The sequence below is a fragment of the Manacus candei genome, unplaced genomic scaffold, assembly GCF_025592945.1.
Source record: "Manacus candei isolate 608988 ecotype Guabito, Panama unplaced genomic scaffold, ASM2559294v1 h1tg000063l, whole genome shotgun sequence".
Taxonomy (NCBI): domain Eukaryota; kingdom Metazoa; phylum Chordata; class Aves; order Passeriformes; family Pipridae; genus Manacus; species Manacus candei.
In genome coordinates this window covers 2,667,828-2,785,645 of record NW_026138111.1, presented here as the reverse complement: position 1 = coordinate 2,785,645, position 117,818 = coordinate 2,667,828, and the positions used below count along the sequence as shown (strand labels likewise).

Here is a 117,818-nt window from a genome sequence, read left to right as displayed (position 1 = left end):
CACCCTTTCAATATTCCAACTTTAGCCCCAGGAGTGGAATATAAACAGTGCCAGACATTCATTCCCATGAGTTTTTCATCGTTTTTTTCGACACAATCTATTTTTATTCAGTTCTATGGGAAATGCACACACTTTGTGCAATTGCCAGAATGTGATTTCTCAATGCCCCTTATTTATTTCGAATTGGCTTTTTTCAGATTCAAGTACTTTTGCAACAGCACTTTTTCACGTTTTATCATGTAAGTGCTCCTTGCTTATACTAAACCCATTTGCTGAGGACAATGGTTACATATGTGGAGCTGAAAGGCCAGCCACATAAGTTAGCAGAAGCCTCCCACAACGGTTGTAAGAGTTGGTTCTTCTTCCTTCTTCAGAGTCTGCCATTATTCATGTCCACTCCACCTAAAGGCTTCAGGGCAGAATTTTTGCTTTGTTCAGATTCTGCTGCATGTATCTGAGTCCAGCAGTTGTTGGGAAGATGGGGATGGTCTGCTGAAATCCCTCCCTCTCTGTCTACATTGCAGGGCAGTTTGGAGTCTGCTCAAATTCGTACCAGAGTAGTCAGTGAGAATCATCCATGAGCTAGGGCTAGCCAGAACACAGCAAGCTTCAGTTTGATTTACAACATAACCATTGCATAAGGAGCTACGAAGAGGTTCAAACTGGTAATGTACAAGAGAACAGATTTGGCTGTGGAATCTGCCCCAAAAGGACAACTTACCTACATGAGGACAGGGTCCTTAGTCAACATATCCACTAAAATTTGTTTGGTGCTTTCCAGGTCAGTATGATTTTCTGCACTGAGATCACTTTCACTTCATGGATTTTTTTCTCTCATTTACTTTAAGAGTTCATTTTTGTGTCAAAATCAATCTGACAATGTCCTTACATCCATACAAACCGTCCTGGTTAGATCACTACCTTAAGGCCTAGTCAAGGACTATTGTATTCAGAGAGAGTTGGGGTTCCAGCATAGCCCTTTATAAAGTGCCCCAGACACTTCTGCATATAAATAGGGCACCACTGAAGAAGACCTTTCCCAAAGTCCCTTGCAGGGCTGTGTAAAGGACATTTTAATACTTGCCCCAACCCCAACTCATCTGCACTGTGGCACCACAGAACCTGCACCATAACATTCTGCATAAATGCCCTATCCTTATCTCCCAGCCTTCTCCAGCAAAGCCTTTGAACAAATAGGGAAAGGAAGAAATGTAGTCCTGAGGCCAGATATTTCGGTCAGTAGTTCTTCCTACTTCTGCTATCTGCCTCGATATCTGCCTGGCAGTTTAAACATGAGCTTGTTCCTGGAGGTTTGGCCTCAGTGCTTGCAGAGAGGGTTGGTAACCCCTCGTAACACACATAACAAGGATGCCTCCCTTGCCCTGTGGATTTCATCGTCATCCTTCTGCCATCTAGATGATGGCACAGCTTCTTTGTCCGCTGGGACTTGGACCAGAAGCAGATGGGTTTGGTAGCAGCTGGCAAGGCACACGGACTACCAAGGTGCAGGAAGGTGAGAAGGTTCATTACTATATCCTGGGTCCATTGCTGTGGCAATGAGTCAGGAAAAAAGACTGCAAGGTTACAGTTGATACATATTTTCCTTAACAAGTCTCTTTAACTGATACCATTGCCTAGGCCTTTTAACTCACAAAGGCACCAGTTTACTATCTTTTGCACAGTTTACTATCTTTTGCAAACTTGCTGAGGCTGCACTGTCCCACCACCCAGGTCATTAACAGAGTGCACCCTAGTACAGGGTGACCCCTGGGATACGTCACTGCTGACAGTACCCAAGTTGTTTTCAACTTGCAGAAAGTAAGGATTTTGTCCCTGGAAGGGTTTTAATTTCTGCTGCTCAAGAGATGGAGAGTTAAGAAGAGCTCTTTTAAATGTTTATGGAAGAACATATTTAGTTGGAGACAGGCTAATAAGTGCTAGAATTTATTTTGAAATGTCTACTATTTTAAAATATTTACTACTTAGTAAAGCATGAAACATTATTTAATTTTTAACATGTGCAGCATTTAAGATTTGGATTTTTAAAACATGTAGATATTTTAAAATTACTCCATTGTGTAAACAATTCCTTGCTTAATAATGCAATGTCTTGAAAAAAATTCTAAATAATTTAATTGATGGCTCTTATTTTCTTTTTGTGTTTCAACCATTGGTATTCCTCAGTTTAGATGTCAACATTTCTATGCCTGGAAGCTGGAGAATAAAAATAGTTGCACACTAAAAAGAGGCAGTGCCAAGGGTGAAAGGTCCTGATCTTGCAAGTTCTTGCTCATATGGAAACTCAATGGGATTACTTGGGTGAGGAGAAATTACTCCCCCAGCAGAAATTACAAAATGAGGCTGAGCTTTGCTACTAAAATGATAATAATTCAAACATGGAAAAGATTATTCACTCTCCAATGAAACAGGACAAGCCCGAGTGTACAAATCCATGACTTTTAAAGAACTGACCACAGCTGAAACTCATTGGAAATCTGTTTTGGAAACAGATGAGAACCTCCTGCTAAGCAGTTAGACTGCAGTGATGTTTTAACAATTGGGATTTTTTTAGGGATTTTGTATTGAACAGCTGAGCCACAGGGATTGCAGGCCTATTTGGAAGCCAACTATGTATTCATGTCAATATTAATAATGCCTTGGGCTAGACAGAAAGCTTGAAAACTATGTGTTAAAATAAATAAAAAGCAGTGCATTTTTGGAGTAACTTCATTCTGTGGCCTTAAAAAGAGTCTCCTTGGCACAGTAAGATGACCTTATCCTTAAAAAATGGTATTATATGTCAGAAATGTCTTTATTTCCTGACAGAGTAGGACAGAAAAGCCACTTTTATTCCAAGCAATTCAGCTTGTTCATATGAAACGTAAAAAGGACATCTTGAGATAAGGGTGAGTGCCTAATAGCTGTTTTCAAGACAAAGAGCACTCAGTTAAGAAACAGGGTACATGTCAAGGAAGTTTTAAAGCTTTACAGCTCAAGAGAGGTTAAAGAATATCAAATAGGCTACAGAACTCTATCTCTTCTTTCACTACTCCAAGCAAAGGGGGAAAAAAATCCCCCAAAGCCATAAAACTTTTATTCTCTAGCCCTTTTCTACCTGGAGCACCACCTTCTCTGGTTCTGAGCACCTCTATGCTGATTTTCAACTGAAGTTTGTTAGAAAAGGCAGCACCCCACTTTCAGAATTCAAGGACAGCTCAGTTGGTGTGACCAAACCCTGCATGAGGACTCTGCCACACCTGGCCAGTTTCAAAGCCATTTCTAGCAAAAGGCATTTACCATAGCGAAATACCCTTCTCAATTCTTCAAAACATCAGAGCTAATGTAATTGCAGCTACTATTTCTCAGCCAGCAAAAGGGTACCTAAACTTCTAAATTGCTGGTCCCATTGCTCCTTGCTCCTTTTGAGACATTTCTAATTTTCCCTCTGAAAGATGATGATCCTCTGAATAATTAGCTAACTTCTTAAATTGCTTCTTACCTGTTGTTTGTGGAAGATACTCCCTAGCTGTAGGTTGGAAATTTAAAAAATTCTCTAGCTCAAAGCTCTTTGCTTACCACATATTGGTGGTTCTCTCATGCAGTTAATCAGCAATACAGAAATCCTTCCTGTTGTTCCAGTGCACTTGATTCTTCTTCTCCTCCACCTTTTCAACTGGAAAAATAATGGTTCTTTGACAATATCTAGTGTAGCTTCTTACATGGAAAGCTCAATAGAGAGTTTTCCCTTTATGTATGTGTAGACCTAATTTCAGTCAATGCTGATTTCCTCCCTTACTTCTGGTTCTCTCTGAGCATAATTGTTTTATTTGGAATAAATCAGAGCAACTACATTCTCCAGATCTCAGTGGTTTCCTCTGTTGTTCTCTGTCATGATCTTTTAAGTAGTTGTGTGCCTACAGACCTTTGTGCCTGGCCAGCTTTCACTGTGGAAGTCTGACATTTTATTGCTCAGAAGCATTTTTGTAAATAATCCATTTCCAGTGTAAGACTGCAACTGATTAGTTTCCTTGGGAAAAAGATCAGAAGCCCTGAAGAAATGGAAATGTCATGTTCCTGTGTTGGTTTAAAGCCTGTTCTTGGACCTTGTTGATGACCAAGTTACTAAAAACTGAACCAGTCTGTCTGAGTTTACAAGGATATAATCCATCATAAGAGATTCACAAAGTTGGGTTTTTTTTATTTTTTCCTGGATGAGCTCATTTTCTGAACAAAGTTAACCCATATATTACATTAAATAGGTCTCTCACCATTGTTTATTCACAGGTCTGTTCTTTAAAGAATAAGCCAATTCCCTCTCAAATGCAGCTCATTTCTGTGACCCACTCTGACAGCTGTGACAATCTGTTTGTCACAGACCCATTGGTATATATAAATTTAGATATTAAAAGTAGCTGGAGGTGGAATAGTCTTATTTGTGGGTTTAAGACCTTAAAACATAGTGTGAAGATTCACACCTGATCGGGTTTTTTAAAAACAATGACATTACTTTTTAACTTTGCACTTCAGTGAGTTCTCTTGCAAAAGTGAGTCTTACCTGGGAAAAAATACTGCCCTGGAAAGTGCCACTTATCCTCCATGTTACAGTATCCAGTATGATTCTATGGCAGTGTGGGAACACATCAGGCTGAGGCTGGTATTGGGCAGTTTGCCATTCTGGGGCGAATTGTTTCTGGCTCGGTATCATATGCCTGAGGGTGGCATGTGTCTTCTCAGGAAGGACAAATTGCTCTCCTTCATGTTTGGCAAGCTCCTTCTGGCATGCCAAAGAAGCCTATATTTAGTACTGATACTGTTTAGCCAACAATCTGGGAAAATTGTCATGATGATGCGACTAGAGATTTACCGAGGCTGTTTTCCAAGAGCTGAAGAAGACATGGTTGAAGTGGGCTTTGAATTTCCAGCTTTGAGTCTTGTTGCTCCTATTTTCTCTGGGTACAGTACATCCTGCTCCCATCCTGCAAGCCTGCAGTGTTGCAGCTTGAACTAGAGCTCATTTACTCTGATTTGGCATTGGTGGGATTCCTACAAAGCTGGCTATTTTGATACACAGCTTGGTATCCAAAATTTTGCTCTCCATGTTCTGTTGAATCTTGGCTGCAGCTGCCTCCTTTCCTGCTATCCCAGTGACATGTTCTGTCCTGGCTACCTAAAGCTCATTTGCTCCCAGGTGTGCTGAAAGCAGAGATCCAGAGAGCATCAGCAACTGTTCTCATCAAAACCCTCTTTGCCTGTTATCTGCAATGGGCACGTGACTTATGTACAATTCAAAAAGCTCCTGAGATCAAAGGCAATGTGAGCCCTGACACTCCCTGTGGGAATTTCACCTCCTCTGTTCTTTCCCCTTGTGAAACAGCAACATCACAAACCTCCCAAAGAAGTGCAGAGATTATCTTGAATGGGGATATATTTCTTATTCATCTTATTTCCATCCCAAATTTGCCACAGGGACATTCACTGTTCAACAAGAGCATCTGAAGATCCTTCTCCTGGAAGGCCATGCCTATGGGAAACATGGTCTTGGTTATCTACTATTTGTATTAAGTTGAAGTTACATTTTCAACTCTGTACTTAAGCTTTGCATACATAGCAGTGTTAGCAAGAGTATGAAAGAAATTACCTCTTGAGGAAAAAAAAGGCAAATACCCAATGTAAACATGATTTTATTGCCTTTATTTAGGTGAAGGAGTGGAGATCCATATGGGATGAGCTAAACTAAACAGGCTTTTTATTAACAAAACTTTTCAAACACATGCTCTGCTCACAACTCAGCTGAAGATACATGAAAAAAAAAGATTAGGAGGGCTCTAATTTCCTGTTCCTTGCTTAAAAAAATCCATGTAACTATTTGCTTGTGTCTTGCCACACATTCTCATAAGCAAAGGAGTTCTGGAGTTATCCTTAAAAACATTGTCAAAATGTACCATAATCCTTTGCTTGGGCATTTAAATATTCTCTTCCATCTGAAGCAAGTGTTGCTTTTGGTTCTTGTAGCTATAGCCAAAACATGAAAAATCATCTGTGCTTGGGTTGGCTGTATTGGAGTTTTCTCTTCTATATGCTAAGTAGGAAGTTTCCAGGGCTGGCTAGTACGGCACACGTTTTCTCTTCATTTGTGGTTTCAGTATTGCTGGCAGCACAACAAAGAGCAAGGTGCTTCCTTTTTCCCTGTATGTCCCTTCTGTGAGCATAAAAATTAGATTGTTCTGCTGATTCAATTACTGTGAGGACAGATCATCTTCTTAGACTTCTTGTCACAAAACTGACATTTCTTCTGGAAGTTTTAAGTGATTTGACACCTCTTAACATGCTACAATTTCTAGCTTGTCTTCTAGTGAACAAATGTTGATTAACAATTCTTGGCATTAGAAACAACTCACAGCTTTTGCTTATTTGCTTAGTTCAGGAAGGTCCTGACAACCTTAATTTACTTTGATTAGCAGATGATTGACTATTTTTATATATTTCTCAGCTTTCTGTCCATTGGGCCAAGAATAATCTGGAGAGCAGGTTGTGCATGTCTGAGACATCCACCTTGTGCAGACCTGTTAAATCTCTCAGATGTTTGTTGTTGACTATTGCTTTACTAAATTCACTGCAGGTCCCTTATCTAGCAAACACTGCCACATGGTAACTCATGGCTATGAACATTCTCAAGGTCATAAACTCTTTCTAGCCCATTTATCTGCCAAGAAGGTATTTGCTTGCATCTTCCAATGGAGACTCAGAGCACACAGCTCATCCTGGCACGTAAACCCTGACTCTACATCCATGTTTGCCAGGACTGCTGTCACCGTGTCCCCATTCCCCTGGGAAGGCTGCAGCTGCACCCAGTGGCCACATACTCCCCACAAGGCTGGTGGCAATCTCCACAGGACCTTCAAGCCTGTGGTCTTGTTAGAAGCCACTCTTCACCCTTGCTTTGGTGTGCTGTTGAAATGACAGAATCCCAAAGATGGTCCTCTGAAAAATTAACACGTGTAGCTAATTAGCATCCCCCTAGAATGCAAGGTTTGTGGTGGCATGAAGAGTAATGCCTTTGCATGAGCCATCAGCTTGAATTGAAAGGTCCCTGCCTGAAGTGGTTTGGTTTCAGATTTCTTAAAAGTTACTGAGATCTCCTGGGTGTTTTATCTTCCAGGTAGGCAGAATTACTGTTTTACAAGGTTTGGAAAATACATAATATTCTGTGGAAAAGAAGCAGGTTTGTAAAAGAGAGATCCTGTCATGAACTTCATCAAAATGAAGGATAGCTTTGGCTGGAGAGAGAGCATTTCCTGAGGAGACCTGTTTATTTCACCAAGATTCTTTTGTACAGACATCTGACAGATGAGCAGAACATCTGCCATCCTGCATCAGAGTCTGTCCAGGCCAGTATCCTGTTCCTGACAGGGGCCATCTCCAAATGCTTCAGAGAAAAATGCATTTCCATCATGATGGGAAATAACTTCCTCATGTGATGAGTTTAATGCCACTCCCAGACACTTGTTGGTTGATTTGGGGAAGAAGCACTAGACCAGTTGTTTCTTTGCCTTTTGTTTTGTTTTGTTGTTTGTGGGGTTTTGTTTGGTTTTTTTTTTGCTTTTGTTGTTGTTATGGTTAATCTCAGGTTAGTTAACTATAAGTATACTGAATAAAATTCAGCTCTGGCTATATCTTGAATTGTTAATGAACTCTATCATGGAACTGCATTGTGGGAGCAGATTTCTTAGGTTATGAAACATTCATAGGCCTCATAGCCTTTTGCAGGATAAGTTTTGATAAAGGAAGATACATTCAAAGGCAAAGGAGGATCTGTTACAAAGTCTGAGCAGTAGTTTTAAAACTGTTTTGTACTACTGGTCATTAACATTTCTATTTTCTTTCTCCTTTCAAGGCTCTTGCCTGGGTATTCTTCATTACATTAGATTTGACCTTTCTTTGTGTATCTACTTGACGCTTATCTTATAAAGAAATGCTGCTATCTACAGGGTGTTATTTTCCTTTTTTTTTCATGCACCTAATAAATAGATCAGTGGTAAACTCTGGCCATAGACACTAGACCAAAGACAGCTCTGAGAGTGTGACCAGCACTTAAAAACAGTGACTCCTAATGCTGAACACCAGAGTGATTGCACCTGAATGTGGGATGTGCTCTCACTTCCTACATACAGCACTTCTGCCATACACAGGTCTCTTTTGTCAGCTAAAATTAACTGGCACATGTTCCTGGCAGTGCTGCTGCTGTTTCCAAAGTGACAGCCTCTTCTTTTGCGTCCCCAGGAGAACACCTGAGAAATGGCACATCTTTCTCTAAACGCTGCCTCCCTGCCTTCCCCAGCCTACGGAGGGCTCTTGCCATGCCGAATGCTGCTGGGCACCCTCTGAAACAACAAACCCCCATTCCCAGGGTAGGAAGGAAGTTTTTCCTGTCAAGTGTCCACTTGCTTATTATCAACAGGCAGGTCATCAGCCTCTCTCTTACTGGGTATGAGACTTACTGATGCTCAAAAAGCCAGGAAAAACCATGTCCTTCTGACTGTCTCCTTGTATCAGCAGACTAGAACGAGTCACCAATTCCCCTCTTCTCTAATGACATAAGTATGTACAAACCTCACGTGGGTATAACCATGTCATTTTTATTTTTGGTCAGTCCTGGTTATTAACCATGTAACTGCAGACAAACAGGTTTCTCTTTCTCTCTGCTTTCTCTTCTCCAGCATGAATCTTATTTTCTCTAAGTGTGCCACAAAGTTTAGAAATGTATTAGTGCCTTTTCTGGCCAGTTCTGCCTCCAAAATGCAGAGTGGGGTAAGCACAGCATCAATTTCTTCCTGCGGACCCTCTATCCAGGAGAATCAATGATTTCTAGAGTGTTGTTTCTAACATACATTGTGTAAGTTGCAATTAGAAGATTCATGAAAGCACATCAGTGCTTTTCAGAAACTTTAGTACTACTGGGATGTTCAAAGGGCACACCGGACCTGCAGGTGTTTTGGTATCCCAGATTTTAATTTTAATAATTTCTTATTTTCAAGACTACTTTACACAAACTACATTATAAAGTCATCAGCACAGAGTCTGTAATCTACATAATCCCTGGCACTCATGTGGATTTGCAGAATGCTGCTGGTAGACAGGAAAAAGGTTTATAATGAAAAATATAAGAGTTGTAATTTCCACTGATATTTTTCTCAACCAGTTGTTTGTATCTGTATTTCTGTAGAATTGATCACATTTTAGAAAAAAAACCCTGTTAAACATGTTAAATGAGGCTAAATACTCTGGTAATGATGGTTAAATACCTCTAACAAGTGCAAACAGTGTTTTCAATGAAGATCTAAATATAATCATGCTGTACATCTTAGCTCCATTTCAACTTCTCTTCCTGTCCTGGAATATAATTAGGATGGAGCCTTGGGGACACACTCATCACTAACCAACATCTTGATGACCTTGCTGGAGCCAAAGCATATGTCAAATCACAACCAAGTCTGAGGAACTGACTCCAAGAATAGATTCAAATTTCCACTGTTAGGTGCAGTAGTAATGTGAATTAGGCTACCAAGCAAATATAACATATCTTAAAGACAAAGTAGCCCTTAAAAGCAATTTTCAAAAAATAATCTTAAGACTCAGGAGACAATGATGATAATTGAAACCTCTCTGCATGCTGTGTCAGTTAGAGCCTCTAAAAAATATGGTTAGTGACTAATTTACATTTCCTGATTTACAGCCCCTAAAACCCAGCTATTCTGAAGGGTCAGTGTGTTTATGCACTGGAAGACTCAGGAAATTCTGGTTCAGCCTCCTGTCCTGGCAGTGGTGTCTGTGCTAAAGCTCCAGCTCTCCAGGCCTTGGGTATGTAGCTGCCACTGCAGACAGGGATGGCCGTGTTCTGCACTGGGACATGGGGATGTCTACTCATGCCCACCTCCTCACCTGAAAAGCAGTTCCACTCCACCTGGAAGCTGCACTGCCTCAAACCACATCTCTGCACTGTTTCTCCCTTGTGTCAGGGCTTGCCAGAAACGAAGTCAGTTGTGGGTGGAGCTTTCCAGAGGGACATGAAATCCAACCGATAACCGGCCGTACGAATGTGCAGCTGTGTACAAGCACAGGGCCGGTGCCCAGGGCTTGCTCTGTAGGTAAAAAGGAGATTTGGCAGCTCCAGAAGTCAGGCTGGCAAACATCCAGCACTCAGAAGACACAAGGCAGCCTAGCACTGCCCAGGCAGCCCAACCATATGCTTCATGGGCAAGGAAAGCAATGAAGAGTCTGCAAATTAGCTCAGCACGGAGGTGCTCCAGATGTGTGTAACAAACGTATACAATTCAATACAGCACATTGTAGAGTGCTGATAAAAATCGTCAGCCTAAGTTTAGTCTTGCACTGAACTGCTTTCCTCTGGGTACAGATCTCTCATAGACTTTTTCCTGCAAATGCAAGCTGCTTCAAGAGTGCCGTTTCCTTTGAAGTTATGATTAGCATTTATTTCCCCATGCTAGAGTTAATTTAGCAGTAGATCTACTTACTTTTTGAAACCAGGAACTTACTAAAATCTTCTTTCTTTATAGAACAAACCAGGAATTAATAAAGTGCTCTTAGAAAGTGGCAACATTCTATTCAAATTTTACAATTACAATAACTGCAATTCTAATACTATACACTATTAAAATTTAAGATACTTGACATCGTACAGAGTTACTAATATGGAACTAAATCAATTCCTCTGAGTGGGACTTTGAATATGATTTCTAACTGAGATTAAATAGTCTTTAAGAAACTGGATAAAAAAATATTTACATGTATTTTGGGCTAAGCTGCTTTTTCATAAATAATAATCAAATGAATAGAACATGTCCATTTATTTCAGATCTATAAAATACAAATCTAAAAATATCATTTTACAGACAATATTCACCATTTAGTTTACATTTCAGTATGGTCTTAAGCCTTGCACAGAATAATAATGTAGCAGAATAACAAAACAGTCTACATTTTAACTTTATAGATTTCCTTAACTAGAGTCTACCATATACATCAAAAATAGTTGTGCACAGTAACCAATTAAACATCTATTTCAAAAATAGATTGGCTACATCTCATAACTGAGACACCAATTACAGTACATTTATTAAAAATCCTTCAAGAATGCACTCAGTAGTAACAGTAGTTAAAATCATAACTATTCTGAGAAATGATCAAAGCAAATGATAACAGAATTTAAAAAATTCAGTTAATCATTTATATGTAATGTAAAGGCCATGTAACACTACAATAAAGAAAGAAATTACATGGGCACAAGTGCAAAAAAGCAATATTGTAAGCCATCTTCTTTCTTTGGTAAAAATCAATTAGCAGGAAGTATACCATAATAATTCAAATTGAAGACTAATTCAGGCTATACTTTTTTCCTTTCCTACCATAGGCAGACTTGATGATTTGCAGGCATCCTACAGTAGAAAAGTTAAAATTCTACTTAACACTGCCCATTTTCTCCTCTTTTAAGTTTAAATATTGGAATTAAAGATAAGGATTTTTTTCTTTCATAAATAGCTTTTCAGTAGTATAGTCTCTTAAGGAATTTAAAAATAAATAACAAAATATACACAATTTGAAAGATTACATTTAATTCCTTCTAGGTATATCCTGAAAATATATCGCCAAAGAATAAATAACTTTGGGTTTCTCAAATATTTGGTCAAATGTCAATTACTCTTATATAAGGAGTTTTCTCTGAGGGATAAGGAATTACCACTGCTTTTCCTACAAAGCTTTTACTATACAGGTGAAATTTTAATAACTTCACAGTAAGAATAGAATCTGTAATATAATATGGATGTTCACCATTAAAAAGTACAATAAAAAAATCTTTCAAAATTAAACCTTCAGAATTTCATGTTCAAACCTGAGGAACTTCCAGGTAACTATGAAGTTGTCCTGGCAGGAAGGACAGTCAAGCTGAGTTGTCTGTGTCAGGAGGCTATAGTAACAGTAAGGCAATTTCCTCCAGTGGTAGAACCAAAGCTCTTTTCTATTGACAACATATTAGAAGTCCAGAAAGGACAAATGTTGAGGAAGGGACAAGAGAAGGATGTTGGTTAAGAACACTTGAGTGTAAGTCATCCTGAGACAGGCATGGGCTGCCTACAGGGATTTTACTATAACCATAGATTATAAATAAATTCTTCTGGTTTTGAAGGACTTGACTGTCATGAACAATTAAGGTAATGTCACAGGGGATTTGTAGGTTACCATCTTACTCAAGCTCCTCATATTTATCTGAAATTATTACTAAAGAAAACATGAAAAATGCAGGCCACATCAGCAAAGCAACTGGTTAATAGAATTCATCCAGCAACCTGAAGTGTCATGAAAAATTAAAAAAAAAAATTAACTGCAGGAAGACCTTCTGGAGTGGCAGAGCAAAGTCCTTGCCCTTTTAGATGATCCATTTAAGCTGCCAGCAAAGTAAAGGCTATTTTGATTGCTCATTTATTCAGAATTCATAAATAACATGTAGATTCACTAACCTCTTATTCACACCCACAGCTAATTTACATAAAATATTAAGCAGAATGCTTTTCTACTCCTTGTTTGATTCCAAGCACAAGATGTAAAAACCAGTTAAATTGCACAGTCCAACCCTTATCTCTGCAAACCTCTATCTGATCAAGGAAATGCTTTTTGGCATCTTCTTCACTCTTCCCTACTGTCAGTGCATCCCTGATATATTCAATATCTTCTTTGCTGGTTAATTGTGGCATTCCAGTCATTAGCATCATGGAGAACAGGATGATCAGCAGGTTTGTGTGGTGTCGAAGAGCTAAGTAAGCCTTCACACATATGTCCTACGAGAGAGAAGAGTTTTTTGTTAATTAATGAGAAGAGCCAAGAGGGATGGGGGCAGGAATTTCACAGGACTCCCATTAACCAATGCTGTTCAGTCACTCATGTCAGAGGGAGGAGACCCAACAGAGTCACTCACCTGAGCAGAGACACGACCTGCTCACCTCTGCATCTGGTGTTGTGTGACTTCATTTATCACCCCACGCTGGGGCAACGAGTGCTGTTTTGGTGTACAAAGCAACAGCTCTTCCTAACCATACATTAATCACTAAAAATCTCAGCTTCACCAAGATCTCAAATTAATTTCCTTGCCATATAATCTCCTGTGGCTGTTAAAAGAGACAGCAATAAGTCATTGTCTTCCTTTCCAATTGGGATGTTCCCATTTAAAGACCATGGCTGGAAAGTGATACTGGATAAAGCAGGGGACTGCTCTTCATTTTGTGTAGATGTCTTTTAACTTCGCAGTGGTGACGGTTTATTTAACGAGGAAGATTTTTCAGGCCTGGTGTTCTAAGAAATATTTCCAGCTGACAGCTCTAGTCTTCAGGCACTCTGCCTTGCTGTAGGACTTCTATCTTTATGTACTGTCAAACTGGATTCCACAGACTTTTTTTATAGCATTTTCATTTCCATGTATAAATAATCTATGCTTAACAACATAAGCTTAAGAAGAATGAAATATCTACAGCTTGGAAAAACATGCAATGCTTTTTTAAAATTATATTTAATGATAAGTGACTAACATATAAGCTGAAATTATTTCTTTTATTAAATTTATTACTCATTTACTATTAGAAATAAGAACAATGCAAAAAAGACATCAATCATCAATCAAGTAGAAACTAGGCCTGCAATGCAGTAATGTAAAAACATGAAAAATATCTCCATGAAGGTTGTTATTAATAAAACCAAAGCTGAAGCAATGCTAATTTTTACCCAATTAAATATTCAATTTAACCTTTCCACAACTGTATATTAATTTATCGAAGAATTCTTAGGAAATCTAAATATTTTAATGTAAACTTCCATCAAATCCCATCAGCCCTCTAGAATGCTTTTTTTTTTTATTTAACAAGCTGTGTGGGTTTTTTCATCCTCTGAAACAGGAAGATATGCACAAATAATCTTAACATCTATCACTGTTCACATGAGCAACACCAGGACACCCAACCAGACAGGTCAGGAAGATATTAAGGAAGGAAGATGATGTATTGAAGAACTGTCTGTACGATTTCTTTTCTTTCCTATTGCCTGGAAACTAAAATTTTTCACTCTGTTTCCAAAAAAATTCTGTCCTGAAATAAGATCATATTTATGAACTCCAATGCTAGTTTAGTTCTAGCAAAGCAGAAGATAAATTGCAGTGGTCAAAGTACAATTTACAACAGAAAACACCATCATCTTATCACAGGGAATAGTTTCTCTCCATGACACCAGGGGAAAAATAAGAAAAAAAAAGAAAAAGAAATTTTACTTATGCATTATCAACTTCAAACAGGGAAATCTTGTCACAAGAGTTAGTCTGTGTTTTGTTCCCTTTGAAAGAGATGAAAGCTCTTTACAGTTACACCAAAGAAGGTTTTACATTTCTGTATGGATGATGCATCTCACTGCTCTGGGTGTCTGAGACAGAAAAACAATTACGCAGTCAAGAAGAACCTGGCATCACTGCATCTCAAAGGCAGTCCTTCTAGGAATTCAAAAGATTTGAAAAATCTGCATCTGCCTGTTACACTTATTTATTCAGACAAGAACTTAATGTAGTTTTGAATTAGGATCTTCCAAGAAAACGAGTTTTTACACTTCTAGGAGAGGCTGAGAGAACCAAAAATAACACAGACAGTCTGTATGTGTCAAGGATATGTGCATGTTTACCCTGGGATTAAGAAGAAAGCTGCTAACTAATCTAAAGTCATAGGCAAGATGAGAGGAGCTGAGGAGAAACCAAAATCCCATTGTCCAATAAACAATAAAGAATAATTATTCTGAGAGCTTGAAACTGTCCTAAATACTACTATCCTAAAATTCAGGCATTTTTGTAATATAAAGTGTCCAAATTCTGTTACATCTCTTCCCTGTACAGTATATTCCAAGTAAGTATTTTTCAATGATGAATTGTCTACCCTTCAGTTTTCTATCACCTTTGTTTGACAATCAAATAGAAGAGTTTGTACTGAAAATACAGATCTCTGTATTACTCTCAACAGAGTAATGAAAAAAAATCAGTAAATTAGATATATAGAATAAAAATGCATTATTTAATGCAAAAAATTTAGTACAAAAACTATCAAAGATAATTTTAGGCAAATTATTAATAGGTAGGTGGACAAAGCACAAAAAAGACTACGAAGATCTCAGATGAGGCTTTCTCAAGGGTTTCTAAAAGTAAGAAGTGAAAAAGTTATGTGTTCATTGGAGTAAGAGAGTTGATGGGTTTCAGCCAAAGGTTGGAAAGGAATTGCCACCACATATGACAAAGCAAGAGAAATCTGGGCAGTACTAAGGCAACTGAAAAATTCATAGACAAAAGAGAAAAATACTTACCTTCTCGGATTAAGTTATGCTTAAATATATGTTTGCAATGAGGACAAACCCCATCAAATAGTGTTTCCTACTAAGCATTTCTGTGATGTCATTAATAACCTCTGGCCTCTAATTTTCATTAAATCATCACAAACAAAAATGGAAACAAGATTTAGATTAAGAACTTTCTATTGAAAGGAGCTTCATTGCTAGTTCCAGAAAGGTTGCCAGCCTCAGAAGTTCACTAATAACAAACTATACTCTTCTGCAGTGAATTCCAGACAAAATTAATTGTCATTTTAACTTCCTCTGGCGTCTGTAGTATGAGCTATGGCTACATCTGTATGGACTGTGTCTAATCAGTAACAGAGAAATAAAATTTTTAAAAAGTAGATATTTTAAGTTATTAAAAACACCAAAGCCTTTAAAAAACAAAGGATTCTTCTGAAGTACAAACTCTTTTAATGCAGTTCAAGTACAAAATAATGAGAGATGCTCTTAAAAATTAATGAAGGATAAATGCTGAGACTTTTCCATTAATACATGAATGAGTCAGCAGGCACGCTGAATGAATGTCTCAGTATTAGGAAATATAATGAAACAAGTTAGTTGAAAAGTGAAACTATAATTTTATTTTTTTTACTCTGGCCATGTAATTAACACATACCTTTTTTATAGCAAAATATGTGATGCAGATCTTGCTCTATGTTACTGTTTTGCTTGTATGAAAGTATTTTAACTTCCTTTTTACTGGTCTTTGAGATGGAAAAGCCTTTTATTGTACTACCACAGTGGTTTATAAAGAGTAGCTGTTGCAGCATAACTATACATGAACTTGTATTTTTTGGTGAGTTAATTGTTGCCCGTGCCTAAATCATCTCACTTAAAATGCCCAGGTCACATATCATGGTCCCAGTTCACAAAGGCAAGGCACATTAATCACCTTTTATCTGGTTAATGACACTAACGGAAATGACAGTGGCGCTATCACAGCATTCCTAAAATGTCTGCATTAGTGGGATGAAATTAGAAATTAATTTTAGAATTAGTACCAGAGTAACAAAATGTGTATCAGTCAAATCTAAGACAGGGTGATGGAGGCATGACATACTGAAGAGAAGCTGAGACCAAAATCACCTCCAATTGCTTTTGGCATTTGGGTTGCTGAAGTAAAGGTCAGATATTCCCTAAAGAGCCAGATGATCCACATATACGAACACAACTTTAATTCACTGAAGACATCAACAGGTCTTTCAACTCTGTTTGAAAGTCCACTTTCACACTTGAACTATTTTCTGCTTCCAGAAAAGAGGTCTTCTTTGAAATAACACACCTGAGAGTGGTGTTTCAGCCCCTCACTTGCACATGGCTACATCTGCAGCAACAGCATCATTCCCGTAGGCAGCACAGCTCACAGGCTTCTCTGAGAGCACGGGCTCAGCATCCCCTTCCCATCCTTAAATCTTTTGAGCTACAAGCTCCCTTCAAAACAGTTGCACTGTGATAAAGCTAGTCCTTGCAAAGTGAAGACTCAAATATTGTACTTGGTTCTTCAGTTATTTTCAGAAGTGTGGGCAGTGACTTCAATGAAAAGATAGTTGGGTCTTTTTGTGGGTCCTTTCCCCCTACACACACACCCTCTCCCTCCCTTGTGACTGTCTCTGGTGGACAATGTGATTTGTCCTAAGATAAGAATACCAGGTGGGAATTGCAGGAGGAACTGTCTGGATGCTCACATAATGAAAGGATTCCAGAGATGGGTGAGCAATGATGACTGTGATCAACTTTGGTACACATCCTCTGATTTTGGTATACATTGTCCTGCAAAAGGGTACAAAAACTGGGCCAACTGGGCAAACTGGTCTCCCGAGGCTGCAGGCAGCTTCCACCCCTGGCAGGGACACCTGCAGGGTATATCCAGCTGTTAAATGGGGAACACTCAGTTTTATATGAGTGAGAGATCCGGTCACACGGAGATACAACTGCTAAAGTCGTTACAGCGAGGACCCACCTGGTGTTCTTATCTTAGGACAGTTCACATTGTTCATCATACACAATTGCAAGGGAGAGGAGGTGTGTGTGTAGGACCCAGATCTGCTATATAGTCATGTATATGTTCAGAGGGACATAGTCACCATCCAACAGTGAGAATCTTAATTAGGTACTCAGGTTAGAAAACCAGACCCCTGACTGGGACTGGTTCACCCACAGCAAATCCAGAACATAAAAGTTAGGCTTTTGCTTTGACTCACACTCTGCAGGAGACTTTTCTTTTGATATTGTAAGGAACCTGCTTTCTAAATCAGGCACTTATTTGAAGCCTCTAAAAGATGACAACAGGAATAACACGGCAGACATACATTTACTTCAGACTAGCCATGCTCTCAACCACTTCACTAAACATGCTGAACAGCATTTTGCTTTGCTCCCTCTTTGCCCAGGTCCTACAGTTGCTTGAATAATCACAAGTGTTTTGGAAGTGCTCAATTTCAAATAGAAGCTGCAACTGAATAGATTTTTTAACACCATTCTTTTCTTTCAGAGTTAAAATCTATCCATCCATTTCACAAAACCAGCATCTGACATAGCTTAGGGTCACTACAGATTTTTATTCAGATGCAGCAGTCTGACCACTAAAACTCAAGAGCAGAATCAGTAGGGAATCACTAGTAAAGCCAGCTGAGGAATGCCTCACACCTGCTTGCACTATACAGAGGCTCTGCTTAGTGCCATGAGTTTCCTCTAACTTCACAAGCACTGAAGCCCTCTGCAAAGTATTTTCAATCGAGATAAGAAACAATGAAAGCACTGCTTATCTGGTCTGCTGCTAACAAGCTTTTCAATGTGGCTTTGTGGATGTTTGAATTCTATTTCCCATAATCCTACAAATAATTTTTGCTCTTAGTTGGGCTTAAAATATCCCAGAATTGTATTATGATTCATTACATTTTACTAGCATAATGCCAAGGAGCCTAGATCTTTGAAAACCAAGGCACTAATGTTCATTTCAGAGGATAAAAAAAAAACATTGCTTAATTGATTTGCAGCTAGATACTCATTCTTTTACCTGAAATTTATGGAAATGGAGACTTGTCTTCTTTCCGGAAGTCCCCATGACATACAGGAAATCTGGAGTCAGCACAAAAGGAACTCTCTCCTTATTAATTCCAAGGAAGCTTTTATAATTCCCAAGAATATGGCCAAAATCAATATGGAAAAGGTTACCTTCATAAAGAGAAGAAGAAGTCAGAGTCACACTCAAATACAATAAAATGCCAAGAACACTTACTTCTATTTACAGTAGTTCCAAACCCTCTTTTTTTGGTATATATGATCACTCTTTAGTTCAGCAGAAAAGACAATTTTCTCTCTTTTTTTTTTTTTTTCTTAAAATAGATAATTCTGTCCTTTTGGCAAAATTACTTTTTATTTATCTTTGGCAGTTGTTAAAAACCCAGCAGAGCTGTTGTATTTTCTAAACATACACTCACACCTTTTAAAAAATCAACCAAGGAAAGCCTGTGCCTCAGATCCATAACAATCACTACATGGAAAAGGCTTGAGGGTTGTGTTTCAAATACCCATGGGATTCTGGTACCACCCATCTCCTTGGCATATGTCATTGACTACAACATGCTTCTTCCTCACAGACCTGCATTAGCAATTTCTAAACCACTCTGTATGTGCAGAGTAACTCTGTATTGTCACCCTTTTGATAGCTTTGAGAGAGCAGCAGGGTATCAGTTCCCACAAAAGCAATGAAAAATTTTCCTTTTAAGGATCTCTACACCTACAGGACTGGAATTTGCTGCTACTCTTCAGATCACTTCATTACTTTCCCTGGCAGCCAGGTTAAGGACAAAAGAATATGTTTACTTAAAAACACAGATTTGTAACAGTGACACATGTATAAAAAAAGATAAAACATCGAATTATGTAAGATGATACTCAGGAGTGATCTGTAGGTGGAACATCCTTATTTTAAGCCAGCTTCTAAGTTCCCCCAACCTACCAAATCTGACTCCCTGCAGACCTCTCAGACTGACATCCTTCTGGCTTCTCAGGCTTAAGATAGATCCCATAAAAGACTCAAAGGCAAACCTGCTCCTGACCACAGCAGAATAACACTTCTCTGCTTCCCTGTCTACTGACCTATGCCTCATGTTCTGCCTATAGGAACTAACACTCCATTATATTATATATAATGTTGAAATTAAAGCATTCCTTTGTTGTCTTTTCCTCAAGGACTTCTGCTGAACTTTTTTACTGTAGTCTTCAATTAGCTAATTTCTGCCTTCAGGGTACTTCTCTCTAGCCTTCAACTGGTAAAATTTTAGCTATAATATGATGAATATTACATATCCAGCCTTCTAACTAAGCCCTATTTTCCTAATTTTCCTAAAGACTAATTATGAAGTAAGAGGATCATGAAACTAAAAGTGAATTCCTTAGGCCAAAAAAAACTTCTTCATATGTACTGCTTGTTCTGGTGTCCTTCCCGGGACTTCCATAGGTAAGTAAAATTAGTATGAAACAATGTGCAGCTACAGAAACAATTCCCAAAGTTTATAGTACAAAAAAATTGTGGGTTTCTTCAGAAGGATTGCAACTTTCCCCAGGCTTTAGCAGCAAAACCAATACACTCCATGTACAATTATTTCCTAGGATTTTTTTGCAATACATAAAGCAATTATGTTCCTCAGAAGTGAAAACATCTGAATTCTGACATACAGTTCCACAGAATTCTGTCAGAACCACATCCACACATCATCAGCTGTCTGCTTTATGAAGTTTTTCTGGTGTTTAGATCTTAGATGTAGACACTAAAAACCATTGTTTTACATTCCTCATGACTTAGTTTGTATCAAACTGCTCCTTGAAAAACAATGGCATTATTAATGATAATATCTAGAGCCTGTATGAAGGCCAACAGGGGTGACAATACATTTCAATGTCACAGGAGGACCTGAACATGTAAGCAACACTGACAGAACTGGATTGTGTCTCTTCATTCGTTGTTAAATGACTTATTTATTAAAATGAAAAATAAATCTAGTTAAGTATAGACAGTCTATACTTCTATGAAATTCTCACAAAATAACCCACCTGTTTCTGTAATCATGATGTTGTCATTGTGCCTGTCACCTATTCCAAGTACAAAGGTTGCCACACAGTATCCAGCACAAGAGTAAACAAATCTTTCCACAGCTGCCTGAAACTAAAAATAAATCTTAGAGTTGACAAATGCTTCAATGCTAGACACTAAATGCAATAATTCTCAGAGTTATGTACCTTTCTGTTGACATGTATCTATCAGCAGTTAGACAAACTGCTGCACAGCAGAGATCACGATCACAGCCCCACACTGAGCTGTGTGAGCAGGCTCGATCCCTCAGCACAGAGAAAAGCAGCACACAGTTGCTCACACATTCTGAGGAAGAAAAGCTGGCAGAAAGCTCTAGCTGGTCAGTGGACCCGCCCATGCAAAGGACTTGTGAATACCCAAAACTGTATCTAAATCCTCTAAAACTACACTGACTTTCAGTGTTCTTAGATGTCCTTTCAATCTTCTCCTCATGTACCACTTCTAACTTCCACTGACAAAGAAGTAATTTCAAAAGCATCTTGTCTCTCAGGAGTCCGGCTGCCAGCTGGATGCTAAGGCTCTTTCACAGACACCTGCAGCTGAGTGCAGGGAAAACAAATGGATTTTTCAAACTCCTGTAAGTAACAAACACAAATATATGTGCTCTATGCTCCTAAATCAGTAGGGTACATCTGAAAATCCTACTTAAAAATTCAAAGAACTCACCTTCTCTTCAATCATGCATCTCTCCTTGAGCCACTGATTTAGTATTTCATCCTTAAATGCACCAGTGTTCCCAACTGTGCTCTGTTGAATTTTGGCAATTGTTGTAGCATCTTTCACAATTTCGATCATTCCTAGAGAAAGTAAGGAAGAAGTCAGAAGAAGTTATTGAATTTATATCAGAGCATATTAAAAATATGCAAAATTAAATTTTAAACTGGGTTTTAAAATTGACTACAGAACTTCATAGGTTGTGAGCAGACATTCATTTTACAAGCAAGGTTCTTGTTCATTTCCAGCTGAAACCAGCCAGAGCTCACAAATAGCCTGGCATCCTAAAATCCTCCTCTTTTATAATGGAAAGTATTACATGATGAGTGGGGACCCTCTGCATAAGGCATTTCCCCAGGAGAGAAACTACTCCTGTCCTGAGCCCCATTCACATTCTCTGCAGCTTCTCTCCAACTTCACAAATATGAGGAGCTGAAGAAAAGCTTCAGTGTTGCAGTAGTCTAGGGATGCAAGTGTTGCCAGGGCTGTGGCAGAGGAACAGAGCTGGCTATCCTGCAGTAAATCCAACTTAAGCTTCAGTGTTCATATACACAGAAAAGTTCAGAAATACCAGTACACAGTGAGGAATGGTAATGAGATTGCTGGTGGAAAGCTCTGGCTGTCAGGGCTCACAGGTCTGTCCCAAAACTGAATAGACCCTCGCCAAGGCAAATTGGCACATCACAGCAACGTGGTGCAGAAACAAGGCCTCATACTGTCCATGACAACACAGCATGTGATGTAGGGGAAGCTAGAGGGAAATGCAGGAACAGAGGCTGCAACACAACTCTACACTGTAGCCAAGACTAGCAAATGCAGTCTGCTCTTGGACTGGGCATACGTGCATGGGGGGGGAGTCAGATTTTAGCTGAGGTTATCAGGTAATTGGAAATATTTTATTTTCCTCCTCTGGTTCAAGTTCAACAGTGTCTTCTAGCTTCAGGTCCAGCTCAGAGATGAGCAAGCAAAGAAAAATATCCCTTTCTCCTCAAAGCAATTCAAAGCAGTGTCTGACTTCATTTCAGTTTGACTCTGAAACAGATCAATTTATTTCTATTCACAGACCTTTTTCCTTTTTGCAATTACTGCATTATGTGCAAATTTTTCAGTCACAGAATAACAACGCAGTAATCTCTTCCCGCCTTCCACTCATGACTGAATTCATGGCTGAATACTCCCTGAAGGTATCTCTTCTGTCCTGACAGTGGCCTGGATTTGTTTGTAATAAAACTATTGTGGAAATATGACCTCTGAAACCCACTGTCAAGACCACCAAACTAAGAAGCTCTGCATTTTGGTCCGTGCTTGCCAAGTTGTTGTTTTCCTCCCGGGAGTGAGCTCCAGATCACATTCCAGCTGTTGAAAAGGTTTTCCCTGCCTGTGCTCAGAAATCTCCCTCTACCGGCCAACAGCTCCTTGATTCCAGGGCTGCAGAGCTGGCGCAGGAGGCATCTTCTCTAACTAGGACAGAGGTTCTCAGCTGGGAGGAAGTGCAGCAGTAAATGCACTATGTGATGTGTTTCTGGAGATCTGTGGTACTAAAGCAGATGATTTTTTAAGAGCCAGCTTGAACTGCCCTGAAATTCGGCAGGAATGCAGCACAGTAAGTAGTGATAATTGTCTCGCAGAGCTAGGAACATACAGACGTGTCAAAGGGCAAGAGAACAGGGTATGGTCTTTTACTAGTGATACATAGAAGAGAAAATTCCTCTTATAGAGCAGAAGTCTACTTGGCAGCAGCCATGGAGAGGACACATGTTTCCAAAATTACAAACTGCACTGAATGCAGATGTCTTTAACAGACTGAGAAAGCCCTACAAGGGAGGGGATGCCAGCCCCAGGTGTAAGACACCTGTTTCACCCTGTGTTCAGTGTAGCATGGGATACTGTCCTTGTGCCAACACACAGAAACTGCCCAAGTTCCATGGAAATATTAGGAGGGAGGGAAGAAGAATCTTGTAAGAAGACTGCGTGTGAATATTGTGAAAGAAGATTTGCATACCACTACTCTTTGGATTTGTTCCAAACAAGCATAAGCTCTACATCAAAGTGTCCAATATTGGGTATTACTAATTTAGGCTGCAGGTATTCCCAGCAAGCCAAGCAGGAGTGTTTACATGATTAACCATGCCCCTACTGTGGTGCTAAAAGGAGGTTAAATTCTTACATCTCTTCCACGCATATAGGAAAATAAAAAATTATTTCCTTAAAGAGACAAAGGAATGGGGAATCAATTAAGAATTCATGAAAGAATAATTAAGTCTGTAGCTTGAATATGAGAATGCTGGGATCAATAGCAGAACTTCTCTTTCTTCCTCCATTTTTTCAATAAATTACACTGCCTTAAGATGATTTTAAACAAAATCATACAAAATCCTAAAAATCTCTCTAAAATATTATGTTTATTTTACCATATCTAGAAGAGGAAAAAAACCACAATCCTCCTTATATTTAATTAGTATTCTGATTTACAATGTTCCATTCCCTTTATTATTAAAATTTTATCAATATGTATTATTCAATTTTAAAACATTTATATTAGGAGAAAGGAAACCCTCTTATGTCACACTACCAGGTATTTTATCAGTGAGTTTGGGTTTCCTGTGTTACTGAGATATGCTGAAATTTTATTTGCCAATGGATTTTAGAGAGCAAGTGCATTACACATGTATATTAAAAGGAGTTCTTCATTTTACTGGGATTCCTTACTTGATTTCTCTCACTATGAATTCTGAAAAATAGATCATCACATTGTTGCTTCTATGTAGTATAGGGTATGAAGCTTTAGGTCATGAAAAAATGTAGATGTTTTGCTCTTTTCTCTGTTTCATTCTTATCAACACATTAAAACACATCTTGAATAAGTCACTCACTTTCACCGCTGTTTCCTATTAAATATTGTTATTAAAGAGAAACTTGCAGCACCACCCAGTTGGAGTTGCACAGGAACCATAGTTTAGCTGGTGCAGTGCAGCAGCTCAAGGACATCCATCAGAAGGGCAGAAATCACTGCCAAGACGCAAACAAAGGCTGCTCACAGACAATGTAATAAAGTTCTATTTATCTTAGGACTACAGTACATAACAGAATAGTCCTCCCATACACAACTTTGGTAAATATGATATTTTGAATTTCTAATTACAGTGTGATCACATACCTATTTTGTTCCCTGTAGAAATACAACCATACGGTAACAAACAGAGGTCCAAGGATTCTGCTTCCCAAATGGATTCCATAATTCGAAGAATCTAGTAAAAAAAAAAGTATATGCTAAATTATTTCAGATTATTTGAATGTTACGTCTTACTCATACAAATAACACTACCCAGATTTCTGAGATGGGGCTAAATTTACATGGTTATTGGACAGATTAAGAGACAAATACAGAATGTGTGCAGCCATTCAAGATTATCAGTTACAGAACCAGGGTTTGTACTTCCTCATCTGTCCTGTGACTGGGCAATCTCTACCCCTTTATAAAGGGGTAATAATATATTGTATAATTTCTACATATGCTGTGAGGTTGAAAACATTAGTAAGGATGTTCATTTTTCCCCATAAATATCCCCAAAAGTACTAACGAACCAGTTTTCATAACAATCACTGAAATATTACTACAGTAATGCTACCTACCAATTTCTTTTTCATTTAACTTCACCCATTGCATAAATAAATGATAAAAACGCTTCATCAGAAAAACAGGCCATCTTTCACGAAATAAGATTCCACCTCTAGAACACCCAGATGTGATGTATGGCATATGGCAGGAAAAAACAGGGTTACAGTATGGACTGGGTCTAGCTGGGATGAAGCTCATTTTCTTCAGAGCAGCTCGTATGGTGCTGAGTTTTAGGCTGGTGACCAAAGCAATGCTGGGAACACACTGATGTCCCAGCTATTGCTGAAGAGTGTGTGCTGAGCGTCAGTGCTGCCTGTTCTTCACTCTGCCTCACTGTGACTAGATCAGGGAGAGCACAAGAGATTGGGAGGGGACACAGCCAGGCAGATGACTCAAACCAACCAAAGTAATACTCCATGCTCAGCAATAAAAGAGGGAGGAAGGGGGTAGGTTACCCATCCCCTGTGCAGGAACTGGCTGGACGCTGGTCTACCCATGGGATGTGGTGAGTGACTGCCTTAGCATCACTTGTTTTGTTTTCTTTCTCTTTTCTTCCACTTCTCCTTTGCTTACTAAACAGTTTTTAGCTCAACCCACAAGTTTTCTTGCTTTCACTCTTCCTTTCCTCTTTCCCCATCCCGTTGGCATTCATCCACAAAACAGTAACATAAGAAACTACAGTACAAGAAAGATGATCCAATGTTGATAAGAACCTTGCCGTACACAGTTTAAAAAACAAAAGACAACCTCATATTTCATATGGACAGTAAAGATAAGGTACACATACTTTCGAAAAGGAAAACTATGTTAAAATATTTTAAAATATTCACATTATTCACTTTATATGTTTTAGCTATCATACCTGTAAAATAAGCATGTCCTGACGGAGGTCATCTCCATGTTTGAAGATTATGCCTATGGTTTCATTTGACAGAGCTGTTGGATCTGCACATTTAAACTCAAGCCAGAGGGGCTTCTTCTTAGATGCCATTACTTTACACTTTTCTATCTGTGAAAGACACGTTTATTGCTAGCCATTGTACTCCAATGTCAACACAACTAACCTTTTTACACAGCAGCTACAGAATAGTTTATCAACTTCCAATCAATTATACCACAAAAAACACACTGAAAGTACATGTAAGGAACAGTGTTCAATTGCCATATAAAGCCTTACTGAACCTGCACAACTTTTAACCACTGCCCATGATAAAGGAAAAAGTGTATCTTGACTCTCCAAAACTGGATTTGGCATGTAAATCTGCTTTAGACAGATTTAATTAGGAATAGAGATCCTGACAAAACTGGCAAATATGGACCCTCAAAACAGGACTTCAATAGGTGCTTTGCAAAAACAGAACATAATCATTGTCCAATGCAATTTACCACATTATCCACCCTTGTGACTCCTAGCAACTACATTCCATATTGCTTGACTCAATTCCTTTAGCAAATTGGTCAAATTCATGGAGAAAATGGCATTTTTAAAACTAATGTAACATCATAATTTGTAAAATAAGAAAATTAATTCCCTAGTTTTATTACATTTTTAATCTTGATAAATTCAGCATTGCAATGAGTGAAACTGCATTACTTCAAATGTTTTCTCCAGTAATTATGGCTAATACAACTGCAGTACGCAATACTTTCTATTCTGGAACTCCTGATTCATGGTTGAACATTACTATGTACAATAAAGCCATCTAAAACAAAAAAATAAGCAACTGCACATTAGTGTTTGAGAGCTAATAGAGAGAGATGCCATAGGAGATGAGTATTTTAGAATATTCACATTTCACAAACTGAAGTTCTGAGCCTGCAGTTTAAAGCAAAACAGTTTTTACTATCCCTGGTTTGAAAAAGTAAAGAAGTTTTTAAATCTTTGAACTTTCTAGAAACACACTGATTTTGCTTCTAATACTTGGTTTAGACTAGTACCTCAGCCATGCACAACTGGGAAGTGTTTAATTCTCTCAGTTTGAAGATAGATGAGCCTATAGCCTGTTTACCAAGGCACAGGTTTATTTAACAGAAACATGGCCATATCTAGACCTGATGATACCTAATATCCAAATAGTACCTGGCTATTCAGCAATTCCTTAAGTTGGATGGTCCTTGGCTAAGAGAAAAATCAAGAGATTCTTTTCTTGTGGGGTCCTTGCTGCACATCAAGTGACTCCAAGGATCTTCACTGTGCCTCTTTACCCACACCTCATTTTGCATAGCAAATGCATGATCCAATTTCCTTTCACTACATATCCTGGATTAAACTAATGGAAAAATTATAATTGCCATTTAATGATTAGAATTTCATGGGTTGCATTTTTTGTAGCACACAGTGGCATATCATTACACTTAGAAAAATTGTAATAGCTCCAGGAACAAAAACTTACTGAGTCCATGAAATGGCATCATGTTCACACTGAAATAAGACCTTTAGACATATTAGCAAGATTTTTTACCAAATGACAAATACTTGCAAATACACTTTTTTTAAAAAGGATTTTCAGAAACTCAGAATATACTTACCACCAGGGCTCCTGCTCTTAGCCCAGGATCATATGGAACTCTAAAACTTTCTGGAAGTTTGCTGCTCTGTAATTTTTCAAGCTTTTGTCTCAGCTGTGCAATAACTGTAATGACAAGTAAAAAACCACAATGAAATCAAAAGTTGGACGGCAAAAAGCTTACAGGTAATCAAACTTGTTAAGCATCATGATTTGGTTAAAAAGCTCTGCTTAGCTACTTTTTAAATTGTTTTCCTCATGGATCTCCTGATTTGAAGAATGGAGGAAGACTCTTTAACCTGCACTATCAATGGTCAGGGTTGTTTCAGATACCTAAAGGTAAAGTTTTCGAGCACCACACAAGTCGTGTGCTTTCTCTTCAGTGTTAGAAACACTGCATAGTGCTTGGTGTCCTGAAAACTCAAGAGATTACATTAAAATGTCAACTTTCATTTAAAAAACAAAACACAGTAGAACACACAAAAATACTTTGTCTTATAACTGACAAGAAACGCAGACAGACTTGTGGCTTTTGAACTCTTGGTAAGAGACAATACAGAGGTACTGCATTTCCTATCCTCCTAAAACTGGTTTCATATTGCAGCCCTGTTAATCCCACATTCCACTAAGAAGAAAATTTGCTGCATGTTTATATGAACAAGAATTTTACTGTTCATATCTGAACTCAATCTTTTAATTCATAAAACTTCAAGCTTCTGAATCTTCAGCTCAGAACAGTACAGATTACACAACATATGAAGTACTTTGTTCATCTCAGCTAGCAGGTGTTAGCAGCATAAGCAATACACTGGTTATTACCCTGCATTAGGATGAAGACCTGAACACTGTTCTAAAAGAAACTGTAGCTACACAGCAGAGGATGCATATACATGTTTGAGTAATTTTGGAGATAAAAATTAAAGAGCAAAAAAAACTGTACTGAGAAAACTAGACACGGACCTGGATACTTGAAACGGGATCATAATCATAGAATCATGGATTAGTTTGAGTTGGACAGGACCTTGAAAGGCTGTCTAGTCCAACCCCCTGCAACGAGCAGGGATATCTTCAACAAAACTTGCTCAGAGCTCTGTCCAACCTGATCTTGAGTATTTCCAGGCATGGGGCATCTCCATTTCCCTGGGCAACCTATTCCAGCGTTCCAACACCCTCATCATAAAAATGTCTTCCCTATGCATAGTCAAATCTACCCTCCTTTAGTTTAAAGCCATTACCCCTTGTCCTGTTGCTGCAGGTTCTGCTAAAACATTTGTCCCCACCTTTTTTTATAAACTCCCCGTAAGTACTGCAAGGCTGCTGTAAGGTCTCCCCAGAGCCTTCTCTTCTCCAGGCTGAACAACCCCAACTCTCTCAGCCTTTCCTCACAGGAGAGGTGGTCCAGCCCTCTGATCATTTTTGTGACCCTCCTCTGGACTCATTCCAGCAGGTCCATGTCTGTTCTGTCCTGAGGGCCCAGGATCTGGACACAGTGATCCAGGTGGGGTGTCACAAGGGCAGAGGAGAGGGTAGAATCACCTCCCTCAACCTGCTGCCCACACTGCTTTTGATGCAGTCCATGATACTTTGGCTTTTTGGGCTGTGAACGCACATTGACAGAAAATGAAGACAGTTTAAGAGCTGCTATCAAACTAAGAAAGTCAAGCCAAAAGAAGTAGCCAAGAACTCACAGAACACAAATGTTACACAAACTACAAGGTTTTAGAAAAGAACTACCTAGCAGTGCCTGGTGACCATTTTCTTCTAGTAAAAAATAAATCTGACAGCAATACCCAGGAGCTACTAAGTAGACTTTATAATTAGACACTTTTCAAAAAAACCACCAAAACCCACAATAACCAAACCCAAACCAATTAACCAAAAAACTAAAACCCCTAACAAAATCCCCTCCCCCCCAAAAAAACTCTCACCTAGGTTGTAGTAACTTGGGTCATGAAACAGCTATCTAAAATGTAACTATATATTTCCTAGAAAAATGTAGCTTTACTTCAGTAAGTCTCCTCATTGTAATTACTGTAATTTGAAAACTGCAGGCCAACTAATTGAAGCAAACAAAGATAAGGAATTAGCTGATTTTAAAACACAAGCAAAGGCACTTGCTAAAACAATTTTCAAGTTGATCTAGCTTAAGAACAAGGTGTTATGCATTTTAAGAGATGAAACAGCTGCACAGACACATTTCTGGGAAACAAATTATCTAGCACAGTGGTGATGAAAGCAGATAATCCTGTGAAAGATGTAGTATTATTATCTTAAGAATTTATTTATTTATTATTACTTGCTATGTTCAAATATAAGCAAAGAGATTACATGAAAAGTTAAAGAAACAGTTTGACAGCATGATTGCTACTAGAATAGTATGGGCTTAACAGGAAGGAATTCACCCTTTAAAAAAATCCACAAACACTGGAGGAAGAAACATACATACAAGAATTAGATTAGACTGCATGACAGAATGAAATGAAACAGAACAGAACATTCAGACTGAAAATATGAACAATGATGAACATAGAAATGGCAGAGCAAAAAAGAAGCAATAATCTAAAGAATAAATTTTAGGATATACATTTTTAAAAACATAAGAAGTAGAGGGGGCCTGTAGGAAAAATTATGTCCTCCATAATCTGAGAATAAATTACTTGTAGAATTAGTAGGACACTCCACATTTTCAGGAAGCCTTATTCAGTGAAAGTGTCAATTATATAAGTCATCTTTCAATGTTCTGCTGTACATTACATACAAAGATTTCTTTAACTTCAAAACCTCGTGGGTGTTAATGTGATTGCTTTCTCTTGAAACTTTTCTTCTTTGCCCACATATCCTTCAAAGATAATGTATTATGGAATCCACTGCTGTTACAGACATGTACATCTGCAAGGATGTAAAATTTCTTTCCAAAATACGGAATTCTGACTAAATACATTTAGGTTATGGAGTATTTTAAGATAAATTTAGGAAGTTGATTAGAAACAATGTTTTATATGGGGCTTCAGTAAGCCACTTAACTCACACTATGTGGTAACATAACAGATATTACATAATATATTGAAGAATAAATGCATATTTCCTTCAATTTTCTTTTGAAACACCACCACACCCACTTCTGTATAGCCAGGGTGGAAAGGCTCTCCAACCCAAGGAATTCCTGGCCTGGAACATCCCATGCTGAACACCCAGGAAGAGGTGGTCTCTCCACAGCTTTAAGAGCTTTAATATTATCATATGTCTTCTTGCACTTACCCCCAACACCAAGAAAGTAACAAGAATGAGGATAGACAAGCTTTAAGGGAAGTTGGGGGGGAAGGTGGGTAAACCCCAGAGGTAAGCAGGCACTGCATGATCCTATTGTGGCTTCCAAAGCAGTGCTTCCAAGAACTAGAAATAACAACACCACATCCACATCCGTGTCTCACGGATTTGAGGACAAATGCTCCTCAAAGACATGCTCGGTATATTCAGCCCTGATCCACCACCAGCTTCTTTCATGGCATAGCAGAAGTGGTACTGGAATCCTCCACCATCTTCTTGCCAAGAGTCTTTTAGTGAGAGCTTAGGGTAAGGCTGTGTTTCTTGGTAAGTGTCACTTTTTATTTCCAGTTGATATTTGTGTCCTGGATTGTTTCTTTCTTCAGTGCTGGCATTCAGCTAAGGGTTATGTACAAGAACTTAGCTGTTTGCCAGTTGCATGGCATGAGGTTCAAGAAGATAAGCCAAAGCATGGGAAAGCACTGGGTGTCTAGAACAGTGATATTCTTCCCCTTCTGGGGGAAGAAACTATTAGTGGTTCAATCATTATTAGCTTACACACATATTTTAAAAGAAAATTACGCCCTTTGACAGTAATTTATCCACAAATTTTCTAAATAAACAGTGCTATCTAGTTTTTCAAACCCAAAGAGAAAAAACCAGTAATATTACCAACAAAGAAATGCCTGTTAGCAAATACCTTGAGAAGTAACATCATACTTTTCTGCAGAAACTGATTTTATCTCCATTGTGACTTTGTGCAGCAATTCAATAACTTGAACCTGCTTCATGAAGTCATGCAGCATTGCCTTCCCACAGCCCCTGAGATAGGCCTCGAGGATGACCGCAAACCTCTGCTGGTAATGCATGGACTGGGCAATCTCGCTTCTCAAGAACCAAAACAAGAAGTGACCAATTCTTTTGTTCTAGTGGTGAAGAAAAATACTGCAATCAGCACACATTTCTTGACAAAGGGTTTTAATAATGCCAGCAACTTCAGCGTAAGTTGGCTGTATTTTGAAGTACTTACCCTCAAACCACGTTTGAGCAGAAATCTGGCCAATGCACTGTCATGATATGGCTCAAATTTCACAGCCTGAGTAATACAAACAGAAGGCATGTTATTAACACATTTAAGATCCCAATGCACTTACATGTATGCTGACATCTACAGAATACACTGCTGCAGGAGTAGAAAATGTGTAACAAAGCAGGTCTTTTCAAGGCTTCTCTGTATCTCATTCAAGAAGCACTTTTTCTTTGCAACAGGTTCTTTTCAGGTTTATTATTAATGTGACAAGCAAGGCATGGAGTATCTAACCAGTGAGGCTGACCTGAGCACATGAAGGAATGTGAACAAAACAACATCATTCCCAGTCTGTAGAAAAAGCTAGTAAGATCAGGAAACAGTCTGCAGTCTGACTGGTGCTGAGAATGCTTGAAATTTTTACTGCCAGATGAAATAACATATTTGTAATAATTCTTCAATAAAAATATCAATAATAAAGTAATGGTTTTGGACAACATCTGCTACTCTGGGAGTAAGGCCCCAGGGTTCACTGCTGGGTTCTCCAGAAAGCATGGGATACAGGAGCAGCTTCTCAGAGCACCTATCTGGCCTTTAACCCCTAAACGAATCACAGAATCATAGAATCAACCAGGTTGGAAAAGACGTCACAGATCATCAAATCGAACCCTTGATAACAGAATAAAGGCTCTGATACACATCCTGTACTGATGCAGTACAATTAAGAGGAAGACTTCACCAGAGCTTTTTTTTTTAATGACTCTGTGAGAATAGATGTATTTTTTCTCTTCCAAAAGCTGCTCCCCTCCACCCAAGCCCAAAGACATTTCCAAGCTACTGCCAAAAAAGCGTGTGGAAAAAAAGTCAACAATTCTTTTCAAGTGTCAGCATTGGAACTTTTTTGCTGTTATTCTCTTCTTCAACCCAATAACCAAGTGAATTGGTCTTCCAGAAAACTATCACACTTCCAGATACTGGGCTGTGCCAGGGAACTTCAACTCATTTTTCCAGCTACTTCTTTTCTGTTGCTTCAGGAACTCAAGTTTATAGGAGCTTTGTATTAAGGTTAATGGTGGAAAAAAAGTATGCATGTATATCCCATGGCAAGAAAAAATAAATAAGATGCATACAATCTCTGAAACAGAGTCAGAAAATCCTGTCATGGACTGAGGGGATTGGTGAATGGCTTCAGGTTCTGGAAATAGAGTGCCAGGAAGCAGCCTGTAGGGAGATTAAGGGAAAACAAAGGGATGCGCAGAGAGCTGGGTGCATGTAGTACGCTCAGCTTTCAGAAGCAACTAAGTATGCAAACCTCTAGCAGTAGTTATTCAACAGAATATAATGGCTCTTTCAAGATCGTTGCAGTCTGCAGCTTGCAAAGAAGCAACCAAGCCATCAGCAAAGGTCTGCTAAATTCATCAAACGAATCATAGTTTTATAAACTCTTAAAAGTGCTGTGGCACACAGTTGCTTTTTTATTAACTTATCAACATGATTTCTGAAATGTTAATCTTCCTGTGGGTTTATTCAACAAGAACTGTCTTGACTGTCTCCGCAATACGGCTCCATTTCCCCAAACAACTTCATCTTATTTAGGAAAGATGATAAGAATTCACAAGCATAAACTGGGTTTATGATATATAGATCCTTTTATTTTGTATATGAGATTAGGAGGTATGAGGGGTTTTTAATAAAAATTAATTTTCACTGCAGTAAGGTGCCCAACAGCAATAACTATCACATAAATTCAAATGGATTTGCTTACAGTTCCAAGGAAGCCTATTAAAAACCTCATTCTGGTATATACTATGCTTAATGTTCTCAGTGCATATCCTTGAAAAACAATTTAAGACTGAAATACAGCCAAACAACCAACATTGCTCCAAAACAAAGCCTCCTCATTAAAGTTGCAAATATAGTTTCATAAAATAATATTAAAAATGTATTATGAGCATTCTTATCAAGCTGATGTTTTAGAAATAATTATTTTCAAAAGTCAAGCCCGTTTTTCTTTTTTCCTCACAAAGTCAAACATCAACTTTTGCACAGCAACAATAAAAGCTGGCCATTAAAAGATGTCTGCTGGCACTTCATCAGGTCCCTGCACATATCCTTTGCCTTGTCAATTCAGCACAAGAGCTTTAGTCACTGCCATATGCATGAACTGTAGTCGTTAGTGTTCATCTTACAAAGGACTCTGTTGCATTTTAACTATCCTATCCATGTTCTATCAACTGAACAGAGAATGACAGACCATTACAGGAAGCTAAATAGGTTTATTTATGGTGTGGCTGCTTCTATTTGGTATAAACCTGGGGGGAAATAAAATGCTTGCTTGATTTCTAAGGGAAGGTAAAATGCAGGTAAAAAGAGGGCAATAAGCCACAGAGCTTTCATGAAGGCATGCATTTGAAAGGTGATGACCATTTGCAAAATAGACATTTCGGATGTGTCCACTGACGTAAAGGAATGGCTGACATCCATTCTCTGAAAAACGTAGATTTTTATATACATTGTGGTACCAAAGCTTTCCTGCAGGATGCTGACAGCCTACATTCCACTGTTAACTGAGAAACAAAGACAAGGATAGCAGTAGAGAGGTGAAAGTTGGAATCTAGCATTTTTTTCCTTTTTAAGGATAGTAATCTGTAATTTCTTACATCTCTTCCTAAAAATGACACAGCTAAGTTAAGCCACTATGATTTTATGCTACGGTACTTTATTTAACTTTTAGAGAGATTTATTTTTTTTAAAACTCACCAGATTTGTACTTTCTGAAAACAAACAATTTCAAAAACAAATGGAAAAAACCCCAGTACTTCCTCCATTCTCTCAGGCATTTGGATAGCAACCAATCACCATCCCAAACTCCTAATTTGGATACCAAAAAAAGTGAATAAAATTGCTGAGCCACATGTAGATAGCAAAAGCTCACAAGCCAAGCAGATATATATAGCAGCAACTATGTGGGAGGCCCAATGAGGTAACCGTAGCGACTCGTTTGGTTAATGCAGAAGTGCATAAATTCTGCCTAATCTTCAGATAGGCAAATACAAGGCTAGAAAGGTTTTGTTTAAAGTACTACTGATGTGCAGCAAAATCTGAGCTACTAACTTCCATTTTCCTGGGAACCCAGGTGCTCTCTGAACCTGCAGAAATTAAAAGCCCCATCCTGCAGCTTCCCCAGCTGTAGCTGTTCCATTTCTATTTTCTTTTGAATTTTGAATGCCAACTTTGTCCTCTGATTTTCTGAAAAAAGTATTTCCTGCTCCGAGGGACGACAGCCTTTCCACGCAAACCAGAGCCCTGCCAGGTGCAGAAAGCCTGTGGAGCCTCATGACTTCAGGGGCCAGGCTCACCAGGAAGAACACGGGGTTACAGCTTTCATCAGCCACCAGAGGAGAGGAGACTTTGCTGCTGCCCAGTGAGGGCACCGCGTTGAGAAAAAGCAACCAAACCAATTTTCACGTATAACTGATATGAACCTTCCCAACGTTTCATCTGGCAGATCCACATACAAAGCGCTTCAAATCAATACAGCATTGCCATTAAGCCCACAATTTTTCACCCAACTTCCCCAAATGACTTAATCTTATTATGTAGTCCTAGCAACTCTTTAATTACTTTCAAAAATTTTTTTGGAAGCTTCTAGATAAATTTGGTCCCCTTAACACAACAAGACTGAAGTCTGCAACATACTGTTTAACTACACTGGTGTTCTTGACCTAAAACTCAACACCAGATTTTTCTTCAGGCCTTGCCCATGTCAACCTCTGCCTTTACTTTGTTTCTGTCAACACTCTTTTTTCTAAACTATTGTAAAGTCGGTCAACAACTCTTCAGTGCTGTGTGATTCAGACCTGATATGAACAAGATTAAAGACAGCACAGTTAGGATTTACTCCCACCATAGCTTTGCTGGAATTAACAATTTTCAGAAAAACTTACTACTGTAAACACAAGATGCAAACTGTAAGACAAAAGGCAATTATAACACAATTATAACACAGAAACAATGACACAAGCAAAACACAAGAAGTAGAAAAGTATGTTTTGTGTTAACCTGGTTACTACCAACTGCTTTGACTAAACCCTGAAGACTTCAAACCCAGGGATTACTAAAAAAATGGAAATTGTGATGGGGTATGCAAATATTCCTGCAAGGCAGAGTTCAAGAATGCAAATTTACCTTACCTGCACAAGCTGTAAAAGATAATGAAGAACATCATCATCTTCTAAACTTTCCAGTTTTTGAACTGCCATTGCTCGGACATTTTCATCTGAAAAGTTACAGTCCAGAAGTTGCATTGTGAGTCCAACATCTAAAGTGCTCTGATCCCAAACCTCTTTTTTAGCTAGCAACTGGTATGTTTTGGCCACTATTTCTTGTTGTCCCCATTTCACAGAGCTAAGCAGCTTAGGATATGCCTTGGGGTGCTTTACGCTTTCATATCTGAAGTGCCACAACAGTTCTTTGTCCTCAGGAGAAAGTGGATTAAGCGGGTCAGTTGCTATGATCTCTTCAAGTTGTTTGCGAAGCTGGTTGGGCATTTCAGCTCGAGTCCTGTCCCCTTGGGGGTCTGATGCTATCCTGTGCTTGGGCAAGGCAATTGGGTGACAATATCTGTCCAGCACAATAGAGATAGCCATTGAGTTTTCTTTATCTGGGTTAGTTGCTGATGTGAGTTTGTCTGCATTGATACTTCCTTGTTCTTCCCCCTTGCCTGGAATTTTCCACATGTGGAGCACATACTCCCCACTTCGTAGCAAGAAACGGTGGTCTATCAACAAAAGATTTACATAATAGAGAAGCTGGGTTTTGCATTTTGTATCAGAGTTGGAGGATTCATGTGACTGAAGGTTCGTCTTTGTGGAAGGCCCCTGTGCTTTGCCACAGTATATCTGAAGATTCAGAAGTGCTCCTTTAGGCAAATCCTTAATTTTGATATCAAACTCCAGCCAAATATTCCATAGAACCTCCTCAGTAAAAGGCTTCGATGAAGTTCTTCTCTGTGAAAGGAGCTGCTGCCCATGTTGAATGTTAGCTTCCACAAACACGGTAAGATCAGTATTTCTTGGTAAAACTGGGATATCAATGCCAATTATTTTCACCCTAAATTTCCTATTGCAATCCCACAATGAGATAGTGAAGACTCTCTCGTGGTCTTTTCCGTCTATTGTCAATTGTTCATGGTAACCCGTAACTCCTGTACAGTCATCCACCAAGGGCCATTCTTCCTTCTGAACCTCATCCTCATTCGGGTCAGGGGGATCGTCTAGGACAAGGTGGATTTCTTCCCCATTCTTAAGGCACTGTCTTATCCAGTGAAAGTCTTTGACTGGTGTCTCTCCAGTAATGTACTCATCTCTGCCACAAACCCTGAGAACAAAATCCAGTTCGCTGTGATCTTCAGGAATGTCCATCAAAGATTTTTTCTTTGCCATTTTGGTGAAAAAGCTGTGAAGAATCATATCTGGAGTGTCATCTATTGACACTTTAATTTTTTGACTAGTTGTTCCCCTATGTATGATTATGAAAATGTTATTATTAGTGATCTTTTTAAATAAATATTCTGGGAGTGGCTTAGATGTAGTCCATGGGTGCATTGCATACAATTTAGGATCTCTGCAGGCTACCTCTATCATTCGTGGAGTGACTAATCTGCGACGGGTAAATTCTAGCTCATCATCATGCACGTTGCTTACATCAGTGACATCATAACCAATTAAATCGTTAAGCTGCCGCTGAAATTCCTGAACTTCTTCTGATGGTTTTTGTTTCTGGACAACATAAATCTTGCCTACCTTTTTCTGTAACACTTTCCAGTACAATATGCAGTCCAGTGTCTGCAATACTTGGTGTTTATCATAAATTTCATACCACTGCCCTTTCTTCTGATACTGCAGGACAAACTGATCCGGGGTGAATGCATGGTAGAAGTCTGTGGTTTGACTCATCTCTATTGCACGCATCCAAATCTGAGCCTTCATTTGCTCAACCGTACAGTTGCCAGCTATTTCAAGTAACATCATTTCTGGTACTTTAGTATGTTTATTGCTTGTAGGTAAAATGAACTCAATGGATATCAGTTCCATTGATGAAAAACTACTCGATGTACAATGAGGTTTCATTCTTCTTCTCCTTCGTTTGTTTTCCTCTCTCATAACAACAGGCTGTTCGTGATCTCCCAACTCCATGCCAGAAGAAATCTAGCAAAACATACAAATTCTTGATTACTTTTTCATTTACATTTATCTTTAATTTTTTAAGTCTTGCTAATTAAAATCGTAGGCCACTCAGAATCCTGCCATGTATACACTTATCGTATTTCTGCTTCCCCTTAATTTCTAGTCACAAATACTTGATTTACATGGATCAACTCAGATGTAGTCTATTCAATTCAATACCAAATATAAGTAAAAAAAAAAAAATCAACCCTACAATGATTAAATAATTAAAATGGAGCTTTTAGACATCCTTCCCAGATTTTACTGAGGATAAGCAGTCTGAGTGCACGACCTCCACATTGATTTGTTCTTGCTTCTATTTGATCAAGCACTGATTCTCCTGCGGCCTCATCTGTTTTGATGGTGCTGATGTTAACACAAGTGGATTTACATAGAAATCAAAAGACACACTCCTGTGTGTGAACAGAACACGATCTCACTGAGCTCCAGGAATGGCAGAAAGTAACAAAAAATGCAATATTTGCAGACTGGACAGACATGAGCTTATTCCCAGTTTCCACTGCCTCTTTTAACTGATGAGCAATCAGGACTTCCACCTAAAAATAGCCCTTAGGATTCAAAAGTCAGGAACTATTTCTGAAGAGAGGTATTTAACATGCATCTAAATACAAGGCTAGTGTCCTTAGATATGCTTCTTTTGAATAAATCAATTCACCAGACTGATAACATCTATCCATTTCCAAAGTACACACTTCCAGTATGAACTAACAGTTTATTACAGAAGAAAAATCTCCAATGCCTATTTATTACCCTATACATCAAATCACACCTAAAACAATATCAAACATAAGTAGCCTACCTTATCAGCATTCAGTAAACAAAATATATTGTTGCTCTCAGTCAATCTCCATTGAACAATATTAAAGTGGAAATTATTCATCGAGAGCTTGAAAGCAGAAAACAGTGCTGATCGAGCACACTCGTACAAGCCAAGCTACCACAACATACTGAACTTCCTTTCCAAACAACACTTTCTACACAGAAAATCTTTCTCTTACTACTGGAGAAAGGTAAAATCGGTGTAATGATGCCTTAGCAGATAATAAAACAAGCAGATAAAAATGTAAAAGTTTAAACTGAAGCAACACAGCACGCTAACTAAAATTCCTTTTTCAAGTTCCGGAACGCAGTGACTGTGGTCACACCACCTCTGTAATGGACAAAGTAGAAGGAAATATTACCTGCTTATAAAACAAAGGCTGAATTGCCAAAGACGACTCATTTGTTTCATTTTTGAAGTTCCTATTTTTTTAGTGGAAGATCATTCACACAAAAAGTTTCTTTGTTTAAGCTGTTCTGCTTTTCTTGCTTGCCCTCATATCCAGATGCAAAGGAAGTGCTGCACTTACCAGGAAGGAAGTTTTAACCAAGTTGCTTATACATATGATTGCTCATTTTAAAAGAAGTCAGAATGCTTTTCCTGTTATAAGAGTAAAAATACACCAACAGTACACCAATTTAACATACATGCATAGAAGACATGCTTGAATCCTTTTAAAAATAGCAAAGAATAATCTGGGCAATAAATTTAATTAATTCAAATAAAACATTTAAAACCAATACATTTTTGAGAGATTACTTTATATAAATACCAATACTTTATAAATACCAATACTAGATAAAAGACAACTAAATCTGCAACATTTCATTACTTTTATTTTCATGGGGACAGCTGTTTGAGGTTATCAACTTAAATTCACTAGAGTTTTTTAAGCCAGTCTCTGTATAGGCATCACGTGGATGTTGTATCTGCCAAGGACCGTGCATGGTAACCTCAGCAGTAGAACTGCTGGGCAATTTTATCCCTAGTATTTTTAACTCATTCATTTATGATTACAAACACATAGTGAAATCCACTAGAAATGATGACTTAAGATTCGGGAAGAAAATAAACCATATACTTCCAACTCTAAGTCTTGTGGTTAACTACAACCTGAAGAGCTGTTCCTTTACTAAAAAAAATGCCCACAGGAAAAATTATTTGGGAAAACGCTCAAAACAGAAAGACAAAAAAAACTCTAAGTGTATCCTTTTTCCTTACGACTCTTCCAGTGAAATACTGACCATTTTGAAGAGCAACAAGTAGTTCACATCCTACACTGGTACATATCCTACAAAAATTATGAAGAAGGAAGAAAAAAATAAGAAATAACTGAAAGGTCATTTAACAACAGTGAAGTGGTGGTGCCTTTTTCTTTTCTTTAACATATTCACACTTCCTATTTGTAAGACATTTTTTATTAAAAAGTGAAAAATAACCCTCCCTCTGTGTTGGTGAAAAAATCTGACAGCCTCTTACATGTCTCCAATGTGCCATTCCCAACCTCTGAAATTAACATTTTACAGGGGTTAAAAACCAGAAAAATGCCCTCCCCCATACACACAGCTCTTCTTTCTCAGAGAATCATTCTGCTTGGCAATCAAGATTGATTTGTTTTTAGAGGATATTTTTCTCAGGAAGTGAGTTTGGGGGAAACACACTTTGTCGCAGCTCCTTTTACCTTATAAAGCCAGTATTTGAATTTTCTCATGGCAGCGGCGAAGTTACCCTGAACATTTTGTCACTGACGTGGAACCTACTCATCTTGGCCAAGACACTTCCAACACTCATCCTCCACCCATGTGCAGCCTGTCAGCATTCACCAGCCACAGTCTCTGTGGCATCTCAGCACTACACACTGTGTTCCTCTCTCACATTGTATAATTTCTAAAATGCAATGTAGTCACATATTTTTCTTCATTTAAACATAAGCAACCGGCATCAAGGGTTTTTTCATGCCAACAGGTTGCATAGATTTCTTGCAAACAGCCCTTGTTTTAAAGTCATTATTCTGTCCTTACATAAGTAAATCTGGACTCCTTTCAGTTTCATCAGGTTCTGCAAATCTAAGAAAGCTTCCAGATTTAAAATGTCCTCAGCTTGCTGCTATGTGCAATGCACCAAAGGATTAATTTTTCAAACACATATACAACAAATAGTCCATCTTCTGCTAAGCTCTTCTAGCACTACACCATAGATCGAGACCATCAAGACAATCAAAGGCTATTGGGATCCAGTTTTTGAGAAAATGTGTTTTAGGACTTTTGTTATGTTATTATACTATGTTATTGTATTATTCCATTTCATTGTACCCCTATTTTATGCCTTTGCCAGTTGCTGCTGCATTGGAGTATAGATATACTCCTCCCCTTGTTCTCCCTATATGGTCCTAGTTTGCATACTCCGCCTTTGCTCCTCTCCAGTTACTCCCCTTGTTCCAGCAAGTTCTGCTCCTGCCCTATAAAAGGCAGGAGCCATGTTAATAAAGTGTTCCATTTTGCACCCTACATTGAAGTATCCAAACCCTCATTCCTATTGGGCTGTCGGGGACGCTGAGGGCCTGTTTCCCACAAAAGGCAGCATCTCTACCTCATGCAGCAGAGAGCTATGCTGCACAATGCGCAACAAATGCAGCTCTTTCACACTCTCATCCACTTACAAAGGCAGGTAGTGCAACACAGTGAAAGGTTCAGATATTCCTCCCCAAATTGCATCAGGATACAACACAAAATGCGTGGCACTTCTATAGCTGCCCTGCCTATACAAGGCTGTCTTTTCTCCCGAATTCATTTGAGCTCTGACCTGTCATGTCTAGTCCAGCCCAATCCAATCTCCATCTCCAGTTGTACTCTGGTCCCTTTTCATTAGCTTCAGAAGGCAGCTCTTGGAGAGATGATTGCCTCTTATCCATCTCTGCAGTGACAGACATAAAAGTGTCCCCATCCTTAAGGTGACACCAAACTATATCCATTTTCTGCTATTCTATGTGTTGGCAAAACCATCTTGCCTCACGCATATGTGTCATAAAACTTTGACGTTAAATCATTTAAAATAAGTTCCTAAAGCCTTTGTCATGCCAAAGCTTTACCTACAGTGTTGACATTTCTATATGTCTACTGCAACAACACCCCCAAAAAAGGGGGAAAAACCCCCACTTTTTTATTTCTAATTCTAATGAGCCTCATCAACCTTGAATATCCCTGTATTAAGAGAACTGTCCTATCACTGGTGCATAAATCGTGATGCGGTGCAATGGAGCAGGAGGAGGTGGGTATGTAGAAGGTAACCAAGGCAAGTAAACAGTCTTGCCTTTGTCTCCAGTTTGTTCCTATGTCTTCACCCAGGTCAGCAATCTGACCATAACAAGAACAACAAAAAATTTGGTTAATTTTCAGCTGGATCAGTTCCTTTATCTGACTCATCACTTGCAGGAGTGGTAGGGCAGTGAGGGAAGAGAAGGGAAAGGAATGGAGCCAGTACAGTTAAGATGAGATTGAAACATGATTCACAGCAGAATTAGGAGACAAATTAATGAGTAAACTTGTTAAATGATTTGAAAACATGGGATGAAAGGCGCTTTGAAAAGACAATGCAGTATTATGATGAATTACTTCGTATATTCAGCTAGAAAAAATTTAGGATAGCTGTCAGTCTTCACTGCTCTGTTAGGCCTGCATTAAAGTTCTGCTGGTTACTATTACGCTTATTCTACATTAGCTCCTGCTTCTGCTTTAATCCATCATGTGGAAACCTTATTTTAAAATTATTCTTTTCACTTTAGTGTGAACTCCTTCCCAGACAACTTAACCTGCAAGAAAATAAGCACTCTCTACCAGAGTAAGAATTACCTCATGCATACATTATGCCAATATAATAATCACAGAATCAACTAGGTTGGAAAAGACCTGTGAGATCATCGAGTCCAACCTTTGACCCAACACCACCTCATCTACTAGACCATGGCACTAAGTGTCACATCCAGTCTCTTCTTAAACACCTCCACGGTTTTTATGTTCACAATTTTAGACAAAGTTAACATAAAAAATAAGTTTAACCCCCCCCCAAACTATCATGACACGATCCAAAGCCTTCCGAGCAGCATACTACATCTACTTGCCTGCACTGTCCTGTAGCAGGAGATAACTTTGCATTTGCTGGACAGGAGGACATCTTTCCTACACCTTCTGGTGATCCAGTGCTGAACTTTGCAGGTAAGGTACACCGCCAACATATTAAGGATGAACATAACAACAAAACCCCACTTTGCTCAGTTTGTCAGATCCTCTAGCAGCTACTAGCTCTCATGGGAATTACATCAGTGCAGGTTCCCATTTGCAAGTAAACTTCACAGGTAATGCAGTCACATTTCTCATCAAAAAGTATACAACTCAGCAGATACAGCTTGGTCCGGAGGTAGTTAGTCAATCAGACTGCTATTACAGCTGTAGCACTTTCAGGCTCCTCCTGCCTTCACTACAGACCTTTGCGTATTTTGGTTTCTACATGAGTTATCTATTTGGGGCCGATTCTGGAACAAACAGTAACTTCTGTCCAGCTCCGAAAATTTAGATAAGGATTTCAGCCAAGTTCTAGTTAACTGGCGTTACACAAGCCATGGATAATCTACCTTCAAAGCAACACTTCACAGAGTTTGGAAACACGGAGATGGCAGCTATGGTTCCCGCTGGGACACGCTCGCCATTTGGACACTGCCTGTCCTGTCAGTTTGTGCCCAACGCTGATTCCCAACACCGTGATCTGATCGAGACCAACAACCAGCTCCCGAATGCCCTCAGCTATTATTTCAGACGATGTGTGGCGCGGTTTTATGGTCTGCATGTACCAGACAAACACAAGAGGCTACTATTTGCTGGATGAGGAAATACCGTTATTTACTGTTTAAAAGCGGAGCTGACTCACAGATCTTAAGACCCAAGGGAACTGCTGCCACTGTCTAGTGTGATCATTCGCTTCGCATTGTTTCAACGTTCCAGCAGCTTCGTCTGGGGCTTTTCCATCAAACTCCGTAACTCCTGTTTGGGCCATGACGTGAGGCGGGACCGAGGCCCCGCGGGACCGGGCAGCTCGGGGGGCTCAGCGGCGCCGGGGGCAGCCGGGACCGCGGGGCGACCCCGACCAGACGCACATGCCCTGCGGGAAGAGGCCCCGAGCTCGGGAACGGCGGGATGGAGCCGGGGTTACCTCCCTTCTTCCCTCCCTCGGCTCACCGCCCGAGCCCCGAGATGGCGGCCGGCGCCGCCCGCAGCTCCTGCGGGCGGGCGGGCGAACCTCGCCGCGCCCGGACCGCCGGGGCCGGGAGCGCCCTGCGGCGGGCGCGGGGCCGGGCAGGTCCGCCCGTGGCCGCCGCGGGGAGCGGAGCTGCACCGCCACCTGCGAGCCCGGGCCTGCGGCAGGGCCGGCCTGGGGCGGGGTCCGCCGCGACCCCCCGGCACGGAGCTACTCACCGCAGCGGCGGCCCCGGCCCCGGCTCCGGACAGGTGTTCGCCTCAGCAGGAAGCAGCGCGGGCCGGGGGCCGGCGGGGAGGCTCCATGGCCGGCGGGAGAGGCAGCTCCGGAGCCGCCGCCAATCACACGCCGGGCAAAGAGGGAACCGGCTGTGGGGCCTCCCCGCCCCGCCCGGCCCCGCCGCGGCCCCGGGGCACCCGGCCCTGGCCCCTGCCCCCGGCGCGGCCGCATCAGCCGGAGTGCGGACAGACCCGCCGGTGGCGTGGAAGCACCACAGCCGCGGTGCGGGTTTACTCGTCAGCACAAGTCATGCAGGATGTGCCCTGGTGTCAGTACAAGCAGCAAATCCCCCCGGGGAGGAGCTTCCTGGGTATTCCTTGCCCAGGGCCCCGCAGCCGGCGTGCCCAAGGCACTCCCGCAGTGACCCCCGGCTGCTCGGGCTGCGGGCAGCTCGTTCAGGGCAGGGACAAATCAGTTTGTCTAAGCTGCCCCTCTCCTTTGGAATATTTTCATACTGTCTGACTAAACGTCTTCTACAGGTTAAGCATCTTGCTTATTTTTTTTTAAACTACTTTTTTGTTCGAAGTTGCTGTGTTATTGTTTTTCTGCTATTTTCCCATCTCCAACCTGGGCAGTCCTGGATCTCTCTTTTTAGGTCATGTTCTTGAGACCTTCTGTGATTCCTGTAGCTCGCCTCCGGGTTCTTGCCAAATGGGCCACATTGTTTTTGGAAAGCACTGCACAAAACTGGACATAGTAGTATTCCAGCTAAGGCCTTGCCAAGGCTGCCCACAGCAGGAGGAATAATTCATCAGCCTTAGGGTGCCAGGGCTCCAAATGCAGCTCAGGAATAACCATTCACATCCAATTCAAACAAACAAACAACTCCCCCTCACCACTCTTTCCCCACCCCGGCTGCTGTCTGTTTGGCTCTGAATATGGAGCTGAGCGTTTCTGTCTCTGCAGCTCTTTTTTGGAATGAACAGCAAAACTTTCCATGATTATGTTGAGATTTTTTTTGGGCCAGATCATGCAGTGAGTGTCACAGATGAACCCTATATGGCACAGAGTGCACACACTCGCCTGAAAGCCATGTTGACATAAGGTCACATCTTCAGGCAGCACTGTACAAGACCACAGGTTGCCGCAAAGACTACTATTGACTTCCACAGAAAGAAAATATCAGAAGGAAATAACTAGTATGTTACACATACAGATGCTATTATAAAAAGTTGGATAACTGTTGTTATAGCATGGATGGATTCATTCAGCTTAAAAAATCATTTGCATGACATTAAGAATCACAATACCAGCCTGAAGCAGCAAGTATTTGAGGAACTATTGTATAAACATGGAGTTTCTAAATGAATATACATTATACTGAACTGTGGCTATAAGGAATCATAACTCTGTGGTGGCCTCAAGTTCCTCAAGTTTTTACAAAGGTGAAAACAAAGCAAAAGCCTTTTACAGCTATCACGTGATGTGTGAGCAGCATAGGGGAAACACAATGAAGACTCACTTCATGCCTGATTTTTCCTCATTCAGTGGGTAATATCTGTCAAAGAAGTTCAGCTTTGCACAGCATGTGTATTACTGAATGCTTTAAAAGACATTTAAAAGCCTTATCAAAATAGGAAGTCTTTTTTTGTTGTTGTTGGCTGGATCCCCAGATGGATCACTCTGGGAACACAAGTGTAGCCAGTTTGGAGACTAATCCTGTTAAAATCCATGGACTTTATTTGGGGATGCACAAACATATGGAGATTTGAGCAGCTGAATAAAAAGACTGTCATTTGTCAAAAGATAGTTATAGAGGGAATAATTTACAGCCAGAGCAAATGACACGTTTCATGTTGATTTCAGCCAAAATTGTGTAACATATTTTTTAAATAGCTATAAATCAACATAATGTTATCTGCAATGCAAGAATAAATTATTTTGCTAATTATATTTGAGAAAGATCAGTAAACTGAAAATCTTTGTCTTTTCAGGGTTAAGTTAATAAAATACTAAATTTTTGCTGTTAATCTTCAGCTTGTCTGTATATACACAATTTTCTTTATTGCCTTTTTTGGCAAATCAAGTGATACAAATTTTCCTGTAAGCAAGGATGCTCTCCTTCTAGGTTGTATATTCTTTGGAAATACACATTTTAACATTATTTTATTCCTATTCATTTCCAAATGGGACTTAAATCCTTTCTCATAAATTATCTGTTCATTTGTTGGTTTTGAGTTTTGAGTGTTTTTTTTAAGTCAAAACCAGCCTGTACAATAGCTTGAAATGCATACTTTACCATATCAAAAATGGAACTTTAGAACAGTCAGGAATACCACAGCTTAATGAAGGAAGGTGAAGAACATAATTTGATATTTAAATGAAGCTGATTTAATCAAAATTAGTTATGCAAAGAAGCAATCATTTTGCTAATATAATCTTGTGGTGTGCAGTCAAAATGCAATTATTTCCTTTATGTTCCAGCTGTAATAAAAATATGACAAGGAATCACTGTCATGATCTTAAATGGGAGTTTTGGAGGTTGGAAAAATGTAAGATGGTATCTCTTGTGTCCTCTGCACAGTCAAACATCAGTTTTTATGTTCTTTGATGGAGAACTGCGATGAAGAATAACAGCCACATTAAATGCTCAGCAACAACTTTATGTACTGACATATGTTGGAACTGGATATGATAGTTCTGTTGTCATTGACAAACTGAGTTCATTACAATTTAGGAAACAGTATCTAGTAGTTTGGGTTGGATTTTATTTTCTATATTGCCAGCAGAGAAAAAAAATAAATGCAGAAACTTTGTAGATCTTATAACAACAAAATCAAAGCGTGCTTGCCTAGTTCCAGCAATAGCTACATTCAGTTTTGTAATTGCTTCTTTATGTAAAGAAAATGGGAAAAACACATTGTGGGATACATTGTGCATCCTCTTGGAATGGTAGGTAGCTTTCTCCTTTCTTGGAGAATTTATAAACTGGAATTTTCTAATTGGGTGTGAACACTTTATGGTGCGTTCAGTAGAGGATTTAAAATAAACAGACAGAATCTCTATCTTACAGCTCTGCTGTGAAAACTGATCTTGTAAATATGTGATCAGTTGTATTGACATAATTGCTGTTGATTTGTCCATATGCACAATCATATGGTAGCTTTGGTATCAAAAATAAGTTTTTCTTCTTGCTATAACTTGCCAACAAACAGAACAGGAGTGAGATGAATTTTAGTTTGGCTTTTGTGTCATGTTCTAGGTGAGGTAGCTGCCTGTGTAAGGGATATAACTGATAGTTAAGTGTTGCCTGCAGATCTGTCCTCCATTCATAGTTTTGTCATGGGAAAGGCAGCTCTTCTTATGCTGGTTCTGGGTCATGGCTTGGGGAAGCAGTAGAAGGCTCTGGGAGAGTAGACGGGATCCAGAGAAGAGCAAATTAAGAGTGGGCTCTTGCTGCATCCCCTCTGTAGGGATGCCAGCAGGCAAGTAAGTCCTCTGTGAGATGTCTCCATCGTGAACTTGGGTTCCAAGGGAGAGGCTGGGTCCAGGGGAATCTTAACATCTGCTGGGCCTGATCCAGAAATGATCTCTATGAATCTCTGTAGGCAGAGCAACGTCGGGAAAACTCTAACAAGAAAAAGGGGAATCTTGCATATCTCTTTGCCTTCTCCTTCAAGAAATACCCGCTCTTTCCTTTTCTCCTGATAGACTGTTACTCATGTGATCGAGATTCTGCACGAAATTCCTCACTTCAAACACCTTAAGCTTTGCAAACAGGAAACAGCAGGTGTTCGTAAGCCTTCAGAGGTACATCTGCTGAAGACTTTGTCTCCTATTTTATTGATTTAGGCTGTTATACTTCAGAATAGGTATTTAAAGCACAGGGGTGGGAGTGCAAGCTGTTTCCTCTGTACCACATATGTACACACATCAGCCGAGATGTAAAACTCACGTAATACCTCTTACTGGCTTGAATGCCTATTTTTGTCTGTTCATATGTGTATGAGTTTGTCAGAGAGAGAGTACTCCTCGTGGCACCAGAGTGTGTGTAAACAGATCTTTAAGATCACTGGTTATTCTAAAGGGGTGGGGAAACTCAAAAGATTTTGTGGCTGCTGACAGAGGTCTCAATATTAGGGGATGTTGATGCAATATTGCATCATCTTGTGGTGTTGGGACTTGACAGAGGAAATGAAAGAGGTCAGAAATAGAAATGTAAAGAAAATGAGTTCACACTTCCAACAAGGCCTCTAGTCTAATATCAGTATATTAAGTACTGTTAAATATAAGGTACAGACAGGAATTCCTCAGTCTCTGAAAGTTTCTGACACTGAAAATAATTAGTCTAATTTGGCAATATGTTATGAGGTTTCTCTAGACAAGCTCTCTGAACCGTGTTGCTATGTTATCTTCCTGTCCTGATATTTATTGCTCTTAATCTTTGAAAATTTGCTCAGTTGTGTACTCATTTGTTGGTGCATCCTCCTGTCTATGAGGAGGTAAATATATTTACACTGCACAGGACTTATGTAAGGCTAGACTTTTATCAGAGAATTTCTGTATTTTTGTTGTTGTAAATGAGTAATGTAAAATGGTTTCCCTTTAAACTACCTCATTGCCTCTCCCTGTATATTGAAGTAACATATCCTTCAGACACAAAACTGTTTCTTACTGGAGTTTCAGGCACCCCACAGGCTAATTGATCTGCTGTCATAATACTCAGGAATACTGAAAAGACATTCAAGGAGGAATCTATTTGTTCCACTGAGTTTAGTTGAATACAAATTCAGCTTCAGAAAAAGCTCTTTCCCAGCCTGATCTCTTCTGGAAACACATCCTTAATCTTCTCAAACAGCTTTAACAGGTGGCCTCAGCAGAGTGTCTGGATCACCACATTTGGGGGTTTTATGGGACCGAATAAAAGAATTTTGTTAAAAAATACTGGATCCCTTGTACAGGAAGCCTGTGAGGAGGACTCTCTCTTTCAGGAGGAGGCTGGGGATCCTGTCTGGGAGCTGGGGACCCTGTTGGGATGTCAGGGTTGAATCTATGGCAGCACTGCACATACAGGAGACAGTACCTCATCATACTGGTAGCTTTTTTAAATAAACACCTTCCTCACATTGAAATATAGAGCTTCTTTCTTTACAAACAAATCAAAGCCAGCCAGCCAACACAACCATAATGAGTAAAAAGCCAGTTTCAGACCTTGAACTTTGCATATTTTCTCCCTAGAAATAGAAGCTAAGTAAAGCTGTGAACTAAAACTTCCACATGGGAAGTGTCAACCCTTACACACAAAATGAGGACAGCACTATGCTGTAGATATTAGTGCTTCACCACACGTCAGTCTGATCTGTATAGATGGCCCTCCATTGTCTATGTCAGCCAGGGATGGTTAAAGACAAACATGGGAACATTACTCAGATACTAAAAAGCTGGTATTGCCAGACATCCTGTGTATTTTAGAATTCCCTGAGTTACCATCACAAATATTGCATTATCTATAAAATGCATGTCCCCATATTTCCCTGCTAGCAGTGGAAAGCCAGGCCTCTCCATCAAACTTTTGCAAAGCCTCTTTAGTCTTTTGCATTTCACAGCATGAAGCCTGAGCTATTCAGCAGGAAGGCAGTAACTGCTGCAAAGTGCTGGTCAGGATCTGGTCTTCCCACCCTCCCTGTGCCCAGAAAGTAAGCTGTGACTTATTCTCCCCTGATCTGCAGTTCTGCACCCCGAAGCCCAAAGGGAACATAACAACGTCTGCCTGGCCACCACGATTCAGATGGAGTCATACCACCTCGGGTATCAGCTAGATACCTGCTACACTGCCTAGGTGTGCTAGAAATTATATCTCCTATTTCTGCAGTTAAAATGTCAGATGGCCAGATCATGTTTTCCAAGGCACATAGGACACCTATCCCAAGTATGTTGGTCAAGTTAGGCCAGCTTGCCTGCATGCAGCTATGTGGCTGAAAACAGGCAGGGCATGGCACTGGATTTCTTTGTAGTTGTTCACCTGGCTGTCTCTCAGCTACTGGACAGACATCCCACAAGAATAATCTCTTGAGCAACATTCAGAGTCTCTTTGATGCATTTCAGAAGCTATGGGAAGTCTTCCTAAATTCACATAATGAGGCAGACATGCAGGAACCTTCTGTTCCATCCCAGCGGGGAACAATTGTTCTGTGGGCAGGTGATGTTCTTTTCCAGTATTTTTTTCCATGTGTCTTCAATAACAAAATGCTTTGGCTGAGATGGTGTGATTTTCCTCCCTGAAGAGAGTGTCCTAGTACTGGATAGACCAGATGTTGCAGTGTTTCCACAGTACAACAAGTACCCCCAAATATGTGGTAAGTTGGCGTGAATAAGGATATAGAGATGAGGGACACACAGGAGGATACTAGGGAAGCTGGTCCTTATGAATGAGGCTCAGTGCTGTTGAGCTGGCCCTGAGGAAGGGAGACCTGCTGGCACAGGACTGCATGGTCCCTTGGATGTCACCACCTGTGCAGAGAATGGGGCTTCTCAGACTTTCCTCCAAAAGTGAAGTCTGAAGAGTCTAATGACTACTCTATCTTGACAGACTGAGCATTGGAAATGGCAACCACACTTTGATTAATAATTTTCCATATTTTTGCCTCTGTTTCAAGTAATTGGCATCACAATAGTTGTAGATGAAAGGGACATTTGAAAAGGTGTTACTGGGACTTTAGGAGTTGAGGGTTTGCATCCAGGAGGTTGCTAATGAGGGGAAGCAGCCCAGAAGACCGTGGATTGACTGTTGCGTGCCCATTACATGAATTGCCTGTGTTAATAGCTCAGGAAGGAACAGTATTGGCTGAGTTAACTCAGTTTCACTTGGATGAACAGTAAGATACTCATAGCAGTGTCCATCTGCTAAGAGTGAAGGCATGAAACTGATTGATCTGAAATCCCACATTCAGCTTGCAAGATGCTCCAGGACCAGTGAGGTGAGTACCATGAACTAACCTTACTGAAACTTATGACAGATAAAATGTATGGAGGCCAATGACTATACAAGCCATTTTTAACGAAAATATTATTTAGGTGATACATGGTCCATGCAGAGGAAAAAAAGATATATTTTAGGGTTCCATATAGTTAAGGGATGAAAGTGCAGACCCAAGAATACTGGAAGTCCAGGAGGGATTGATACAGGGTGCATACAGGGTGCACGTGCAATGGTGGAAATATTTTTGTTCACAGTCATTTCAAAGGAACTTGGCATTACCCTGTTTTCCAGCCTTAATTCTATGAAAGGAGTACAAAAAGAAAGGATTCTTTTTGCTAGTGATTAGGGAGGAAACCAGCTGTTTGCATCTGAGTTAGTCTGATAATCTAATTTAACCAAATTATGTATATTGAAACGCTGTGGAATTTGAGATAAGCAAATCCGTCACAGGTCCTGCAGTCAAGGAAAAGAGAAGGTCTCGTGTTTGATGTGCTTGGAAAGATACATGTGCAATTTTTAGCAGTGTAACTTGCCAGCCAATTGAACACCAGTCCAGATTCAGCCCATGAAAGAGGCTTTAGATCAGCCTTTGGAGATGTAGACCTATCTATGAGGAGTACACAGCTGGCATGAACCCAGACCTTGCAGCTGATCACAAACGCCCTCTGTGACATCCCTGTGCCAGAGCTTTGGTACCGAAGCTCTCTGACCTGCCATCCCCCCCATGGACACGCCCCTTGCTCCCACTTTTCCACTGAGGCGATTAAGTGGGTCACCTTTAGTGGGCACGAGCCTTGGACCTGGCCCTCCCCAGCCATCACTGCCCTGCTACGGTGCCACAAACAGCGGCATCACTGGCTGGGCCAAAGGATGCAAAGCCTACGGAGTTGCTTTGCGAATGCAAAGCCTTGGGAGTCGCCCCTTCCTTTTGCCCACCTGCATCACCGCCCGCGGGTGTGACGTCATCCCCCGCACGGCCCGGGGTGGCATTGCGTCACGCTCCGGGACAGAGACCCTGGTGCAGTGGGGACACCTGCTGGGCCATCGGGAGCATCACCGGGGCCTTGTCCCGGCAGTGTGACAGCCAGAAGGGCTCTGGATTTCTGTCTTGGCCTCTCCCTGGCTCATCCATGGCATGTGGAGAATAATGTTACTCACCAGAGTTACCCATGGTTAACCTGTAGTTAATCTAACCCATAGTTACTTCATTTTTTTCAGTCATTAATATCTGAAGTAATTAAAGATCCTTAGGGTATGGAAATACTAAGTATTGTGTGTGTTTTTATGGAAGAGAGGTGGTGACATGATTTTGGTGCATCTGTGCTGCAAGTACGTGTGTCATCCAAAATGAGTGTTAGCAGAGCTTTCACATCCCACCCAATCATCAGGTAAATTGTGTCAGGTAAGCACCTAAATCCAGTTCTGGACATCCAGTTCTCGGCAGAGAGGAGCAGGATGGGAAAGAGAGTGACTTCTCTTGCTGAGGACAGGCTCCATGCGAGAGCTCAGTCTGTCAGAGGTGCTGTGCCAGAGCTGCCTCCCAGCTGCCCACCACATTTTGGGCCGAGGCTTTGCTAGAGCTGAACAGACAGCTTGGGTTAAGGAGCTCAGATGGGGACCTGGGATCTCCAAACACTTTTCAACTTGCCTCTGCCAGGGGTTACAGCTGGGGGTGCCTGGCAAAACCCACCTATCCAAGGGTGCCACATAGACCAGTGAGGCTTCTAATATCTTAAGGACATTAACATGTAGGTCTCTCTCACACACAAGGTTGGTCTGAAATTGGCCCCGAGGAATATGTGTTGCTTGACAGGGTGGCTGCTGATGCTGGGGTTGGCTCAGGCCTCCTGGCTGCTGTCATCTCCCAGCAATGTAAATCTTCCTGACTCCATTTTAATTTCCATTTTTTTCATCTTTCTGACTTCCTTTTCTGCAAAATATTTCCCTTCCTTATACACGTACCCAGGAGCATAAGCACTGCCCATGCTTTTGTTGAACCTTTCCGTAAGTCTGCACTCTCCCTTCCCTCAGCTGCTCAAACAGCTACATTTGAGGAACTTACATACTGTCTTTCTCCTGCTGTGTGAACCAGATAGCCATTCCAGGCATGAAGGTCTGCATGAGTGATATTAGAAATACTGAGCCAGCCATGTGTGATGTCAGGCATCAAATGGAAGCCTAGCCTTTTTCCTCAAACCCTCTGCTTTTCTGCAGCCATCTTCTCTTCCCAGCTTCTCAGGTAAAAGTCTTTGAAAACTCTTAAATGAAAGCTGCTGTCACTTCAGTTGTTGGACACAATGGGATATCTATGACAGAGTATTATCTGCCAGAATATCATCGTGGAACATGGTAAAACTCTGCACCCTCACAGCACCAGCAGATCTGATGGGTTACTGATGAGCCAGCTTCTATTGTAGCTCACGAGATAATAGTTATCCCTATCACAGGAAAGCAGAGTCCAGGACAAATTATTAAATTCAGATGTAAAGATTCTAGTGAAGATATTATCAAGTTCAGTAAAAGAAGTCAAATGGTTATGAAATATAAATACTTTTCCAGTAATATGAGAAGGGGATCAAGTTATTCTATATTCAAAAAAGAGAAAGAAAAGCATACCAGTGAAACTGCATGCTGACTTATGGGAAATTATCTTTTAAAAAAGAGAAGTTTCTGATGAACAATATGAAGTTGAATGGTATGCAGTAACCAATACTAGTTTCAACACAAGGTTTTTCTGGAGCAAACTGAATGTCTTAAGAAACATCCCCATGTTACAACAACCCCCTGCAGTGCTACAGGCTGGGCACAGAGTGGCTGGAGAGCAGCCAGGCAGAAAGGGACCTGGGAGTTTGGACTGACAGGAAGCTGAACGTGAGCCAGCAGTGTGCCCAGGTGGCCAAGAAGGCCAATGGCATCCTGGCCAGTGATTCACTCCCTTCCTGGAAGTGATTCTTCCCCTGTACTCAGCGCTGGTGAGGCCACACCTTGAGTACTGTGTCCAGGTCTGGGCCCCTCAGTTCAGGAAGGATATTGAGGTGCTGGAGCAGGTCCAGAGAAGAGCAACAAGGCTGGTGAAGGGACTTGAGCACAAGTCTTATGAGTAGAGGCTGAGGGAGCTGGGGTTCTTTAGCCTGGAGAAGAGGAGGCTCAGGGGAGAGAGACCTCATCACTCTCTACAACTATCTGAAAGGAGGTTGTAGCCAGGTGGGGGTTGGTCTCTTCTCCCAGGCAGCTCTCAGTAAGACAAGAGGTCATGGTCTTAAGCTCTGCCAGGGGAGGTTTAGGTTAGATATTAGGAAGAAATTCTTTGTAGAGAGGGTAATCAGACATTGGAATGGGCTGCCCAGGGAGGTGGTGGATTCTCTGTCCCTGGAGGATTTTAAGATGAGACTGGTTGTGGCACTTAGTGCCATGGTCTAGTAACCATGATTCTATGATTCTATGATGATCTAGCTTTAAGTTGAAAGATAAAATTTTAAAATGTTTGACCTCTATTAATAAGTTTAAAATATATTTAGAACAGTACCAAATGCAAAAAAAAAAGCCTCCTTGGATTAAAAGATTTTCCAGAAAATCTATGTGAGTAGGTAGAAGCATGAGCAGACCCTTTGGAGCTAGTAGTAGGACAGCCCTCCCTGCCTCCCTGTCCTCAGTTACTGGCAATGGAAGAGGGACTGTATTTGCTAAGTTACAGGTGGTCTTGACCCTTCACTGTTTAGGAAGAAACCTCAAATACCACTGAGGGCACAATAACTTATTTCTAGCAGGGAGCCTCAGTGCAGGGGACTGCTGGGAAATGTGGCTCTTGGACACTCACTTGGTAGGCCTAAGCTGAAGAAAAACCTGCTGTAAAGTTTGTTTTCTCCTAGAGAAAAGAAAGAGACAGGAGAGGAGAAGCTGGTTGTTTCCCTCTAGAAAGAGAAAATACCTGTCTTTTGGCCTGGTTTGGTTAGAGTGGGTGTAGCTTGCTGACATGTTCAGCCAAGGATTTTCCACTAGGGCATGCTCCTGCCTTCAGTCCGTTCCTGCCAGATACAGAGACAGCACGGGCAGATGAGCTGTCCCATGTGGGGGAAAAGGTCTTGCCGTGTTCAGCCACTCTGCAGTGATGGGAGACAGTACAGCTGGGCCAAAGGCAGGATGGTTCTTCCTACAACACCAGTGAAGCCAGTGTCGTCTGTGTTGCTGCTGCATGCAGTGACCTCCAAAGTGTCTGTAAGAAGAAGGAAGAAATTTATGTACAGAGGTGGGATTAAGGCATCGATGATATACAACACACACCCAGGAGGTCAATGACTCAGATGGGGTGGGTTGGGATATAACACAAACAGAGAATGTCTTGTGCTCACAACCTTGAAGTGAAAAATGGTAAGAATTAGAATGAGGACATTTTAGACTGTGGTGAAAGAGTATAGCACTGTACAGTGAAGGCGGCATATTCCCATTAGTTTTCAACAGTTGTGTTATTACTGTTTGTCTCACAGTTATTTTATGATAGGTAGCTATTTTATGTTTTGGATTCAATGGCTTGTCTTTTTCAAGTGCTCATACAGCCACGTGTCACATAACCAAATCCATTCATTAAGTAATTCAGTGTTGATAAAATAACCTTGATATTATTGAAATCTTTGCAGGCAGACAGCTAGCCACCTGCTAACAACTATCTACAGGTATGTATGCTGAACTCAAAACTGGATTGCAGCTGTTTGGCATTAGCTGAACCACGGTATCCCTAAGGGTTGCCTTATTTTCAGAGCAACACAATGTAGGAAGGTTTACTGTGCACAGTTGGATGGCCTGGAACACTTCTGACAGTCCTGGCACACAGGATACCTGATTCCAGCATTTTCCAGTGTTTCCCACAGGTAACCAGAGTGAACATCTGTACGGCATCTGCCCCTGGTTGGCCCACATTCTGTCAAAAAATCTTTAGGGAAGTGACAGACATCTGTGTCTTCAGGGTGATAGCTCTCATGTTCTCCCTTAGCTTTGTGTTGATCCTGATGTCCATTTGTCATGGGTGAGGTGTGATTACTCTTTCATTACTGGCCTTTAATAATTTTTTCTGCTTGTAGAGGATAGAGAAGAATTCTTTTGTGTCACCTCTGTGCAGATAATGCTTAGAAAATGAGAAAATGGGAGAGTACACTGTACATCAGTGCCTGGAAAAGTCCAAGAAAGCAATCCTGGAGCATGCACACTACCTACTGTAGTGTATTTCAAAAACAAATTCAGAGCATCTGAAACTAGGCCTTTTTTTTTTTCTTCAGTTGAAGATTCATGTGTTTTCCATGGGCATCTCAGTATTTAACTTAGGTGCCTAAAGTAAGTATGTGATTACAGCCTTCACTTGCTGCATTAGGACACAACAAGTTGGATATTTTTGTCAGCCTTATAGGGTTTCTATTTCCTCTTGGTAAACTACTTGGTTCAGTAGGTACTACCTTATATTAGCATATTCCCAGTTAAAACTGGTTATGGTAAAAATCTAATTTTCTTCTCCCCCCCTTCTAATTATAGTCTCTGAGACTTGCTTATGGGTTACTTCAGTGATGACAGATGCCTTTTACTAATATTATTCCTTTTAAAATTAATAAGTGCAAAGTTTGTAAACAAAAATCACAAGTTTCCTTATAGGGTTTAGTTTTCACATGCTAGAGGGGAACCCTGGGCCCCTGTCTGTGCCATGCTTCTCATCCTCAAATTAGGCCACCTTGTTGCAGTATCCTTCAGAACTATAATTTTATCTAGCCCTGTAATGTTAATTATTATTTTCATCATCATCAGTACAGCAACTGCCACTTATGTACCTGGAGGAGGATCGGCATCTCAAGGCTATTCTCTAGGCTTAATCCTGCAGAGACAACCAGGCTTGTCACTAGCACATCCAGGCCAAGGCCTGATCCTGTGGTGTGATTTCTTTTAATAGTGCCTAGTAAATTATTTTCAGCCATGAATTTGTCTAATTATTCTTTGAATCATGTAGGCTTTTGAAACCCATGGCATCTTGCAATTAGTTCCACAGCTCAATTATGCAGTGCATAGAGAAGTGTCTCTTTTGTTTGCCACCTGAGAATTTGATTTTATGCCTTCTAGATCTCGTATGATGAGAAACAGCCCACAACCATTCCCCATTTGTCTTTCCCATGAACTGTGTTTCACAGTCTAAAAGTCCGAGCACTCCTACTACAGAAACCATCCCATTGCTTCTTCACCATGTTAAATTTCACATTCACAGCTTTTCTAGATCTGCTCTGCCAAAGGGATGCACCATGGATTTATGGTTGCTTATTGGTATTTCCTATTTTGTTCTCCTGTCCTTTCCTAATAATGCCTTTTCATTTAAATAATGTATCACCTGGACTTCTTTGCATCACAGAGAGAGGAGGATGTTTGAGTCGCACCTTGCTAAGTCTCATGCTACCCAAAGATTAAGGAAGAGCTGTGAGAATAGGTGCTAGAGAAGTGGTATCCTCAACACATGGTCCTGTGCTGCACCAGAGCCAATGAACTCAAACACAAGCACAGAAAGGATTGTCCCTCACTGGGTGGCTGTGGTTAATCTCTGCTTGCACACTGTGTGAATACATACTTGGCAGAGGGATGGTAGTACTGTGTCCTGCTGCCTACCTGAAACTACTGCTGTGGTGCTTTCCAAGCAGTTGCCATTGCAGCACAGGGACTTTCATAGTCATCTAGAAGCACTGAATCTTTTGTACAATGTTTGTGAAACCAGAGAGAATGTTCACCAACAGCAACTACAAATGGTCCTTCCAAAGAACAATGATTGAACCCCACATTTCTAGTTAATCCACTGCAATACATTCAGTTTCACTCTTGATCTCTTGCCTTTATAATGTGTTTGACTCTGTGCTCTATCCTGACTGGATAGATAGATTTAGGCTGTGAGTTTGTGGTACTAGTAATGCAGTCTATTTATTAATAAAATGAGGTTCTTCTGAGCTATTGCCCTTAGCCTTTCTGTGTGTCTCCTTAAAAGAGTTCCTATTCTCCTTGAAATTCTTTCCAGAGTAATCTAAACCCCAGCTGCTGGTTGCCAGACCATGTTCATTGCACAGGACACTCACGTTTCTCCTGAGCAGATTATGTTGTGAATGCTAAAAATTCACGTGTGTCCTAGTTAGAACAGCTGGGACCAGTTCATCACTGGATGGGTGTAACCCAAAACTGTGTATTCTATAGCCTTCCATGCCATTTCCCAGAAACTGGTATCAATAGACTATTTACACCTTCTGCCCAGAGCAGCCTGACTCCTCAGGCTATAAACTAGGTGTTAAGAGGCCTTCGAGATAGGAGAGTTTCTCCCTGTCCTCACACTCTTTTGTGGAACTCCCTGCCCTGAGGGAAGTACTGAGCATTCCTGCCTGAACTGGAGAATATATAATCTTGGAGTCTTGGAACTTTTGGAACCACTCATGGGATCCAGAGGAACACTGCAGATCACCACTCTCAACCAGACTGCAACCATCACTCTCGACCGGACTGCAATCACCACTCTTGACCAGACTGCAACAGCACTCTCACCAACAGGTTTTCCCCTCTCCTTTTACTTTGGATGCAGGGGCCCCAAAGAACACCACTCTGTTCATGCCCCAGGGTGCTGGGCTATATATTTGGGTTTTGTGGGTTAGAACCAATTGTTTGTTTGTATAATTGTACTTACTGTATTATTTTATTAAATTGTTATTCTGACTTATAATCTCTCTTTTGAGTTGAGTTCATTTCCCCTGCTGGTTTACCTTTAAACCAGCACAACGTGGATTAGGGGAAGCCTGAGCACATTCATGGAGGAGAACTCTGTGGCCCTTCAGTTGCTCCAGAGCAGCAGCACTCCACCTACTGCTGATGCCAGCCCAGCTGCTGACCACTACTTGCCACCACCACCTGTGGTAACAGGATCTTCTCTCCCTCAGCATCCAGTACTAAGAGAGGGAAATGGAAGCATTTTTCTTGCACCCCCACAACCCTTGCATGGGGAAAGAAGAGAGGAGCACCACCACGCCACTACACAATTTTCACCCTGCAGCTGAATTTGCAGCACTTCTGTTGCCACTGCTGCCTGAACCTCCACCAATGCCACCACCTAACCATGTCAAGTGGCAGGAGGCAAGAAGTGCACTCTGATACAATGCAACTAACCCTTTTCCTGTAGACTGGTGGAAAGGAGTAACATGATTTGGTGACAGGTGAAAGAAAAATGGAAAAAAAGGGACAAAGAAGAAAATGAAAACAGTTTGAGAGCAGAAGGAACTCCATGCAAGAGAAATATTACAGAGAGAGGAAATGAAAGGTGAATGGGGTTTGTGTGTGTAAAAAATTGAGGCATTAACTGGACAGACAGGAGACGTAGTAGCTGAGAAGGGCAGTGATACACATAACAAAACAAGGCTGACCCAAATAGCCCTTGGGAACAGAGAGGAAAATTTGGGAATGGTGGGAGCTATTTCTTCAGGTCACAGTTTATGGGGCTTGCTATACTAAGGTGTTGGGTGCGGCAGTAGTTGCAGTCCTTGTCTCTTCTCAAAAACAGTGAGAGGTGCAGAAGTTGGTGGTGGCAGTTCTCACACTGTTGATGTTGGTGTTGGAGGGCTGCAGCCATAGTGGTGCTGGTTCTTCTACTTGTTTCTGCCTCCCTTTACTTGGATATTAGAAGAGACGAAAATACAGAAGACAGCTAGGAGCAGAGCTTCTTGTTCATTGAGAGTACCTGGCTTGCAGGGCAATAAAAGAGGGTGAAGCCAGTACTACAGCTGGCCACTATCACAAATGGACCTTCAGTCTATCCCAATAAGCTCTTCTCAGAGCCATCAGTGCCTCTCCCAGCTCCAAGGAGTTTGGCCACCTTAGTCAAGCTCAGCCTCTTCTCTGGTAAAAGCTGTTGCAAAGGAAATGAAGAGAGAGCCTCCTTCCCTCTGGAGCTGCTTTTATGTTAGCACTCTTTGGTTTGCAGCTGTGTCTGCACCTCCTCTCAGACCTTCTCCTTCTGACCTTGACACCCTGGCTTAGCCTCAGACCTGATTCAACATCACAGTCCTCCTGGCTGATCAGTGGCCTGAGGCTGACTCTGATCACCGCCTCCAGACCTGCTCCTGATCCGGACTCATCATCTCAATTTCCTGACACCTCATCGATGAGGCAGTATTGTTGTCATCCTCAGCTCCTGGCTTCCAGGCCTTCCCTGGTGGAGCAGCCTGCCTGTGCTGCCCCCAGCACCGTTTCTCTCACCTTACAGAGCTCTGCATTTGAAATGCAGAAACTTAGATGTGGCAAAGTATATTTCCATGTCAACTGAGCTTGGACAGGAAAGAGGGGTTTTATCCTGAAGATATGTATATGTTCAAAATTTTAAAAATATTTTATCCTGCCATAGACAGCAGAATTTTCAGAATAGTTATTTTGGTGATAAATTTAAAGCAAGCAACAGCTCAGGACTTACAACACTTTTGGGAGACCACGGCTCATGTTTTTCTGCCAGTGCATGATTAGTCAGGTCTACAAAATGCAGTAGTGCCAATGAATTATACTAAAGAAATCCTACACTGTATTAGCCATAGTTTGAGACAACTGGGTTGAGTGATAACAGGAGAGTTCAAGTCAAACATGGGCGTGGCAGATAATCAGTAGCTCTAGTCGGTACTAGGAGCTATATGTCCAAATGGTTTCCCAGTGAAAACTCTTTAACCTAGTTTTGGTAGTTTTGTTCATCTTTTTACTGGCCATAGCTAAGTGGTGCATCTCTGGATCAGAACCTGGAGATGCTGTTTGAAGAGGAAGTAACTAGGGATTGGTTCACAAGTATGAATGGTAAGTGACTTCTAGGAGAGATAATGAACTGGAATACAGTCCATAAGGAGAGACAGGAGAAGGCTGCATAGGAGCTGAACTGATTTATCAATGGCCAATTTGTTTTTGCCACCAATCTCTCCACTTCTGCTCTGGGTGTTACATAAGTGATGTAGGTTAGTTTAAAGAAGAGACTGGTCGTTGGAAATGATCAGTTTTGACTGAAAATATATCTACAACTGTGATAGAATTAATTTCATTTTAATCAGGATTCCCAGAGGACTCTTACCTAAACTAAGTATAACATTTTTCTAAAATCAATGGAGATAAATGGCTGAAATGCCCATATCCATGCTGACAGCTAGCCTACACCAGACACTTCAGTGATTTAAAAAACATCTGATTTAGTTTGTGATCAGGTGAAGCATTTCCTTGCAATCCACTTGTCTTTCTCGCTCATTTTCTAATTCCTTTCTAATCTTTCCACTTCTGTATAATTGGACAGCTCTCCATCTTCACGTGTTTTAACCTCTCCTGGCACAAGAACTGTCTGTTAGGAAATGCCTGCCACCGAGGAAAGCCATTCTACCATCTCTGCCTTGGTGAGTTTGTGGGGGTTTTTTTGTTTGGTTGGTTTTGGATATTTGTTTTGGTTTTGTTTGTCCAAATTTTATGCAAAGAGAGGTTATGTCTAGCAACCATTTTCAGCAGTTATCGATAATTGTTACATCAGTCCTGGAGTCTCAGTCTCAGCTTTTTAGTTTCCTCTATTGTTTTTTCCCCAACTTATTTTTCCTTTGCTATTGTACATGGCATGTACCTATCAAGATCTACATATTATCATATTTACTTTGTAATTAAATTGTTTGATTCTATAAGCATTGTGGGACAAAACAGAACATGCAGCAAGCAAAGCAAACCTGTGTTGTAGGATATTGTACTATATTAGTCAGTGGGAGGAAGTGGTGCTTTTGGAAATGCCGGCTCATTTTAGCAGGAAGCAAATGGGCAGGAATTTCAGTGATTCAGCTTTCAGTCAGGGAGGGACGACCAGGAAGAATATGGATCAGGAAGAAGCCAGAAAAGGAATGGAGAGTATGAGGAATATGAAAGGGAAGATGGTTCTGGGGCATATAATATGTAATGCTGAGGATAAATGTGGTATTTCTCTGCTACGATGTGTCCAATCCATTGCTACAGAGCAGAGAAGCCTGTCTGTGTTTCGGACAAGACTTGAGGCTAGCCTCTGGCATCTTCATTTACGCTTCTAAATAATGTTCACTTTTTCCAAAGTGATGGGCCATTTGCAGTTCTCACTGCCTGCAAGGGAATAATGAATGGCTCAGGCCATGAATTGCAAATGCCAAGCACTGAGCAGCTCCCTCCAGACAATGCATTAACTTCAGACTTTAGGCTCCCAGTGTCAAAAACTTAGAACTCAAAATGCAGATGTAAAAGAATGCTAATGGACAGTGAAAATTCTGACTTAATTAGATGGCTTTAATTAAACCAGTAGTAACCTGTACGTGGATACCCTTAAATGTGAGCAACAATGGCTCTTTGAGCTTAAACTGAATAGGAGCCAGTATAAACTAAACTGAAATGCCACACAAACTGACCACACTAGGTCTTACCATGGGTTTAAGTCAGTAAAAGATTAAACAACTACCATTTCTTGTTTGGAGGAGCCTTCCAAAGGTAGCTGAAGGGAGTGGGAATCAAATATACACAATTTGTTAACTCACTTTTTCACTTTACAGTTAAAGTTTGGGGCACTTGTATATTTTGGAAAATATTTTATGCAATAGCTGGTTAATAACACTCATATATACCTCTGTGAGAACAAAGACATTAAGAAATTCACAGTATTTCTTAAAGATAATTTTAAAATACTGGTAAATGAGCTACTTATCCACCTGGAGCCATTTCAGGTTCACGAGTATGAATGAACTCGCCCTTTTTGTAGAGAACCTTTATAATAATGCAGATCATGTGTAAGGTCAGAACCTCAGCTAGTAGCAGTCACTGTGCCTGTATTGAAATGAAGAATATCTACAGCTATACAAAATCTGTTCTTTCATTTGAAAATCTAAAACTCCAGTTCTCAAGGTATTATAATTCTATTTTTATTCTTTCTTCGTAAAAATGTTATTAAAAATGGTCAAAATAATTACTGTCTTCACATTATCCAGTTTTGATATTTATTATGTGCTGGCATGAAATCACACGAATTTTAAAAGGATTATAAAGAATGCTATCAACCAAGTGTTACAGAACTATAAATTATTAGAATATTTGGGGAAATTTTTATAAGTCACAGTTGAGGGGTTTGAACTGGATCTGCATTGAATAACATTAAAAATACTTTTAAGGAATAGAAAATGATACAACTAAAAGTAATGTGGGTGGAATTCTAGCAGGTGTAAGTCGGGGCAAGATATCAGTTTAGTAAAGGGATTCAGCTCATGTGAGGGGACGTGGCACCTCCGCGTTCCCTCCGCCAGGTCTCCCCTGCCGGCTCCCAGCGCTGCAAACAGGGGCCACTGAAGGCCCCTGCCCCTCTGCGGCCGGGACACGGGGCCCTTGGCAGGAGCAAGGGAGCAGGTCGGAGATAAGCCTTCCAGGCTTTTGAAGCCCATGCCTAACTTGGAGAACAAAAGAGAGATTCAAAAGGAGGTGTTAATGCTAACAGCGAACATCTACATGATAATTGACTGCTTACAACTTTCACTGAAACAGAGAGATCAAGACCCTTTTTCACCTAAAGTGTCTGAAGCTTACTTTCTCTGCCCTGTGAAAGTGCCAGAGGCGACCTGAAAAAAAGACCGGTTTCTGTCACTTTCCATTAAAACAAACACAGCGGGCAGCAGGGTTCGCAGGATTCATTTGGACAAAGAGAATAAAATAAGAGCGATCCTGGCTAAGACGTGGTCCGGTGACACAGTAAAGCTGCTGTAAATATCTATTTAATAAAGCTACATCCATATGACATACAAAGCCGAGCTAGTATCATCTCCCTTGCTCTAATTCACTCAAAGCATTTTGGAGGGTATCTTCTCTCCATGGACTTTATGCTGGATCATGTATTGTGTCCTCCCTAGGCCAGCATAAAACATAAATCCAGTATAAACATTGCATTGTATCCTGTGGCAAGTTAAACAACAAAAAAAATCAATTGCGGCTCCCTCTGTTCTGGAGTGAATTTGTCCTGTCAGCTCATCTGGTAGGAAGGAAAACGGCAGCACAGGCTGGAGGGTATCATGAAAAGAATTCCTGAGCTGACGTGCTCAGCCACACGGTATCAAGAAATAAGATTTAATTAATAAGGTCATTAAATAATTGCTAGTAGGCTTTAAAAAATGTCTGGTTTGAGACAAGTGAATGAAATTCACATTTGTTTTAACAATGACCGTACTTTAAATAAGGTGCCTCAGGAAACAGTGTGATCAATATTACAAGATGACATGGTCTGTGATGTGTGAGAACCATGTTCTTGAGCAACATATTTCTTATGCTGGAATTATATTCAGAAAGCAGTACTAGACTGACCCATTTTACACCTTTGATAATACTGAAAACACACCACTTGGTCCCATATTGGAAAGTAGTCAAGATTATATTTCTGTTTTATAAATGAGGATTATCCTTTGAAGGATCTACAGTAAGGAACATATTTTAGACAGAAAGTAACTGGAGAAATAGAAGAAGGAGAATGTTCCAGCAGAAATTATACCAGCAGAAACCAGAATTTTAAAAAAGAAGATGAAAAGAAAAAGAAGAAAAAGGGGAAAAAAAGGCTTTGCCTTTTCTGTCAATGGAACCATAGATTCACAGTATTGTGGAGGTTTGCCGGGACACCTGCAATCATCTGCTCCAACCTCACTGTTCAGAGCAGGGTCAGAAAAAGGAGGCTGCCCAGGACTGTGTGCAGTAGGTTTCTGAACACCTCTCTGTGTAACCTGGTCGAATGTACAATCTCCCCTAAAAACATTTTTTCTTGTGTTGCTGCACACCCTGGTGACATCTTCTCATGGTGACAGTTTCTCAACAATGGCACGTCTCCTGCAGGCTAGGAGACCACCTCCCACTGCTCTCGCTCCAGTGAAAGGCTCCAGGCACTCCCAGCAGCCTGAGGAGTGCAGAGCTCAATCCTCCTTCTGAAGCTTTATTTGGAAGCTGTCCTAGAATGAAATAGGTAAGAACACAAAAGAAATTGGAATAGGTATTGTGAAATAATCTAATCTGTGGAAGCATTTATTGTATAATCAGAAGGGGGGGGGGGGGGGGCTTTTTCCCCTTAGTCTAGCATATTCAGCTTCCAAAATCTGCATTCTCTACCTACACCACGTTCCATTATTTGATTACTCGCCTTACCAACTTACTTGGTGAAGACAATACGATGTATGTCTCAGCATGTCTCTTTTGCATTGACTTTCCAAAGAGGGCACAGTGGTTAGTGTTACTTTGTCTACAGTAACGTTAACATCCCGTGAACTACTCTAGGAGTAGAAAAGATAGAACATTTGGTAATAATACAGTCAAAGCCAACAGGAGAGGTAAAACAGAAGGCTTAGATGGACTGAAAGGCATAAGAGAAAAATAAGATGAAATAAAAACAGCATTAGCGAGAAAAGTTTTCACACTGGATGTAAAACCCAAGGGCTTCTTAATGTTTTAGACCAAGAGACCATTACTGACCCTCAAGACTGTAGTGACCACAGACACAGCTATTATCAGCATTTTTCAATTGCAGGGCAATGACAAGTGATGCAGAGTTTGTATAGTTATGTGCATCACGTACAGATAACTTCCCAGAATGTGAAAAAAGTTAAATGTTAAACAGCCTCTGCTGAAATATCTTCCAGCAGTGCTCTCTGTATCACAAAGCATGCTTCTTTGTGTATTTTTATTTTTACTTTTCCTTCGGGTTTTTTTTGAATGTACCAAAGTCTTCTGCTAAAATATGTTAGAGAAGTTTTCTTCTTTCAAACATTACTGACAATGAATGCTATTAAAATAAAAGCTTATTTTAAAAAAATCCTTTCTTCCCCTCTGATGTAGCCAGTCATCATTTTGAAAGACTGTTTTGAAATTGTATTGAGGCAATGGACAATGTGAATAATGAGTATGTAATGATCAGAGCCAGTGGAATACACTTTACCTCAGGCTCAGTCCTTGCTGTGCCCCTGCCAGAGTGTGGTTCTTGACTGCTGGTGGATTTTGTAACCTCTGCATTTCTTTCTCTGCAAATGCTTTGTTACTTTTTATCTCAAGAATATATTCTTTAGTTGCTGCAAGCTGATGAAACAATAAAGCTCTGGGAGAGAAATACTATATTTAATTGGTGTGGATGCCCTCTTCTGTATTCTAACAGGTCCATAGAGTACAACCAGCTTTGATGCCCAGTTCCAGGGTCCACCTAGTCCAGCTTCCGTGTCTGTTAGAGGCCAGAAGAGGAAGGTTAGGGAAAGTATGTGAGAATATTGCAAACATTGAGAATTACTTCCCTAGATATATTCTTCCTTCCTTTCCTAGCCCTTGGTTTATGTCCTTTCTGAGCCCAAGGGTTTCATGTGCAACAGTTATTGGTGGATTTTTTCCTTCCAGTCATGTCTAATCATTTTGAATGGTGTGCTCTGTAATGCCTGTAAATGTACTAGGGTACATTTTTCCATTTTGGGACCCACAACTTCGCTGGAAAATGAGTTCCACAGAGGAATTATGATTCATCAGGGAAAAAAAAAGCATGTCTTTTTGGTCATTTAGTTTTCTGCTTTATAGCTTCATCTGCTTCTCTGTCATTCTTAGATTATGAAAACTAAGACATAATAATTTCTTATCTGCCTTCTTTGTACTATCACAGTTTTATAAACCTTTATCATATTCATCCTCAGCCATCTGTTTTTTTCAAGCTGAAGAGTCTTAGCCTATTTAATCTCTTCTCATAGAGAAGCTGATCCATATTTTTACTCATCCCAGTTGCCCTTCTTTGTATCATTGCTATATTCATTTAGAGATGGTAAGGCTAGAAATGCACGGTATTCAAGATTCCTGGAGGCACAATGGACTTGCATTCAGCAGAATGCTCTCTTCTGTTTTGCTTTCTATCCCTTCCACAGTGATTCCTAACACCCTATTTCCCTTTTTGACTGCAGCTGTGATTTCTACACACAGTGATTCTGCATTTTTTTTCCTCAAATAACTGCTTGAGAAACTATTCTTGTAAATTATTTGCTTTTGTCTGTTTTCTAAAGTATTTTCAGGAATTTTGCCAGTGCTTGTCTGAGCACTTCTCAGACACAGGAATCTGATGACTATTGGGTAACATCTGAAGTTTAGTTGCTAATGGATGTGGAATCATGTTTGCACTGCCATGCAAACTTTCCTGAAAGTATGCTAAAGACATTTAGGAATCAAATTAACTGAAGCAGGCTGCCAGTTAATGCAACCTCTCAACAGCAGAGGTAAAGATATTAGGAAAAGACATTGGACAGTAAGCCTGTTCTTGCTGATCTGGGTAGAAGAGCATAAGTATGCTGGAGGAAAAGTCCCAGCAGCATAAGTGATGCGACTTAATATCCAGAATTTTAGGATTCATCAACAGGACTCAAAATGGTGGGATCATAAGATTGTTAGCATTTAAAATAATTGTCAGTTACCTGTGAGTTTTTGTGGTACTAGAAAGGAATTTTTTAAAAAAATAAAGTGTCTTTGTTGTGTAGCAATTTATGTACCAATATCTCAATTGCTACTTCATTCGTCATTCTCAAGAATTCTATAAAGAAAAGAAATTCCAACAAATAATTGAGAACAAAGATTACGGGGGTTTTTTTTACTCCTCTCTGTTCCAATGTAGACCTTTCCTGTATTTTTAGAATAATGATTGTTAGAAGATCTACAGAAAATTAAGTAATCAAGTCTACACATCTTAGTCAAGCCATTTTGATCCACTTCTTCATTTTATTCATCTATTAAGGAAAGGCAATATTTACTTATATAACTCATGAGTACTGTGAGTGATAATTAATGCTTATAAGATGTAGTATGATTGAAATGAAGAGCTATGCACTTCCAAAGGATTATTAATTTTATTATCATTGTTATTACTGTACTGAGCTATTGGAAATTACTAAAAGATAGCCAATTACTGTGGATTTTCTTGAGTTGACTTTGTAGGGTATTAAAACAAGAGTGTTACACTGCAGAAAACTCATAACGAAGTTGTAAAAGTGAGATTATATCCTATGCCTTAAAATGGTATTGTCCATCCTGGAAGCAAAAAAATCCAAATAATGAATAAATTCTGATTAAGACAAAAATGTGCTGATCTCTCTTTTCACTTATAGTTATAGTGACTCATTTACTGCTTGCTGAAAAATCCCCATTTCTGTCTCCATGATTTTTGAGTCGTATGCCAGAAATGTTTGTGATTTCTGGAAAAAAGGTTATGGCCAATGGGCAACTGGATTTCTGCAGTTTAACGAGAGCTGTCTTGTCAGGTGGGCTGCTGAATTGGATAGTTTGATAGCTCCTGCCACTGAGAATGTGAGCACAGGTCAGCTCTTGTGGTCCAAGTGATGAGCCACTTGCTAAGCTGTGGTGACCTCGTGGCTGCGACCCTCATACACCAGAGTGTGACTAACAGCAGCATCGCTGGATCAAGAGATGCCTGTCCCTAATGCTTTCAGCTCGGAGCTTTTATTCTCTGCTTCATAGGACATCTCCCTCAGTTAAACCAATCTGGCTACATGACTGTGCTTTACAGCACAGTATGCTGTGAAATGAATCTGATTAAAAATGGCACTAACACCATCATTTTGGAAAAGGTTTCCTTTTAAAAAATAGGTCATTTATAAAGCTGATTTAGAACATGGCTGTACTTCGAGATTGTCCCCATGAAGATTTAAAATATCTTCGTTAATATCCACTCTAAATGGTTATTTGGATTAATATTCTTGAGTTTCCCATGAACACAGGTTGAATTATACTGTGAAGAAAATTAATTATTTCCACTGGCAGTAAGGAATAATTTCTTACGCAGAATTTCTGCCTCCTACTTGACTGGATTTCTAGACATTCCAATTTAAGTTCTTGATGAGTTGAGAATAAAAGATTTCCCTATCCTAAACTGAAAGATTAATTACAGAACAAAGACTGTCTATGAAGAAAAATGTTATTCCTCACCCTTTACCAATGCTGAGAGAAAGTAATTAGTTAGGGGTCTAATCAAACCCCCAGCAGGATTTGTAGTGAAAGGTTAAACCATCGCTGTCCTTCCTGACACCTTGCTGTTCTGGGTGCTGGAAAGAGCTCTGGTTTAACTGCAACAATCCAAGAACCTAACAGGACACTCTCCCTATGACAGCAATCTCTGAAGTATTGGAAAGCATGATCTAGAGGATCATGGGATTTCACAACAGCTGACAAAATTGTGCAATTGTAGCAGTGCTGTGCAGGAAGAAATGCTGATGTGGATTCAGAGAGGTGGTGACTCTCAGAGGGCTCAACCAGTGCAAGTTTTTACTGCTTCATTTGGGACATGCTTTGTTGGGATATCAAGCCAATTCCACTGATGCTGTAAATATTTCAGTCTTAACAGAAAGCAGCTTGGGAGAAAAGGACCCGGGGGTCTTGGTGGACACCAGGTTGAACATGAGCAAGCAATGTGCCCTTGCCACAAAGAAGGGGAAAAGTATCCTGGGCTGCATTACGCAAAGTATTGCTCGCAGTTTGAGGGAGGTGATCTTTCCACTTTATTCAGTGCTGGTGAGGCCACACCTGGAGTCCAGTTCTGGGTTTCTCGGTACAAGAGAAACATAGACACACCGGAGAGAGTCCAACAAAGGACCGCAAAGATGATGAAGAGGCTGGAGTATCTCTCCTGTGAGGAAAGGCTGAGCGAGCTGGGACTGTTCAGCTGGAGAAGAGAAGGCTCGGGGAATCTCATCAGTGTACACAGATACCTGAAGGGAGGGAGCAGAGAGAGTAGAGCTGGACTCTTCCTATGGTGCCCAGTGACAGGACCAGAGGCAATGGGCACAAACCGAAACACAGAAGGTTCCTTCCAAACATCAGGAAACACCTTTTTACTGTGAGGGTGACCGAGCCCTGGCACAGGTTGCCCAGAGAGATTGAAAGCACCCACAAAGATCAGAGTCCAACTCTCTGCTCCTCACAGGAATACCTAAAACTAAACCATATGAGAAAGACTATAACTGAGATGTTCCTTGAACTCTGACAGGGTTGGTGCTGTGATCGTTTTGCTGCGGAGCCTGTTCCAGTGACCAATTACCCTCTCAGAGAACTTTTTCTCGATGTCAAATCTGAACTTCCCCTGATGCAGCTTCATTCCGATTTCTCAAGTCCTATCAGTCGTCATCAGAGAGAGGAGTCTCCATCCTTGGAGATGTTCAAAAGCCATCTAGACATGATCCTGGATAACCTGCTTTAGGTGGCCCTGCTTTAGGTGGCCCTGGTCCAGGAAGGTTGGACCAGGTACCTCCAGAGGTTCCTTCCAACCTTCACTGTTCTGTGATTTTGTGAATTATGATGTTGTTGACTGACTGGCCTACAGGTTCATGTTAAAAAACCCCACTGCAACAGGATGGATGTATTTAATATCATGTGAAGGTCTTCACTGTATCACGTCTGTTGACCTATTTTTGTCATTTCACTCAGTGTATTCATGGTTCCTCCTCCGCGGAGCTTGCCCATCGAAGTGTCCAACCAGACCCTTACTCAAACATATTTCAGTCACCAAACCACCTTCGTCGACCTCCCTGTGAGGATCCTCACCCTCGAAGCGAGGCGCGACGCCGGCACACGGCTCAGAGCTCACCCCGCCACGCGGGACCGTCACGCCCTTCCCTGCGGGAAGGGGCCGCCAGCTGGGACACCCTACTGGGGATGGGGGTCTCGGGGCTCGGCGTCGCGCTGGGGTCCGGGCTGACCGAGCCCGGCGGGACCTCCGCTGCGGGGGCCCAAGGCTCCAGGGCCCCCCCGCCGGCCCCCGCGGCCACCGCCCCCGACGGGGCGGGGCCGGGCCCGCCCGACGCGTTTCGAACGGGCCAACGGGCGGCGCGGGGGGGGGCGGGCGCGCGCAGGCCCCGCCCGGGACTTTAAAGCGCCATTTTGTGCTGGGCGCAGGACATCGATCGTCGCTCACACCCGGCGGGCGCCCGGCGGTGGCCGGAGCCTGCCCTCGGCGCTGCGTCCGCGCTGCCTTCTCGGCGTCTGTCCCGCCACCCCGTCCCTCTGCCTCCATGACCCGCAGTAGGAAGCAGGCGGCACTGGAGAGAGGAGCCGGGAAGATGAACCCAGAGGCGGGGAGCGCCGCGGCGGCGGCGGCGGGAGCCCGGTCGGCGGCGGCGGCAGGGGCAGCTGGCGGCGAAACGGCGGCCGCCGCCTGGGGGCTGGAGGGGGAAGCGGAGAAAGTTGTGTACTCGCGCTCGCAGGTCTCCTTCGCTGGCACCAAGGCGCTGGGCGACGCCCTCAAGCTCTTCATGCCCAAGTCCACTGAGTTTATGAGCTCGGACTCGGAGCTGTGGAACTTCCTCTGCAGCCTCAAGCACGAGTTCTCCCCGGTCATCCTCCGCAGCAAGGACGTCTACGGATACTCCTCCTGCCGCGCTGTCGTCCCCGACCCGCCACCGCCCTCGGAGCGGCCCCGCCGCCGCGCCGGCAAGCGGCGCCTCCCGGCCGCCGACGCCAAGCGCCGGGCCGGGGCGGCGGGCGGCAGCGCCAAGCGGCGGCGGCGGCGGCGGCGGCGCAGAAGGGAGCGGGGCAGGCAGCGCTCGGCGGTCGGTGGCCCCCGCGCAGCGGGGCAGGAGGAGGAGGCGGCGGCGGAGGCGCCGGAGCCGCCGGGCGAGCAGGCGGACAGAGAGCGGGGCAGCCCGGCGGCGGCCGCCTGGGAGCCGTTCGGCGGCAGATCGCTGGAGGAGATTTGGAAGGCGGCCACCCCCCGCCTCACCACGTTCCCCACCATCCGTGTGCGGGGCAGCGTGTGGAGCCGGCGGAGCCTGGCGGCGGCGCGGCGGCGGGCGCAGCGGATCCTCGGCGTGGACCTGTCCCCCGTGGTGCGGGTGCGCCGCTTCCCCGTGGCGCCGTCCTGAGCCCGCGGGGGCCCCGCTCCGCGCGCCTTACCTGGGCCGCGGTGCGGACAAAGAGACCGGTATCAGTCACCTGTTTACATTGCTTTTGTCTGGATCGTGTTCTGCTGCAGCACTTTATGGCCCACTCGGGCGGCGTCGGGCCCCCCGCCGTATGGGGGGCGGCCTGCCGGGCCCCGGCCTCGCCCCGGGCTGGGACCGTCTGGCAGGTATCACGCATGGGGACCAAGTTCCACTTCCACTTTTTTTCTCTCCCATTGGGCTACCTCACTGGTCCAGAAGTCCACCCAAGAAGTTATTTTCCAAAGGAACTTACTTTCATGCTTGTATAATAAAGCACCATCTGAATTCTTGCTATTTTTTCCTTCCCCCTCCCTTCCCCATTTCTGATGGATTATGTATGCTTTGTGGTGTTGCACTAGTATGTGCTCAGGGTATTTTGAATCCCAAGCATTCCCAAGTTTCAGTTTATTCTGATAAAGGATGCATAAAGAATGGAGGTTCAGGACTTGTGGCTGTTCTTGATGGTGCAAAAACTTTTTTTTAATTATAATTTCATGGGCTTAGTGATATATAAAGATGTATTGCGCAGTATAATTGTTACACTTTTGTATCTAAAGTCATTTTTAAAGTTTTCTAGTTGAACTAAGTATTTGTTTCTATGGAGCACCTAAAGATAGAATCATCCTGATATTTTATAACCCTGTTTACTTTAGGGAAGCTCATTTGGTCAACCTAAGTGAACTTAATAAAAGTTAAAGAACAAGTGGCTTTCAGTTCAATGAAACTGCACAGGGTTGGGTTCCTGGTGAAGTACACCACCACCGAGGCGCTTTATGTCAATGAGCTCTGCCTTTTTGAAGAATGTAACTGCTCATCAAAGCAATCTGTAGGTATCTGGAGGTGAACTATGATCCGATGTTGGTGCTGACAGCCAGAAGTCAGGAGCTCACATGACATAAATATCACACTGAAGTGCCTAGCTCTGCAAAAAGAGCAGAACTTGATACCTGATCACTTCATGACAAACTAGCACTTGTTGACCTGCAGTTGGAAGATGGTTAATGATGGATAATCATATTTAATATAATTATTTGCACATAATTATTTTTATAAACCTTTCATGGGTTTCGCAGTAGACTGGTGAAAATTCATGATGTAGCTTGATTATTTGACTGAAAAATAACATGTAGTGCTAGGCAGTCACTTTTAAACTGATTTATTAAAGGCTTTTTTTTAGGTCTTACGCCTTGCAGTTGGTGTGTGAGGAGCAAGGGTGTGTGTGAAGGGAGAATGTGATTATTTTCTTTTTACATTAACTTTTTTATGCTGCGAGAGGAGTAAAAAATGCTGGGTAATACACAGTTTATGTCCCTAGTATCCTGGCAGATGGGACTAACAAGTTTTCATGGTGGAATGAACAACTTCACAACTTACTTATAGAATCATTTGGTGACTCTTAACATTTCTGATGTCTGTCGACTCCTTGTTGTCTACTGTCAACAGAGGCAATAAGATGACTTGATGTATAGAGGCTGCTTGTAAAAATGTGCTAGTGCTAACCTAAAACATCCAGCTTCTAAAAATCTGTGTATATTTTGTAGTTCTTTCTTACATACTGGAGCTGCAAACTTCTTCCATACTAGCACTTAATCTATTCTATATCCATCTGGCTTTTGAAATTGTTTACATAACGTTAGACCGTCTGCTGATTGCTGCAGTAGTGCCACGTCGCATTTCAGAAGTGAATTAAATTAAAGTTCAAGGGCATATAGTGTTTTGCTGTTTCTCTGCTATAATACCTTCTTAAACGCAGAGGCAAAATTTGGTTGCTTTAAAACCCAGTAAGGCAAGTTGCAATGTGACCAAATGCCGAGGCTCCAGGTATTTTAGTTTTGAAATTCCTCTTCAGAAACATAAGAGCATCACTTCTAGTTCTTGAAGCAGCTAGGTGATTTCAGTGCTCCTGTTAATTAATTTGAGGGGTTTTTTTAGTATTCTTTTCAACTGTGTAGAAAGATGATAAAATGTAAGCAGTTGTCTTATGCAAACTCTTAACTCATAAACAGGCACAGGACAGGCTAGGTCAGATTTCAAGGGCAAGAGTTAAGGCTGCCAGAGGTATGATATGGGAGACACTGTGTTAAATTTGTGCTGCTCCAAATTTGTTTGGAGGCATATCGTGAAATGTTCTGTGTGGGAACAAAATATAATGAAGTAACTTATAACTCTGTTGAGTGACTCTTGCTGTGTGGGCTGTATACATAAGGCTTCCTTATTTTTCTCTTGGTTGTGGTTTGACTTCTTGGTTTAGAAGTGGCAGCTTTATTGTGAGTATAGTGTGCTTTGCTGATACCCTGTTAGCAAATTGGTTGAAGTTTCACTGGAGTCTGAACTCCTCCGACAGAGGCATTTACAGATTCTTAACTGAGCTATTTCAGTCTGTGAAGTCAGTTAAGAAGGGGAAATCTTTAGTCAGGTTTTCTGGCAAATTAATGTGCTGAAATAACTCAGCAAAGGATCTGAGTACAGGGCAGACGGAGTGTGAAAGCCGACAGGTCACAGGGAAGCTAAACCAGCTTGTTTCGTGATTGTGTTTGTGGCAATCCAGGACAGGATGATCTGTGGTCCAGCTTCTCCCCTCTTTTTCTCTCTCAGAGCTGTGACTCCCACCTACCTCTCTGTGTTCATCTGAGGAAGCTAAGCAATCAGAAGACTCTTCAATTTAGATTTGGCCTCTGCTCGACCTTCTAGCTGTAGACCAGAGCTGAGGAAGATCGAAAACGGCTGTGCAATATTGCTTCAATATTGAGTTAGATAATTTTAAGCATTGCAGCAGAAGGGTTTATTTTATAAAAAGGGCTAATAATACTATTGTACTCTACCTATATGTATGCTATTGGAGAAAGTGTAATGGATTGGCCAGGCTTCTAGTCTGACTCCATGTGGCTGTTCCTATGCACACACTGAGCAGTGTGAGAGGTGTGACTTGCCTGATTTTAACTCAGTGATTTCAGCATCCTGTCACACTGGGCTACTTCTGAGACTGACAAAATGCAGGCCCAGAATAAATCCAGTGTACAATGCCCAGTCTACTTCTGTCAGCATGGCTGTTTTCATATTAAACAGGAATTTTGTGGTAGCCTCTGTTATTGGAATTCTCTTGCAGTAGCTGGTTCCCTCCCTTATGAGCTCCCTTTATAGAATGACTTTGTGTATTGAAAGTTTGGCTGTTTCCTTTACCAGCTCTGAATGTTCAACCAGTCGCTCAAAGGTTATTGAACTTCCAAATGCCACAGTGCCAAAAAGCGTTGGAGGATGGCCCCAGATGTCAGGGGTAGAACTGAGGAGACCATTGGTCTAGTGCAGGCTTTACATTCAAGAGGCAGTGCCTTCCTCTGAGTCATTGCACAAATACATTGTTCAGGACTAAGCTCACAAAAGGAGAATGCAGTGCCCTGCAAGAATTCTCCTGACTACTGTTACTTAGAAGTTTTCACATCAAAAGGATCAAAGTGTACAACTGGTCCCTGAAACTCTCTGTTGCTGACCTGTAGACAACAAACTCTATATGCCCAAACCTCATGCAGAGCATTGCTGTATGTGTTTGCAGAAGGCAATTTTGGTACTTGGACTTTGCTCTGAAGGGGCAGGGGATGTTGTGTGTATCTGCATTTACTTGCCTATCAGAAGCAAAGGGCAGAGTGAATTGGGTTTGAAGACTTCAGTTTCAAAATAATTTTTCACTTACTGGGTCTTCAGCAAGGCAGAGTCCTGGGCTCTTCATGATATTTAAAACAGTTGACTTACAGTAATTTATGATGGCTCTGTGCTGTACTTTGACTCCAAGGTTTGCATGCATAAGAAACCAGTAATTCTGAAAGCACCTCTATTTCCTTTTGGCTTAATGGATAGACAAAAAAATTTCTGATTGGTATGTATGAGTCAAAATCACTGATTTTGGGTTGAACAGAATGTTTGGTTTTTTTAACTTGAATTGCTCACATTTTGCTTGTGTCTATAAACACCGGAAATCTGGAAGCAAAGGACTAGATTGACAAGAGCAATTTGCCTCACAGAGGTGAGGTAGTTTATATCAAGAAAGACAGTAGATTAGAAAACCTGGACTTCTAAGACCCAAATTTCAGTGCCTCCTCTGTCATGCTTGGAAGGGGAGCTTTGAAATTCTGTGTCCTGAGAACCATGTTACAAGAGCTTGAACCATTTTTTTCTGTATAATAAATATTCAGTAAGCTAGAAAAAATCCTGGATATCAAGGTTTTTAGGGAACACCTTGGTTCTTCATCTGCTATTTATTTCAGGTGAGCATAACTGCCTTAGCAGGAAAGACTGAGGCAGACCCATCCCAGAGTATTCTGTGGTAGAGGATCTGCTTAGGCAGTGACTCCCAAATATGAGATGCTCATGATGGCTTATTCCCAAACTATAGTGAGGTATCCGGTATGTATGGTGGTAGGACTATGTAGGAGAATTTTGGAACATGTCTTATCCATAATCAGAGCAAAGCCATTTTTCCATACTGTAAAAATAAAGCATATTTTCTCAGTGCTAAGGCCTAAATATCTTCATAGAATTACAAAAAAAAATCTGTAGTTCTTCTCTTGTTGTGGCCACTTCTTTATGTAAAGGGACCTGAAAATATTTTTTGGGGTTGATTATAAGAATGGAGTCTTGTTTATCCATTTATTTACCATGAAGTTCCTCATGAAACTGCTGAGTAGTACTCAACATTGTAGAAGATGGAAGAAGTGAGGCTCCATTCATGTGGTTCATTTTCACTCAAAAGGGTGTGCAAGATACCCAGTGGAACAGAAAACCTTGTGGTTCCATGTACTCTCTGCTGGCCTTTAAGAAAGCTTCCATTCCGTTTCTCTTTCAGCCTTCTTATTTGAGATTATAGAAGATGAGAGTTGACAGTTGTGCTGGTTTAAAGGTAAACCAGCAGGGGAAATGAACTCAACTCAAAAGAGAGATTATAAGTCAGAATAACAATTTAATAAAATAATAAAATAAGTACGATTATACAGACAAACAATTGGTTTTAACCCACAAAACCCAAATGTATAACCCAGCACCCTGGGGCATGAACAGAGTGGTGTTCTTTGGGCCCCCTGAGTCCAAAGGAAAAGGAGAGGGGAAAACCTGTTGGTGAGAGTGCTGTTGCAGTCTGGTCAAGAGTGGCGGTTGCAGTCCGGTCGAGAGTGATGGTTGCAGTCTGGTTGAGAGTGGTGATCTACAGTGTTCCTCTGGATCCCACGAGTGGTTCCAAAAGTTCCAAGGCTCCAAGATTATATATTCTCCAATTCAGGCAGGAATGCTCAGTACCTCCCTCAGGGCAGGGAGTTCCACAAAAGGTGTGAGGACAAGAGCAACTCCTATCTCGCAGACCTCTTAGCACCTAGTTTATAGCCTGAGGAGTCAGGGTCTATGGGCAGATGGTGTAAATGGTTCATTGATAACAGTTTCTGGGAAATGGCATGGAAGGCTATAGAATACACAGTTTTGGGTTACACCCATCCAGTGATGAACTGGTCCCAGCTGTTCTAACTAGGACAATAGTGTTGATGTGAAAAGGCAATAGTGTCAAAGTTAAAACACTGCCAACAGGAAAGCCCCTATCCCTTGAACTGCTGTCATCATTCTGGGTTTCTCTCCCCATTGCTACTTCAGGAATGCAGACATTCTGCACCTGCCCCTTCTCCTGCCCTCCTTTCCTAGGCTGGTTTTGAGGAGAGAGAGAGTTGAACGGTCTAGAGCAGATGGGAGGTGAAATTCCTGCTCTGAAAGACAGGCGGGATTTTTTTTTGTTTTATTTTTGTGTGTGTGCCTTGCCTTGTGTGTAGCTGGCTGCTGCTTTCCACCTCCTCAGAGAGTCTTCACTTTGTCTTTCCTCCGCCGTCAGCCATCTCTAATTGCCTGTTACTTTCCTTGTGCAACTGAGCAGCCTGTTCATCAGCTTACATTGCTTATGCCAAATCATCTTGCTATAGGATGATCTGTAAAGATGGAGAGGACATGTTCACATGTACACATACTTGTAGTAAGTGTTATCTTCACCTCACATTTTGGCAGCACTGTACCTTACTCAAAATACCAGATGCTGTTTCCAAATGGATGGTATTTCCTGCATGAGAGGTAAGAAACCAAACTGAAAGAACATGGTGTGACAATTCCCTGTGTTTCAGTCTGCATGATCCAAAATGCTTTTTCAAAGCATTTTTAAAAAAGAAGGAAAGTTGCTTTCCATCTCCCCACGAATTCCTAAAAATTCTAAAATGGGGGTACTATGTTATTATATTTCTTTTCCTTTCCAATTGAGCAGTTGAAATAACAACGATTGACTTTGTACATCCCAGAATTGTTAAAATAATTTATAACCGAACTTGTCCATGGCTCTGTAAGGTAACTGATGAATAATGAGCATGTACTTCTGATTGAACAGGTTGTGTAGGAAGCTGACACAACACATTTCACCCCTTCTAAGGAAATGTGTCTGCTCAGCTACTGGGAATTAGTGGCACAGTTTGGGAGCAATGATGCAAGTTTTCTTGAAATGGAGCAGAAAGCATGTGTTAAAGCATGGTCCCTTAGCCTGTGCTTATCCTTCATTCTTGCCAAGCTCCAGTGTAAGGTTCCACATAGCAATGATTTCCTAATTATACAAATATAATTATGTATAGCAAAGAATAAATTTTATAGATGGTATAGATAACTATGAAAGGTTGTAATTAATATGAGTGTATGTATGTACACACACACACATACACTCAGACCCCAAAGCAGTTCTCGTAAAGAGGCTTCTGTTGTAGTTTTTATTTGTCCAATGCCATTGTATCCCACGTATATTATAAAAATACCCCGCATTTCCATGCTATATAGGATCAACAAAACTGTCCTAAGGCTACAGCAGTGCCTCTTGGAATCTACTTTGTGTACTTACTAACAGTTGTTCCAGCCGGAAATCCCTTTCCAGTAAGATTTTGCTGGACTTCTGCCTCTTGTTGAATCCACTAATATTAAAAAGTTGTGGTATAATCTCCACTTAACACTTGCTGTCTTGGGGGGTTGTGAGGGAAATTTGGCTCTTCCAGAAGAATGGGATCTGATTTTTCTTTTACTCTTGCAGTGTCAGCTTGACAGAGGAGGCAACCAGAGACAGAAAATCTTAAAACCAATCTTTTGTCTTAGCAGAAAGACTGAAGTGCAGTTCCTGCTGCTGTTGAGTGGCCTTCAGCAGGAAGCGTCACACAGCTCAGGCACAAAATTCCTTCCACTTAAGTGCTTTTTCCAGGAAGAAACACAGAGCATCTCTTCCTGCGAATGTACAGAAACGGTGCTGTGCTGATTCTGAGTGGGCTTTAATGTGTTTATAAATGTCAGGTGTGGGCTTTTTTTCATAGAAATTCTTAGTATTTTGTACCTTAGGTTATACTAAGGAATAGTCATTTTTTCACCCCTAGACCTTTTAAGAAACTCAAAGTTTAAATGTTTTATGAGTTGCCCACACTATTTTTCTTCCCAAAGATGCATCAATTGTTTAGGAAGTTGTGCTTATGGAACACAGAAAAATTCAGGGTGGAAGGGACTTACAGAGGTTAACCTGGTCAAACAGCATCCTACACAAGCAAGCAGATGAAAGATATCTTGAAAAGGGGTCCTTTAAAGACATCCTAAGTACTTGTATAAACAGAAGCAATAGGGAGAAATATGATTGGGGAGAAATTTTCCTGGACTGAAATGGATGAAAAGCTGGACATGAGTCAACAGTGTGTGCTTGCAGCCCAGAAAGCCAACCACAAGCTGGGCTGCCTCAAAAGAAAGGTGGCCAGCAGGTCAAGAGAGGTGATTCTGTTGCTCTACTCTGCTCTGGTGAGACCCCACCTGGAGCACTGCATCCAGCTCTGGGGCTCCCAACATAAGAAGGGAACAGATCTGTTGGAGCAAGTCTAGAGGAGGCCACAAAGATGATCAGAGGGGCTGGAGCACCTCTGCTGTGAAGACAGGCTGAGAGAGCTGGGTTTGTTTAGCCTGGAGAAGAGAAGGCTCCAGGAAGACTTTATTGCAGCCTTCCAATACTTAAAGGGGGCTTATAAAAAAAGAGGGAGAGGGAGTTTTTGCATGGGCAGATAGTGGTAGGACAACAAGGAATGGTTTTTAATTAAAAGAGGGAAGAATTATCATAGATGTTAGAAAGAGTTTATTTGAGGGTGGTGAGGCACTGGAACAGGTTGCCCAGAGAAATTGTGGATGCCCATCCCTGGAAGGGTACAAGGCCAGATTGTATGGGGCTTTGAGCAGCCCAGTCTGGTGGAAGGTGTCCCAGTCCATGACAGCAGGGTTGAAACTGGGTGACCTGTAAGGTCGCTTCCAACCCAAGCAATTCTATGACTCTGAAATCCACAATGAAAAAAAGAAGGTGCTAATCTTTGGTATTGTAAAATGTGTACACTGTGCTCATGATGTCATTTGGAGCTTTTTGTCCTCTCATGTTGGATGGTTAAATTAATGCTGCCAAACAGAAATATCCCAATATTAGTTCAGGACAAATGGGAAGAGGTAGAGGAGAAATTGTTCCATCTACTTTACTGCCCTTCTTTCATATTCCAGTCTTTCACTGCAACTCATGTAATTTGACAAAATTCCTGAGTGCAATGAGTTGTGCTACAGAGAATATACCCGAGGTACTCTTATGACATATTAAGTATTTGAATACTGATTAGATCCATAAAATGTGCTCATTTATTAGCAATAAATAATGATCCTTTGTGTAACAACTGTGCATAAATTACTTCCATCTGCACATAAATGTCACCTTGTTGTCCAGTGTCTAATGGAAGTTTTTTTCATCCATCTTTCCACCAGATCAGGTGTCTTAATAATCTCCCAATGTTTGTATTCTTCTGAATTGGCTTAACACTTTTATCACTGGCTGCTTCCTCATGTCCAGCTTCCTCTTCCATATTTCCATAATATGTAAAAATCCCCTTCCTATTAAAAAAAAAAATCATAATTGCAGTGGTCACATCTTGATTGTTCCCACTTGGAACAATCTGAATGAAACAAAAAGCTCATGGATTTTGGAGAGCTGCCTGAAATGATCTTGAAAAATAAATTTGACTTAATGAAAAATGTCCTATTTAAAAGAAATGGAAAGCCCAAAGCAGCCAGTTGTTTCTGCATGATTTATTTTTTTGACATTTTTATCAAAACATCTTTCATTTCTGCAAACAGTCTTTCATTAAATTAAATGTTTGGAAACTTCAATTTTTGGCAAAAGTAGAAAAGATAACGGAACTGGAAGCCGCTTAGTCTTTGTTTTCCGTATTTGAGTAATTCAGTGTTTATAAATGCAGAACAATGTATCAATGAGCACTGGAACTCATTTATTTTCAGTGATTTTCTACATGGTTTTCTTGCTAGTAGCGTCTAGTCCAGGCTGCGTAGGTACCTACCTAAAGGAATTGTGAAACATGTGAACTGGTCAGCTGGGCACTGCCTGGCCAGGAGAGTCCTTCCATTGGGTACAACTCTTGCACGCATGGTAGGATATCAGGATTGCTGTGTCATCCCTGCTGATGCTTAGCATTCCCCCTCTCTCGAGACACTCCTCTGAGGGAAGGTGGTCTGAAAGCTGTGTCTGAAAGGATGTTGCCCTCCTACATAAGGGATTTTTTTTCTTGGGCACAGAATGTAAAATACCACCATTTCAGAACTGCAGTTCTCTGTCTTGCCTCGGTGGAATGCTATATAATATCTGGAGTGCCAGACAAGGAAATAATATTTCATGTCAGCAATGTTGCTAATTAACATGTAAATAATTTTGCTCACTTTTCCCCATCACAAGATTGTCTTTAAAAAAAAGTCGAAGATTTAAAATTGATATATGTGTGGTTGCAGCTTTTGCAAGCCACTAAATTTCATACTTTTCAAGATTTTCTTTACCTTCAAGAAGAACAGAATCTTGTTTTAATTTTGAATGATAAATAAGTTTTCTCAGTCTAGGAATGGGGACAGTAAGAAAAACAACAAATACCATGATCCTGGCAATAAAACCCTGGAGTTGGCAGTCGTGGGTCAGAGAAGACAAGGCTTGGGAGGGAGCCAGAGCCTGCCTGTGAACAGGAGCGGCAGGCTGGAGACAGCTGTCTGGAATCTGTCTGGGCAGCAGGCACCCCAGGAGATGAGAGAATCACGCAGGGAAGCAGCTTTTTGCTGCTATGGGAGCTGTAACATCAGAGTTTGTTTTCACTTAAAGGGGGTTCCTGTTAGAATTGCAACTGGCAAACCTTGCCCATGAAGATGAAAGTTAGACAGCCTCCCAGAACAGGATTACATGAGCAGAAGGGAGTTGCTGCATGAATAAAAACATCTATATTAGAGGTTTTGTTGACATGGTTATGGGGTTTGAGAATGAGTGTGTGGCTGTTTTTTGTGTTTTTTTTTTTTTTTTTTTAAATTAATGGAAAGCAAGGCTGTAGGAAAGGGGGTACCAGTGTAGGGAGACACAATTTGCCTATCTTTAGGCACAGTTTTGAACAATTGCAATGAGGTCAGACCAAGATTCCCTAGATGTTAGGACCTATAGGGAGGTGCAGTGACCTTTGGTAGCAAAGCAGTCTTCCACTACTCCCATGAAAGCTGGGAATGCTTATAGAAATTCATTGTAAAGTCTGTGGGTTTGCAAAGCCCCAGAGCACACCCCATTCCTGGCTTTAGGCTTCTTAATCACAGAGGGATTGAACCCACAACTTTGGTGTTATTAGCACCAGGCTCTAACCAACTGAGCTAATCACAGGATCTTGTGCACAGAAATCCCGTCAAACACACTAACGTTTATTTTAGGCTTAACTGGAACATGAATTGGAGGACATGTTAAAGAGGTTCAACCATATTATCTGTTCATTTTCTTTTCTTCTTGGCAGTTGCAGTTTAGACATAAATTATCTGGGCTGTGCTTGGGAAGACCCAAGTTTCAGGACATCCCTTGATGTGGACCACTTTAATTCAATCCAGCTGATGTCAGTTTGTCTAGACTAGGTAAAGGAAATCTTGGAACTGTGTGGTAGCATAATGCAAGTGTTTAAGCTTTTACCACTCGAGACAGGTCTGGAGTTCAGCATTTACAAAACCAGCATGTGTGGTAGATAGTGCTGGGCTTGAGCACAAAATCAGATCCAGAATTGATGAAGAGCACAGGCATAGCAGAGAAAGAGCTGGCTGATCATGGAGACTCGGACAACATCTGAGGGTGTGGTAGGCTTGACAGGATGTGCACCCCCTTACTTGCATGGTGCCTCCATGTGTGAGTGCAAATAGCAGAGTTGGACCCAAAGGCAATGACTGCTGCTCACGTAGTGACCTACTGAGGTGGGCAGCCGGCTGTGAATGTGGTTAATAATACCGTAGTAGAGTGTGAGTACTGTGAGTGAAGAGCTCCTGTTCCTCTACCCATCTGATGATCTGTCCACGCTTTAAGCAGCCACTTAAAAATTTTTACTGTCTTTCCTGATATTTGTCAGAAAGATCCACACCATCAACACGGGCACAGATATGTAAATGGATAATATCTCCTCCAGTAGGTCTTGAAAAGCACCAGCCTTCCTTCCGTAACTTAACAGAGAACATGGGCATTTCAGATGTTTTCAGATGCTTTCAGATGTTCACTAACATTAAGCAATGAATTAAATGCCTAAGGCTGTGTCTGCATAAATGTTTTGGTTCAAAGCTGTAGTACGTGAGTTGATTTGGCATGCAAAACAGTTTTGGTGTCTGTGAGGTAGCTTCCTCTAAGAGGAGCTTAATCAGAAGCTGAAACCCAACTGCAACACCAAATGTGCTCCAGCCCCTTGTGAATACTAGGATGTGAACCAATGAGCAGGCTGCACAACCACAAAGCCCTCTGGCATGTACTGAACATGCACAAATTACTAGAAATCTCCCAAAACCAGAAAATACTTCCGCAAAACCCTGAATGTGTCTCCTGCTGTACAAAAGACCTGCTGCATTTTCAGATTTCCTTGCAACTGTGAGCCCTCAGTTCCTTGGGGCTCTTTTGTTCCTTTTGCTCCTTCCACCTACCTTATCTTTTTTTCTTGGAAACCCTGACTTCTGTTGCTTTCCCCAGCCTTAGCTGTTCTTCTCTATTATTTTCTCTTTCCTATTGTTCTCTTCTTCAGTGGTGACGTCCATGTAAAATGAGAAGATGCAAAAAGGAGCTCTAGAGTCAAAGACACATCCTCATGGAGGTACAGTCAGTGCTCCGCTTTATTCCAAAAATACACACATTATCAAGGGTCCTACAGGGTTCACACGCTCTACTCTAACTCTCTATTGGTTACACCCGTTTTCACACACTATAACTATAACTTTATTGGCTCTACTAGCCAAGGCACGCATTCTGACATTCCCAGGCCCTCCCATCTTGTGGTTTCTCACACCCTGGATAATATCCTCTTCTCTTGTTTACCTCTATGCAGCTTTCTCATATCTGCTGCTCAAAGACACACATCTGCTACTTGAGAATACAGGTCCCCGCCGTCCGGCATGCAGGCTGGATTGTGCAAACAGGCCTGAAGCAATATGTTATGACCTGCATCATTTAAGATGCTCTCAACATCCATGCCATCAGCATCCCAGAAATACAGTGGATGTGCAACTGTACACCCTGAGAAACTGATGCAACCCATTAACTGTGCTTTGAGAGGACTGTCAGTGTATCCAGCAGCAACATAACCCGGTAGCAGTACCAGGAGGCTGGTAACTGCTGAATGATGCCTCATTAAACTGAAGAAATGAAGGGAAGGTGATGGCCTTGCTCTTGAAGATCCAGGCAAATGTTTGGAGTGGCATGACTGAAGTGTTTCCAATGCAGACAGCTCAAATCAATCTTTGGTGGGAGCAAACCACCCAGCCTGTTCAGCACCAGAAGAGTTTGAAGGGGCTTGCTTCTTCTGGCACTGATCTGGGGCCCCTGGACTCCACTGAAGAACCATATAAGAACACATCAAGGGATATATCTTTTGTCCTCTTCCCCAACCCAGCTGGAATCAGGGGAACAGCATCAATGGACCATCTTCCAGCCCCAGCAGTATGTTGGTGATCAGCTCTGGTGCTGTACATCTGTGAGCGACAACAGCACCATTCCTCCACCATCCACTCCTTGCTATTTCAGCCTTCTCTTCCTTCCTTCACACTACCCCTTCCTGGTGAGATGGAGCTCAAAATGGGGGAGGAGGCGATAAATGTAAATTGTCTCACAAAGTGACTAAAGACAGGAGCTTTCCTTCTGTCTTTCCAAATCCCATGGAACTGATGTCAGGGCTGTGACTGTGTCCCAGACAGAATATATGTCCCCATAAAACTGTGCTCATGAGCTCTCACTGCTATTGAAACTACCATCATGTTAAAATACCTTGTTACTAGTGGCAACCATTTTCTGCCAGTCTAATTTTTGCGCTTTCAAAGAGTGGAAAGGGATAAAGAAGCATTTTTTGTTTGCTTAGGAAGCCCCAGTGTCCTCTACATTCCTGCACAGGTCAGTCTCCCCTTTGCTGCTTTTGCAGACCACAGTCACGGCCAGTGATATATCAACTCATCAGCCCCTGATGCAGAGGGTTTTCCAGGTACCTGCCACAACCCAGTCTTTCCCCACTCTGGTACCTGTAAGCACAGTAGAGCTTGCAGACTGTTCAAGTGTGAAACGTGAGCCACATCTCTCCTGCCTTCTGTTAAACTAGCCTCTCAGCCATCCTCATTTTCCCCCAGCAGAATTATTTTGTCTAGCTCGGAGATAAAAATAACTCACTGTTTTCTAGGGACAGATTTTAGAGAGACGTTCTCAAGAGAAAAGCGCTGAGCAGCAGAACAAATTACCAAAGGAGTACAAGTCCTTAATAAGTGACATACCTTTGAATACACCTACATGGTCTGAGAATACAATTGTTGGAAATAAAGAGCAACAATTTTTGCTTTTCCAGTCCATCTTTTCATTTGGTTGTTGTTCTGCTTCTTGCAGAATAGGCAAATATTTCCTCAGTATTTACACCCCTCTGGGCTTGCATCCATAAAGCACTGTGTGTAGTGCATTTTGAGAGAAAGTTTTGGCCCTTTTGTAGGTCACAGACCAGAAAGACCAAAACCCACCATCTAATGTTATGTGAGAACAGCTGGAAGGCTGTGTTATGAGGAGATTATACTGCTCATGCATGGCTTCACAGGGACTTTTTAGTTCTTGTCTCCTATAATCTATGCTACAAGAAAACAGGAGCCCTATTTTTTGGGAGTAGTTTCTAGTAATCTAAAGGATTTAAAGATAGCTGTTGGAATACACTGAGTTTCTGAGCACTGCTGGAGAGCCTTAGAAATAAGGCAGAACTTAAAACATTGCAGTGACATAATTCCATTTCAGCTTACAAAATTAGTTACTGGGAGCTATGGATACATTCAGTTTAGTTGCCAAACTTTTACACTCCTACATAAATGTTTTGATCTCTGGAAGTTAACTTTTACCCATCTCAGTCTTGTGCAGAAGGTGTGAAACCCTGCTACAAAAATCCTGGGAGGACTCAGAGGCAGCCTGGTAAGGTGCTCAGAGGTTTGCCTGTCTCTTTCTCCATTGCCATGTACCTTTGCTGCCTGCCAGTATTCAGCAGTGTGCTGGTTGCAGCATGCTTTAAGTGTTTTTCACTCTAACTTGGCCAAACCTGCTCCCACCCTAGTCCTGGCAAACAGACATGAGGCACCATGGGTACGTGGCTTTAGAGGACAAATTGCTTCCTAGCAGAGTAGGCTTAAATGTTTTTCATCTTTGCTGACTTCACTTCCAGTGTCAGCTGAAGTCATGGCATCTAGTTTCAAGACTGGAAGCAAAATTATTGAGTAAATGCAATTCTAAATGCCTAACCCTTAACAACCAGGGGCATTTTTAGTAGCTTGATGTCTTTCATCTGGGATCCTTTCTTCTATCCTAGCTGGAGGCTCCAGTTCAAGCACAGCTCTGCTTGCATTGTACAGGGCAAATCCTCAGAATTTCCTTTAAGGTTGGACTAATGGGTTGTCACCCTGTCTGCTCCCCTGAACCTTCTGTGATGGTGGCCACTCAAAAGCCTCTCTCTGTTTAAACTGCCAATTCCAATCCCTTTGGTTTTACCTTAAATCTATTCTTTTGCTTATTACCCAAAACCAACATGTTTATGCTGGAGTGATGAAACATCCTGGAGAAACAGCTTTTCCTTCTAGCCCAGACTTTTGTGGGCTGTTACTTTGTCTGGGATTTTAGAAACAGCTGTTGGGAAACTACAGACCTGGGAGTCTCACTTCAGTGCCTGGTAAAGTTACGGAGAAGATTATTCTAGGAAGTATTGAAAAACACCTGAAAGACAACACTGTCATTGGTCACAGTCAGCACACCTTCATGAGAGGAAAGTCCTGCTTATCAAACTTGATTTCCTTTTAAGACAAGAGAAGCCAGTGGATGTAATCTTTTTGCATTTGAGTAAAGCTTTCCATACTGTCTCTCACAGGATCCTTCTGGACAAAATGTCCAGCACACAGCTGGATAAACACATCATGTGGTGGGTGAGCAATTGGTTCATGGGTGGAGCACAGAGGGTAGTAGTGAATGGGGGAACATCAGACTGGAGACCTGTCACTAGTGGGGTTCCGCAGGGCTCCATCTTGGGTTCTGCAGGGCTCCATCTTGGGCCCTGTGCTCTTCAACATCTTCATAAATGACTTGGATGCAGGACTGGAAGGGACACTAAGAAAGTTTGCAGATGACAAAAAACTGGGAGGAGCTGTTGGCTCCCTCAAAGGCAGGGAGGCCCTGCAGAGAGACCTTGACCTGGGCAATCACCAACCATATGAAGTTCAACAAGTGCTGGATTCTGCAACAGGGATGGGGCAACCCTGGATGTCCGTACAGACTGGGGAATGAGATGCTGGAAAGCAGTGCCGTGGAAAGGGTTCTGGGGGTCCTGGTCGATGGCAAGTTGATGAGTCGGTGCAAGTTGAATAAGAAAATCAAATGTAGCTTGTGGGGCTGTCCCTTTTCTTGGTTTGGCGCTTGTGTGCACATACCTCTCTCTTGAGTTCTTCAGTTGTCACACTCCTTCCAGCCACGGGAGCACTGGTATTTCTTCAGGAGTTTTTCTGAGTGTTGCCACACTCCTAAAGACTGTTCTTCAAAAGATGTATCACTGGGTGATTCATTGCTCTTGCATCCTCCCTAATTGTCAGTCTGTAGTTGCCCAGTTTCTTACATGCTTACATTGTGCTGTATATACTTTTTCCTTTTCCACACTTGTGATGAATTTAGGGGCTCTCTGTGAGAAGCATCACCTTATGTCTGCAGAGAAATGGTGGTTTGACACCCATGGGCAGCACTGGCTCAGGAATGAGGCATGAGATGTTCACCTGACTGAGTGCTCATTGTATCTCTGAGCTAAACATGGTCACTGCACAAGCTCTGGGCACTGGGGGCTTGGCAGGGGGATGGTGAGGAAGGGTTTGTGGCTGCAGCAGTGCTTCCCCATAATTTATTACCAAAAGACTTGACTACGCTTCTCAGCCAGTTTAAACAAAATCTAGACATGATGGATTTATGCACTGGTGTCATCAAACAACACAATTGTTTTCTGTCTCGATTCCCAGTCCTTGTCCATCTCTGTGGTCTGACCCCTGCTGCCTGCTGATGCACATCATCTCCCTCTATCCAAGGCCAAATTCCCCAGCACTGGAGATAAGGTGTCCTTGGTCACTGGCCCTTGCCTGTGTAATGCCTTACTGGGAAGTCATTACTACATATGACAGAGCCAGATCTACCCTTCAAGAATATGGTTTTGGATGCAATAACTTGGAACAAGTTAAAAAAAAAATCTACAGGGAAAGAGCCACAACAGTACAGTATGTGCCAGTGCTTAGAGTGGTGAAAGGCAGGCTCCAGTGATGGTAATCCTATGAGATAGTATTGTATTTGGCACTCAGACACTTGTGTGATCTGGGTTTCAGGAATCCCTTAGCAAGACCAGAAAATAGTTTCCAATCTAAAAGTAAAAAATATCAGAACCTGGGAGTGAAAACTCATCTTGTTTAGTTTATGGCATGTCCATGTTTATACCCTCCATGAATCTTGGAGAAGAAGGGGCCAGCCATTGCTCTCCCACTCACCTTTAATTGATAGTGTTCCTTCTCTGCAGACTGAAAGTTCCAAAGAAATAGGATTTATCTTCAGAATTTATGTTTGGTTTTGTTGGTGGGAGAATTCTTCTGTTTTCTTCTTAACTTCAGAGAAAATGAATCATTGTGCAGTGGGAGGCTTGGACACAAGGTTGAACAAGAGTCAATTTCTTGATTTATGAACTAGAGAGTACAAACCCAACACCTTTTAGTAAATATTTGTTCATGAAGCTTTTCAGTCTTTTGCTGTAGTTGAAACACTAATAGTCCACATTGGTTAAAAGTATTCTAGGAGCTTGTCAAGATTTTATTTTGTAAGTATACAATCTTCTCAAATCTAAACATGTATCTTCTTCCATTTCCTATTTTGGTATTTTCATATTTTAACTATAAAGCATTCAAAATTAAATAAAAGCTCACTAAAAAATTTTCAAAATGGAAAGGTAGCAATTTTTAATATACTGAAAGCCTAATAAACTTCAGTATATATTTCACATATCAGCACACAAACAAAACGCATTGTAGAATCCTTGTAATATGTGAAATGTTATGACTCAAATAGCTGGTGATTAATAGTTATAGATATATATGTGTGTGTGCCTGTCTGTGTGTGTGTATAAAGACAGATTTAATATGTGGTGACTATAGCACCTCCTTAATTGAATATCTTTCAATTACAAGTCATGGTTCATCTAGTCTCTGAAAATAATATACTCCTTTAAGAAATTAATGCCAGAAATGGGTATGAAAAATCAGGTTTGGGATTTTTACACATTTGACAAGATGTTAGACATTGTCATTTTCATTCTTTCTTTTCTACTAGAAAGTAAGTAGTGAATTAATAATTTATTTTCTTATACAAACAGAGAAACATTCTTATATACAGAAAATGAGGTTGTGAAGTTTGCAAGGAATCTGAAAGGCAGATACAGGACTTGTAAACATGCTGAACTGACTTTAAAAGCCAATAAATTTCAATTTGTGTGTGCCCATTGAAACCCATGTATAACCTTGCTATGGCAACAGCATTGCTGGGGAGAATTAACATAGAGATAGACTTGGTATTACTTTACATCTTGTTTCAGACTGCTCAAATAACAATAGCAACAGAATGGAAGTGCCCTTTGTGCCAAGAACAATAAAGTAGATGCACAGAGTCTGAGAATTCTTGGCAACAAATACCTCACACAAATTCAGCTCTAATATGAAGTATTTTTAGATTTGAATTCCTTTCATTGGATGTGCAAAGGATAAGACTCCTTTGAGCAAGTCCCTATTAGTCTTTTCTCCTTTCTGGAAAAGAGTGCAATTCTTGGAAAAAGGGTCTGCATTTCATTCCAGGAGAAATTCTTACTCATTTTAGTAAAATATGGAGGGTGTTTTTTATTGTTATTTCAGCACAGGAACTCAAAATTCAAATTGTGATATACTGACAAACTCCAAATCGTGGTAAGGGACTGGTGAGAAAGAAGACTTTCCTTGAAGTCTCATAAGGAACTCCAGTTATGCAAGAAAATCACTGTGTTCAGTATTTCCAGTGAACCACAGAACACTTTCAATGAGCAGGTCTGTGTGGGTGGTTGTGTCGCTCCCTCCGATAATACGGTCTTACACCTCAAAATATTTTTTCACAGTGTTCTATTATTATGTGAGACTAAATTTTGATTAAGAGAGGGGGGAAAAAGGTGCATGTACAGACCTTACAACTGTGGAGCATGTGAATTCCAATCTCTTAAAAAAGAAGACAATTCTAATTTTTATTTTTTTTAAAGTCTAATGGTTGGATCAAGCACAAGATTTTTCAGGAGCTATTTGTTGGTTTTTTTTCACCTGACATATTGTGCTTCTTGTCCTTAAGAAAATTATCTGCTTCTAGAGACAACAGCTAGACTTGAACATGCTTTCACAAGTATTTCATCATCTTCATGTTCTAATGGTTATCTTAAGCACAACACAGCCATGGTTTCTGCACAAGAAGGAGGACGATTTTGGCTCTGCTCTGCACAGAACTCTCTTCTTCCCCTACTAAAATCAATGATGAAAATCCCTCTGAATTCAGTGGAAGCAGGGTTGAAACAGCGACTGGTAACAAAGACAGCATTGTTCAGCATTGCAGGGGTCTGGGATGCTGGTGATGCCTTTCGTCTTTGTGCTCACTTCCTCTGGCTCATTAGGGCTGTGGCTTTTGGTTTTCAGCTCCAGCATGTATGTTTGCTGCAGGCCCTCAGCAATGTTTTGTGGGCTCTGGTGCTTACTGAGCTATAAGGCAGGTGTTCCAGCAATTCTTTCAAATGCAACACCTACTGTAGGGGGGAGTGGGGTCTCTCCTCCTAATTTAAATGCACAAAATCTAAGATTGGTTTGCATTTCACTCTAGATTAGATTTGCATGGTTTGTTGATTATTTTTGCCTGTTTTTTTTTTTTTTAAATTCCAGCAGTAAAAGGTAACTTAAACCCCGAGAGGCTGCTTTAAACACCTTAGCTCTCATCTTGATATGTCAATCAGCAGTGTGTTTCCTTCACACAGGATGTCAGCAGGCTTGATTTTCTATGCTGAAGTGGCAGTAAAACAGCATTAAGAGAGGCTGGAAAATTGAGAATTATGGGAGGTATCAAGACCTCAGTCTTGTAAGAGGTCCCTGGAGGAGCACTGATATGTTGTTCCAGTCTAGAAAAAACCCTAGCACCCTGGTTAAGTGGGTGCAGGTCACAGAGAGTATTTGGGCAACTCCAGTGGGGAGAGGAGATAGTAAGCATCAAGAGGATAGTGGATTCTTTTGTAAGCACATACATAAGCTTTCAAAGTGCATATTTTAAAATTCTGATATGTAATGATACTGTTTTTGCAGGCTAAACTATTAAAATTAATTACCATCTATTTTAAATTTTTATAATTACTGTAAAGGTTAGAGAGGTATATTTGTTCCAAATTAGATTTTATTTTCATGCTCAAGTACGTGTTTAGATTAATTCTACCTGAAGTGGATGAACTATTTTGGTTTTATGAAGCAATCTGGACAAATTTCCCAACTGGGCATTTTAAAAGGAGGAATCTGAAACATCAAATGCCCTCATCATCCCTTGATGGAGAGACCTTCTCCCTGCAGGGAAATCTACATTTATTGTTGTTCATGACACATTGCAAAAGCAATTCAGCTAAAAATTGCAAAGATATAGTTAAAATACCTTTTTAATTACTACTAGTATTTCCAAGGCTCTCAGAAGTGGCAGCTAGTTTGTTGAAACGTTGTCATATCTGGGTGCATCTGCTACTAGTGGAAGATAAAATAATTCTCTCTGCTTTGGTATTTCCAGGTTAGAAATTAATTCCTATAAATAATTCCCAGTTTCTCCTGTCTTCTCTTCTCAAGACTGTATGGCAGCTATGGAAGTTTTGTCCCCAGCTTTCCCTGGAGTCCTTGGGGAGCCTTGGCTGTGGACTGTGATGGCTCACTCTCCCTGATGGGTTCAGGTGCTGTGGCTGTAGAAAACCAGCCCTTCCTTTGCACCTCCACCTGTGGTCCTCAAAGATGCAGGATGAGGCTGGAGCAACTCCACAGCTTGGGAAGGAACCCTCCCTGTAGCAGTGGAGGTACTGCTGCCCATGCCCTGCTTCCTGTGCAGCACATTTGACTCTGGTATCCAAGGTTAACAATAACCACGCTCTCCTTTTAGGCTGCCAGTGTTACAGAGCCTGGGTATTGTATCCTGCTTTGGGAGAGCTGGAGGAAGCAGTGTGAAACCCGTGTTTATAAAAGGATGTGCAATATAAACTAACACTCCCTTTCTGATATCTGAAGATTTATCTCTCAGTTAAATTCCTCAAGGGAAAACTGCAAAAATTCAACCTCAGTGTTAATTAGGAACCCATAAACTGCATTTATTTAAATTTACATATGGAAGAGAAGGTGCTATGATAAAAGAGAGATTTAACTATACATCCCTCTCTGCAAATATAAACACAGTCTTCCCTGTGTTTATGCTAGACTGTCTACAAATGCATTGTAATACCAAAAAGGGATGCTTGGACCTGTGAGCACAGCTCTTTGCCAGGGCTGTGTGCTTTGGCAAGCGCAGTGGCTGTAGCATGCAGAGTAATGGTGACTGTTCTGCAGCAGCTCTGACCATGACATGAAAGGCAAATCCAGGGCAGGATTTTGAGTAAGAAGATCTGAGGTAAAAGATGGGAGATGAGCAGTTGGGGAGGAAGATGTACAATTATTCTGAACCAGAAGGAAACACTGCCGGAGCAGCAAGGATGAGTAAACAGGATACTTACCAGGAATTTACAGAAGTATTAGTGCAATCATGGATGGCCTTTGTTTGAGCAGAGAGAGCGGTGGAAGAGCAAGAGATAAAATCCTGGTTACGAGTGGTAATAACAGAGATTTTACGGGCGCTCTAATAACCGTGGAAGAAAGAGGGATGAGGAAAAGTATGAATTAATTTTTGAGATATCAATAGACCTTGCAGGAGAAAAGAGCAAGGAAAATATGTAGGTCTAACTGCTTACTTACAGTTGTTGGTGCAAATGCAATAGTAATAACTGGAGAAAAGGACTTAAATAAGCAGGTATAAAAGGGAAGCAGGGTAGCACCTCCACTAAAAATAAGAAGGAGAAGACAAAAGAAAAAAACAGGAAGAAAATCTCAATAAGCAAAGAATATACATGGCTGTTGAAGGTGAAGGAGAAGTAGGGAAAAAGGAAAAAACAACTCTTATTCTTAAAAAAGAGGTGGAGGGGCTACTTCAAGGCCTGACAGAGGGAGAAGCTGGTAAGAGGAAGAAAAGGAAATCAAAATACTGGAAGCAGAAGCCTTGAGGTTTTGAGAAGCCTGGAGATGAGGGGGAGGAGGGAGAGTATGCAGCAAGCAGAAAAGGAGGTGGAGCTGGGCAGGCAGCTAAAGCCTCCTAGGCTCCCAGGAAGAAGGAAAGAAACACAGGAAAAAAAATGGTTAGTGAGAGGCTGAGAGGAAGTGCAAGGGGGAGTGTGGGGATAGGAGCTACAGAATTTCAACTGGAGCGGTGGATTGCAGTGGGAATGAAACAGGAGAGATGTGTGGTAATGGGTCCTCACACAAAGCCTCCTCCCTTTGTGTCTCATCGTGTTTCTGTCAATTTGATTAAATTAAGCAGTTGATCTCGTTATCCAGGTGATGGGTGGGTGATGCGTAGACCCAAGGAGCATACAGAGCCTATAGGAAAAATTTATTTATGGATCAGTGGCCAACATTTTAAAAAATCCCTAAAAAACCCCCAAGCATTGTGGTCCCAAAGAAAGCTTATCTTTTCCCATTTCCTTGGTTTTTATATTTTTCTTTTGGTGGTGAAAGAACAAGAGCAGAAACAAAATTCTCTGCATCTGATGAGAAGAAAAATATCTGATTTCAGGTCTTCATAAGGAATGCTAAAGGAACAAAGTAGCAAATTTTTCCCCCTGCTGCTGCTGCAAGAGCTGCGATCTCACTGTTCCCCAGGGGAGAGCACAAACCACACGCCAAGGAGCTGCATTTCACTCCTGACAAGAGGAATTTGACTCCACCTCTCTCTGACGACTCCATAAGTGCTGGGCTGGTGAGTCCTTTGTCCACCATGCTTTGTACAAGACACGAAGTCTCACCAGTGGGGACTGTGTGTGCCACCTGCCTGGGCTGTTCTCCTCTCTGCAGGGAGATGGGTAGGTTCACACCCACTGGCTGTCCAGTTCAGGCTGTGGTTGGTAATTAAATTCCTCCATCTTTCACAAGCAGACACTGTGGGGTGGTGTTCAGGGGTATCTGCCCTCCCTGCTGGCAGCCAACGCTGATCCACAGAAGAGTTGCTGGGACAGAAGAAAAGTGAGAAAAAAAGAGAATGTCTTTGTGGCCTGAGCCTGGAGTAATGTTTGAAGACCAGGGAAACAGGTAACATTTGTTTTAGATGGGCTGATCTTTTTTAAGGGAACAGAATTATTTGGGATGATCTAACACAAACAGTCACCTTGAGAGAGGCACAGCACTCCCTCACAGCTTTCATGACGAGTTCAGTGGATGCTGGGAGGTGGCTGGAGCAGTGCTGTTAGCAATGTACAGAGATGAAACAGCACCTAGAGGCACACTTGGTTGGTGGGGCTTGGTGTCTCCCTCTGAGAAACTCTGACTAGCAAGGAGGGGTTCATTTATTCTAGAGCACAAATCCTATGAGAAGTGGCTCAGGGAGCTGGGGTTGTTTAGCCTGGAGAAAAGAAGGCTTAGGGGTGACCTTATAATTCTCTACAACTACCTGAAAGGAGGCTGTAGCAAGGTGGGTATTGGTCTCTTCACCCAAGTAACAAGTGACAGGATGAGAGGACATGGCCTCAAGTGGTGCTATGGAAGTTTTAGACTGGATATTAGGAAAAATTTCTTCACTGAGAGAGTTGTCAAGAACAGAGAAGTGCTTGACTCACCATTGCTGGAGTTATTTAAAAGATATGTAGATGTGGCACTTGGGGACATGGTTTAATGGTTAACTTGGCAGTACTGGGTTAACTGTTGGACTTGATTATCTTAGAGGTCTTTTCCTCTAAATGCTCAACCTAAATGTTTCTATGATTCTATAATTTGCTGAGCTCATGGTGCTTTCGGGGCAGCAAATATGTGTGCTTGTGTGTAAATGTGGTGCTCAGAAAAGAAGAAATTGAAGGAGATCCTAGATCTTGCTCTGAACACTGAAGCTGTGGAGCCCCTTACGCAGGCAGCAGGCTGTCTGCCTGGCAGGGAAACAGGATTCATACCTCTGTGTGGCTGTTGGCTTCCAGCTGCAAAGAGATGCTGGGTCCCAATCCCCAAAAAGTGCACCAGCAGCCTGCTTGCTGAAGAGTTCCTCTGGCCAGTACCAGGGACCTCACAGCATCCATGTAAGCCCCAGCCACATTCCCTGACACTGCTGTTCCTCTTCAAGCACAGTGCATTCTATGGGCCCCTTTGGGCAGGTTTCTGTAGACCTACCAAGCGTCTTGCCACGTGTGTGGCCTTGATTCTTGCTGTTCCTCTCCGGCCTGGGTAAAGTGCATGTGCTCAGTGCCAAAGCTTTCCTGTCATTCACCGAGTCTACCGCAGGCTTCCCCTTATCCCAGCTGCAAACTCCGCACCCAAGGCTGAGGCTGGAGAGGGAGAAGCTCTTGGCCAGTTGTACCATTTGTTGATATGAAGGTTTGAGTTCCCTGACTCTCAGCACCACCCCTGTCAGTGGAGCTCGGGGTCACCTCTCCTGCTGTGACCGCTGCCCCAGCTGATGCCGGGCCTGCCCGCAGTGGGACTCAGCTGGCTTTGGCTGAGAGCACGGTGTGCTCTCGCTGCTGAAGCGAGGTCTGTTTAATACTTGTCTGCACTCAATGTGTAAATATTATGAGGAATCTGTAAAAAAAAGTCTCCTGAAAGCCACTTTACACAGATGTTACCATGAATAGATTATTGTCGGTTTATGGCCGAGGGACAGACTTTGTGATTTACAGTTAATTTTATATCTCTGTGATTTCTGTGGCACTGGGAGTAGTCAGCAAAAATCTATTAATAACAAAGAGGGCAGAGTTAGGATCTCTGTAACAGGAGAAAGAAGGATGGCGAAAGGGTGATTTATGGTTACGCAAAGAAAACAGTTTTATCTGTTTGCTCAGAGGCAGACTACCTCTTAAGAAAAAAGTATTGCTGTGTAAACAGGGGGTACATACTCATTTATAATGAGACAATTTAAATAGGTGATATGAATTACTTCTTCATAAAAGTACAAATAAATTTACTGCTGTTTTGACAACAATCTCATTAATGGTCAGCACGACCTTTAATTAGCCCTTGGATATGCTGTTTTAGACTTTCCTTTACCTGCTCCATATGCTATGTGACCTCCTCTCAAAAGCTTTATCTCAGGGAGTGGTTTTTGTACAACTGAAACTCGAAAGTGCTGCCAACATTTAAAAGAATCACAACAGAAGAAAGCTCAGAGATTTTCTGATAACCTTAAAGGCAATGGGGAATGTAGGCTCACTCCAGGCGTGAAACCCAAAGTGGTGCTAGATCCAAGGGAAGCTTTTGGTTCAACCTTTGCTTATCCATGTGCATGGTAAATACAGGCTGTTAATGCCACGTAAAGTGTGTGTTAACAAACATGAACACAGAACCATAAACCTGGGCCACTTAACCCCTGGGGAAATTGTAGCACTGTCAGAGGAGCCTCAAAGATGTCTTTAGTTGTGGGTATAGTGGGCTGAGGACATAGGGACAGGCTGAGAGGGAACTAATATAGCAGAAGACACTGGGCTCTAATGCATCTCATCATTTGGGTTTGTTCTTTATACTTATTGAAGTCCCATTTTATGATCACCCCTGTCCCAGCAATGCATACGCAACTAAAAATAGCTCAAAATGAATGTCAGCTAAAGTCAGCCCACCTGGTGGCTGCAAACACAGTTATCTCCTGTTCTTTCCTTCCTTCCTTCCTTCCTTCCTGCCTGCCTGCCTGTCTCCCTGGGCTCAATGTAACCAGAGCACAGGTGTCTTCCTGCACACCAGCACTGGAAAGATGAAGCAACCACTCTTCTGTTAAACCAGTGGGGGGTTGATCACTTGTGCTGATTTACTTGTGAATCAGAGCAGGGTGATGCTAATGCACTTCAGATGCTTCCTTTCCAAACCTCAGCAGTCGCAGAGGGAGCTGGTGAGATGGGACACGGGGGACAGCTGCCCCACCTGAACTGCAAAGGAACAGATGCCGTAGATCTGGCAGAGGGAGGAGGCAGTACTGTACCAGTCAAAGCCAAATATAATGTCAGCATAGGTAGTAGGAAGTCCCATTCTGGGGTTTATACTTTTCCTCTACTCCTTTCAGCTTCTCTTGGACACTTAGCAGTTACCAGTTGAGGTCGTCTTTTCATCACAGCTGAAGGGAGATAAGCAGACGTAGACAGTTGAATTCTTTTATTTAGCTAGACCTTTTTTTTAATGTAAAACGCATCTGCTTCATGTTCCTTTGAAAGAAGGTCTTCAAAGACCGATTGCCTTTGGCACAATCATGTTGATCCAGATCTAACTTGAAGGCAAGACAAGGTAGAACTGCTCAGCCTAGTCCTGCTCTTGGAAGCAATCACCAGCTGTGTGCATTTTCTAGAGGTGAGACTGGGTGCAAGGGAGAACTGAGCAGTTTCTCAGCTTTTCCAGGAGTTCCTGTGTGAATATGTACACATTATCCAACCCTCTGTATTTCCATATATGAAATAAGAGTAAAGATCTAAATAGCTTTTGGATCTACAGAGGAAAGACACCACATATAGGACTTCTGAAAATGTAATCAGGCCCAAAAGGTAGCCTGCAGGCCAGGTCCTGTCTTCAGCTTCAAGTTGTTAATTTTAGCAGTCCTCTAAGGACATGCTACTGCCCTTGCATGTGAGCTGATCCCTGGACCTGTGAGCATTGTGGAGTATTTGGGGGGTCCCAAATGGGGGCCACTCCACACTGCTCTGGAGGCCAACTCATCCTGAAAACACTTTCTGCTTGGATGGAAAATGGAGCTACACAGGGTTGGCCCCATGTTTTCACACAGGTTTTATTTTTATCTTTGCATGTGTAATGGGTTCATACACTGAATGATAATAGGAAATATCGGGTTTTACCCTGAATGAAAGACACCAAATATGTTGGCAAGAAAACAAAATCCATGGCTGTTCTTGTGCTGCTTGCTTGTGTTTTAAGAAAAGGCATCACTGGTGTGTCTGCAGCAGCCCCAGGCACTGGGACAGGGAGGAAGGTGGGTGTGCATCTGCCCTGCTGTGCACTCTCCATGTCCCCACCAACTCAGCTACTACTGACCCTCCTGAAATCTTGTTTCTCAGCCTACCTCTCTGTACAGTAGTGTTGCACCTACCTGGAGGGGCAGAGGTTGCCTCTTCTTCTACTTGTCAGCCCAGTCCAGCAAGGGACACCTCACTAAGGGACGAGGGTTTGACCCTCAGGGACTGCCACCACATTTCTTGGGCAAATGCACTTGTCCTCAGCTGCCACAGCCCACAGGGGAAAAGGAATGGGGACACGGCACTGCAATCAGGTTCAGAAAACAGCTGAGGTGAAGGAAGCAATGCCAACTTTATTAAGGGCGACAGCAACTTAAATAGGGTGGGTTCAGGGGGTGGACTCAGGCAAGGGGAGGAGTCTAGGATTGGCAGCTCAGGGACACATATAATAGGGCGACTGGGTAAGGAAGGGAGGAGTTCTGCTGTAACCGGGAGAATGGGCCAATACTAGCTACCTCTGCACTGCACCAAACATCAACCAATGGCAGGCAGAGGAGAGGGAAAACAGGGGAGGACAACAGGTTTTGGAGGGAAAACTGTGAAGGGAGAGGAAGACAATATGGAAGATAGGGCTTTTTAAAACAACAACTGGGATATATATAACATCACAATAATGTGACAATAAACTTGGGAAAACTGGGGAAAACTGGGGGTAAAACTGTCTGTCCAGTGAATGTCTAATCCAGTGCAGGAATGTCCATTTCAGTAATACAGTGTCCTTTCTGGTATAACTGTCCATTCAGGGATCATAGATCTTTCTCCAGGCTTGGTATTTTTGCCATTCCGCCTCCTCTCCTCCAACACTCAGCCACTGAAAAGATGCAAGACCTCTTTCTATATGCTTCTTTTTAACTAGAAGGGACATGGGAGGACATGGGAGAAGGAGTGCAGGAGGTGGGGAAGTGGGACACCTCCAGAGTAGGAGATACTCAGGAGACATTTTGTGCCAAGCATTTCCATGCACCCTCTCTGCTCAGCTTGCACTTGTCAGGCAGGCTGCTTGCACTGCCAGTTTGAAAGATCTTGGTTCAGGAAGGGTCTGCATTGCCCTTTGGATTGAGGACCCTCTTCCTGACCTGCCCAGCACAGCAGCATTCCTGTCTGTCTTGACTGCAGCCCTCTCAGCTGGGAAATGTCTTGGTTGCCTACTGCCTCCTCACAGAGCCCTAAAATCACTCATTAGATTTCAGAAATTGGGCCAGGGTGAAGAACCACTCAGAGCTGATTAGAAACACTGTGGGGTAGCAGGAGAAAGGTGCTAGATGAGTCAAGGCATTGGAGGAGAGTGGTGTTGTTCAGAAGGAGATGCAGAGAAAATAAAAGGTTAGACAAGCCAAAAGGAAGGAAAACCTTGCTGCTGTGCAGCTGATGGGAAGGCGAAACCAGAGAGGCTGAAAGAGGGAAACTCTGAAACTGAAAGATGTCATTACTTACAGTTCTTCGGCTGATCTAAACACGTTCATGCCCAGCACATTGTTTTCCAATGGATATCCATCTTTCTTGTGAGTCCAGGTGAATTATGTCCAAGCTGCCAATACTCTCTATGTTCATAGTACCATAAAATATGCAATTGATTTCATGCAGCATGAGGTGCTCTTTTAAAGTTCATGGATGCCTGCTACATAGTGAGAGTCTTACTTCAGTGTCTTTTCTGTTGCTTTTCTCCTGAGTGTGATTAGATAGTCAAAACCAGCAGTCACTACCACCACTGATACTGTGTCTTTTGAAAGCTTATATTGCTCTCAACTTGCTTTGATTTGATTCTTGATAGCTCAAGAATTCCGCATGAAAAAATAAAAATACAAAATACAAAAAAAATTATTGCTATTTCAGTTAGAATTCATTAACAAACTTTATCAACTGTGGAGGAGGTTTGTCACTGTGCAAAGTTCAAAGCCAGATCCACACCAGATTACTTCTCACCCTTCTTTTATTATTACTTGTATAAATTGCTTCTCATTTTGTTAATGCATATAATTTTCGTACTGAGCACAGGTTGAAACAAAGGGCTCAATAATATTTAATGGGATTTTTTTACTTTTTTCTTCTCTGGGGCTTTCAGCCAGGTTCTGAACACTACCACAGCTAACATAGAATCAGCTGGGTTGGAAGGGACCTCCGAGATCATCAAGTCCAACCCTTGATCCACTACCGCTGCAGTTGCTAGACCATGGCACTGAGTGCCACATCCAGTCTCTTTTTAAAAATCTCCAGGGACGGAGAATCCACTACTTCCCTGGGCAGCCCATTCCATTAACATAGATGTTAATGCTTCAGTCAATGCTGAAGCCTGAGCAGACAAAAAAATAATTTTCAGAATACATAGAAGAGGATGTGTTTTCAAATCTCCTGGACTTGCAATTCATCCTATAGTTGTTAGAGGCCAGCAGAAGCAATGGCAGACCCACTAGTCATTGGGATACTCAAGGATGATGGTGATGTTTCTGAGGACTGGAAAAGATATACACACACATTTTAATATATTCAGAAAGAGAGGGAAAGAAGCTCTCAGGGAGTTATGGACCAGTCTGGCAAGCTTCTGTTCTCAGAAAAATACTGGGAAAAATAAAATATTGTAAAATAAAATAAAATATTGTAAAATATTGTAAAGACAGATTTAGATATAATCAGATTTAAAGATGGGGCAAGGTGGCCTCTTTACTTCCTGTCAGTCCCATCATATATGATTTCATGATCCTGTGTTTATTTTTTAATTCAGTGCCATATTAATGCCATTACATGCTGTATCTGACTTGTGAACCTATTTACCTTTTCTTCAGCATTTCTTCTGCTGATATCATCCCTCTCCCCTCTCCTGCTCTCTGATGGCCTTACCTCAGTGTCTTTGTTGTCTTTTTCCTCTCCCTGAAAGGCAGCCTCTTCTGTATCAGTAGTTTTTCTGACACCACCACCTTGTAAACAGCAATTTTCTTCAGTTACACATTCAAAGTATATATTTTTACCCTCAGATATTTAAGCACACAAAGGTGAATCATTGGGTTTTGTTCCTTCTTTACGTTCTCAGAAGGGTGACATGTTGTGCCCTCAGTGACATACAGCTTCCTCTCGCACCTGTGGGATGAAATCTCTGCACTAAGGGTTTAAGCAAAAGTGTGGCCTACAAGCTTAGAAACAAACAGAAGGATAAGAAAAAAAAGCTATTACAAGAGAGTCTTACAGATGCTTATTTTCATCCCATGTTAGAGATTTAAATATGAGACATAAGTGGCAAGCCTACTTGGCTCCATGCATGATCAACTTAGTCAGTGGGAGAAGCATTTCTGGTGGGTGATTCATCCTGACTGACACCCGAGTTACCTGCTCACGTTGCCAACAGCAGGACTTGAGGGAGACTTGTCTTCTGGCTGGGGGCCTCAGCCAGCTGGCCAGGAGGCACGAGTCACTTGGATGCTGCCAAAGGCACTGTTGTGACTAGGAACCAGTGAACCTGCTTAGCTAAAGGAGGGAGTCAGCAAATCTTTAAGGAGAGTGGTAATTTCAGTAAGTAATACTGTCCAGGGATGGTGGGACAACATTTGCAGCATTGTTTCTTCAGTGTTACACGGGATTCTAATATGCTCCAGGAACCTCATTTTGAGAACTCTGTTTCAGTAGTCCTTAGTTGTGTTGATGTTTAATTTTTGCAGGTTTTGTCCTGTTAAAAAAGAATTCACTTTATGTGGCAGGAAGAATGTTATACAATACCTCAACTTCATCTGAAGAAAAGTGAAAACTTGGTGAAGCTGTGGGCAAATCCTGCCTTTTTGCTGATCTGGAAGTGATAGAAAATAAAATCGTATCTAAGCTGAGCTGGGGAGTGGTGCTTTGACTCATCTCTGCTTCCTGTAAATCCTTATCTCCTGTCCTTGGTTTGACCCTTAGCTATAATTTCCACCTCCAGGTGATCCAGGTTAGTTGGAGTGCTTCTTCCTGCCCAGCTCAGGGGGATGAACAGTTTCAACTTTGTATAGATACCTGAAGGATTCAAAGCAGGAGTCCCTTTGACTCAGCTCTCAGCTTCATGTCAGCCTTGTCGTTTTATTCCCCCCGAAAAGTGAGCATTCATTCATCTGAGAAAAGCCCTGTCTGAACTGGGAGAGCCCTCTGATCATCACCTAGGAGCAAAGAAATAATTTTCCAGCTCTCACTGCCATGTTTTATCCCCTCTCCATTGCTCCCTTCTTTTCTTTTCATAAACCTTATCTTCACTCATGAACCTTTCTGCAAGACCAGTGCTTCTTATCTCATTTCTGGTTTAGATGTACACCATCCACCATCTACCATTCTGTTGACATATCTTCCAGCAAACACTTTTGAGTATCACCTCACAGCCAGCACTGCCAAGGGGAAGTCCCCAAAGCCACCTGCATGAGTCTCTCTGGACTATCCTTCAGTGCAGCCACACCAGGCATTAGGTGTGCAGGACTCTTGTCCTTGTGCTCCTCCATTAGTCAATAATTGCCTGTTGTCTGCAGTTCTATATTTAAAGAGTGAACTACTTGGAGCACACCCTGTCCTTTCCATTTGTGATTGCAGAGCACCTCATATAAAGAGATGTTGCTTCATGACTTGTGCTGTTCAACACGGACACAAAGCAAATAAATAATATTATTTATTTGGCCACTAGGAGCCTTTCCTTACTTCCTGCTTTTGTCTTTCTTGTCTTCATTTATTTTTTCTTCACTGTTACAGCTATTCTTATTTAAACAAAAGAACCACTCAGATACAGCTTGGGTTTTGTCTTCCCAAAGAATGTTAACTTCTTAGTCCAAAGTTAAAAGTACTGAATTTTGAACCAAGCAACATGGAGGTTGTTTTTAATCAAATAATTTATCTTGGCAGGCACTGCTGTTGTTTGGGAAAATAATCCATTCTCACTCAGCGAAAGCCTGTGCATAGTATTGAAGCCAATCCTTAATTTGTTTATTTTTCTGTTTACTCTGATCAATAGCTCAAAGAAGAGATTTTTTGTATTAAAAAAAAAAGTAGCTTCCACCTTTCTTTTTGATCACTTTAAGAATTGCTACTGAATAATTAACTTTGTTCCTAAAAACCATCTTCACTTCCCCACAGGTGCATCACTAAACATGGCATGCAAAACATAGGACATTTACAGCTTCAGCTGGGTAAATTCCTATTTTCCTTTTTCTTTAATGCAAATACCAAATTTGTCCCCAAATGTTGTTTTAGATATTCACAAACTATTTGTATATCTGAGAAAAATATGCCATGTGGTTTTGGCTAGATGCTGGATACTTAAGCCTATCAAAGAGAGGATATCCACAATTTATGCAACACTCTATGGTCAGTAATATACAGGCAACAGAAGCCTTACATGTAATCCCTATTTCTGCATGTGGGACATGAACCCTGCTTCTCCAGAGAGTGGTCTGAGCAGCAGCCTGAGGGGTATTTTTAGAAAAGGGCTGAACACAGAGTTCTTCTGCAGTCCTACTCAGGATGGGATATTGCAACACCCTTAGTAATTTTACTGTTATTCTGTTTCAGGAATAGAAAAGAGAGACACAGACATTATAGCAAGATATGAAGTGTTAATAAAATTCAAAGTTTTTTATGCTCTTTTTTTTTGTCCTAACAATGACTGTTGCTAAAATTTGTATTTAGATAAGCAAAAGAAAAGACATGAAGTTTAAGGTATAAAATACCAGGTTGTCGTTAAGCCATAGGAAATTTCAGCATCTGTTGTGCTTTGGCAGCAGCCTGATGGAAAAGAAGACAAAGGATGGGACTGGATTTTTAGTATGAGCAACCTGATCTCCACTGGTATGTTTACTACATCCTAGAGAATTAATGGCTCTGTAAATGAGCCACTGAAATAGTAAGAGTTACCTACATATTCTATTTATTTTATAGGAGCTGTTAATCTTCTCCTGATTTGGTGAAACAGATCATCAGATCCTGATTTTTGTGTGCTTAATTTAAACAGTAATTAACTGTGCATTACATATGCATATTGCAATGCAGAAGTCTCTAAAAGTAAATGAGGGTGGGGCTGCAGTCCAAAAACAAGTGTACAAAACTATTGCTGAATTCCTAAGTGAGTGCAAAGAAAATTGAAGAAACAGAATAGCTACTCTATTGCAAGCCAACCCACGCCAACAGGATCCCAGATACATGGTGAGGAGAAAAGGGAGATAGTGACCTAAGGGGCCACATCCATCAGAGCCTCCTGCCTAGAGTATCCCTTCTGAGCAAGTTCTGCTGTGATAGAGTTTAGCTGCTTTCATGGCTCACAGTGAAGAGAAGAGACCCAAAAATCTGGATGAGAAGATGTCAATGTTTACTCTTGGGGAAGTGAAAGAAATAGATATTGGAAAGGTGAAGTGCAGGTACACACTGAATTCAGGTGACAAAATTTGGCATGTTGACCCTTGGTCCAGACCCATGATTTAACTCTAAAACTGAGTTGAACAGGACATCTAAATAGTGGTTTCTGTGTGATGAAGTTCAGTGACAAACCAGATTTGCAATGAAAAGATAAACCTTTAATTACAATGCTTCCAATGCCTGAACACGAACTTATGTTCTTGTTTCATGGTCACATCCATGAGAAAGTTCACATCCTGGCAGAGGTAAGCCCTGCTCCCCCCAGCTCCTGCTCACGTCACCCCTCTTCCCTTCTGTCAGCACACATACTTGTGTGGCCAAGCAATAAACTGGCTCTGGGAACTCATCTGGCTTCAAAGAAGCCCTTTGTCTTCCAAAAATGATTACCCCCAAACCCATGCCTTTGGGATGAGCCACTGACAACAAAACCCTGGGTGAGGTGGCTGCAGCCTGCCCTCGCACTCTCTCCTTTTAGGGACATTAGCTTCTCGGGGTCAAAAGGAGTCAGAAAGAGAAAAGCATTCCAAATTGTTCTAAATTTTATTGGGAGGGATTTAAAAAATTGTCTGGTTCAAACCTCTGTACTAAGACAATTAAGTTGTCTTTGTTCTTTGCCTTTTTTCTCTGTTGTTGTTAAAAACCTTCGGTGAAGGATGCCCTATTAGATTCAAGATAAAACAAGATAAAATGCTTCTCTTCTATCTTCCTGACACCATCTCTTCCTTTTTCCTCCCTTTTGACCTATCTTTACATATGAATCTATTGAGTTGTGAAAGAGATTTGAATGATGTGTTCTCCAAAACTTGTCTATAGTCTTCAGTGTACTTATAAATAAACCATACATTAATACTCCTTAGGAGATGAGGGAACAAATACCTCAGCATGTCCACACCTTCAGCAGGTATTTGTTTTTAAAAATAGGCATGTAAACAGTCATGTTGGAACTTGCAAAGCTTCCTGGTGTAATTATGACTGTCCTATTAGTGTATCCCTGTATGATGAACACTCTTTAACATAATTCAATGCAAACATTTGATGAGTGAAGAAAAACCTTTCTTGTTTGTTGGAATTAGATTCCATTGGATTACAGTACTAAGAGATGTCAGGTCCCTGAAATGTTTGAGGAATAAATTTTTGTGTTATTAAAACACATCTAAAAAGATTATTTGGTTTAGATCATTAGGGTAACCATATTAAAGTCTCCACCTTGCTTTAAATGCCATACAAATCAGTGTGTAACTGGCAATAAACATCTATTTTAAAATCTTGTTTCTCTGAGAGGAGAACCCGAAAAGGTACTACCACAGTTGGTGATCTGTGGTGAATTTTTGGGCTTCAAGGTTGGCTTCTGTGAGAAGCTACCAGAAGCCAACCCTGTCCGCTGCAGCCAATGCCAGATAGCTCCAAGACACTGGCCAAGAGCAAGCCCATCAGTGATGGTGATAGTGCCTCTGGGATAACGCATTTAAGGAGGGAAAACTGCTGTGCAACAGCAGCTGAAAGAGAGGCATGAGAACATGTGAGAGAAACAGCCCTGCAGACACCTGGATTGGTGCAGAATGAGGGGCAGGAGTTGCTTCAGGCACTGGAGCTCAGATTCCCCTGCAGCCCCATGCAGACCCAGTGAGGCAGCTGTACTCTTGCAGCCCATGGAGGTCCACGGTGGAGCAGAAATCCACCTGGATCATGAAGGACCTCACACTGAAGCACATGAATGTGCCTAAAGGAGGCTGCAACCATGTGAGAAGCCCATGCTGATGCAGGCTGTACCTGAAGGACTGCATCCCATGTGAGGGACCCACTCTGGAGCAGTTCGTGAGGAATTGCAGCCCATGGGAAGGACCTGTGTCAGAGGAATGTCTCTCATGTGATGGACCCTAGACTGGAGGAGGAGAAGAGCATGAGGAGGAAGAAGTGGCAAAGAAAACACGTGATGAACTGACTGCAACCCCCATTCCCCCTCTCCCTGCACTGCTGGGGGGAGGAGGACGTAGAGAAATTGAGAGTGAAGTTGGGCTCAGGAAGAAGGGAGGGGTGGAGGGAAAGGTGTTTTAAGATTTGGTTTTATTTCTCATTATACTACTCTGATTTAATTGGTAACAATTTCCCAAGTTGAGTCTGTTTTGTCTGTGACAGTAATGGGTGATTGATCTCTCCCTGTACTTGTCTCGACCCACGAACCTTTCATTACATTTTTTTCCCCTGCTCATCTGAGGAAGGGAGTAATAGATCAGCTTGGTGGGCACCTGTCATCCAGCCAAGGTCAGCCCACCACACAAGATTGTGTGAGAAGTCCAGTGAGAGAGACTCTCACTTCCAGAAAGAAGTGAGATATCCAAAGAAACCATTGGCAGGTTTATAGGCTTGTAGTGTGTAAAGTAGGGAAAACTGGTCATGACAGCAAACTCCAGGCTGCCTACAGTGGACAGCATGAATCATCTTGGCAATGTGGGAAGACTCAATGCTTGGTCTCTATATGAAGAAAAATTCAGCATACAAGGGTGCACTAAAGCAATCCAACCCTCACAGATGTCATTTGCCCCTAAATAAATCTATTGTAGAGCAATACTTTTAATTTTATCCATCTGCTAATCTGCAAGGCCTCTTCTTCAGTCCTTCTCATCCTGCAAAGTCATTCCTCAAGTCAACATCTCCTTGAGATTAGTTCAGTTGTTTAGAGCGTGGTGCTAATAACACCAAGGGCGTGGATTCAATCCCTGCATGGGCCATTCATTTAAGAGTTGGACTCAATGATCCTTCTGAGTCCCTTCCAACTCAGAATATTCTGTGAAAACTGTAAATCCTCTGGCCCTCAGGTCACTAAGTCTGTTGTTCAGTATTGTCAGGATATAGCCAACAGATTCTACCTGCTTTGTCTCTATTTTTGATCATTTATTGAAGTATGTATACACATCAAATTGTCATTGTTCTTTATTTCTTGAATTTATTATGAATATCTGACACAAATCTCCAACCGAAAGTTGCTTAAACGGTGCTCTAACAACCTTTTGTTTCTCCCTGATCTACAGTTTAGTGAAGACATTATTTATGTTTGACTGTATTCTCACCAGCACTCCTTCTCTTGCCCATCTGCCCCTGCACCACAAACAGAGTCACAGGGGCTGTGAGATATACTGCCTGGGTAAATAAATGTGACAACAGTGCTTGCAGTTATTCCTTCTTGAACAGCGATGCCACGTAAGGTCATATTTATTTTCATAGCCTTTGTTTGCTGACCTGTTGATTATAAGACCTTATTGTTTTGCTGTTCTGACTAAGCTGTTGGTCTTTTGTTGTATCTCATCTACTGATGAATAGATACCCTCAGCAAACCAAGATTGCCAAACACCCCTGGGACTCCAGTCTCCATGCCAGATATTTGCTACAGAGCAGTATGAGACATTGCAGGGAGATGATGTACCTTCTCTATGCAGGCAGTGACATCAAAGGAATAATTTAATTACCAGTGTACTGAGAAAGATTTTTGAAAATATAATGGTTTTACAAAGAAATCTGTAAATTTTCAGTGTCTTGCTATAGCAGCTTCACTGTCAAATGCTTCCCTACAATCACTGAAGTGTAAGAGTACTACTTACTACTAATTTTTTGTTCATTAGTATTATGTAATGTGAAGGTATGGTCAGTGAACAAAGACCTAGGAAGGAAACCAGCTAGCTTTACTTAGTGGCACTATGTCTTTTCTTCAGAATAATTGTACAAAGCCCCAGTTTGGGCAGGAGCATTATTTATCTCCAGTTGTTTCAATCAATTAAAGTTTTCTTAGGTAATTCTGCCATGGTGCATTTCCTCTTTTCCTTTGAGATGAATTTTAGACCCTGTTCCCTGCCGTAGTTGTATTCTTCATGTCACTTACTTTTAGTGGATGTTCACTTACTATCCTTGCTTACAGTCTTTGTAACTCTGTAATTGGCTGCTGGAAGTTTCCAGTTCACCTGAGGTAATTCATGTGAATATCCAGATCTTTTCCTTTACTTACCTTGCCAGGTTCAGTCTTGTTTCAACTGGGGATCTATTCAGTGCACAATAAAAGTAGTCCATGATCCACCTCAACATAACCTGCCTTGCCCTATGTGTTTTTGTGCTTGCAGTGATTCACTGCTCCTTCCTTCCTTCCTTCCTTCCTTCCTTCCTTCCTTCCTTTGGAAAGTCCCAACACATTCTCAGCCATACCAGTGAATGTGCTTCTGATGGGTCTCCAGGTCTAGCCCATGTGACTGAAAATGGAATCCAAGTCCTTCTAGACAGAAAACTCATCTGAAGGGAAGAAGTTGGCAACTATGATGTAATGCTTCTTATGGCATGACTGAGCCATTGACTTCGGGTGACCACTGCTAACCAGAAAAATAATAATTTCAACAGCCTATGCGACCATATCATTGAATCTGTCACTACACTACAAATCCTGCAGGTAAGAGTGATGAGATGGATCTAAATGTGAAATACTCAAAATGCATACAATACCCCTACTCTTGTTCTTCCAGAGAGCCATATGGAAGACTCTTGATCAAAGATCTTTTTTTTTTTCTTGCTTCTGTGAACAACCACCAGAAGTACCGGTCTATTTTAGATGTGAAATACAAACTCAGGGACTTCATTCAAGCAATATAGTTTATGCAATTTTACACCTTTGGGAATAAAACAAGTGATATTACTGTGATGGATATTTGTAAATCACCAGGTGTGGAATGTTCACTTCTGGGTTTACTAACATTAAAACACTGCAACCTATCTGATCAGTTTTAATAGGTATTAAACTATATGAGTTATGAAAACAATTGACAATACTTTTCAACAACTGTTTCTGTGGACACTTTTGGAAGACTATAAATACTAAATAACTAAAAAACCTTGGGTAGGCTAGAAAGCACTCTACGTAACTGATCTTTACCTAATGACACAGGATAATGGTGGCTTTCTTCTTGTGTGGTTAGTTCATGACTTTTTTGTTTATAGCCAGAACCCTTTTTATGATTGTTTGTCAGCTGCAGATGCTGGTTCTTAGGCTGGCATCTGCCTTTTGCTAAAAACCTCCATGCAAGGACTGAGATTCCTGTTAGGACACCATCAAGAAAATTACCATACTTATCCCAGCTAGTGCAAGTCAAAGTGGATTTGAAACCTCTTGGAAACCATGGTGGAGAGCTCTTGCCCTTGCAATGGGCTTCTGAAAAGCGGTTGTCCCATGCCGCCCAAGAGCAAAGTGCTTTGCAAACAGTATGCACATACTCCTAAGCTCTTGGACAGCTACAGAAGTCAGTAATACTGTGGGAAACCTGGCATAAGACCATGGTAAGTATTGACTTTTTGACACTAAGACACAAAATGTGGAAGCTTCTTCATTTGTTATGTGCTGTGACTCAACAGACCAACAAGCTTCCGCCAGTAAAATCACATGCTGTCATCAAAGCAGCTGCTCAGGAGCACAGAGGTATGGGTTAATAGATCCTGTCAAAGTCAAGCTCATAAATAACTTAACCAAAGTACATGAGCATGTTGGATAACCTTTTTCTTTCCATTCTAAAGATTAACAAAAGGCTCATTGTCACCGAGTCACAAAAGGTTGCTGGACTTGAGGCTATTTTTTGCTGAGTTTCTTAGGAATTGGAGAATAGCTGGCAATTTCACTTACAATATTTGCATTCTTAGTCAGGCAGTGGAAGCCTGGAAGCCTGGAAAAATGACGGCTATTCTGCATATATGGAGAAGGCAAACCAGTTCTAAAGCTGTAATACCTTGCTAGGAACCTTCTCTTGGATTGAGCTGGAAACCTCTGTTAAACTGTGTGTTTGGGAGCTAGCCCTGACTTCTGAGACCAAGGTCTAGCACAGTGCACCTAGAAACTGGCTACCAAAGCTAGCAGCTGTGCTGCCTAACCTCTCTGGGTGCTCTGGGGGAGTGTCTGCTGTGTTGAGCATTCCCAGTCATTTTCTCATCATTCAAAAGCTCAGCAACAGCAATCTGCATGCCTTGCTTGGCAGCCGTCCCAGTAGTACAAGAGCACTCTGCGATGGGCTCTTTGAGTTCCTAGGCTTGTGTGGCTACTTTTCAGACCTTTTAACAGTAACATTTCATGCTATCCTCCACGGTTTATGCGTACAATGGCACTGCAAGTGAAATATTAGGCATAATCTCTTCAAGGGACTAAGCAAACTCTTAGAGATGATCAGAGATTTTGAGCTCTACTCCTTTAAGGAGAATATATCCATATATATGGACACCCTCCCCCAAGAAGAATGGATTTTGAACCTCTGCTCTCAGGCAGATCCCATTCTTGCATGTGGAATTCCAGGAGCAATGACAGATTAGAAGCTCATGCCAAAGTTGCTGAAGCATTTAATAGAGTCTGAAGAAGCTAGTGTCAATCTTTCCTTTGTCTAGAATTACTTTAGCAGAAGTATGCAGGCTCTTCACATTCTCTGAATGGTTCACGTGAAGCAAAATCTCATCTAGGTGCAGTAAACTCAGGGCATTAAATTACATTTAACCTAAATCGTTAACTGTTGTTGATTCTCCATGTTATAATTATATTGGCTACAAACGAGATCAAATCAACAGTGTGGAGGAGACGTCAGTGGGGTGACTGTGAAATGACAGGCAGCAGCACCAATCCTCAGCCCCTCCACGCAGCTCGTGTGCGCTCGCAGCTCCAGGGTGGGAGGGCTCAGGGGAGGAGGGGGGCTCTGCACATATGTCCAGAAATTGCTGCAGTGGATGGCTTGGCTCAGCTCTCGCTGCTGTTTAAAGGCACATGAGCTGCATGTTAAATTGGGCATTAGTATTTGCCTGGCTCTCCAACATACAGCAGGTTTGACTGTGCTACATTCTACTGCTACTACACACAGTGAGGACAAAATGTAGGCAGAGACCATAAGCACAGAAATTACAGGACATCAGAGGCTGACTCTTGCTTCTCCTTTCAGATGACAGTTTCATAAGGGCAACTCCCTAAACCAGAACAGTATTAGCAAATTAGGATCATGGCTTGCCACCGTGCTTTGAGTTTCCAAGAAATGCTTGGTTTCTTTCTCAAAGTGCCAGCACAGGTAAATCTCTGGGCTTTTAGGCCGAGAAAAGGAAGAGCATTTGCAAACAAACCAAAAAAAAGAGGACTTTCCTCTTGCCTAACCAAAACACTCAGCTTGGGTGCCTGTTGCCAGCAGCTATCCCAGCTCTATAGGAGGTGGTTGTAAAGCCTCAGCACACCTGACACAGCGGACTCATTCTAGGAAAATAAAAGTGAATTCTGCTAAATCCTTAAATTGCTGCCTAAAATACCTATCAGCTGACAAGCAAACTATTGTCAGAAATGTTTTAAAACACAAGTGAGTGAGAGAGGAACCACAATACAAAGAAACTGAAGCTGTGTCTATACTGGCAAATTAAATTTCCCTGGGGCCATTCCCTGGCACTGAGACCAGTTGGCAAAGACCAACCTGCATCCATAGCATTAAACTCTCTTACTCTCCAAAACAGGGTGGCCACATGGAAACTGGTGCTGGGAGCAATCCCTGGCCCTTAGTGGTCCTGAATGCTACCCAATAATTGTTTGGGAGAGAGCTACTTTGGCCCTGATCAAAATGTGGCAAGACCTGTGCTAAAAATTTTGTGGTGTGGAGGATGGGGAGCACTGAGGGATATTCCTGGTGCTGTTAAATTTGGTGGTACTGAGGTTGCCTGAGAAATTCAACCTCTGCTATGGACAAGAAGAAAAATCTCAGAAAGAATGGGAACAGCTCCACCCTTTTAGTTTCCTGGTTGGGAGCATGAGGACATGTAAGACATGCAGTCTACCTTGAAAGCCTTGCTTGCAGGAGTCACAACCCTCACGCCATGGGTGGATGCTCACCTCCTCTGGAGTACAATCATGAGTAATTTTGCCAAAGAGAAGCTTTTTTGATTATTTTTTTTTTTAAGTATAACTTTTCCCATAACTTTTTTTGGTGGGTTTATAAGGCTTTGTTTTGCTGTATTTGGAAACTTTCTTATTGTTCTGCACTCTGCTACTACTAATATGTATGTACTTTTATCTCTCAGCCATTTCTAACACCATTTTCCATCTTTGAATTTCATTTTCATGTCAAGAGATGGTAAATATAAACACTGAATAAGATAGCTACAATATTTTTGTGACAGAGCACATCAGTACCTAGTTATTTAAAACAAAACAAATAAATAAATAAAAAAAATCCCTGCAGAGAGGACTCCTTGCTTCTAACAGCAGCTTCTTTTGTAAATCCAAACAATGCAGAGCAGGGTGGCCAGACTGGCCACGGAGCTGGGGCTGTTGTTTCTTAACGCCATGTGTTCAGTGGCAATGCTAGTTTCAATTATTCTCAGAATCGCTCATTCTCATCACAGAACTGACATTTCTTAGCAGGAATTTTTGTTTTTTAATCGGATCAGGTCCCTAATCCAGTTCAAAATACAGTCCTGTAAACGATTGTACTGTCACAACTGAATGGGCTGAAGACCAACAGACAGGACACGGGAGAGTGGGAGGCAGGGAAAGTACCAAATACAGAGTTTGCATTGAGTTTACAGCTGCTCTCTCTTTCTAATGCCTGCTGCTTTTTGGTTTTTGCTCCACCTGTGGATGAAAGCATATCCAGGAGAAAGTGAGCTCAGGATTTCACAGCTGTTCCATTGCTTGTTTTCTTTCAACTCTCCTTCCTTCTCTAGGCTTCGGTGATCATTTGTGCAGATAGTCCAATGCCCCTATATTCCTTTGGCAAAATGGTGCTTAGGCTTCCTCTTTCCAAGAAGGAACCACTCAGAAGGCAGGATGTGTTTTCACAGCAAATATCAGTTTCTCTTGCCTGCATAAGACTGGTAGATCTGGCCAATGCAACCACCCCTTTGAAAGTGAGTCCCCATTCTACCAGGACTTCCATAATCACTCAAGTTGCTTAACACTTCTTTTTTTTCTGTGTCCACCTTCACTAAAGGGATTAACAACTATCAGATGTTTAATGCAATTAACAGTACTGTTGAAAGGGGAAGAACTGAGAGTAGAAGAGAAGGAACAGATTAAGGAATGCTCCTTCAATTAAACATTTTCAGCTTGGTTGAGTCTTACAAAGATCACCCTAAAGTACTTAGGGATATGGCTGAAGCAATCACAGAGGTGTTCAGCTAAAACCAGCTCCAGGCATCTGTGGTTGAATTATCCGGTTTGGAGATTATCTGTGCCACAGATACAGAGCTAGCTAGGATCTGACATGGCTCATTACCACCAGCACCACATGAATAAAGCGTTGCATATTTCAGGGTCAGGCTGGGTCTGGAGATAGTCCAACAGCTTCCATTCAGGACAAAGCTAAGGCCTTCTCTCTGAAAATGTGGCTGGATATGAGCTGTGTACACTTGTACCTGTGTCATATTCCTTCTGATCTCCTGAAGAATAATCAGCTTAGGCACAGTGTGAGGGAAGTGGTATGGGTCATTTCAAATCCACTCATTATCTCCATGTAAAAAGCTGCACCTAACATGAGTCCAAATTAAGTCTAACTGGATCCAAGATAAGTCTGTAAAAAGCCTTGAACCATTTCTGTTATATGTTCTCATAGACCTGCATGGTTCCCTATATCCATCACCCGGAGTGTCTCAACTCTCCTGAGGCTCCAGTGGAGAATCGATGGTATCTTGGAGGATTTGTGAAGCTGCAGAAGACTGGAAAAGAGGCAAATGTTAAAAGACCTGGTATGGGTCAGATCAAAGTCATTAAAAGGCTGAATTTAAAAATTGCCTGTGGGACTGTGGTGGGTAGAAGAAACTCAGATGTGAAGTAGCAGCTCACAGGGGTTGGCCAAGAGTAAGTCACACTGAAATAAGTTAATATCTTTCTATGTTTTGTTCCAGCCCTGCCTATGTCTGTGGGTTTTCTTGCTCCTGGCTACTGGGGTTTTCCAGCATTTGCTAAGGATACAGATGATGTCACCAGCCTCAGTGCTTGGGTGGTCCTCATTGCAGCCCTCTTCCCAGGAAATGAGGTTGCTTGATGGTGCAATTGCTGCCTGGCACTGACACCAGATCCATGCTTCAATAGTAACCTTTTCTGATAAACTTTTCCCAAATAAAGGGTGATTTTACTGCCCCTTCTTGTTGACAAGGTGAATATGAGATGTTACACCAAGTATCAAAAGGATTTTACCCAAATCACAATGAAGTACAAGGAGACAGAAATGTTTAAATAAGGTATCTAAAAAACCCTCTATCTTTCCAACAATTACTCTAGAATAAGACAGAAAATTAAATACCCACCTTAAAGCATCTTTAAGTAGCAGTTTAATTCTGAGCTGGATTTATGTAGACATTAGAGTTCCTCTCTTACAACTGCACTCTACTTGTACACTAAGTAATTATATGGTACCTGATTGGGAAAGGTTGTGCAGGTATCATATATGTGTGCTTGTATACCCTGAGATATTTCTGTATCTATCTAGAAGAAGAAAAGCTACAACTCTAGACATTGCCTGGAGGAATCCACAGAATCACAGAATATGGTGAGTTGGAAGGGATCCACAAGGATCATTGAGTACAGCTCCTGGCCCTGCACAGGACCATCCCCATGAGTCACACCATGTGTCTGAGACTGTCATCCAAACACTTCTTGAACTTTGTCAGGCTTGGTGCTGTGACCGCTTCCTTGGAGAGCCTGTTCCAGTGCCCAACCACCCTCTGGGTGAAGAACTTCTTTCTAATATCCAGCCTAAACCTCTCCTGACACAACTTCAGGCCATTCCCTTGGGTCCTGTCACTGATCACCACAGAGAAGAGATCAGTGCCTGCCCCTCTTCTTCCCCTCACAAGGAAGTTGTAGACTGCGATGGGATCTCCCCTCAGTCTCCTCTTCTCCAGGCTGAACAGACCAAGTGCCCTCAGCTGCTCCTCATACGGCTTCCCCTGAAGGCCCTTCACCATCTTCATTGACCTCCTTTGGATGGTCTCTAATAGCTTAATATCTTTGTTATATTGCTTAAAAGTAGTAGGGATTTAATGAGAGATACACCTTCCAGCAAAAAACACCATGAAAGACTAATATGCTGTCCCCCCTCACTTTTCAAACCACATATTCTTTGTCTGCCACATCCAAGAAACTTCATTTTCTGATTCACCAATACTGAACAGTGTTCACTTCAGTATTTTTCAGTCCTTTAACTGATTAACACCTTATGTGTCACATACATGAAGGGAGGCTCAATTTCGCCCGTGACTCAGATTTTTCTCTTATTATAATTATACACCTACAGCAGAAATGGAGATTTCATGACTTTGTCACTGTGGCTAATGGATGTGTCTCTGTGCTGACAGGGATGTGAGTTATCCATCCACCTGTCTCCTGGCTATCGGAGAGACATAGAAGTGACTCATCTCAGGGGTACCAAGTCACGTCAGCTCCTTCTCACAAGTTCCTTCTTGTTTCTTTCCTCTTTGAATTTCACTCTGGATGATCAGGAAAATCTGAGACAATCAATCTCATGATTACATTCTAAGGCAGATTAAGTGACTCAGAGGATCTCACCTCACTGCAGATGCCAATAGCGCAACCATCTCTGTCAGAGCTGGTTGGTCTGGGCTCCCTTTTAGTCAATGGAGGGAAATAAGGCCCAATTCACCTTCACTGGGTTAAATATCAGCATTACCATGGGGTGAACCATGTTATAAAAGTGTGGGTTCCCTTGTTGACTCCTGAGACAGCCTGTATGATGACTGCATGATGTGGCATTGATGACTACACTGCATCCTGCCCCAGGTGAGTCAGAAACAAGTACACGTGCATTTTGAGATCTGATGAAATAACCTGCTCTGTCATCCAAATGTAGTCTCCTACCTCTCTCTGCATGACTTATTGCACTTCCTTTTCTTATATTTTTGCTGCATAAACAATATTTTGGCAGATCCACTGGACTAATTGGCATAGGGAGGTATCACATGGCAAATACGGGGCAAAAGGAAGTTCTTTTATGCCCACAAAAAAGAACACATTATCTATTGGGATAAAATGCCCTAGGCAGCCTTTTCCTCTACTTCACCCTCAAATCAACACAGGTTTCTAGTCTAAAGTAATATACAATCAAAATTTATACTTGTATCAGAATAAGCTGGACACTCTTCAACCTCAGGTCACCTTGGAAAGGCTCTCTGGAGTTGTTGGACTGATACAGCCAGTCCTCCAGTGCTGAGGCTGTTCCCACTGTTATGCGCAATGGGAAAATGCCAGGAGTGCCAAGGACATAAAAGCCTGGTACTCACTTGGGACATGGGACACCCATTCTGCAGATGGTAGTGGCTGCTGTGGTGGCGGGAGAAAGCATAAGGTGGTAGCAGAACCTTTGAAAACCGTCCTATAAACCAACTAGAGTCTGATTTGACC

General features: G+C 41.6%; 3 protein-coding genes across 7 annotated transcripts; 1 reads left to right on the top strand and 2 right to left on the bottom strand.

Moving 5' to 3' along the window:
* Positions 1-10,850: 10,850 nt before the first annotated feature.
* PIK3CG (phosphatidylinositol-4,5-bisphosphate 3-kinase catalytic subunit gamma) lies at positions 10,851-46,027 on the bottom strand. Of its 5 annotated transcripts, none has more exons than XM_051805109.1 (12): positions 44,174-46,026; positions 39,082-39,320; positions 35,846-37,861; positions 31,656-31,721; positions 31,326-31,551; positions 27,384-27,487; positions 25,717-25,863; positions 24,393-24,483; positions 21,188-21,318; positions 20,482-20,593; positions 18,443-18,600; positions 10,851-12,851 (listed from the first exon to the last, which is right to left on the bottom strand). In XM_051805109.1, exons 3-12 carry the CDS (start codon positions 37,847-37,849, stop codon positions 12,570-12,572), a joined length of 3,321 nt encoding a protein of 1,106 aa, XP_051661069.1. In that variant the 5' UTR covers positions 37,850-37,861; positions 39,082-39,320; positions 44,174-46,026; the 3' UTR covers positions 10,851-12,569. The 5 variants fall into 5 exon arrangements, with proteins under 5 accessions (XP_051661069.1, XP_051661071.1, XP_051661072.1 ...); XM_051805111.1 differs by lacking the exon at positions 44,174-46,026 and adding an exon at positions 43,641-43,757; XM_051805112.1 differs by lacking the exon at positions 39,082-39,320 and having other exon boundaries at positions 44,174-46,027.
* An 8,899-nt stretch (positions 46,028-54,926) lies between these two features.
* LOC127478890 (proline-rich proteoglycan 2-like) lies at positions 54,927-71,233 on the bottom strand. Its single transcript, XM_051805164.1, has 3 exons — positions 70,708-71,233; positions 55,288-55,378; positions 54,927-55,190 (listed from the first exon to the last, which is right to left on the bottom strand). Exons 1-3 carry the CDS (start codon positions 71,231-71,233, stop codon positions 55,115-55,117), a joined length of 693 nt encoding a protein of 230 aa, XP_051661124.1. The 3' UTR covers positions 54,927-55,114.
* Positions 71,101-72,843, top strand: CCDC71L (coiled-coil domain containing 71 like). Its single transcript, XM_051805155.1, has one exon. It carries the CDS (start codon positions 71,232-71,234, stop codon positions 72,078-72,080), a length of 849 nt encoding a protein of 282 aa, XP_051661115.1. The 5' UTR covers positions 71,101-71,231; the 3' UTR covers positions 72,081-72,843.
* The last annotated feature ends 44,975 nt before the right edge of the window (positions 72,844-117,818 follow it).

What these genes read in the sequence shown, in the direction of transcription:
- LOC127478890 (XM_051805164.1), bottom strand. Translation starts at nt 71,233, where the DNA reads ATGGAGGCAGAGGGACGGGGTGGCGGGACAGACGCCGAGAAGGCAGCG. An exon ending in GGTGACTGAAATATGTTTGA is followed by an intron (nt 55,379 to 70,707) that starts GTAAGGGTCTGG and finishes TTCTTCTTACAG; the next exon opens with ACACTTTGGAGGTCACTGCA. An exon ending in ATCCTGCCTTTGGCCCAGCT is followed by an intron (nt 55,191 to 55,287) that starts GTACTGTCTCCC and finishes TGTATCTGGCAG; the next exon opens with GAACGGACTGAAGGCAGGAG.
- CCDC71L (XM_051805155.1), top strand. Translation starts at nt 71,232, where the DNA reads ATGACCCGCAGTAGGAAGCAGGCGGCACTGGAGAGAGGAGCCGGGAAG.
- PIK3CG (XM_051805108.1), bottom strand. Translation starts at nt 43,766, where the DNA reads ATGGCCCAAACAGGAGTTACGGAGTTTGATGGAAAAGCCCCAGACGAA. An exon ending in AGGACATGCTTATTTTACAG is followed by an intron (nt 24,484 to 25,716) that starts GTATGATAGCTA and finishes TTTTTTTACTAG; the next exon opens with ATTCTTCGAATTATGGAATC. An exon ending in CATCATGATTACAGAAACAG is followed by an intron (nt 18,601 to 20,481) that starts GTGGGTTATTTT and finishes CTCTTTATGAAG; the next exon opens with GTAACCTTTTCCATATTGAT.